This window comes from Pistacia vera, unplaced genomic scaffold (assembly GCF_008641045.1).
Source record: "Pistacia vera cultivar Batoury unplaced genomic scaffold, PisVer_v2 Contig152, whole genome shotgun sequence".
NCBI lineage: Eukaryota > Viridiplantae > Streptophyta > Magnoliopsida > Sapindales > Anacardiaceae > Pistacia > Pistacia vera.
This window is the reverse complement of record NW_022195597.1, coordinates 1,389,698-1,533,876: the sequence shown is the minus strand read 5'-3', so window position 1 is coordinate 1,533,876 and position 144,179 is coordinate 1,389,698. Positions and strand designations below refer to the sequence as shown.

At 36.7% G+C, this 144,179-nt stretch overlaps 5 protein-coding genes and 5 pseudogenes across 7 annotated transcripts; 7 read left to right on the top strand and 3 right to left on the bottom strand.

Moving 5' to 3' along the window:
• The first annotated feature begins 8,047 nt into the window (after positions 1 to 8,047).
• Positions 8,048 to 16,682, top strand: LOC116124413 (annotated as a pseudogene).
• A 2,865-nt stretch (positions 16,683 to 19,547) lies between these two features.
• Positions 19,548 to 23,262, top strand: LOC116124444. The gene is given in 9 exon segments (XM_031410171.1): positions 19,548 to 19,726; positions 19,729 to 19,791; positions 19,794 to 19,826; positions 19,985 to 20,041; positions 20,288 to 20,536; positions 21,644 to 21,720; positions 21,961 to 22,037; positions 22,430 to 22,562; positions 22,651 to 23,262. Coding segments are annotated over 9 exon segments (876 nt in total). The 5' UTR covers positions 19,548 to 19,695; the 3' UTR covers positions 22,807 to 23,262.
• A 147-nt stretch (positions 23,263 to 23,409) lies between these two features.
• Positions 23,410 to 24,030, bottom strand: LOC116124412 (NAC domain-containing protein 79-like). The gene has a single exon (XM_031410134.1). It carries the CDS (start codon positions 24,028 to 24,030, stop codon positions 23,410 to 23,412), a length of 621 nt encoding a protein of 206 aa, XP_031265994.1.
• A 1,950-nt stretch (positions 24,031 to 25,980) lies between these two features.
• On the top strand, positions 25,981 to 31,322 carry LOC116124442 (cyclic nucleotide-gated ion channel 1-like). 3 transcript variants are annotated; one of them, XM_031410170.1, is made up of 7 exons: positions 25,981 to 26,065; positions 26,348 to 26,478; positions 26,600 to 27,050; positions 27,605 to 27,799; positions 29,650 to 29,930; positions 30,776 to 30,887; positions 31,076 to 31,322. In XM_031410170.1, coding segments are annotated over exons 2-7 (1,059 nt in total). In that variant the 5' UTR covers positions 25,981 to 26,065; positions 26,348 to 26,476; the 3' UTR covers positions 31,094 to 31,322. The 3 variants fall into 3 exon arrangements, with proteins under 3 accessions (XP_031266030.1, XP_031266028.1, XP_031266029.1); XM_031410168.1 differs by lacking the exons at positions 29,650 to 29,930; positions 30,776 to 30,887 and adding exons at positions 28,067 to 28,347; positions 29,193 to 29,304; XM_031410169.1 differs by lacking the exons at positions 25,981 to 26,065; positions 29,650 to 29,930; positions 30,776 to 30,887 and adding exons at positions 28,067 to 28,347; positions 29,193 to 29,304 and having other exon boundaries at positions 26,224 to 26,478.
• A 2,731-nt stretch (positions 31,323 to 34,053) lies between these two features.
• LOC116124443 lies at positions 34,054 to 37,232 on the top strand (annotated as a pseudogene).
• Positions 37,233 to 42,463: 5,231 nt separating this feature from the next.
• LOC116124411 (putative leucine-rich repeat-containing protein DDB_G0290503) lies at positions 42,464 to 44,037 on the top strand. Its single transcript, XM_031410133.1, has 4 exons — positions 42,464 to 42,542; positions 42,732 to 42,967; positions 43,280 to 43,807; positions 43,894 to 44,037. The coding sequence occupies exons 1-4, from the start codon at positions 42,464 to 42,466 to the stop codon at positions 44,035 to 44,037; spliced, it is 987 nt and encodes a 328-aa protein (XP_031265993.1).
• An 18,069-nt stretch (positions 44,038 to 62,106) lies between these two features.
• On the top strand, positions 62,107 to 96,691 carry LOC116124441 (annotated as a pseudogene).
• A 12-nt stretch (positions 96,692 to 96,703) lies between these two features.
• Positions 96,704 to 99,845, bottom strand: LOC116124440 (annotated as a pseudogene).
• Positions 99,846 to 100,705: 860 nt separating this feature from the next.
• LOC116124410 lies at positions 100,706 to 103,186 on the top strand (annotated as a pseudogene).
• Positions 103,187 to 105,274: 2,088 nt separating this feature from the next.
• LOC116124471 (26S proteasome regulatory subunit 6B homolog) lies at positions 105,275 to 107,057 on the bottom strand. The gene is made up of 4 exons (XM_031410209.1): positions 106,564 to 107,057; positions 105,978 to 106,208; positions 105,583 to 105,741; positions 105,275 to 105,424 (listed from the first exon to the last, which is right to left on the bottom strand). The coding sequence occupies exons 1-4, from the start codon at positions 107,047 to 107,049 to the stop codon at positions 105,317 to 105,319; spliced, it is 984 nt and encodes a 327-aa protein (XP_031266069.1). The 5' UTR covers positions 107,050 to 107,057; the 3' UTR covers positions 105,275 to 105,316.
• Positions 107,058 to 144,179: the final 37,122 nt, after the last annotated feature.

Sequence of the window (144,179 nt, the reverse complement as noted above, 5' to 3'; positions counted from 1 at the left end):
TTATTTATGATTGATATAGCCGATAGTGGTTCGAGGCCGATTTTATGGGTTTCTTATGTAGAAAATCCGTGGAAGTTGGTTCCAAGGAAGGGGATAACGAGGATGTAGGCGGAGATTTGCCTGGTTGTAATTTGAACTACGAGGCCATTGATTTGTTAGCTGAAAAATCAAGAGTAGACGGTGAATTGGGTGGTGAGGAGGACACTATAGAAGAGGTTGGTGATGGGGGCAGAATGAAAATGTTGAGGAGGAGGACCCCGTAGATGTTCCCACAGATGTAGAGATTCCTTTAAATACAAAATGCAGAAGGCGTAGATTGTGAGGAAGAGAACACTATGGTCGTTTATGCAGGTTCAAAGGGGGGAATTGGAGGTAGTAGTGGATCAGCTCATGTCTTTACGGATGGATCGGACTTGCGCCTAGGGTATTATTTGAAACAAAGAGGAAGTGGTGAGGAAGCTAAAACTTGTTGCTGTGAAAGGTAATTTGAGTTCATCACCAAAAAGTCAAATTCATTGGCTGTGACAGTTGCATGTTGTGATCGAAAGTGCAAGTGGCGGGTTTATGTAGAAGGTTGGCGGAGTCGGAAAAGTTTATCTTAGACATATACCCGTGAGCACACATGTGGGTTTGGGACATATTCAGGTGAGCATCGACAAGCGTTCACTGATGTTATTGGACAATTTGTCAAAAGTCGGTTCGTCGAAGGAAGGTCCATTCTAAAGACGTTCAGAGACTTGTGCGACAGAGTGTGGATATGCTGTTAGTTACTGGAAATGTGGAAAGGTAGACAACATGCACAAGATTTTTTGAGGGGCACGCCAGAGCACGGGTACGCAGTATTAGAAGGTACCGTTATATGTGAGTTGACAAACCAAGGTAGCAAGACGGCTTTGAAGTGGGACGGAATATGATGTTTAATATTTTTTTGTTGTTATGGTGCTGCTATAAGGGGTTTTGTAAACATGAGAAGGTGTTGGCTGTTTGATGGTTGTTCTGATGGGAAAGTATGGAGGTACATTGTTGGTGGCCACTGCAGAGGACAGCGAGAATCACACATATCCTGTTGCATGGTGTGTGGTTGGCTCTGAGAATGACGAGTCGTGGACTTGGTTTTTTCAGCAGTTACGTACGATAGTGCCGACAGTGACGAGTTGTGCATAATATCCGTAGGCACAACTCTATAAAGAAGGGGCTTGCCACTATTTACCGTCAAGCACATCACGGATTTTGTATGAGGCACCTTGGTGAGAACATAAAACAAAAGTTTAAGTGTGCTGGCCTCCTTCAGACATACTACATGGCAGCAAAAGCTTATCGGGTTGATGAGTTCGAGGAGCACTTCCAGCAAATCCGAATCAAGGATGTTAGAGTTGCTAAGTATCTTGAGCATGATGTTGGTTTCGAGAGATGAGTAGAGCTTACTTTCCTGGAAGAAGGTTTGAGTCATGAATAGACATAGCTGAGTCCATAAATTCGAGTGTTTATAGAAAGAGAGTTTCCAATAGTTGCACTTTTTGATCCAATCCAAAGGACACTGTCGCGGTGGTTCCATGAGCGTCGTATGGAGTCAGATAATTTTACTACAACCCTTGTTCCGTCAGCTGAACAAATATGCGAGAACATATGGAACTGTAAATGACTGTTTGCCTATCCTCTTAATGCTCAAGAGTTTACTTGTGTCGGCTATGGTTCGGATGCCCTAGTTAACCTTGTTACAAAAACTTGCAGCGTTAAAGTGCTTGACATCAACATTTACCTTGTCTCATGCACTAGCAGCACTGAAACACCAACGGAAGCGGATTTTGGTTCAAGAATTACATGGAACTTTGCTCCCCTTTCTACATGACAGATCACTACATGCTAGCATATTCAGAAACGATATATCCGGTGCCTCCGAAGAGCAGTGGGTAGTGCGCCAGAGGGGGTGACATTATCCTCCAGCCGCATTAAAGAAGACGCCAAAGGGGAGAAAAAGGGTTAGCGTATTCATCAGCCTTTGAGGTTCCCGGAAGATGAATAAGTGCTCAATTTGCAGCAACCTGGTCACAAGAGAACAGAGTTGCCAGAAGTAATTAGGTTCAATTCGAAGAAGGATGAAATTATTGATGTTTTAAATTTTATTGTTACCTTTAATAAATTATCCTTTATATTGTGTATTCTTATTACATGGTCTAAATTTGTTAGTGATTTTAGTTTGGAATTAGGCTGTCAAATTGAGGAAAAGTATGGAATAATACGTTTTGGTAATTTTAGTTTGTCAAAATTCAGGAGAAAAGATGCAAATGTATAATTGCCCACGATGCTTAAGCGACAAAGTGTTTTCGTAGAAGGATCGCTTAAGCGATACAGAGATCGCTTAAGCGATCGTGCACCTAGACTGATTGATTCTGCCCAGGTGCAAGATCGCTTAACGATCCAAGATCGCTTAATCGACCATGGGAAAAAGGCAATATTCGCTTAACGATATCACGGATCGCTTAAGCGATCATGGACCAGGGAGATTTGCTTTTGCCAATCACATGATCGCTTAAGCGATCCATTGTATCGTTAGCCGATTCTTCTGCAAATGGTTTTAAAATTTAAGATACACCCCCACCACCACGGTGACAGATTCTTACCACCGGGACCAGAAATCGACCAGGAAAGGGCGTTTCGATGCACAGTGGTCGGATCTGGCCGATAGGGCCTATATGTGCCTTTTCCGGCCAGATCGACCGCGGATGTGGCCGAAAAAGGCACCACGATCCGCCAAAACTGGCCGTAGACGAACGAAAAAATTCCAGAGCTTGCCGTCTGCAACAGCAAAATAAGGCCGTCGTTGTCGATCAACGATGGCCTACATTTGGCCGTGTTGACCGTCAAAGTCGGACATTTCATTGAAAGTCCATGACGGGAAGATGTGGCCTTTTCCGGCCACATCGACGGTGGATTGGCCGGAAAAGGTTACAACTGGCCATTACCGGCCATTTTCGATCGTTCGTTGCTGTCGGCGGTAGCCAGAATCTGGGAAGTTGGGTGGGTGGGGGTGTTTTTGTTATTTTTAAACTTTCTTGGTATTAATGAAATTAATTCACTAATGGGCGAAAATTAATTAAAAAATACATATTTCCTAAATAATTAAGCAAACAAATATAAAAATATACTAACGAATCGTAAACCCTATATGTTTTATATAAATGTAATAACGGAACAGTTGTCTGAACGAATCGTAAACCTATAGGTTTCATACTGACATGTAAAGGAACTATATGTTTTATATAAATGTAATAACGGAACAGGTGCTCTGAACGAATCGTAAACCTATAGGTCATACGACGTGTAAAGGAACTATATGTTTTATATAAATGTAATAACGGAACAGGTGCTCTGAACGATCGTAAACCCTATAGGTTTCATACTGACGTGTAAAGGAACATATGTTTTATATAAATGTAATAACGGAACAGTTGCTGATCTGACGAATCGTAAACCCATAGGTTTCATACTGACGTGTAAAGGAACTATATGTTTTATATAAATGTAATAACGGAACAGGTGCTCTGAACGAATCGTAAACCCTATAGGTTTCATACTGACGTGTAAAAGAACTATATGTATATAAATGTAATAACGGAACAGGTGCTCTGAACGAATGTAACCCTAAGTTTTCATGCTGACGTGTAAAGGAACTATATGTATATGAATGTAATAACGGAACAGGTGCTCTGAACGAATCGTAAACCCTATAGGTTTCATACTGACGTGTAAAGGAACTTATGTTTTATATAAATGTAATAATGGAACAGGTGCTCTGAACGAATCGTAAACCCTATAGGTTTTAACTGACGTGTAAAGGAACTATATGTTTTATACAAATGTAATAACGGAACATGCTCTGAACGAATCGTAAATCCTTAGGTTTCATACTGACGTGTAAAGGAACTATATTTTATATAAATGTAATACGGACAGGTGCTCTGACGAATCGCTTAAGCGATCTTTTCCGAGAGAATGAAAATGCCTAGACTATGATCGTTAAGCTACCCATTTATATCGCTTAAGCGATTCTCCTAAAAGACACATGGTCGCTTAAGCGATCTTTTCCGAGGCAGAAAGCCATCTGCCCAGACTATGATGCTTAAGCGACATTTATATCGCTTAAGCGATTATTCCTAAAAGACACATGATCGCTTAAGCGATTTATGATCGCTTAAGCGATCTTTTCCGAGGCAGAATGACATCTGCCAGACTATGATCGCTTAAGCGACCTTTCGTATGCGTAAGCGATTCTTTCTAAAATGACCTCTGCCCAGACCTGGTCGCTTAAGCGATTTAAGATCGCTTAAGCGATCGTTCTGGAAAAGTCTTGGTCGTTTTTGAGAGATATGTGGACAAACAAAATATCTATATGGACACACCATACATAGTAAATTGAAACTGCTGATGAATTATCTTATATGGACAACAAAAATATATCCCAAATATCAGATCCAATTCTTTACAATGATCACACCATACATAGTAAATTATTTACAATTCTATACACTGACTTTAATTTAGTTTTGATGCCAAAGAGTTTAGAATCCACAGTGAATGGTATCAGGGCAGTCCATGCTTGAAAGGATCCCACGACATCATTCTTCGATGCTTTTGGCTCTGCACTAGCATCCAACAAATTCAAGATGATATCTACAAGGGCGGCTAATATGGTGCCTCGGTTGACTTTCTATGGAGATTGACCATTCCATCTTAGTGACCTGCAGTGTAAAACACATAATATGAGAAAGGCTAGAATTAGAAAATAGCCAAGCCAATGAGAACAAATTAAATAAGCAGTTCGACACAAAGTACACATCAAAAAACCATTGAAAATGAACAGTATATACACCTATGATAATTTAACAGGTATCACATAACTCAACTCAAAAAAACCAAGTATGAACATCCATCACATAAACTACAAAATTCAGCGTCCAACTTTCATACCTTTGATTGGGTTCTGGTCACTCAAACGGATCCATCTGCCCATGGAAGCAGTCGACAGCCATCGCTCCTGACAATCTCTCATTGTTTCGTCATTCAATGTCCATCGGGTGTTGGTCATGGCGAACTGAATAAATTTTAGGGCATATGCCCCACATTCAGCGCTACAATAGGAAGAAAACATAGCTATAATAAACTAAGAACAAATTGTATTATGTAAGTTAGTTTTTAAACAAATTACCTTGAATCATTTATTGGGCAGGTAGAGCGCTGAATTGACCACTTTCCGGTTAGTACCTGATCACCCAACTGCCCAAACATCCCGCTGTCACGAACAGCTGCGGGAACAACCTGGACAGTGGCTCCAACTGACCTCCAACGCTTGTCTCGACAAATGGTGGGGTGCAGTCAAGGCTTCAGACACCCCTACTCTAGATGTGCAACGATGTATCTAGTGCTGTTTGACGAGGATGATGCAGTACACTCTTTTAACAAAGGCCAACCATGGCCATATTTGGGCCGATCCCCCTTACGTACTGCATAATCCTATCATCAAATCGGAAATCATCAGGGATGCCATCCGACTGTTGTGCGGCCAATCGTTTCGTTCGGTCCTTTTGCTACACCACTAGCAACGGCATTTTTAATTAAGACCGATATGCCGAAACAAGCGTTTGCCTAAACGCCACATCGGTGTGAAGCACAGTCGGGATACAACAGATCACATCACTAGTCTGTCGTAGCCCTATCAGTGCCAATATCTCATCGATGTGCTGCATCAAATAAAAACAACAGATAAGTATGGAAAACAAGCAAAAATAAGGAAAATTAAGTGAAAATAACTCACCGAGTCCTCAAGCCACGTCCCCATCGTCAACAACTTGAAACCATTCCCGGGGAAATCCCTGTCTTACACTTTATATGGCCATCACTTCTCGATCCATTGTAATAGGCATAAAAGAGTTTTTCTTCCTCTATTGGCTATACAAATCGACATTTGAGTCCAATTTCCTTCCCCACTTCTCCCCTTTCCTCCATTTTTACATCCCCGCTTCCTTCGCCTCCCAACTCCCCTCCTCCATTATCACCGCCCCATTCTAACACCAACTCCTCAACCTCCTCCATTTCTGGTTGTTCCTCCATTTGTTTCTTCATTTTCTTCTTCTTACCTGTGTCACTACCATGTAAGGCGATTCACAAACTTGCTCTTTCGGCTCCTCTTTTCAAGCCAGTTTGCACTTCAACCGCCTTTAATTCTCCACCAACTTCTTCCTCCATTGTACCAACTTCGCCCTCCATTGTACCTACTTTTCCTCCCTATCCATTTTCTTCTCCACCCTTTTCATTGTTTTCCATCTCTCAAGCTTTGCATAAACGGGGTTGTAAAACTCTCAAACAGGCCGTTTATGAGGTAACAACCTCATTCTCCCTACGCCGATGTCTCGGCAAAGCGGTACTTGTTGTACCGGTTTGCTGAGGCATACGAACCTCTCCTCCCTCTTTTTTTCCTCACTCCTCGGCCCCCGAGCTTCATTATCCTCAACATCAACGACATTGTCAAGCAATGGCCCTGCAACTGCCATCACATGCGTGACCTTTTAGGTCCCGCACAGGGTCTATCTGTTCACTTTCATCTCCATTGCTCTGAAAGATGTGACATAGTCCTCTTCCGCTTCATCCCCAATGCGGTCAAAAAGGGACGGACGACTCCTGCAATAAGAAAAAAAACAATCAGATGAAGCAAAATAAAAAAGCAACTGCATATTCAAAAGCTTAATGCTTCAATCTTACCCCCGCTGCTTGAATCTCAATCTCTAATTGGCCATAATCCCAATGGTTACAACTCTTGACATGCCACCGACAACAGGAAATGCTGTTGCCATTCACATTGTTGCTCCTCCCCCCGCCTTAGCGAAGACAGGGTGGCCTCGTACAATCCAAGCTACATTGTAAAAAAACAGTCATGTCATTATTCAAACACACATATATAAAAAAATATAACATGAGCTATTAATATTTACCTGCATGCCCATGGGAAGCCAAACAAATTATACGTGCTTGGTTTAGCCTTCCCGCCCCATTCGGCATGCTTAACACCATGTCTGGTTTTTCAGGCTCTGATGGTTCGCTCAAAGATATCCGTCTCCACGGATAAGAATAAAGAACTCCAAGTCGCTTACAAACAGCAACCAATCTTCTCAACAGCTTTGTTGAGTCACCAGCCAATAAGATAGAATGTAAAAACAATATCAAGCACACTTTTATCTTCTCTGCATCACTAAACCGAACTGTAATACCTCTTTCTAAAACTTTTCCTGTAATAGACTTTGCCCCTTTCAAAACCTTTTTATAAAAGTTTATGGCTCCGCACTAGTCCTTACTGCGTCTGCCTCCGCCTTAGTTGGCACTTTCCTGCATCCTAAGCCCGTCACCAACGCATACTCCATCATACCAAACCGTAGGGCTTTCCCTCCACCACGAACCACATTTCATTTTTTTGTTGCATTTACTGAGTGCATCAACATGTAATGCATCCCTGCCCCCAAAATGACTTTTTCCACTTTGTTCCGATTCTTAAAAACTGACCGAAACAAGTGCCACCAAATATCTTTCACCATGCCTTATTAGCTAAAAGGCCCTTATTGTCAAAACCTCCCAGCTCGACCTCACGTCACCCTTGCAAGGAAGTAGGGTACCTTCTCACTTATAGGTCCAACTCATACTCTCTACAGTTTACGGTCCGCACAATTGCACAATCGATATAAATAAAATGTCATCAACAAAATAAACCAAAATCACTGTAGTCGTTAAGCGATCCGAATCGCTTAAGAGATCTTTACTGTCTTATGCAAGATCGCTTAAATCGCTTAAGCGACCAAAAGTTAACGAGAATCTCTTATCTGTGATTCTGCCTAGACTAAGATCGCTTAAGCGACCAAGAGTAAACATTCATGATCTCTTAAGCGATCTTGGTCTGGGCAGAATCATCTGCCCAGATCTCAGATCGTTAAGCGATCATTTTTATCGCTAAGCAATCATTGCTGCGATCAGAGTAAAACAGAATAATCGCTTAGCGATACAAATGATAGCTAAGCGAAATTACAAGCAACATTCCCAAACTACGTACCCTATCTTCGCCGGCCTTTCTCGTTGCCTGGATCCTCGGGACTCCTCCTGGCCTGAATTCTCGCCGGAATCACCTCCTGGCTTGAATTCTCTCGGAATCCTCTTTTGGCCTGAATTCTCGCCTGACTCCTCGTCTTCAGACCCTTTGTGGTTCTTTTCCTGTTCTTGTGCCGCCGGGTTCCTCACGTGTGGACCACTTCAATGGTCAGATGATCCACCGGAGCAGCCTTGAACTGCTTGCGCCACCGGAATCTAGGATTCGAAGTGGCGTTGGGCTTCCTTCCTCATTGTTAGTGCACCATGGTTTTAGATTGAATTGGTGTCAAAGTTTGCAGTTTCGATCCGAAATCTGGACTGTATCGCCGGAAAGGCACAGTTTTCGTTAGGTAAGGAAAAGATTTTAGGTTCAACAAATCGATCGAAAATCGCGACTATATCGCCGAAAATCACGACTGTATTCGGTTAGGGTTCAAGAAAGAATGATTAGGTGCAAATCAATTGGTGTTTGATCGGAAAAAAATCGCGTCTCCCTTTCGTTCAAGAAATCGCGTTTTGAACTGATGAATTCGATTAGTGATCGTGAATAGTGTGGGGCTTGTTGCGAAATTTCAAATTTGAAAACTTTCATTATTTCTGATTCGGCCCATATATGTTTTAATCTTTTTATTTAACCCATTTTACTATTTAATTAATCCTAACTATGCCAAGTCATCTTCTTAAATTATAAAAAATTTGATGAATAGTTTCAAGGCCATTTTCTTAAATACATATGGGATGACCGGGCAGCTAAATTTTCTCATTCAGATAAACGTCTCAAAACCCCCTAGCCAAAAACCGCAGCTGCTTATGCAGCAAAGACAGCATTTCTCAAATATCTAATTTCTCATAAAAAATGGACATTTCAATCCCTTTCAAACCAAACCTACTTCTTTCTCTTCAAATTCACTCACAAAAACAGTTCTTTTTCCGAAAACGCCCGACCCAGGCCTAGAGTTTCCCGCCAAAATCCGTTTTTAGAGTTTATTCCTCTGCAAATCCTTATGCGTCAGATGCGTTCTTGGCCGAGATGCTCGGTCTATTAGGGTCGGGTCGCAGAGGTTTTGGTCCAACTTTGACCAGTAGTCAAGAGGGAAACTGTGTTGACTTTGAGGAGGCTAATGTGAAGGTGGGTGAGTTGATGGGTCGAGTTAAGAATGGAGTGAAGGGGGTCAGGCTGAGTTCACTCGGTTCAGGACTGTTTTGGCGCCTGAATTTGTGGAATGGGACTCGCTGGGAGCGTTGGAAGGTCATTTTTTTTTGTATTTTAATTGCTACACTTTTGCTTAAATTTGCGTTTGGTTGCTGAGAAAGTTCGGGGGAAAGTGCGGAATCGAAGAAAAAAATGACATTTTTTTAATTGTTCTATTAGCTCTTGTATTGATTAGACGAACATTGGTAAATTTGTTGATTTTGATTGAGACCCTTTTGCTTAATTTTGTGTTTGGTTTGCTGAGAAAGTGCAGGGAAAATGTAGAATTAGAAAAAAGTTTGATATTTGTAATTGTTCTGTTTGTTTTATCTGTACTTGGAGTTATAAGACATTATTATAATTATTTACTGCATGCAGGATATCAAGAATTGGGAGCCTAAAAGGATTGGTACATTAATTCTCTATGTTTTTGTTGTGATTGTTTCCTGTCAAAGAATATATGTAGCTATTTGCGCACCTTAGCTTGATCGTCAAAAAAAAGAGGTAACAGAGGCTTATATGGAGGCATTGATTCCTGAGCCTCCCCCTAGTAATATCAGAAAGTAAGTGATCATTAATTGCAGTTGCATCCAATTGAGGTCATGAATGAGTAATGTTTTGGGAGTCGATTGAAGTCGTTAAGAATTAAATTCTGCTCTTTTCTTGTAGATTTAAGAAGGGTATGTGGAGGAAGACAGCACCTAAAGGTCTGAAATTGAAGAAGTATATTGAAGGGCCTGATGGGATATTAATTCATGATAGATCTTATGTTGGAGAAGATGCTTGGATTGATGATCCAGAGCCTTCACAGGAAAATGGGGAAAAGGTTATTGACAGCAATGAAAGAATGAGTGCAGAAGAAACGGAAAAGTTAATTGAAGACTTGAGCATTTCAGGTTAGTTTATTTTTGACAGCCTGAACGTATGTAAAAATAATGCTTCCTATGTCTTGACATTAAGTTGTATAATCATTTTTCTAGTCTCATTATATGTTTTATTTCATGCATTTATTGTGGTTCTGGTTGCTAATTTAGCACTGAAATACTAGGTTCAAACAAATTGCTTTCTGATTTTGATTTTCTGGCAGTTTTGAATGTAATCTGAAATATGATAACTATACAGAAAAAGGCTTTGTAGATAAAAAATTTATGTTGGATCAGACAGTACATAGGATTTGAATTATTTGTTGTTAATTGTAATTCTGCCCTCGGAAAAGGCAGATATTACTTTAATTAATGTATGATTATTAAGCTCATATTAAAATTGTCAGTCAATTGTCAATCTTCCCTCCAAAAGATGGACATTATTCTTGATTCCTAATATTAATTTGTGTGTGCGTGTGTGCATGTGTGTTATATACTTATGAAGAAGGTGAGGTATCATACTAAACTTCCTTACACTTATTTTCTTGATAAGCTAGATAGCTCTGAGGCAAAGTTTTGTCGTCCTTTGTTTTCTTTTCTCTCCCCATGTAGCTAACTTGATAAGTGCCTGCAGTTCTGTATTGCATGGATTTTGGGGTTTCAATTATTTAGTTTTGATATTTTTAAACAAAATTCAATTCATCAAATCAAATTTTAAGAGTGCGTTTGGTTCAGAGAATGTTGGATTACTGGAAAGTTAGATTACCTTGAAGATTACTGGGAATCTTTAGGGTTTGCTTGGGAGTTTTTTTTCCACTGGTTTTGAGGGGTTTTTAATTATACTGGTTTTGAGGGGTTTTTAATTAGACTGGTTTTGAGGTGTTCTAAAACCGTTGCTTGTCAGATTTTTTATGCACTGGTTTTGACTGGTTTAAAAACTTTCAGAACCAGTGTAATATATTTTTGAGGGGTCTATAAAACACCCCAAATTGAGGTGTTTTGATTGGTTTTAAAACTTTATTCCACAAATACCCTATTTACTACAAAACTATTTCAATTATATCCAAAAAAAAAAATTTAACTACATTATGCCCGTCTCCAACCATATTAAATATAAAATATTTTTAAGCAATCATAAAAAAAAAATAATTAAAATCTCATTTCTCAATGCTTTCTTGGAGAAGTGGAGCTATAATTTTTCAATCATTCCAAAGCTGCAAAGAATGATGAAGAAGGATAAGGAGACTTAATCACATTTGAAGTTATAAAATACTAATAAGTAGAAAACAAATAAAGAACTCTTATCTTGTAATTGAAAAAAACAAAACTCCTAAGTACTGGTTGAAGTTGGGGTATTTTTATGGACATATATGTAAATTTATCATTTTAAAAAACTGTTAGAGAACCGTTGGAAAATAAACTCTCAAGCACAGGTTGGGTGTTTTATAAAAACCGCTACTGAAAACCCCTCAAAATCGCTACGGTGGTTTACCCTCAAAACCGGTACAGTGGTTTACTCTCATAACCGCTACCATGAAACTCCCAAGCAGACCTTTAGGAAAATGTGTTTGGTTAGTTGAAATAAATTGGTGGGTATGTTATATTAATATGTTTGGTTAGGAGAAATAAATTGGTGGATATGTTATTTAAATTATTAAATTGCCCTCTTTTTAAATATTAATATAATATTATTTTTATTATTAATTTTTGAATAATTTATTTTACCCCCCAGCATTTCAAATTTAGCTAAAACACCCCTACTTATATGAAACTTTAATTTATAATAAAATCAACCCCACCACCCCAAGCCATTGTTCGCCACTGCCATCTGCTGTCGGAAGTCGCCGTGAGTAGCCGAGAGACACCAAGAGGCTCCGATATGGCCATTTCTAGCCATATTGATGGCCGGAAATGGTTAGATCCATGGCCGTTAACGGCTATATCTCATCCAGATATGGCCAATAAAGGCCATGGATCTAGCTGAAAATGGCCAGAATAGATCTGGCCATTCCAACCAGATCTATTCTGATATGGTTGTTTTTGGCCAGAAACAATCGTTTCGGAGCTTCTCGGTGATGGTGGAGTACTCATAGTGATTCCAGCTTCTTTCGGCGGTGGTTTGGTTGGCGGCAGGTGGATGGGGGTGGTGGTTTGGGTGGGTTGCAATTTGTTTTGAATTTAAGGGTAATTTTGTCCAAAAAGTTAATTAATTTGGGTGAAATAGTAAAAGCCATATTCATGTAAATTAATTTTAAAATAAAGGTATTATTGTCTTAAAATTTTGTTAATAAGGGATATAATTGTAACAAAAATAAGATTACCTTGGTAATCTTATAATACCTAAGAAAATGGAGGTTATCAAATTACCTCTAATATTAGCAATAGTAACTATTATTGGTATTGGAAGATTAAACATGGTAATCAAGTAATATAAGATAATATAACCCCAGTAATCTCTTATAACTCCCAACCAAACGCTCCCTAAAGGTTAAATTACCTTATACAGTTTCATGAATTCTTTCAACAGGTTGCTGCTGTTGTCTTTACAGAGGACCTGAAAAGATTGTATGTAAAAATGAAGAAGGTTTTCCATTAGAATATGTTGTACGTGCACGATCTCATTTTTGTTACAGTAATTTATACTTTCTGTACATCTTCTTGACGTTTTATTCTTTTTGTGGGTTGACATTCCCCTGGATCCTTTCTTGTTCAAGATTATCTCAAGTTCTGGAGTTGAAGTAGATCTCCTTCAGAAGCGGCAGATCCATTATTTTCTAAAAGTTTTGATTGCTTTGTTGCCTGGACTGCTGATTCTCTGGCTGATAAGGGAGTCTGTGATGCTTCTCCATGTCACCTCTAGTCATTTTCTTTACAAAAAGTATAATCAACTTTTTGATATGGCTTATGCAGAAATTTTCATCCTGGTAAGCTATAATTCTCCAACTTCCTTACTGTTCCTGTAATAATCGTCCTCACATTCTCATAACATCATGTACTCATCCAGCCAGTTGGAGATGTTGGTGAAACAAAATCTATGTATAAAGAAGTGGTATTAGGCGGGTGATGTTTGGGATCTGCTAGATGAGTTGATGATTTATATGGGGAACCCCATGAGTATTATGAAAGAGGTGTCCAGTTTGTTCTGGTAATCTTTTCTTCTTCTGTTAAAGATAAAAGCAACACTTTTGGTGTTCCATTATAGAGATCTAATATGATGATACTTAATAAATTTCATATGTCAGGGTGTTCCTCTGTCTGGACCACCCGGAACAGGAAAAACACTTTTTGCACGGACACTTGCGAAGGAAAGTGGGCTGCCCTTTGTTTTTGCTTCTGGTGCAGAGTTCACAGATAGTGAAAAGAGTGGTGCAGGTAGGATCAATGAGATGTTTTCTATTGCAAGGAGAAATGTAACAATTTTCAATTTTTAGTTTTCTGAAGAATAATCACTGGAGAGTAGATAAGATAGTCACTATATGTTGGTGCTTGTTGTAAACCAGTTATCATAATCTTATAGAGCTGTTGTGCTCACATCAGTCATCGGAAATTATTACATTGCTTATGCTGTGCAACATGTAAGATGTAGTGTAAAGTCTCTCTATGATTAAATGAGAAAGTGTAATTGGTTTTTTGTAAGCTATTGCGATATACATCAGTCATTAGTTGAAGAACCCAAATTCTTTTATCTATAATTTCATATCATGACTCACTTGGATTAGGAATATTTTGATGAGAAAAATTTTAGGGAATTATAATCTCTTTTTTGGGATTGCCATGTTCTGATCATCATGTTTTTACTTGTTGGTAAATGGAGCCACAATGATGTCGAATCCTAATACATGTGAGCAGGTTGCTGTTATTTGATTTGTCAGCTCCACCAGAAAGCTCACTCTAGATTATCTGATTAGTTTTCCGTATATCAGGAGTGTACTATTGCAGTTTTAGGATACTTTGCAAATAAGTGATCATGATTTTGTATGAATCATCTGGGCAGGCACCTGCTTTTATATTTGTAGATGAAATTGATGCTATCGCTGGGAGGCATGCAAGAAAGGATCCTCGAAGAAGGGCCACATTTGAGGCTCTAATTGCACAGCTTGATGGAGAGTAAGTATATCAGTTTATACAGGTGTGAAACAAGTAATCTTACATTAATAGATCTAATTTAAATATTGATGCATGTTCTTGTGGACAACCCTGTAAATATGAATGTGATGCTTTTCACCTTTAAGTTGGACACTTCTGCTTGCTATTTTCATGGTAGTGAGTGTAGAGGTGTTCTTAAAACCTAGTTGTTGACCTTCATGGAGGTTCAGAACAGGTTTATCTGGTGGCTTTGACCTAAAGGATTATTGAGGTGAACGCCATTATATTATATATGCCAGCAGTGATTCCTGGATCATGTTGAGTTCTTGGTTAGCCTTTTTTTGTTCCTACATCCATATTGGATGATATTGGTTCTGATAACGAGAAAATCAAATCTCTTGTTATCTGGGAAACTACCACTTTGTTACCTTTCCAGTTTTTATAACAGAGACTAACCATGCTTTTAGTTTCTATTTAAATGTATGTATGTCCACCCTTATTTGGTGTTGCTTACTTTGGTAGTACCCAGTGAAATTTTTTTGGTTTTCTCTGTCGGGTAAACCGATTTTCATATTCAATACTATCACATGTAGCAAGGAGAAAACTGGTGTTGATCGGTTTTCACTTAGACAAGCTTTGATATTCATATGTGCTACCAATAGGCCAGATGAATTGGACCTTGAGTTTGTCTGCCCTGGTCGTATTGACCGTCTATACATTGGTTTGCCTGATGCTAAACAACGGGTGCAAATGTCTGGTGTGCACAGTGCAGGAAAACTTGCAGAAGATGTTTAACTTTGAACAGGTAAGTGGTTGCTTATACATATATACATAAATAATTAAATACATCTTTTGTTGCATAGCTGCACATAGCACAATCATGCAATGCATATGGTTGAGTTTTAAGTGTTGTGAATATACATATATATATATATATATAGTTTTGAGTTTTTTCTTATTAAGGCCTTGTTAAACAAAGTATGATATCATCACCTTCACCATTGGCATCGTCATTGTTACATTGATGCAATGATATACATTTATCTCCTACAGCTGTTTTTACTCTGAATTATATAGTTTTTCTTAGTTTTGGGCTTATTGATGTCTTCTTTTTCTTCACTCTACAGCTTGTCTTCCGTACTGTTGGTTTTTCTGGGGCAGATATAATCTTGTGAATGAAGCAGCAATTATGTCAGTAAGTTCACATTCTTGTCCAATATAATTGATCGCTTGTGCTTTCTGTCCCAAATCACCTATTACTCTGGTCAAATCTCTTGGTTACTTTCATGTCCTTTATTTTTCAATGCATTGGGATAACCAAACTTTTTTATTTCAGAAATTGCCTCCCTTTCAACTGATCCCCTTATTTATTCACAGCTATGAGATGGTGCTTCTCAATAATCTGTGCATGGGTAGACACATCTTTTTATGCATGTGTCACTTGTGTATGCTTAAGCTCTCATTTGTGTTATATGGCCTCAAATTTTATAGCTTTAATTTGGTAACATTTAATTATCTCAATGTAGTCCGGCTGGTGTCTTGCCTGCCCTAAGAGATAGGATTTGTCATCTTTCGTGCTGTAGTTTGTTAGTGTGTTGCTCACGGTTCCAAGTGATACAAATCCGAAGTACTATGTAGTGATCTCTTGTGCATTTAGCAGTGATCATTTGAAGAGTTGTCCAGGTTGGTGGTTGCAGGTGAGGAAGGACATCTAAGATCTACAAGCAAGACATTGTTGATGTGTTAGATAAACAATTGCTTGAGGGTATGGGTGTGTGCTTCTTACCGAGGAAGAACAACAGAAAATCAAACAAAGTGTATGTTCCTGCGTATATTGTTTCTCATTGGTGCTTATTAAATTAAAATTAATTAGTACATTGATCATTGGGTTATTATGTTTATGTAATAGGTGTCTTTAGAAAAGAAGAGACTGCTCGCTGTACATGAAGCGGGTCATATAGTATTAGCGCACTTGTTTCCTCGATTTGATTGGCACCCTTTTTCTCAGCTCCTGCCTGGTGGCAAGGTACACTTAATAGTGACAGAAATTCCTTTTGTTAATTGCCTTAAACTGATGTTGCTTTTTTACCTCAACATGAGCAGGAAACTGCAATATCAGTGTTCTATCCCTTGTGAAGACATGATAGACCAAGGTTATACAACCTTTGGCTACATGAAAATGCAAATGGTGGTAGCTCATGGTGGGCGCTGTGCGGAAAGTGTTGTGTTCGGCGAAGACATAACAGATGAAGGAAAGGATGATACAGAAAAGATAACAAAGGTAACTGCAATATCAGTGTTTTTTCTTGCGAATCCTAAAATCTTTGAAAAGTTTAAGTGTCAAAAGTACCTTAGTATTCTGCACTGAATTACATGATAACTATCAAAATATTTGTCAATGACTTATAAGAGTCATGTTTGAGGCATGGTATAGGAACAAGAATATGTGCAAAATCTCTATTGCTCCTTGGTTTCGAGTTCTTAACCTAAATATAATAATTGATGATCACTCAATAAATAGAGTTCCTCTACACATGAGAAACTTGATAGGAAACAAAATCTTGAGCAAAGTTGAATTGAGACAATACAAACCCTGAGTAAGGGTCTGCTTGGGAGTTTTATGGTACGGTTATGAGGGTAAACCATCGTAGCGGTTTTGAGGGTAAACTAAGAGGTTTTATTCGCGGGTCTGCTTGGGTTTTTACGGTAGCGGTTATGAGGGTAAATCATCGTAGCGGTTTTGAGGGTAAACCACCGTAACGGTTTTGAGGGTTTTTAGTAGTGGTTTTTAAAACACTCAACCTGTGCTTGGAGTTTATTTTCCAACGATTCTGACAGTTTTTTTTAAATGATAAATTACACATATATGTCCATAAGTTAAAAGACTCTCTCTTTTGCTGATTAATTTTGATAAATACAAATAATGCCTACATTATATTATTTTTTTTTTCTTTCTCTCCAATCAAACAAGAGGCTCTTTTCTATAACCTTGTAATAAAACCTGGAACTGTTGAATATGCTGAGCCTGTGGTTGACATGTGGGATTTTGGGTTGGCATGGATCTTTTGACACAGTTGAGTGTATTGGCGTGAAGGGCCTCCCAAGTTAAGCCACATTTGAGCTACATATGCAGTTTCAATCTTGATAAGGGTTACTAGCTGGCTGTTGCAGGTGCTTAGTTTCTTCTTCATTCTTCTCAATCTTTTTCATAGAAAGGCAGCGAAACGGAGATGCAAGCTTTTTTGATGTGATTTTGGAGTGGAGTTGAAGGAATTTGGGCCCTACAGCAAATAAAACCTCTTATTGTAAATAGACCAGATAGAGGCAGGAAAAAATAAGTCATAATTGGTTACAATAAAATAAAGAGCAGAACAAGAAAAGGTCCACCAGCGTTTACAAAGCTGAAGAAAATTGGCGGAGTTCAGGAAACCCGGGTACATAATGTCTTAGCTAGGTTTTCCCTTGACGAAAAATAAGAAAGAGCAAAATATAGCCTCAATAATTCTATAGACTACTTTCTATTCGTCATGTTGTGTTCTTATCTTAGGAAATAACAAGCATCAAAGGCAATGAGTAGTAATGTAGTGATTATTAGTGGGTTTTTTTGGATAAAATATTTGAACCAGCCAAACACCCCAATTTGGGGTGTTTTATAAACCCTTCAAAAATATACTACACTGGTTTTGGGGGGTTTTTAAACCAGTCAAAACCAGCCCATTAAAAATCTGGCAATATAGTTTTTAAACACCTCAAAATCAGTCTAATTAAAACTCCCCAAAACCAGTGAAAAAAAACTCCCAGACCCTTAGTATCTTCTTTGCATTCTGACTTGTTTATCCTAATCACCTACGTGAACTATATTGCACATGTGCGTGTACATACCTATTTGTATACTGTGGGCCAGCCCAATACAATGGTAGGCCCTAAAATGGGCCAGGTCTTCTGAAACGGGCAGGTCTTAGGTTCATTGCAGCCGGTTTTACATCTCCTTGTAAACAAGAATTTCGTCTTCCTCCCTTGACTCATGGCTCTGTGTTCCCAGTTAGTAAATACGGGTACGGCAAAAAAACGTACGGGAATTTTACGGTATAATACGGCAAACAGTAAAAATACGTTTATAAAAATTCGGTCATAAAATTCGGATACGGAAAAAATACGATACGGGTTATTACGGGTTTAATACGGTATATTATCAATAATACGTTTTGAAATACGGCAATATTGATCCTAGTTTTGATACTTTTATGGACTAATTATAATGTATCTCACATTGACTTCAATAAATCTTTTGCTTTTGCTTTTGCCTATGGTAACGTTAATCTTTTCTTTGCCTTAACAAATTCCCAGCCTGTTTTGTTCTATCCACCCCATGTCTTGTTCTATCCACCAATAGAAAAATATATATATTATTTTTGTTTATGCAATAGATTATTAAACATAATCTACATTTCAGTGTTGAGTGTTGAAATCCACCACAAACACAAATAAACACCCTGACCCATCTTCAAAACCCCCCTCCTCTCTCTTCTTCAATCAAATCATCTCTCAGGGTCTCACGGTCTCACCCACAAAGCCAACTGCTTCTTCCAGAGTTCCAACAATGGCATCTGCTTTACAGGTTATTTTTTCTGCCATACTTTCCTTTCTTTAAACTTATTCTTCTTCCCCAAAGAAAAACACAAACCTGTTAAAACCCTCAACCAGTTCGCCTTCCACAAATTTATTCTTCTCCCCCAAACACCAACACAAACCCTTTAAAATCTCAACCAGTTCGCCGTCCGACGAGGAGGAGAAGTATTAGCAGAAAAGCTGAAAACGTCGAAGATCTGAGGAAAAAAAGCTGAAAATTTCATCCATCGCAGAACTGAGGAAGGAGAAGAACTGAAGAAGAGAAGATACCGTGTAATTTTGAATTAAACCCCCTAAAACGACGTCGTTTTGGGGTGAGCAATAGGCTTTTTTTTTTTTTTTTTTTTTTCAATAATACGCGAATAATTCGCGAATTATACGCGATAATTCGCGAATTATACGGTATTCATATTATACGCGTATAATTCGGTAATTTTTATAACATACGTTAAAACACGTTTTATACGCGATTATACGGCTGGGCGTATAATTCGCGTATAAAACCGTATTTACTAACAGGCAGTGTGTTCATCTGGTTGCAAAAACTCCCCTTGCTGTCCCCTAAATTCCTTCCTTTACCTCTAACACCCCTTACAGAAACACACACTTTCACACAAAACCCAACCAAAAGCTCTTAGAGAATGCAAAATACGAGGGGCCGTGAAGCGCAAGGACCTAGCCAGAGCTCTCAGGTTCTAAAATCCGTTGAACAAAACAACCAACAACCCAGTTGAGCTCTCGACGGTCCTTCATTGACCGAATCGAACCAGCCTCGGGTCCCTGAGTTTGGATTGTTTGATGGGTCAGAGAGACTGGGAGGTCCTGGACACGTTCTCAATGCTGATGATTTGAGGCTTGTGGCTAGTGCTTAACTGTTATACTTTCTGAAGAAGAAGTTCTTGCCTAATTTGGAAAGTACAGCAGCATTGGTATTTTTTTTATTGATAATGAGTACCCTTTTAATTTTATGTGGGAATTATTGCAAAGATCATTCATTTATTTTACCAAATGCTATAATGCTCACTTGAAGACTTTTTTTTTCATAAATAATGGCTTTTATAGCTTTTCCGTGATTTCTTTTTTACAGTTATGGAGGACTAGAGAGTTACACCAACTGTACTGAAGTCTGCAACTGGCTTAGAAGGTGCTTGTACAGTGAATTTATCTTATTGTTGGCTTTTGATAATTGGTTGTCTTATTTTCTCGAAAAGTTTGATTTGAAATTTATTTGTATCTAAGACTTCTTGTTGAATATATTATTGTTATTTTGTAAATATTATTGTTTGCTCATTATCTATCAGCATAGTTTGGGCAACTGATTGCTTAACAAATATGAAATTCCACTTGTAGGCATTCTTTGGTTTTCTTATCTTTTTCTTTTATAATTCAGTTACTAAGCTTTCTCCAAAGAAGTGGGGTGTTTCTGGAAGCTCAAGTGTTGTATTGGTTGCTTTTCTGGGTGGAACATCGTATCTTCTTTCTCGAGGGATTGATATCCGACCCAACCTTGCAGTCATACTGGCACTTGCCTTTATAGACTCTGCCTTCCTTGGTGGTATCTGTTTGGCTCAAATCTCGAGTTATTGGCCCCCATATAAGCGTCGGATTCTGGTTCATGAAGCAGGGCATCTTTTAGTAGGTATGTGCTAAGTTTGTTATTTGGTTTAAATTTTAAAGAGTTACTCATAGGAAAAGAAAGAAAAATATTAAGAGTAGGAGGATACAGCATTGTAGTATGAGCTGTTGCCTTTTGATTGTTGCTATATCTTCTAGAAGTTGGCAAGGAACCTTTGTCAAACCATGTTTGCACAGTTTAGTTTTTGTTCAAAACCCGCCTAATAAAAAGGATCAGTGCAGACAGAAAATAAAAAACTAATGTAATGGGTATCCTTTGGGTCATTAATTTAAAGAAGATAACTATTTGATTTTTTTATAATGTCATATGATGTATGTGTGTTTCTCTCAACAGTAAATTTAGTATATAATTCTTAATCGTCCGTAGCCATAGTTGGTATGGTTCAGTTTTGTCAATTTATTACTCATACAAACCTGAGCTGGAATATAACAGTTTGTTCATCATAATCAGAAATTCAGAATAAATTATACTGATCATTTTCCATTTGCTTCTCAATTTTGTTGAATAGCTTGCACATGCCTACTTAGTGAGCTATGTATGCATATTTATTAAACCAGCCTGTCAGTTAATATTTAAAAACAGTGAACAAAAAATATAAGAAGGCTGAATTATTTTTCTATATTGATGTATAGCTATTTAAAGAGCTTAACTAGGAACAAAAAAAGGCAGCTAATCTCCCTAATTAAGAAGAAATATACTAGTCAACTTACTACCCTAATATAGAAGAAAATAAATATTGATTCCTAAGATTACTAATACAGCTCATAAACTTCTAAACTAACTAAATATAGAGTATAACAAATATGGTACATAATCACAATTATTTACGAGATCTTTCAACAATATTCTTGCAGACTACACGTGTTTCTTCAAAGGGCTGTTATTTGCTATTAACACAGACAGGTGCTTTGACATGCTAACATGGCTTCATTTTCTTGAGATTTTGTGTTGGGCTTCTTTTCTCCACTTTGACTCATAATTCATGTCGATGTACAGAAATAGAAGAAATTACCTATGTCTATATTATAGTCTTGCTATGGTGTAAATTTTCTTTTACCAAAAATTTTGTTCTTACAAGCCTAAATAACTAATTATTAATTTATTTTGCAGCATATCTTATGGGTTGCCCAATTCGTGGGGTGATTTTAGACCCAATTGTTGCAATGCAAATGGGTATTCAAGGGCAGGTACTTTGTTCTCACCTATGGTCTTCATGGTTCTTGTCCTGCTTCCATTTTTTATTTTCTCTAATGTATATTTATTGTGCGTTTATATGCTTTCTCGTCAACAATGGGTATAATTTTGATAAGAGGTGGCAGACTAAGAGAAGTTTAGTGTCATGAATGGGTCTTTAAAACTTTTTTAGTGTTTCTCCAAACAACTTTATCATTATTAAGATGGAAATTAGAACTCATATTCACTAACAGGCTGGAACTCAATTTTGGGATGAAAAAATGAATGACGAGCTTGCAGAAGGACAACTCAGTGGCACTGCCTTTGACAGGTAGTTATGACATGAACTCTTCTTGGAGTTTGCTTGATATGAGTAGTTTTGTTTTTGCCTATTGCCAAAAGAATATGTCTTCTTATGACATGTTAATCAAAACATAATTCTTGAATCTTTCCTAAACCGTTAATTTTTCTGTGATATGTTCATTTCTGTCAATCTTTTCATCAATGTGGTACCATGATGTGCGTATTGAACTTTCTTATTGTTCTGGAAGTTACCATTACACCAATGAATTCGAAACATTCCAGTGGCCTTCAATTTGTATTTGGAAGCCTGCTTGATGGTAGGTGGTGGGCAGGTCCTTTAGCATCATCGTGTATCTGGAATGATTTTGTACTTTCATATTATTGATGCCTTGAATGGTTATTATTCATGACACCTGGCAGGTACTGCATGGTACTTTTTGCTGGTATTGCAGCTGAAGCTCTTGTTTATGGTGAGGCTGAGGGTGGAGAGAATGATGAAAATCTGTTTAGAAGCATCTGTGTTCTTTTGAGACCTCCATTATCTGTAGCCCAGGTATCTCTTCAACTGTTATGTTGTTCAATGTTATACTAGCGTTCGTAACAACTGAAACTTTTTCTCTTTATTCTATCATCTTGACCAGATGTCTAATCAGGCGAGATGGTCAGTTCTACAGTCATACAATCTGCTTAAATGGCATAGACATGCTCATCTAGCTGCTGTTAAAGCTCTGGAAAGTGGCAGCAGTCTTAGTGCTGTTATTAAAAGCATTGAGGAAGCCATGTCCTCCAAAGTATGAACTGCACAAGTTACAAGAATCCTGGTTTCTTGGTTTTGATTTCTTAAGGGTTAAAGCTCTTCGTTTGGTTGGTGCTGATCCTGAAACTAAATCTGAACGTGTATTACTACCGTGTACTCGTGTGATTTTGATAATGACATGATACACCAGGAGCATACATGGCCTGAAGTACAGCATCACCTTCAAGCTATACAATAACCACCGTAAGTTCATGACTTGAACTGTCGGGGATGGTCAATCACAGTTTGGACGGTAAAAGGATGTAATGGAGGTATGGTCGAGTATTGCTTGTTATGGTGCTCAAAGTTCGCTGCAGACAGATGGTTGACAATGTTTGAAACCTCAAATTGTATTTTCAACTTCTTAATTTTGGTCCAAGGTTGTTTGTTGTATTTAGATAAATACATAATTGATTGTAGATAAAAAAAACAAGGATCCTCTTGATTATCAAAATTAATGTATATAATTCACTGTGAATTTATTGAAGATTAATTCTAATTTTGGTCCACGGTTGTTTGTTCCTTGGAGACTTCTTTCTTGTTTCGGCAGGGCACCGAGTCCCTCTTCCAATTCATCATTAATAGACGTTCATGAAGCCAATATTCATGCATCATCCACTTGCAGTTTTCTTCTTAGATTCTTATTGGTACAATTGTATCCAATGGATTGTCTTCTGTCAACTGCTGTACACATTTTTTCTTGTTCAGCTAGCTCTCCATGTTCTTCATCGTTTGATTGTAAATATATATAATGGGGAAGTATTTCTTCATGGTTTGGATCAAAAGGAAAAACACGATATATATATATATCGTGTTTTTCCTTTTGATCCAAACCATGAGGCCGATATTCCTTCATCACCCATTTTCCCTTTTCTTCAGTCTTCTTGGGGATAAACGTAAGACTCCGTTTGTATCCAATGTGTTGTCTTCTGTCACCACCGTTGTACAAATCTTCATCACCCTGAGTTCTCCATTTTCCGCCTCCTGTAGCACGTTCAACTCTGGAACTTTTCTCCGATTTCTTTCTAAGCTTTGTGAAAAAGTAAAGAGTAGTCTCTGTTGTGGCTTCAAAGAACTTCTCCCACGCATCAGTTTCATCGTAGAGATCGCACTCAATCACAGCAGATGATGAAACGAGCGGGAAGCCATGAGTTTTGTTATAAAGATAATGGAGAATGATTTCTTCATCAGTTGGATCAAAACGATAACACAGTGGAATCTCCATTATTATTAAACTAAAAGATAGAAGGTAGTAAATTAGTGAAGAGAAAGAGAAAGGGGGAGAGATTTGAATATTATATATATATATATAATATATATATAAAATATTATATACATCACTCTTTCATTATATTATAATATATGTGATAACTACACAAATTTATTATAATATTAAAAATTATAAATAATTAAAAATTTGGTGATTGTGTCATATGTCACATTATGATATACTCGGTAAATATATATATATATATATATATATAGGGAGAGAGAGTAGCATGAACAGTAGGTAATCCTACATTCCTACTGTTTCTTTGTTTCCTTAATTGGTTTAGGTTTTATCGCCTCAGTTTCCTTATTTCTATCAAATTAAACTAGTAAAACAATTTTAATTACCTAGGGCTATTATTACATAAATACTTGTATATGTTATTAGTTTTAATAGGATGTTTATTTTATTTATGTAACTTGATATATTGGAGTAAATTAAATTAATTAATTAGTTTAGCTGCAACACATCTTCCAGCAATTGCAGATATATTTGGAGCAATATATCCCATTCTCTTTTCTAGGAAGTCAAGGACCTTCTTCTTGGCTGAATCAAGACGATCACATGCATCAATTGTAGTTTCGAGGACCTCTTCCGGGAGTGGATTACCACCTTACTTTTTGCGTGAAATTAAATTAATTAAATTTTCAAGTCATGCTAGAGTGATCTCTTTTTAATTAAAATCATATACATAATTCAATTAATTTAATATATGGTCAAATGAATTGGAATCTACAAACGAATATACGAACAAAATTTACACACACATATATATTTCATCTATATATACTTACGCATACATATTGTTGATATAGAATTTTGCATCAACCAGCGAGCTCTGATCGACCTTGTCAGAATCGAAACTAACGTGTGCATGATTAATGATAATCAGCGATGAGTGCTTATAAAATGCAATAAAAGAAAGACAACGAGATTCTTAAAATAGTTCGGCGAGGTTAACAGCCTATGTCCATTGATTTTTCTTATCCGCTATGTGAACTAATAGTGCTATTTCTATTAAAATTTTGTAACCCCTCCCTCACCGTTTGAGGGGGCTTATATACAATATTTGTGCAAAAGAAAGAGCGAAATGAAGGGGATTACAATTGATTTGAATCATAATCCCAATGTCCTCGTGATTATGCGCTGTGATTGTGCAGTGATAACTGTTGATTTTGTCATTCCCGTAATATCTGGGATCTGAAGTAATTCGGAGATTGATTGAATGATTACTCAAATTGTTCGTGACTAGCTTATGCTGAGTCGAGCTACGGCTCGACGAGCTTATGTTAGGTCGCTCAGTCATCGTTGCCGAGCTGGTTCTAGGTTGATCTATATCTTCGCAATAGCCCGAGCTTAGCGGAAAAAATCACACACAACATCTGCCCTCTAGTGTTCGATGCTCGTCTCGGGCTTCGAAGACTATTGCTCGATTTGGTGTCAAGCTCGGCCTTACCAGCAAGTGTCCGAGTGGATGCTCGATTGAGCCTTCTGGGTCGACCTTACATCCAGTCGACGTGCTTCACACTTGGATATTTGTTTTTCATGTTTCCTGTCAAAAGACTCAAAACTCAGAATATGAAAAGTTAGGGCATACATATAATTTCCACGGGGTCGTGTCGCATTAAATGTGACAGCCTTTGTCAGTCATGTTTCACCGCGCATGGGCGACGACAGTTGTTCATGCATAAAGTCGAGGCAACGAGCGGCGACGGTTATTGTGATAGCAATTTGATGGTTCGTCGCTCCTCACGGATGGTTGACACGTGGCTATATGAGATTGCTCGATGAATGAAGGGTTATGATCAATTATTGGCCGACAGTCATGATTGAATCCCCTCCTTTTGTCTTCCATGCAAATCATTATAAAAGGTGGTAAAAAACCTCAGAATAGTTACTCCGAGATTTTTCTAACTTCCTTGCTCTTCTTAGCCGTTATTCCTTCATCGTTACATCGGTTTTCCAGTGAGTCTTCTGCACTTCTGTCCCAGTAAGTCCCTTCTCCCCTTTATCATTCGTTCTTTATGAGTTTTGTGTCAAAGGTGGTCATGGCAGTGGCCATATTGTGTGTTTTAGGGTTTCAATAGGGTTTTTGGGTGTTTCTCCAGCGACCTCGGGTTTTATAGGGGTTTAACTGTGGTTGCCGATGCCCCGGGTAGGTCACGCTCCTCTGACGTGCTGCGTGAGCTACCTTGGGTGCCTGAAATATAAACGAGTGTGGAATGGTTGCCGACTTTTTTGAGCTTTGGCACATGTTCGCTTATTTTTCCAGGTACCAGAAGGAGCTTTACCATCAGCAATGGTAAACTATCCCAAATCGATGTCAACGCACGTCAGAACACAATCCTCTCTTAATTTCCATCGAAGTTCTGATTCGTAAAAGGATCCAGAAGGTTTTCTGATGTAAGTGTGCTTTTAGTGTACTGCTAATTTAATTTTCTTTAAAGTTCTCCTAATTTTAGATTTGGTCGAGCTGTTTCAAATGTTTTTACTTATGAAGTATTATGTCTCGTGTTTTTTTCAGGTCTCGTGCCATGAATTTAAAGGATTCTACGCTTAAACGTAGAAGAAGAAGTTCAGTATCAGGGGAATCCCATCGAGATGCATATTCTGGTGCTACAGTGAATGTATCTGTGAGCATTGAAAAATTACCTGGAAATATTGATGGCAATATTCTAGTCAAAAGCTTCCGTTACCTGTACCACATCCTTTACTCAAAGGGGACTTTCTCGAATTATATTCTTCCCATTATGTGTGTTATTGGGATTTCAATCGATCCTTTCTTCTTGTTTATTCCTTTTGTCGATGATACTAAAAAGTGCGTTGGATTGGACAAAAGATTGGGGTTTACAGCTGGTATTCTCCGTTCTTTGTTTGATCTCTTTTATTTACTCTATATTGCTCGTCGAACGCGTAGGAGATTTTTGCTGCACCTCTTTTCCATTGATCTTCTTGCGATTCTTCCCCTTCCCCAGGTGAGGGAGAATGCTTTCACTATTTACAATGAAATGAAAAGAATTGGGAAAGAAAGGTTTATTTTTTTCGCAAATCATATGTGGAGAAACTGATAAAATAAGAAATTTAATGGTATTTATCTCGTTTATTTTTTTAGCAAATCATATGCGGAGAAACTGATAAAATAAGAAATTTAATGGTATTTATCTCTAGTTGAGTTATTAGCAGCTTGTAGAACGCCTAAAATTTACTACTGTAGTCATATGTTTAACTTGCAGAGTGGATTGCAACATAGTTTATCTCCTCTTATAATCATATTTCTATTTTCTTTCCTATTACTCTTATAAATTGTGCTATATATTTCAAGTAGTTATAATCATAGAGATGAATAACTTTGTTTATATCAACATTGCCTTACATATATAATTAATATAACTTATGACTCTGACATTCATTGTGCTATATATTTCAAGTAGTTATGATCATAGAGATGAGTAACTTTGTTTATATCAACATTGCCTTACATATATAATTAATATGACTTTGACTCTGACATTCATTGTGCTTTATCCAGGTGGTGATTTCGATAGTCATTCAAGCAAAGGAAGGCTCCGAACTTTTGTATACAATTCGGTTGTTGAAGCTTTGTGTCATTTTCCAACTTGTGCCAAGGTTTATTGCAATCTATGAATTAGTTGCAGACAAATTCGACAGGGCTACATGGGCCAGAGCGACATTCAATCTTTTCCTTTTCATTCTTGCAGGCCATGTAAGTTAAATTACTGTATATATATTGATTTACATGGTTCAATTTTATTTTTTTTATTTTTTACCTTATGTCATACATTAGGCTTCACTGAGAGCAAAACTCAATGCACTACTTAAACATTTGATCATTTTTTTCTTTGATAGTGATATATGCTGCAATATGTACATACTTACAGTAGTATCCTTGTATATTTTATGTCATTGGACATAAAATTATTTCTCAATTTGCATATCTGTTTGATCAACTAGTGTCTTGCTGGTCTTCTAGGTATTTGGATCTTTCTGGTACTTTTTTGCTATAGAAAGAGAAATCGAATGCTGGAAGGAAGCTTGCCTAAGTCAAACTGGATGTGGTCAGGGTTCTTTTTACTGTAGTGACATTTTAGGAGACTACAGATTTCTTAATGGATTTTGCCCCACAAAGACGCGGGATACAACGATCTATGATTTTGGAATATTTTATGATGCTCTTCAATCTGGCGTAGTGGAGGCAACAGATTTTCCACAGAAGTTCTTACATTGTTTTCTGTGGGGTCTGAAAACTCTCAGGTTGGTGCATATAATATACTTCTCTTGCGGGTGGGAAGGCAGTTGGGGGATGTGGTTAGTCTATGAGAAACGCTACATTTGCATATTCAACTGTTTTGCATAACTTTTTATCTCATTCTAAGTTGCCATTAATGCACTCTTATCAAACCATGCAAATGATACCAATAAAAGTGGTTGTAGTTTAGGCATTTGATTTTACTATCCATTGCATATATATTAATGCAATTCTCCGTGCACTTCCTATATGCCTCGTGGATGTTTCTTAGTGCTGCTAGATAGACACGACTATCACCCATTGTTCATTTTTAGTTAAGTCATTAGTACTCATTGGTATAGACTTCTTTTGACCATGCTTGTCAAATCCTAGGTCCAACCAAGTAGATATCGTCTGCTTTGGGCTAAGCCCGTACAGATTTACTTTTGGGATTTATGCAAGCATTAGTCACCCAAAATGCGTCTACTTACTTAAGAGGACCAAAGTCTTATACATTGAATCCCAGGCTCATTTGCAAGCAAATGTTGGATGTGACAATGCCACCATTGTAGATTATGCAACTAAGTTTAAGTTTTAGCTTATATGACACTCTGTAGAGGTGTTATGGTAAGTAGTGTGCAAAGCTTAATGTTTTTATAAAGCTTAAATTTCTTGTCTTCTTATCTTGGCATGGTAAAGTTTTCGTTCTGCTTCATTTGTTTTCAGTTATTTCATGAAATCGAGTAATATTTTCCATACATATCGAATTGCATTGTCTATCCCTAATTGCTTTATTACTTCTGAAAACATGGAAGTTACAAGTTTCAAGATCAACGTTTGATATACAACAATTGAATTTAATTTGTTGCAGTTCTTTTGGTCGTAACCTGCAATTAAGTGGCAATGGCTTGGAAAGCTTCTTTGCGACTTTGTTGATCCTTGATGCTTTGGTGTTGTTTTTCCTTTTCATTGGAAATATTAAGGTTTGTATTTATAGGGTCAATTTTTCTGTCTTCTAAGATTTCTATCATTTCTTGCTTCCTTATCTAAATCTATCAATCTTGATCTATATCAACAGTATCCTCACCTATATCTCTTGATTTATTTTTATATGATTAAGATGAAGCACAATATAATTTTTAATTTCTGTGAGCTGCTTCTTGTGAAACAGGTGTATCTGCAATCTTAANTTTTTCTTTGATAGTGATATATGCTGCAATATGTACATACTTACAGTAGTATCCTTGTATATTTTATGTCATTGGACATAAAATTATTTCTCAATTTGCATATCTGTTTGATCAACTAGTGTCTTGCTGGTCTTTTAGGTATTTGGATCTTTCTGGTATTTTTTTGCTATAGAAAGAGAAATCGAATGCTGGAAGGAAGCTTGCCTAAGTCAAACTGGATGTGGTCAGGGTTCTTTTTACTGTTGTGACATTTTAGGAGACTACAGATTTCTTAATGGATTTTGCCCCACAAAGACACGGGATACAACGATCTATGATTTTGGAATATTTTATGATGCTCTTCAATCTGGCGTAGTGGAGGCAACAGATTTTCCACAGAAGTTCTTACATTGTTTTCTGTGGGGTCTGAAAACTCTCAGGTTGGTGCATATAATATACTTCTCTTGCGGGTGGGAAGGCAGTTGGGGGATGTGGTTAGTCTATGAGAAACGCTACATTTGCATATTCAACTGTTTTGCATAACTTTTTATCTCATTCTAAGTTGCCATTAATGCACTCTTATCAAACCATGCAAATGATACCAATAAAAGTGGTTGTAGTTTAGGCATTTGATTTTACTATCCATTGCATATATATTAATGCAATTCTCCGTGCACTTCCTATATGCCTCGTGGATGTTTCTTAGTGCTGCTAGATAGACACGACTATCACCCATTGTTCATTTTTAGTTAAGTCATTAGTACTCATTGGTATAGACTTCTTTTGACCATGCTTGTCAAATCCTAGGTCCAACCAAGTAGATATCGTCTGCTTTGGGCTAAGCCCGTACAGATTTACTTTTGGGATTTATGCAAGCATTAGTCACCCAAAATGCGTCTACTTACTTAAGAGGACCAAAGTCTTATACATTGAATCCCAGGCTCATTTGCAAGCAAATGTTGGATGTGACAATGCCACCATTGTAGATTATGCAACTAAGTTTAAGTTTTAGCTTATATGACACTCTGTAGAGGTGTTATGGTAAGTAGTGTGCAAAGCTTAATGTTTTTATAAAGCTTAAATTTCTTGTCTTCTTATCTTGGCATGGTAAAGTTTTCGTTCTGCTTCATTTGTTTTCAGTTATTTCATGAAATCGAGTAATATTTTCCATACATATCGAATTGCATTGTCTATCCCTAATTGCTTTATTACTTCTGAAAACATGGAAGTTACAAGTTTCAAGATCAACGTTTGATATACAACAATTGAATTTAATTTGTTGCAGTTCTTTTGGTCGTAACCTGCAATTAAGTGGCAATGGCTTGGAAAGCTTCTTTGCGACTTTGTTGATCCTTGATGCTTTGGTGTTGTTTTTCCTTTTCATTGGAAATATTAAGGTTTGTATTTATAGGGTCAATTTTTCTGTCTTCTAAGATTTCTATCATTTCTTGCTTCCTTATCTAAATCTATCAATCTTGATCTATATCAACAGTATCCTCACCTATATCTCTTGATTTATTTTTATATGATTAAGATGAAGCACAATATAATTTTTAATTTCTGTGAGCTGCTTCTTGTGAAACAGGTGTATCTGCAATCTTAAGTTGTAAGATCTGAAACTTTAAGATCACTGAAAGTGCAAGAATTAGAGAAGCAAATGTCCTTCGAAAAGCACTCTAAAGATATCCAAAAACAGTCTAAAACTGAAAGCTCAGAGGGGGTGACATTGGAGGAGGAAAGACAGAAGCAAAAAGAGGAGCAAGTAGAGCCAAAAAGGCATCTGCAATCTGAAGTTGTAAGATCTGAAACTTTAAGATCACCGAAGGTGCAAGAATCACAGAGGCGAAGGTCCCCTTCGAAAAGCGGTCTAAAACTGAAAGGTCAGATTGGGTGACATTTGTTGAGCAAAGACAGAAGCAAGTAGAGCCAATAATACCTAAAAGAGGGCTAGTAAAGGCGAAAATAATGGGTGGCCTGGGACATTTGATAAAGTCCCTTGGGAAAGATAAAATGTAAGAGACATTGGTTGTAAAGATATCAATTGGAGAAAAAGAATGAGGATAATCACTCCTAATTATCGTATATAATTAATTCATTGTGTTTTATATTCTTACTTCTCAGGACTTATTGTGGCATTCTGATCAATTCCAAGCTATTATAAACACTGTTTTAAAAATGGGACTGGCCGGCCCAACCGGTTGGATCAGGAACCGGTCACGTGTCCGGTCCAAGTCAACACTAAGCCCGCCATTATATAATAACTCACTTTAACCCATTTGAAAACCGGATAAAATCAGTGAACTGCTGTTTCGGATAAATTGGTCGAAATTTTCCCTACGCAATCGCAGCCCATTCCATTCTGATTTCCTTTCTCTGTTTCTCAGCTTCTTCTCTACGAAAATTTCTCTCTGAAATCTCACTCAAATCGCAATCAACTCCACTCCTTGAAGTCTAAAATCGCAACCATTCACCAAATCGCAACTGAACTCTTTGAAATCGACGAAGATGTCTTCCTCCCTCGCCAGAAATCGACGACAACAACTCTGTTCCTCGCTGAAAATCGACGGCGATAGTTCCATTCCTCGATCCAGGTAATAAACACACTATTCCTCGATCCAGTTTCAATAATGATTTTGTTGCAAACTTTATCAGGAGCAATGTTTTTTGTGGATTCATTGTTTTTATTTTGCATAATCTGTGATATTTTTGATACTTTAAAGCTTTCTTAAAAAAGTACACATTGTCTGTTTAAACGTATTTGTTTCCTTTGGGACATCTTCAATAATTTTTGCCTCAATTCTTTAGGGTATCTTTTTAAGCTGAAGCTATTCTATCGTTTTGAGTGCAATAATACGGAAATAAAGGCTCTCTTTAATCCTCAGGAGTAATGTGTTGTAAGCTGCTATGTCTTAACTATATTTTTATGAAATGAGGAAGACAGAATGGTTCCCGAATGAAAAATGAGATATATCTCACGCTGATTTTGAATTAAGGCATATTGCATATGATTGTGCTCCTGAGTTCTGACTTATTTTTAATCGTCTGGTGTGTTGATTAGTATTATCTACATCCTTGTCAAATATATATATATATATGCTAATTATAGGACTTAATGGAATGTTTCAAAAATTAAAATTAATATATATTTATGATTTACAGGATACTGTTTAGGGTTGAGTTGGGCAATTGTTTAAACAATCAAATATTACATTCAACTTAGTGAATGGTGTATAAAAACATTTTTTTTCTTCTCTTCTTGCAATTGTGTGTGCGTGTGTGAGTGATAAAATAAAGAAAAGAAAAGAGAAAGGAAAAAAAAGAATGGTCCATTAAGAGATGATTTAATCGATGGTTGAAAAGATTGGTTTCAAATATTTAAGCAACTTAAGATCTATTTTAAATTAAATTACAAGTTTTAACTTATGATTTCTATTTTTTACTAAAATTTATGTAGATGATGGTGATGGTTATGATGATGATGATGGTGATGAATTTTGATCCTAGTGTGTGAAGCTCAATCAACATGGAGACGGATCAAAGAAAAAACACTTGCACCAAATGTTTTGTTATTAATTATTATGTATTTTGTCGTTTAATATGTAATAGATGAACACAATATCATGTTTTAGATTTGGACTTTAGATTGTTGTTAAATACTTAAATTATGTTGGGATTGTTATTGAATTTGAACTTTGAATCATGTTGGATAGTAATTAAGTTGTTATTGTCTTATTAAAACAATGAAAATCCTTTTAAAAAAAAAAAAAGATTTTTTATGTGCTGACGTCATCATGTTGATGTCATGACATCACTGGTCCAACCGGCGGTCCAACCGGTTGGACTGGTTTACTCGTGAACTGGAGAGCATAACGGGTTGCCCTTCGGTCTGGGTTTTAAAACAATGATTATAAACTGTGTTTTATATTCATATATCCATGTTATTTAAAATCAAGAGCTATTGATCTCAAATTGTAGGATTTTCAAAACTTATCCTAGTTTAAATACATGTAATTTTATGTGGTTTTAAATATTTACTATAAGCATATAAAAATTAAATAATATTACATTTATAAACTTTTTTATACAAATTCTCTCATATAAACTGATGTGACAACCTTACATGTTTATTATGTAATTTCTTGTAATTATTTAATTTAAAATCATATAATTATCTATTGTTGCAGTAGTTTGTTTAAAAAGTTTATAAATGTAGTATTACTCATCAAAATTTATATGTAAACCTTCTTTAAAATTTGTTGGAAATTAGGAAATTTTCATTTAATTGGTCTTCTAATTATTATAATTGAAAGTAGTTTTATATAATCTAATAGTTTCAATTAACTAATATGTTATGGTATAAAGTATTTTTATATCACATATCAATGACGAATAAAAGAATTAATCATTTATTATTTGGAGTGTTTAACATCTTTAATGGAGAACTTTATGCAACTTATATAAAAAGAGAAAAAAAGAAATTGTTCAAACTTGACCCACCTGCATGAAAAACCCGACCCATTTAAGTTTCGGATAAACCTCTCAAAACCCCCCAGAAAAACCACACCTGCTTTAACAGCTAACGCAGCGAAACATTTCTCCAAATTCTCAAATGTTCTAACCAAACATGGACCTCTCAATCCCATTCAAACCTAACCCACTTCTTTCCTCCTCAAAGCCACTCACATAAACCCTCTTTTTTTCAAAACCCTCAACTCACAGGCCCAGAATTTGCCGCCAAAATCCCTTTTTTAGAGTTTATTCCTCTGCAAATCCAAATGGGTCAGATGCGTGTTCTTGGCCGAGTATTGCTCGGTCTATTAGGGTCGTGTCGCAGAGGCTTTGGTGCAACTTTGACCAGTCAGTCAAGAAGGAAACTGGGTCGACTTTGAGGAGGCTAATGTGACGGTGGGTGAGTTGATGGGGCGAGTTAAGAATGGAGTGAAGAAGGGTGAGGCTGAGTTCACTCGGTTCAGGACTGTTTTGGCGCCTGAATGTGGATTGGAATCGCTGGGAGAGTTGGAAGGTAATTTTTTTTGTATTGTAATTGCTACACATTTGCTTAAATTTGCGTTTGGTTGCTGAGAAAGTTTTGGGGGACGTGTAGAATTGAAGAGAAAAAATAACATTTTTTTAACTGTTCTATTAGCTCTTGTATTGATTAGTAGAACATTGGTAAATTTGTTGATTTTGATTGAGACCGTTTTGCTTAATTTTGTGTTTGGTTGCTGAGAAAGTGCGGGGAAAATGTAGATTTAGAAAAAAGTTTGATATCTGTAATTGTTCTGTTTGTTTTATTTGCTACTTGGATTTATAAGACATTATTATAATTATTTACTGTATGCAGGATGTCAAGAATTGGGAGCCTAAAGGATTTGTACATTAATTCTTTATGTTTCTGTTGTGATTGTTTCCTGTCAAAGAATATATAGCTATTCGCGCACATTACCTTGATCGTCAAAGAAAAGAGGTAACAGAGGCTTAAATCGTGGCGTTGATTCCTGAGCCTTCCACTAGTAATATCAGAAAGTAAGTGATCATTGATTGCAGTTGCATCCAATTGAGGTTATGAATGAGTCATGTTTTGGCAGTCGATTCAAGTCTTTGAGAATTAAATTCTGCTCTGTTCTTGTAGATTTAAGAAGGGTATGTGGAGGAAGACAACACCTGAAGGTCTGAAATTGAAGAAGTATATTGAAGGGCCTGATGGGACATTAATTCATGATAGATCTTATGTTGGAGAAGATGCTTGGATTGATGACCCACAGCCTTCACAGGAAAATGGGGAAAAGGTTATTGACAGCAATGAAAGAATGAGTGCAGAAGAAACGGAAAAGTTAATTGAAGACTTGAGCATTTCAGGTTAGTTTATTTTTGACAGCCTGAACGTATGTAAAAATGATGCTTCCTATGTCTTGACATTAAGTTATATAATCATTTTTCTGGTCTCATTATATGTTTTATTTCATGCATTTATTGTGGTTCTGGTTGCTAATTTAGCACTGGAAATACTATGGTTCAAACAAACTTCTTACTGATTTTGATTTTCTGGCAGTTTCGAATGTAATCTGAAATATGATAACTACACAGGAAAATGCTTTGTAGATAAAAAATTTATGGTGGATCAGACAGTACATAGAATTTGCATTATTTGTAGTTAATGGTAAATCTGCCCTCAGAAAAGGCAGACATTACTTTAATTAATGTATGATTATTATATTCATATTAAAATTGTGAGTCAATTTTAAATCTTCCTCCCAAAAGATAGACATTACTCTTGATTCCTAATATTAATTTTTTTTTTTTTATGTGTGTGTGTTATATACTTGTGTAGAAGGTGAGATCAAGTGAATAAAGGTACTTGGCATGAAAGACTTCGTGCTTGGAAGGAGATCATGGAAAAGGAAAAGTTATCTGAAGAGGTAGATTCCTTAAATGCCAGATATGTAGTCGAATTCGATAGGAAAGAGGTTGAAAAAGGTTTTCACAAGGATATGGTGGAGAAGGTGATAGAAACACAGGGAACCAAGGCTCTATGGATAGCTAAGAGATGGCAGCGCTATTGTCCTAAACTTCCTTACACTTATTTTCTTGACAAGCTAGATAGCTCTGAGGTAAATTTTTGTTGTCCTTTGTTTTCTTTTCTCACCCCATGCAGCTAACTTGATAAGTGCCTGCAGTTCTGTATTGCATGGATTTTGGGGTTTCAATTATTTAGTTGTGATATTTTTAAACAAAATTGGATTCATCAAATCATTTTATAAAGGTTAAATTACCTTATGCAGTTTCATGAATTCTTTCAACATGTTGCTGCTATTGTCTTTACAGATCACCTGAAAAGATTGTATGTAACAATGAAAGGAGGTTTTTCATTAGAATATGTTGTACGTTCACCGTCTCATTTTTGTTACAGTAGTTTCACAAGTATACTTTCCTTACATCTCCTTGATGTTTTATTCTTTTTGTAGGTTGACATTCCCCTTGATCCTTTCTTGTTTGAGATTATCTCAAGTTCTGGAGTTGAAGTAGATCTCCTTAAGAAGTGGCAGATCCATTATTATCTAAAAGTTTTGATTCTTTGTGGCTGGACTGCTGATACTCTGGCTGATAAGGGAGTCTGTTATGCTTCTCCATGTCACCTCTAATCCTTTTCTTTACAAAAGGTATAATCAACTTTTTGATATGGCTTATGCAGAAAATTTCATCCTGGTAAGCTCTAATTCTCCAGCTTCCTTACTCTTCCTGTAATAATCATCCTCACATTCTCATAACATCATGTACTCATCCAGCCAGTTGTAGATGTTGGTGAAACAAAATCTATGTACGAAGAAGTGGTATTACGGGTGATGTTTGGGATCTGCTTGATGAGCTGATGAATTATATGGGGAACCCCATGGAGTATTATGAAAGAGGTGTCCAGTTTGTTCAGGTAATCTTTTCTACTTCTGTTAAAGGTAAAAGTTGGTGTTCCATTATAGAGATATAATATGACAATACTTAGTAAATTTCTTATGTTAGGGTGTTCTTCTGTCTGGACCACCCCGGAACAGGAAAAACGCTTTTTGCACGGACACTTGCGAAGGAAAGTGGGCTGCCATTTGTTTTTGCTTGGTGCAGAGTTCACAGATGGTGAAAAGAGTGGTGCAGCTAGGATCGATGAGATGTTTTCTCTTGCAAGGAGAAACGTAAGCATTTTAAATTTTCAGTTTTCTTAAAAAAAAAAAAAAAAAAAAATCACTGGAGAGGAGATAAGATGGTCACTATATGTTGGTGCTTGTTATAAACCAGTTATCGTAATCTTATAGAGTTATTGTGCTCACATCAGTCATCAGAAATTATTACATTGCTTATGTTGTGCAACATGCAAGATGTAGTGTAAAGTCTCTCTATATGATTAAATGAGAAAGAAAGAGTAATTGGTTTTTTGTAAGCTATTGCGTTATACATCAGTCATTAGTTGAAGAACCCAAATTCTTTTATTTAATTTCATATCATAACTCACTTGGATTAGGAAAATTTTTATGAGAAAAATTTTAGGAATTATAAACACTTTTTTGGGATTGTCATGTTCTGATCATCATATTTTTACTTGTTGGTAAATGGAGCCACAAGTGATGTCGAACCTAGTACATGTGAGCAGGTTGCTGGTATTTGATTTGCCAGCTCCACCAGAAAGCTCACTCTAGATTCTCTGATTACTTTCACCTAAATCAGGAATATACTATTGCAGTTTTAGGATACTCTGCAAATAAGTGATCATGATTTTATGTGAATCATCTGGGCAGACGCCTGCTTTTATATTTGTAGATGAAATGATGCTATTGCTGGAAGGCATGCAAGAAAGGATCCTTGAAGAAGGGCCACATTTGAGGGTGTAATCGCACAGCTTGATGGGGAGTAAGTACATCTGTTTATACCGGTGTGAAACAAGTAATCTTACATTAACAGGTCTAATTTAAATATTGATGCATATATATATATATATATATATATATATTAACCCTTAATTTATTTGAACGGAGACTACAGAATATGGGTCCTCTTAAGTTTTGAAACTTGAGAGAGTTAACTGATTGACTAAAACTTGAAGGTGTCACAAACTTTTCACAATTTTTAATAATTTTCTTTTGACTTCAAAATTTAACTTTCCACAAGAGAGCCTTCTTCCGTTCTTCGAAGTTTCATAAATAACTTTTAATATATATACTTTTTTGTTGTCAAATAAATTCTATTGACTTGACTTTCCCTTTGGGTGATATTAAATTATGAATATTTTTACTATATATTTTTCCATCATTTGATCTTCATTAAATTTATTTAGGTATAAGGTGTGTGAAAGGTAGACCTGGCAAACGGGCAGGTCGGGTAGCTGCGGGTAAAATGGGTACAGGTCCACGGGTAGGAAAATGCATGACCTGTACCTGCCCATACGGGTATGGTTCTGCCCATGGGTCACCCACAAAAATGCAGTTTTTTTTCAAGACTCTACTCTCCTTCCTCTTCGCCACCACCAGCATCAATGCAACAATCCCATCCCCAACTCACCGAGTAAACTCGACAAAGTCATGCTCAACCAGCCCACCACCCAACTCTCTTCGAAATGATGTCCCATGAACATATACACAAGACCAACATACCCAGCAAATCCCAATCAAGAATCTTTAAGACTTTTATCAGCCTTTAAAAATCCTAAAGGCCCTGGTAATGGTTTGAGTTATGTTGAGCTGGGACCAGGTGATGTGAGGCTCACAGTGGTTGGTAAAGATGGGTTTAGAGTGTGTGTGGATGTTCACAAGAAAATTTTGGCTGAAAAGAGCAGGTTTTTTGCCGAAAAATTGGCGAGAAAAGATAAAGAAAACATAGAGATTTTGCATACGGTGGAGATAAGCGAGTGTGATGACATGGAGGTGTATGTGGAAACAGTGGTGTTGATGTATTGTGAGGACTTGAAGAAGGGATTGCTTGGTGAGGACCTTGACAGGGTCTTGGCTTTGCTCAAGGTAATTGCACAGGTTTTTATTGTTACTGCATGCTTGCATTGTCTTTTTCCTTTTTACTGAATTTTGTATTTTTTGTGTTTACTGGATGAAATAATGCAAATCAGTATTGGCCAAATGAGCGTGAGAGAGATGGCTGCGTGAGAGTCTTGAGAGAGATGGCTACGTGAAATTAGGAGAGATTGAGAGAAGAGATGGAGAGAAATGGCGTCGGTCTGTGACTGTGAGAGAGATGGCGAAAATGGAATTGGGTTTGGGTGTTTAGTTAATTGAATTTAGGGTTTTAATTTTTGTATGATTTTTTTTTTTTTTAAATAAAATGCGGGTACCTGTGAGCATTATCCAACCCACCCACACTTTTTACAGGTAGGTTGTGTACGGGTAACTTTTATACGGGTAAATTTTAGAGGTACCTGTACATGTCCTTTTGATGCGGGTACCCATTGAACCACGGGTACATGTACCTTTTTGCCAAGTCTAGTGAAAGGTGTAAAACAACAAAATTGTACGTGTGAAAAATAACAAAAACCCATAGGTAGGTTTTTCACATACGCACAAAATTGAAAAGTATTAAATCAAAATAAACTAGTATTAATTAATTAGTTAAGCATGAGATGGTCTGATCGTATAAATAATAACTCCATATTCAAGTGTGCCTTACACGCCGTCGAATTGTAGTCTCAATCTCAATTTTTATTTATGCTTTTAAAATTATAGATTACAATGAAAATAAAGTAATGAACAGAGAATACAAAAATTGAAAAAATGGAAAAAAGTGGTGAGACAATTATTGATTGGCTCCACCCAACTATGAGCGTCTCCACCATCATCAGCGGTTTCTCTAAACGAGAATTTTTTGAGATTCATAAATTTTGAAGTTAAACCACTTAATTTCCTCGATATTTCCTTCACAACATCTTCGATTAATTCTGGTTTATACCTCCAAAATAATCAATTAACATTCATTATATTTACAGTAATCAATAACAAATTGCATATATGTTATACGGAATTTCACTGAGAGAGAAAGAAAGTACACATTTAATCTAATATATTGAGGCAAATCAAATTAATAAACCACAAGGAATTAAAATCAGTTACAACCTTACTTTTATTTTCTCTCAATCACCCCCCTCATCTTATCCCAAAATACAATTTAATTCTCATCTCCTGCTAAATTTGGTAACTATGTGATTAAACTACATTTACACCTCCTATATATCATGCATGTTATCTCCACTATTTATTATATTATATTGAGTATTGACTACTAATTATACATTATATTCATATTCATCATATTCATACTACTAATTAACTAACCATCTCAAATTCCTTTTCATATGATTCATGTATCGCATCTCCCCAAGACATCCACTAGCCTAAATTCTGAACTAGCTACTTCCATTGAAAATATTGCAAGAATTAACAAAATATTCATACTACTAACTAACTAATTCAAATCCCAAGCTTCAAGGCTAAATTTTTTTCTTTCAATTTCCATGATAAATTCTACCTTCCTACCTTCTGTAAACTACTATTGCACTTATAAACAATTCACTCCTACATTAATTCATAATTCTTTCAATTTTATAAAGCTCTAACAAGAAATAAATGTTTCGTACCTTTTTTTTCAATTCCCATCCAGGGAGATTAATCACCTCCATCAAAGCCTTCCTCCATGTTTCCACCTTTTCTATGACACGATCCGTCCCGACCCTCCTTATCCCATAGGCTCCGGATGCACCCATGAGACTCAGGTGACCGAAACGTACCATGTGAGAAAACTATGAAACTTGTTTATGAATTAAAACATCATAAATCTCTTCTAGCTAAAAAAATTTATAAGCACTTCTTTTTGTTTCTCACAAATAAATATAACATCATTTGTAAATAAACAAATGCAATTGAATTTTTACAAAATGAAACGTATAGTATCAAATTTTTCCATATCTTTTACAATCCAAAACATGAAATAATACATGATGAAGAAACATAAACTTTGCAGCAGAAAATAAAACACAACTATGACACATATGATGAAATGACACATATGACGACATTCTTTTGGACGCATTAAATGCAGTTGAGATAATTACGCTGGCGATTGCAATTCTCGATAAAGGCTATCATCGATTGGTTTCTGGTAAGACGTGGGAGTTAATCTTCCTGTGGATTGATGATACGTGGCCGTGATCTACGGTTAAGAATTAACTCCCGCCCAAACCTTGCTTATAAAAGATAACTGTATCGTCACCTTATTCACCTTAAACCCTAATTCTACCCTAATTTTCTAAGAACTTCAAATTTTTCCAGAGAGAAAACTTCATTTTCTTGCTCTCAAAAACTCTACCTTCTCACCCAGTTGATGTGAATTCAACCTACCTTAGAATACCTATCTCTGGCAACTTTTAAGGTACAGAAATTTCTTTTCTTTTACTCATTTTATCATTTTTTTTAATTATTTTTACAGTCATGGCAGTTTGTGGGTATCAGGTAGGGTGGGTTGCATTTCTGAGTTGTGCTCGAGAGAGTCACATGAAGGCTTAGAAGCTTAGGGTAAACAGTCATGGTGGGCCTTTTTTAGGAGTTTTTACGATTAGTAGCAAGTCGGCCATGGCAAAAACCATTGAGCTTTCTTCTTCTTCTTCTGAGTCGTCCTTCGAGATAGATTTTTAGGGGTTTGAATCCCCTTTGGTTGTCGTCTCTTTATAGACAGTTGAATCAGTGGAGTTTTCAAGTGGTTACCGGAGTGAGTAGACACTAAGAGTCGAAATGGGGAAGTCTAGTGGAGAAAGCACATACCAACTTGGTACCTCCTCCAAGGGACTTGGAAACCCAAAGTTTGCTAGGTCCACGATCTCAGCAAAAACAATGCAGAGGATCGCAAACCAATATGCGATCTTAGAGGACTTATATAGAAAAAGAGAGTTTACGGCTCAGAATCCTCCTTAGGGGATGGCTATGATCTTTGAAGCGATCTTCAAGTGTGGGATTTTAATTCCATTCCACCCCTTCATCAGGTAGACACTCGATCAGTTCATGATCATACCCTTCCAGTTGATGTGGAATGGATATATCATGGTAGTAGCAATGTATATCTCGTTCTACGAAAATGACCTTGGAGATCCAATAGTGCTGGAGCTCGCATGCACTTACACACTAAAGAAGAGCAAAGATAAAGACTCGTACTACCTCTCCAAACGATCAACGATCGAGGGAGGATTATTTGGTTATCTTAGTAACACGGGAGCTTATGAAACCAAATATTTTTTCTTTAAGTACGATAGGTTCTGTAAATTTCAGGAACCGGTTTTCCTTTTTGTTTTCAGGTCCCTTGTCTTTTTCCTTGTTCTTTTATTTGAATGTAGACTAATGAGCTCTTTTCTTGTGCAAAAAACAAAGTGACTAAATTAAGGCTGTTAGAGGATCAAAATCATATTTAAGCTTTTGGTCACCTTCGAGAGAATAGTCGCGACATGAAGTTGCTTGTTACGATTGAGAATCTCAAGAAGCACGGTTTCTTTCCTGTTGACGCATACTTGGACGCTTCAACTTGTAAGCTTGATTTCTGCCAAAGACATAGTCTTTTGTTTGTTCTTTTTTTTAATGTTGTTCGCTGATTGTACTTGCTTTTTGATGATGCATCCATGCAGCTAAAGAAATTTAAAAGAATAGCGAGGATCACTTTCCCCAGAATGTTCAAGGAGTCTTGAGTTGAAGTGACTTCGATTGATGTCCTTGTAGCAAAGACTCAGACTGGTGTTGAAAAGCACCCAGAAGAGAAGCAAACTGCTGAAGCTCCTCAACCTAGGGTAGAACACCCAATGAAGAAGAAGACTACGACCTCGAAGAAGACTACAACCTCGAAGAAGAGGAAGAAGATAATAGCAGAGAGGTCCGAATCTTCTTCAAAAGGCCTTGAGGTAGTGCCTACCACAACTACCCCTACTTCGAAGGCCCCTCCGAAGGACGTGCTAGAGGCAACTTAAGAAAAAGATAGAGAGGCCGCTTAAGGCAAGGCCGATGATACTTCCGAGCTGAAGGGTCACAACGAGTCCATCTTAGACCTCTTCAGGAAGTTCCCCAATCACCTGCAACTTCTACTTTTCATTATGTTAGAGTGTCGGCTGGAAACGACCTTCGAGAGGTACATGAAGTCCAAGCCTTCTTATCTTTTGGTCACAACACTTTAGATACAAAATCAGGTAAAGCATTTCTCTCTTTGTGATCTCCAATATGCTTGATCAAAATTTTCCTTTTTATGACTAACTCTTATTCATTCTCTTTGGTAGGCCATTCTTGCCTTAAACATTGCCCATAACAAGATGAAAATCTCCTCCGGAGAGAAAACTTACGAAATGAAAGAAATGAAAGAAATGAAAGAAATGAAAGAGGAGATCATCAAGTTGAGGCAGGCCTTTACAGAAATAAATGTATTTGCAAGGGAGACTCAACATTTGGTAGATACACGTTTGGAACAAAGAGAAGCTGCTCTAAAAACAGTGGAATTTCATAAGCAAGAGCTTCAAAAAAAGGAAGACTTGATCAAAGAGCTTCAGTTGACTATGGCGAGGCTCACTAGGGATTTGAGCTCAAGAGAAACAAATCTTCAAGAGAGAGAAAAGGAACTGCAAGAGAGCATAAGCCATGAGAAGGATATTGAAGCATCTCGGGCCAAAATGTGGGCGACCATAGAGAAAAAAATTAGAGAGAAAGACCAAGAGCTGAAGGTCGTTTGCAATCAAGTCTCCTCATTGATTGAGCAGTTGCAGCAAGTCAACATTGAGGTAGAGAAGAAGGCTAGGGAATGGTCGCTACAGGTTATAAACAAACTGCGGGAGGACAACTTAGATAGAACCTCTCTTCTCTTCTTGAAGAGTATCAAGAAGCTTTTTTGTTGATGCAGTTTGCTCAAGCTAAAGAAGAAAGAGAAGACCAAGAACTTCGCAAGGTGGGGGATCATCGAGAACAAGAGAACCTTGAAGGTCGAGCTACCGATCCTGAGGTTAGAGCGATAGAAGCCAGAGTTCCCGAAGATCAAGAGAAGTGATCGTCCTCCCTTTTGCTCGCTCTAGAGAAACTTTTTTCTCTTTACTTTTTGTAGGTCTCTAAACTTCCTTCATGCACATATTTTTTAATATATATGCAAACTTTTTTATCATTTGTGATAGCACTTTTATAGTTTAAGCACTTCACTAAATGAGTACAATTCCTCTGATCACATAACTTATACAATATTGTAAATAACAAGATTATAAAGACTTGATATAATGACACAAGTAATTATTAAAGAAGAATAAGAATAATCTTATTGATAAAATTTACAAGTACAAGACATCGTAAAAATTATAAAAGAACTTGGAATTTACTGATAATAAGATTGTAGATGCTCAGCATTCCAAGCTCGTTCCTCCTTCTAGCATCAAACTGTTGACGCGTGATTTTAACACCAACGACTTCACATGTACAAAATGCTAAGAAGTCACACGTGAGACGATTGTAGTAAATAGGTAAGGTACTATTTTCATAGTAGTATGCAAAGACGTAAATAGTAAATGAGACAGCAAGTTTTTTATAGTGGTTCAGATACTTAAAGCGAATCCTACATCCACTGTATTCTTTTATATGAGTATGTTCCTGTTCGTTAGCCAAGATTACAAGAGGTCACGAACTGCGATCTGGTATTACAAGTGCTTGGGGTTCTAAGTGTTCGTAGAGAATGTCAAGCCAATCTCTTTCTAATAGTGTGTCTTTGCTACTTTCTTTGTTGAATTTAGAAGTGTTTGATCCCCATTTTGTGAGGGAGAGCTGCCTATATATACCCGTTGTGCTCAAGGTAATGATTACACTTTTGCAAGTGGCCTGTTGCCATGCAAATCTCTCCCGTCTTCCTATTCACTAAAAACTCAAAGAATATCCTTACATTAAATGGGGCTTGGATAGGTGTGCGAACCAAATTCATTCATAGACAAATATTTGAGTCGGCTGGGTTGTTGACAATTTTATTCCTTCTACCTTTGGAGATGTGGCAGGTTCTGGACAGTGAGAAGCTTCTATGAATACTAATTGGGGCTTGATGACGTCAGCATAGGTCAGCCTTTATTTTAGGCATAACACCTTCATTTTGAAAATAAAACACATTATATTAAGTATGCATATTTTTACTAACACAATTTTCTCATATTAGAAAGATTCATATATTTTATGAATACTTGATATTTTTTTTAGCTTGCTCAAAATTGATTCATGATTTCGCTTCTCCTGTATTGTCTATGCTATTGTTATAATAATAAAAAAGATTGCCAATCCTATTGTTATAATAGTAAAAAAGATTAATGATTGTATGGGCCAAAAATCGTCTTGGGCCCCATCAGGCCTAAACATGAAACACCTATTATGTGGCCCAAGGCTATGGCCCAATTCCTGTTGGGCCTATGCCAAGATCCATATTAGGGTTCAGCTCATTGCACCAACTAGACAATTAACTAGTTGGATTCTCCAAACACTAAGGCCTTGCCTCCAATTGGGCCTTATCACTAGTCCACTTGCACATAGGCCCATCGACCCAAGATCACTCCAAGAACCCAAAGTTCCACTTAAACCCTATTTTTGTTCACATCCTAATTCATCTAAGATCTTGAATCTTGCATGAAGTAGGACTCTTACTCCTACGAAGGCAAGAAAAACAAGTATTTTTTATTTACTGGAATTCTACCATTATGGACTCAAAGTTCTACTAGGATTTGAAGATCTTATGTCTACTATATAAGCAGAGGTCTTGCCTCTCATTAAGCATCCATTATTCAATACCATCTATTAGTTCATAAAGTTCTTGCTCCTAAAACTAGCACTTTCGCCATAGCTTTAATCTCCAATTAGATTCCGGTAACCCTTCTTCTCTATTAGACTAGGTGCCCTAGAGCCAATCAATTATTGTAGAATTTTGTAATAACTGCTTACTACTACTATACTCATAAAAATATGTATAATAAAATACGAGTACATTACTAAAAATAGTTGGGCCCAAATTTTCTTTTATTTAATATACATATTCTTTTACAAAAGTCAGTATCCTTTCCAAAAGTTCTCAAAAGTGTGGTGGACAATGTAACTACTCCTCCTTGCCCACCGACATCCATCCGATTGCGTCCTCATCTAGAACCTACAAAAACATAGAAAACAACGGGATGAGCAAAATAATGCTCAGTAAGTAAATCCTCTACTCGTCTATCCCCGTAACTCTTTCTCTTCTCATTTCTGTTCTGTTTCTATTTCTGTTTCTCATACTCTTTTCTAGCTATTCTCTGGTGTATGTCACGGCCTCATCTTACTGGAGGCACGGCTGGGGACTCAACCCACTCTTCGTGACTCTACTTATTTTCTCTTTCTGTTCTTTCTATTTCTTTGCTTTCTCATTCTACTCATTGGACCGTCACGACCTCATCTTACCGGAGGCACGGCCGGGAACTCTCCCGTATGTGACTTTTACTCATTTATGTACCGATCAGATTTGGTTATGCATGGATTCGGAACCCTTGGCCATGTGAGTGTACATTCTTTCTCTCTATCTCTCGAATGTCACGACCTTTTCTTATCGGAAGCACGCCAGAACCTCCTGTTCCACTCTTCGTGATGGTCAGACCTCATCTGACCGGAGGCACGGCTGGGAATCACAAAGCACCCACTCTCTTGACTTTACTCATCACTCACGGGTTCCCCATCGCACAACCTACTCTATTATCTTCTTTACCTCTTAGAGTAGTTTAAGCACAAAGGTCTATACTCTTTCTCAAGCTAATACTCATCGGCCACTTGCTTTTCTTTAACTTCTTCAAGTAAAGTAGACTGGATCTCTAACCTGGCAATCCGTCTCGGAATTACTTCAATATGCTCTCTACACAACTCTGCTATTAACTCTTTCTGCTTAGTGAGCTGAGACAAATAAACTTTTCTACTCAAGGCATCGACTACTACAATGGCTTTCCTCGGTTGATACTTGATCTCACACTCATAATCTTTAACCAGCTCCAACCACCTTCTCTGTCTCATATTCAGCTCCTTCTGAGTGAAGAAGTACTTTAAACTCTTATGATCGGTGTAGATATTACTCTTGGCACCATAAAGGTAATGCCTCCAAATCTTTAATGCGAAGACCACGGCTGCCAACTCTAAGTCATGCGTAGGGTATCTCGTCTCATACTATTTTAATTGCCGAGAGACATATGCTATCACCCTACCTACATGCATTAACGCAGCACCAAGTCCTTGCAAAGAGGCATCTGTATAAATATCATAGTCTACACCCTCCTGTGGTAACACTAACACGGGAGCTGTCGTTAACCTCTTCTTCAACTCTTGAAAACTCTCCTCACATGCTTCTGACCATGTAAAAGGAGTTCTCTATTTGGTAAGAGCTGTCAACGGTTTAGCCAATTGGGCGAACCCTGCTACAAACCACCGTTAGTAACCTGCTACGCCCAAGAAACTTTTAACCTCTTTCACTATCTTCGGCCTTTGCCACTCAAGAATTGCCTTGACTTTACTCGGATCTACTGAAATCCCTTCCTTAGACACAGTATGACCCAAAAATAATACTTGATCCAGCCAAAACTCACACTTGGAAAACTTAGCATACAACTTCTTTTCTTTCAATCGTTGCAACACTAATCTCAAGTGTTCTCATGCTCTTCTGTAGACTTGGAATAAACCAGGATATCATCTATGAAAACCGCTATAAACTGATCCAAACAATCATGGAATACCTAGTTCATCAAGTCCATAAATACTGCTGGGACATTTGTCAAGCCAAAAGGCATCACTACAAATTCATAATGCCCATACCTTGTACGGAAAGCAGTCCTTGCTACATCTTGATCAGCCACTCTTAATTGATAATACCCTGACCTCAAATCAATTTTGGAGAACATTGCTGCTCCTTTCAACTGATCAAACTGATCATCAATATGAGGTAACGAGTACTTATTCTTCACTGTTACTTTATTCAGCTCTCTATAGTCTATACACATCCGTAGTGACCCATCTTTCTTCTTCACAAACAAAATTGGAGCTCCCCAGGGAGAATGACTTGGTAGGATAAAGCCTTTATCTAAAAGCTCTTGGAATTGCTTCTTTAATTCTTGAAGCTCTGCTGGTGCCATTCGATAAGGGGCTTTAGATATTGGTGCTGTTCCTAATGCTAGTTCAATACTAAACTCAACCTCTCTCTTTGGAGGCAAACCCGGCAACTCTTTTGGAAACACATCTAGAAACTCTCGAACTACTGGCACCCTCTGAATCTCTGACTGAGGAACATCACCACTCTGCACTACATGTGCAATATACCCTGAACACCCTTTTCTTAACATCTTTCTAGCTTTCATGCTACTAATCAAGATACTCAACTGATGGCCATCTCCAAAGCTAAACTTGTCTCCATTATCAAGATTAAATCTCGCTTTCTTTTTCCGACAATCAATCTCTACTCCATTCCTCCCTAGGAAATCCATGCCCAATATTACATCAAAGTTGGGCATATCGAACACTATTAGATCTACTGCTAATTCGCGTCATGGATCACTACTGACTCTCCTGATAACATCTCATGGGTCACAACACTAACCCCATCGGGTAACTCTATCTTAATGGGTTGATTCACTCTAATAGGTTTCAAACCTAGTCTCTCTATCATCCCATAAGATATAAAAGAATGAGTGGCTCCAAAATCAATTAAAGCATATAAAGGAATATAATGGAATAATAACTGACCAGTTATAGCTGATGGACTGGCCTCTGCTTCACCTTGTGCCACTGTAAACACTCTGGCACTAGTACCTCTAGAACTCTGAATTGGTGATGGGAGAGGAACTTTACAATCCCTTCTCAAGTGCTCTGGCTGTCGGCACTGATAACACACGTTCTGGTCTCTCAAACACTCTCCTGAGTGGTTCCTCCCACATTTAGGACAAGGGGGAAACCCTTCTGTCTGAGGTCGTTTACTCCTCCAATCCCTTCTATTCTGTCTAAGCTGAAACTTCTTTTTATTACTCTTTATTTCTTTGCTCTTTCCACCCTCAACTTTTTCTCTTTGTGGGGCGGAGGGTGGTTCACTCGATCCTTCTATTGAGGGACCTACTGGGGTGATCTTGTTCTCAAATATGTCCGCCCTCATTGCTCGCCTCAAGGCCTCACTATAGGTTTGTGGGGGATCGGCACCCGCCATTATGTCCCGGGCTATCTCCGGTTTCAACCCATGAACAAATTTATCTCTCCTCAATATCGGAGTACTAACAATTCCTGGTGCAAATCTGGCAAGGGCATTGAATCTCACTGAATACTCTTTAACTGTACTGGACCCCTACTACAAACCGATAAACTCTTGGACCTTCTCATGAACTCGGTCCTCTATTCTATACTCGGCCTCAAACTCTCGCCTGAATTCTTCCCAAGTCATAACTGCAACATCATGAGTATCTTCTATTAATTCCCACCAAATTCGGGCATCACCCCGAAATAAGAAACTCGCATACCGGATCTTCTCCCAGTCCGTCATAGGGAATAAACCTGTTGTACGCTCTACGGACCTAAACCATTCTTCTGCTATTATTGGGTCCGTAGTACCCTTAAACTTTAAGGGTTGATGTTAACTGGGAATACCATAAATTGGTTCAACTCTATTCTGTACTGGGGGAGGTATCGGTTGTTCCCTTCCGACATTAGCAGTTGGTGGTACCTGCACGGGGGTCTCAACTCTCCCTTGGCTTTCTGCCATAACTTGCTGTACAATTCCCCGAATTCTAGCTTCATCCAAGGGAAGAGGCATAGATTCTGGTGGGTTAGAAGGTCCTCCCTCATTCATCACACCTTTACCACGATTCTAGGTTCTACGCCTCATCTACAAAACAACCACATTTGATCAATTTGAGAAACATTCACAGTAAGGAAAGAATTAACTCACACAGTCGGCTATCGGACGTCGTAGCAATGAGAAGAGTACACTGTCAAATCCTAAAATCTCGCTCTGATACCAAAAATGTAATAACTGCTTGATACTACTATACTCATAAAAATACATATAATAAAATACGAGTACATTACTAAAAATAGTTGGGCCCAAAATTTTCTTTTATTTAATATACATATTCTTTTACAAAAGTCAGTATCCTTTCCAAAGGTTCTCAAAAGTGTGGTGGACAATGTAACTACTCCTCCTCGCCCACCGACATCCATTCGACTGCGTCCTCATCTAGAACCTGCAAAAACATAGAAAAACAACGGGGTGAGCAAAATAATGCTCAGTAAGTAAATCCTCTACTCGTCTATCTCCGTAACTCTTTCTCTTCTCATTTCTGTTCTGTTTCTGTTTCTGTTTCTCATACTCTTTTCTAGCTATTCTCTGGTGTATGTCACGGCCTTATCTTACCGGAGGCACGGCTAGGGACTCAACCCACTCTTCGTGACTCTACTTATTTTCTCTTTCTATTCTTTCTATTTCTTTGATTTCTCATTCTACTCATTGGACCGTCACGACCTCATCTTATTGGAGGCACGGCCGGGAACTCTCCCGCACGTGACTTTTACTCATTTCTGTACCGATCAGATTCGGTTATGCATGGATTCGGAACCCTTGGCCATGTGAGTGTACATTCTTTCTCTCTATCTCTCGAATGTCACGGCCCCTTCTTATTGGAAGCACGCCAGAACTTCCTGTTCCACTCTTCGTGACGATCAGGCCTCATCTGACCGGAGGCACGGTTGGGAATCACAAAGCACCCATTCTCTTGACTTTACTCATCACTCACGGGTTCCCCATCGCACAACCTACTCTATTATCTTCTTTACCTCTTAGAGTAGTTTAAGCACAAAGGTCTATACTCTTTCTCAAGCTAATACTCATAGTGTCGAAATTCTCTACTCTTTCTCAAGCTACGTCTCAATGCACAATTAATGCATATGGATGATTCATACTCATTAATGCACTTAGGAAATGCCAATATGAAATGTTGCAAGAATTAAGGTTCATAACTCATTCTCAAACTTCTCTTAGGTATTTCATCAAACAACTCATATGCATACAACAACCCTTCTCTAACTACAATTCTATTTCTCTTTGTACCCATCCAATATGGGAAGAAATTCCCTTCTATGGACATAACTTCTATCATAGAAGAACACTCCCAAATATATACTCAATCTCCTCCAACTTCATCTCAACTCATCACACATTAACACTTCCCATAAAGAGAGCATATCCAACACCACAACATGAATACTCATCTCAATTCAATTTCTCAACAAACAAACATATATCTCTACTTAATTTCTCAACAAGCAGCATTTATACATGCATAAAGAAATCTCTACTCAAGGATTTCTTAACTTTAGCTTGAGTTGGATTTACTTATCTTGTGATGGTGTGATTCCACTAGCACCTTTCTTTTCCTTTGGTAGATGTCTTTTCTCTACACTTTTAAACAATAACACAATAAGACCTTAACACCTTTATGCTAAATTTCACATCTAGAATAAAGGTCCTTACCTTAGGATGCCTTAAATCACCTCTCTACCCAAAAACTACTCAAAAGCCCTTTAAAATCCTTGAAGGATTAGATGGAAAGTAGAGAGAAAATGGTGAATGAGTATGGCGGTGGAAGAAGAAGAATGAAAGGGTTTCTAAGACTTAACCCTTATTTACTCATATTTTACACCTTCTTTCCCAATTTACCCTTACTCTTTCTTAGGAATTCCACCTTTGCCCTTTTAATTCTTTGCAAATGCACCCCTATCTAAACTATTCTCCATGCCATTTTCTTGCATTTCACTCCCCACTTTTCCTGCTAATTAGGGGTAGAATGGTCATTGTGCCCCAAAGGAAGAATTCTCTAGAAACTCAATACACATTTTGTCAGGCCTTTCGCCGCGGCGAAGAATCTTTCTTCACCCCAACGAAAAATTACAGAACTTACACCGTAGGTTGCAGAACTTCATCGCCGCGGCGAAGCTTCTTCTTCGCCCCGGCGAAGTCTATAACTCAAAAATTTCACCAAGTCTTTAAAAATTCAAGGCAACCACTCAACCAACTCACAATATCAATTCAACCAAGGACCAACCAAACTATAACGACAACAAACCCTCAAATGAGGACAAAACAAAAAGCATTCAAGTAATATAACACAATTAAACTACTTACCTCAAGTTGGGCGTTACAAATTTACTGTTTGTAACAATGTTCATTAATCAGTAAAAGACATTTTATTTTATATTGTGTAAATCATATTGGTATGTATTGATATATGTCCTTAGGATAATAGAATTGTGACAAGAGTATCAAGTGTTTCAAATCTTGATAGTGAGAACCCTATGATCACATATGGTGGCCATTCTAGAAATGTCCGTAGCCCTAATATTATTCTGACAAAGGATACAGATAATACGGTAAGGCTATCATAGTGTTGAACGACCCTGTCGAAAGGCAGCGACTGATCTCACTTGTTAAAGTTGTTTGCCGACAACCTGGTGCAACACATGGGTGCTTGCTGTAGGCAAGTTCACTATATTGACTCATCAGAGGATTCTGTATAGATGGTAACCCCAATGTCTCTGAAATAAATCCTCCAACGAATGGTGGTGCATGTGATCCTTAGACTTGAGATCATTGGAACGCCTTATGCACCGATTGACATAGTTTGACACTAGCCTAACTTAGTTTTATTTAGAGCTATCAATATGGTAGTGATTGACTACATCAAGGAGTGTAACAAGACTATGGTAGATCGATAGAGGATTCATCACTTCCAAGTACAAGAGAAGTTATCTCGCGACGCGATTGAGTATATGACAATGACACTAAAGTTGTGGCCACAGTGGGATTGAGTTGTTGCCTAATCCAATTTATTATTCTAGTCATTGGTCCAGTAACTGAATACAAAGGTATCAAGAGTAACTAAGGTTGACAATATTTCTGTACCTCAATCTCGATGAAATAACAAATGATGAAAAGATTTGATTACACAGTAACCATATTGTTGATAGGTAACTGTTTCACTAAATTCAAATCTATTGGATGAACATGATGCCTTGCTAAGGGCCAATTTTGGTCTAGGTGTGTGACCCGTAGGCTCCTCATCATATCGCAATACTACTCACTACCGATATGATGAGGAGCCTACGAGTACACATGTAGAAGACAGTTTAAGGATGGTAAATTTTAGAAAGGCATATTTGTCTTTTAGACAAATAGGCATATTAGTAATTTTGCTGTGTAATTAAATTTACTGAGGTTGTAGACTATGTCCAATTTTATTATTGGAGTAATTTAGCAAAATTACAAATTTAATTATTGAAGCTAATATTTATATTTAACTAAATAATTAAATAAGGACTAAAATGTGATTCCATGTAAGTTTCAGTTGTTGCTAAACTTTGGGGGTGGAATGGAAATTTGCCTCATTATATAAATAAAGCAAATTTAGGTTTTATACACAATTTCATTGTGTGGCCCGTGGGAGGTCTTTGAAGAGAAATTTCTCTCTTCCTTTTCTCTACACTTTCTTACAAGTTTCTTGATTCCTTAAAGCTAAGAATTAATTCTAGCAAAATTAATTCTTGGTCATTGTTGTACTGTCTTCGTATGGACGACCTGAGTTTGATTCCGTTCTCGAATCGGTAGCAAATCACATTCGGAGATAGTGATGGAGCCTCCAAACACTGGTATAGTCTAATCCTTGTATGGATCTTTACTATTTCAATTTAAGTGTGTGTGTGTGTGTGTGTGTGTGTGTGTGTGTGTGTGTATCAAACCCTGATCTTGGCGATATCAGAGAAATCAATGGACAAATTTTTTATTTTTCGGCTGCCTCTGCTTATCGATTTACTAACACTCTCTTCCTCCCCTTATCCCTCACTAAATAGCCTCTTTCAGCCTCGCTGACTTGAGTGTCAGAGTGTCTACAATAGACACCACACTGGTGTTCTACATAAGCTTCATGCTTGTTTCTTTGTGTGTGCAGGTTCAACAGATCGTTAGTGGCCTCAACCTCACAAGATCAGTCTGTTCCATAATCGTAGATTTTTACCGTCTACAATGATCATTGGAATAATGTATTTTTTTCTACTTTATTTACCAATTTTAATTGTTTAAAATAACACTATTCAAAAGAATTTTTTATTTATTTATTTATTAATACTAACATTTTGCCTTAAACATGATTTCTTCTTGAATGTGGCTTCTAATCTCAAATGAGATTAATGTTATCTTACTTTATAAGGTTAAGTTATTGTTATACAAATTGTTTATATACTTAAATTTATGATTTAATAAATTTAAATTTGTGTGTCTATTAAATCAATTAAATCTATTGATGCATTGATTATAATCAGTAGTCAGTAGTCAGTAGCTTAAGTTCAGTTGTTAAGTTAGTTAAATAAGTCTAAGCAAGTGTTTGTACAACTCATTCAGCTGGAATAGTTACCAAGTAATTTGGGTTTAGTTGAGGTTAACTGTGGTAAGGATAAAGTAATACCATGGTTTAGTTAAAGTTTAGTTTAGATATTAAAAGGAGTCAACGATTGTAAGTGAAAGAGTGACCAAAATCATGCTTGAATAGAACGAATTTTCCGAAAAAACTATTTTCTCTCTGTTCTGCTACATTCCTTTTTCATTTTGTTACATGGTATCAGAGCACTAGGTTCGAATGTCTTCAACAATCAAGCAAATCAGAAGAGAAGTTAATCACTGGAGGTCATTTGAGAACACGTTAGTTCTACCTCAATCTACGATTTTTTCTTTCGATCTGAATTTGTCAAGATTTTGCAATAACTAGTAAGAATGGAGAATGTCCATGGAGAATCAACAATCACTACAATAGATTCAAATTCACCACTCTATATTCATCCTTCAGATACACTTGGTTTAGTTTTGGTCTTAGAACAGTTAATTGGTACTGAGAACTATGGAATTTGGAGTCGAGCTATGACAGTTTCATTGCGAGCAAAGAATAAGTTAGGGTTCGTGGATGGTACTTGTAAAAAGTCCAGTTTTAACTCTCTTCTACATGCAAAATGGGAATGATGTAATTCGCTAGTCTTGGCTTGGATTTTTAACACAGTTTCAAAGGAGATTTTCAATGGGATTGTGTATTCAACAAATGCTTCTCAAGTGTGGCAAGATCTACAAGAGATGTATAACAAAGTAAGTGGAATAAGAGTTTATGCTATTCATAGAGAAATTGCAAATCTGGTTCAAGGAACAAATACAATTGTTGTCTATTATAATAAACTCAAGTCGTTGTGGGATGAATTGAGTTTATTAGTTTGCTTGCCTCATCCAGATAGCAATTCTGCAAAAGCTTATCTTTGTCACCTTAACCAGCAAAAATTGTTACAATTCTTGATGGGGTTAAATGACTCTTATTCTATGGTACGGAGTCAATTACTGCTTATGTCTCCTCTTCCCTATGTGAAACAAGCTTATTTCGTGGTGAATCAGGATGAAAGCCAAAAAAAAATTGTTTAGAATGAACACTAACTTAGAGGTTTCAACTACCTTAGATGTTAAAAATAATCAGAAGGGACTAGGTCAGAATTCGAAGTATAAAGGGCAGAAACCGTATATAGAGTGTGAACATTGCCATTTGCCAGGACATAAGAAAGACACTTGCTACAAGCTTCACGAATATCCAACCGATTTTCAGTTTACCAAAGGGAAATCTAGAACAAAAACTAAAGCAAACCATGCACAATCCATGAATTCAGCCACAGAAAATGCACAATCTGGCATGAATATTGAGAATGTTTTGTCATCAGAATAGTATAATCAACTCCTGCAATTGCTTGGAAAAGAAAATGTGGCATCACTAGTAGCTAATCTAGCAGGTAGTTTTACTTCTCTATATTCCTATTATGATACAAATAGTTGGATCTTAGATTTGGGTGCCACTGATCATATGACACATGATTTCTTTAGTCTTGAATCTCCTATTGAAATAGCATCATATTTAAGTACTTTAGTTAGCCTTCCCAATGGTACAAAGACTAATATCAAACACACTAGTTTTGTTAGGTTGGATAATGACATCTGTCTTGAAAATGTATTGCATTTACCAGAGTTTAAGTATAATCTTTTGTTAGTGTCAAAGTTGACTGCTTCCAAAAAATATTCAATCACGTTTTATCCTGATACTTGTTTAATTCAGGATCTTTTGGAGTGGCAAGTTGAAGGGGATTGGTAAACATAGCGAAGGATTATACTATTTCGTGCCCATTTCAAAAATAAACTCAAATGTATTAGGTTCAAATATTGAGAAAAAAGTTGTTGATAGTGCATCTCGTTTGAGACATGCTGTAACTCTTGTTTCAAAAATGAATAAAAATCAGTCTTATTTGTCCTCTTCAACATCTTGTTTGAATGTTAGTTTTGACATTTGGCATCAAAGGTTTGGTCATGCCCCTTATCATGTTTTAAAATTGATACATAATGATCTGTCCACATTAAATCCATCACACTGTACAGTTTGTCCTTTAGCAAAATAGACTCAAATATTATTTCCTTTAAGTACTTCCACAACTTCCAATATTTTTGATCTTCTTCATATGGATGTTTGGGGTCTTTATAAAGTGCTAACACAAGGTAATGCTAGGTATTTTTTTACTATTGTAGATGATTTTTCTCGAATTACCTGGTTGTTTCTTATTCAATTCAAATCAGATGTATTTCAAACACTATGAAATTTTTTGCTTATGGTTCAAAATCAATTTCATCAAACACCTAGATGTATAAGGACAGACAATGGGTTAGAGTTTTTTAATAAACAATGTAAAGAATTACTACAAGATAAGGGCATCATGCATCAAAGTTCATGTGCTTATTCACCACAACAAAACGACATAGTTGAACGAAAACATAGGCACATTCTAGAGATAGCTAGAGCTTTAAAATTTCAATCTAATCTACCACATAGTTTTTTGGGATATTGTGTTAAGACAGCTGTTTATCTTATTAATTGATTGCCAACCAAAGTACTTAATGGACTGTCACCATATGAAAAAAAATTTGGGCAGAAACCTAAGATTGATCATTTGAAAGTTTTTGGATCCTTGGCTTATGCTACAGTTTTATCCCCTAAAGACAAGCTTCCTCCAAGGTCTAAACCTTGTGTGTTCATAGGGTATTCCTCATCACAAAAGGGTTATGTCTTATATGATTTAACATCTCATTCTATGTGTATTACTAGAGATGTAGTTTTCTATGAATCTATTTTTCCGTACACTCTGTCACAAGCATCTAAACCATTGTTTTTATCTGAACCCTTCATGGCACTTGACACTGCATCTTTACCTACATGTTCAAATCCAGTTGCATCTATTAGAGACGTGTCATCTATTTCTAACACAGGACCAGAACCAGCACCTATTTCATCTCCTAACCAATCCCATTTTATTCCTTCTCAACCAAGAAAATCTACAAGACTTTCTAAACCTCCAATATGGACATCAGATTATGTTTGTCCTACAATATCTCCGCCTAATCAAGCCAACCATGTTAAATACCTTATTCAAGATTCATTATCTTATGGCTATCTATCATTATCCTATCAAACCTGCTTATCTAAATTCTCTTCTTTAACCGAACCAACCACTTTTAAACAAGCTTCTAAAGACCCTAATTGGGTTCGAAAAAAGAAATTCAGGCTTTAGAGCTCAATGCCATATGGTCCTTGGTTCCTTTACCTTCTGGTAAGATCCCTATAGGTTGCAAATGGGTTTATCAACTCAAATATAGAGCTGATGGTTCATTGGAGAGATACAAGGTCAGGTTAGTAGCCAAAGGATACACACAGTAAGCAGAGATAGGCTATGATGAGACTTTTTCTCCTGTAGTGAAAATGGTAATAGTTCGGATTATTTTAAATCTGGCTTCCATGTTTCATTGGCCTTTATATCAAGTGGATGTCTATAATGCTTTCTTACAAAGTGATTTACAGGAAGAGAAATACATGACTTTGCCACCGGGCTTTCCCAAACCAGGAGATCAACCTCTAGTATGTAAGTTACACAAATCACTTTATGGGTTGAAACAAGCTTCTCGAGCTTGGAATCACAAGTTGACTACTGCACTTCTCTCTAGTGGCTTTGTATAGTCTACTTCAGATTATTCTTTATTCATCAAGAAGATTCATTCCAAGGTTGTTATTTTATTGGTGTATGTGGATGACATCGTCATCACAAGGAATGATGAGTCTTTAATCTCCAATACTAAATCTCTTTTACACTTACATTTTAAGCTTACAGATTTAGGATCTTTGAGATATTTTTTGGGATTGGAGGTTGCTAGATCCGCAAAAGGAATAATTCTTTCTCAGAGCAAGTATGCCCTAGAGTTAATAGTTGCTTATGGATTGTTTGCCACCAAACCAGCCTTAATTCCTATGGATCAGATTTACATCAGCAACATATGATCAACTTTTTCATGTTACTGGTGATCCAATTCTTTCTAAACCAACTGTTTACCAGAGGCTAATCAATAAGTTGTTATATCTCTGCATGACTAGGCCTGACATTTTTTACTTACTGAACTTGTTGAGCCAATTTATGTAGTCTCCCAAACAATCTCACATGACTGCAGCTTTAAAAATTGTCAAATATGTGAAGGCTTCACTTGGTCAAGGCTTATTCTTCCCTTCATCCAATTCCATGCAATTATTTGCTTATAGTGACTCTGATTAGACCTCTTGTCTTATGACTCGACGGCCTATCACAGGTTATGTAGTACCTTCTTTCTAGCTAGTATACTTGGAAAATATACTATGATAAAAAGACATAAGCATAGAAATGAAAAGTGATGGGCCCAAAAATTTCTTTACTTTATATATATAATTCTTTACATAACAAAAGTATCATATACAAAAGCTTAAAACAGTGGACAATAGTGCCATTTCTCTCCGCTTTTCGACGTCTATTCGACCGCTTCTCACCTATTTCCTACAAAAACATTGAGAAACAACGGGGTGAGCACTAGTTGCTCAGTAAGTAAATCTGCTACACTATTCTTCTATCTCTGTTGCTCATTTTTTTGAATTCTTTCCTTACTTTACTCTTTTTCTTCTTCTCGATTCTTTCTTTGTTCTTTCTCTATTCTTTCATTATTTCTAGTTCTCACTGTTCTTTTGTTCTAACTTTCTTTGTTCTTTCATTCTAGTTCTCTCCGTTCTTTCTTTATTCTAATTTCTCACTACCCATGGTAGAAATCATGGTATCATGCATAGGTATGATGCAAATGCACAAATGCATAGAGATGCATATTCTTTCTTCTTTTCTATGTTTCTTTCTTTCTTTTTCTTTTCTTTCTTTCTGTTCTATTCTTTATTCTTCTCTTCTTTTCTTTCTTCTTCTCTTCTTTTCTTTTCTTTCTTGGCTTATTCTTTCTTATTCTTTGCCGATCAGACTTGGTTGATGCATGGATTCGAAACCCTAGCCATGTGAGTGAGTACAGTCCTCATCTACATGCACTCTTACGGACTGTACAAATTCTTTTTCTTCTTAGACTACTCATTAGAGGTGGCGTGCATGTAAGTATATTCTTCTGGGTACAGCCCTCATCCACACACACTCTTACGGGCTGTACAAATTCTTCTTCTTATTCTTAGGCCGCTCACTGAAGGCGGCGTGCATGTGGGAATATTCTTCTTCTTGTCACCCACAGGCTCCCCATCGCAACAACTTTTCTTTTCTCTTCTTTAGCACTTTTCTTTCTTTTCTTACTTTCTCTTTATTCTTTAAGTTCTCATACATATGCATATGTTTGCATGTGAATGATTGATGCTTATTATTCTTTCTAAATGCAAATATATAATGCAAGAATGCCATGTAGCTTACTAAGGGCAACCAAGCAACACTAAGATCATATAAGCTTACTAAAGGCGAACAACCATAAATAAGTTACGTATCTCAATGTGGGCGTTACAGGTTATTATGTTTTCCTTGATCAGTCGCTTATCTCCTAGAAATCTAAAGGGCAAGTTACTATTTCTCGATCTTCTTCAAAGGCTAAATATCGAGCCATGTCTTCTGTTATGTGTGAAGTTGTTTGGCTTACTAAGCTCCTATCTGAGCTTGGTTTCAAGGATTTAGCGCCTGTTTCTTTATTTTGTGATAATCAGTCAGCTCTACACATTGCTTCCAACCCTTAATTTCATGAGCGCGCCAAAAATATTGATATTGATTGTCACATTGTTAGGACTAAGCTCAAAGACGGATTCCTTAAGCTTGCTCATATTTCTACTGTTGAGCAGTCGGCCGATCTTTTTACTAAATCTCTGGGTAGTCATGTTCATCATCAACTCTTGCACAAGTTGGGTGTGTTAGATATCTATCACCCACCAACTTGAGGGGGGTATTGATGTATTGATTGTAATCATTAGTCAGTAGCTTAAGTTCAGTTGCTAAGTTAGTTAAATAAGTCTAAGCAGGTGTTTGTACAGCTCATTTAGCTGGAATAGTTACCAAGTAATTTAGGTTTAATTGATGTTAACTGCGGTAAGGTTAAAGTAATACCATGGTTTAGTTAAAGTTTAGTTTAGATATTAAAAGGAGTCAACGATTGTAAGTGAAAGAGTGACTAAAATCATGCTTGAATAGAATGAATTTTCCAGCAAACTCTTTTCTCTCTGTTCTACTACATTCCTTTTTCATTTTGTTGCAAAATCTAATAATTTAAAAGATGTTAAATTAATAATTTTTATGTTTACTCAAATTCATTGGATTATGTTATATTTAACCCGACTGACAATAGGAGGACTCTTTCAATTTCTGAAGAACTTTGTTGTTGGGACTCGGGACCTTTATTAGTTTATTAATAATTACCTTATGTTTTCACTCAAATTCATTTTCTTGACCACTTCACTTAGGCTACAAAATAATAAATAAGCAACTTTTAATTATATAAAGTTAAATAATACATAGGGTGCTTTTTGGATCGGATAATGTTTTATTATAAGGGATGTTATATTAATAGAAAGATAAATCACTTTGAAGACTATGGGGAACCTTTAGGAAATGTGTTTAGTTGGTTCGAATAAATTGGTGAGTAATATGTTTGGTTAGGAGGATAAATGGGTGGGTATGTTATATAGATTACTAAATTTTCCTCTTTTTTAAATATTAATATTTTTTTTTAAATCACTTTTAACCCCTTACATTTGAAATTTTGCTAAAACACCCCAGCCATATAAAACTTTAATTTGTAGCAAAATCATCCCTACCCACCCCAAGCCACTACCGTCAGCCAATCACCACCGTCGACCAACGCCAACAGTTGTTGAAATGGCGCATCAAAGCCATTTCCAGCCATCGATCACAAATCTATGGCCGTTTCACGGCCAAATCTATGGCAAGGCCAAAGATGTGGCCGTGAAACAGCCAAAGATGTGGCCGATCTGGCTATGAAAAGGTTAGCTCTTTGGTTGTGAAACGACGATCGTGAAACTATCAGATCTGGCCTTTTCCTGCCATGGATCTTACTAGTGCACGATCGGCTAGATCTCGCCAGTTATGAGCCATTACGACGACTAACGGTAGCAGCCAGCGGTAGTCTTGGGTGGCTAAGGGTCATTTGTTAACTTTTAAACTTTTTCGTGGCTAGGGTGTTTTAGCTAAATTCTCAAATATAGGAGAGTTGGGTAATGGTTATTTGGTGGACATTTAAAGGCAACTGTGTCTGAAATGATATTTAATTTAGGGCAAAATGGGTATAAAAATCAGATTTCTAGTAATCTTATAATAATAGCCTTGGGAGAGGGTATCAGATTACCTTCTATATTACCAATAGTAAATACTATTTACAATAAATGATACCCGTAATTGCAAACTAAACAACGAAATCTTGAAAAATAAACAAAGATTACCCATTTTATCTTATGTGACCCCGATCCAAACGCATCTATAATGGTATAAAAAATGACATACATATAATGGTATGAAAAATGACATACAAAAGAACTTATTATTTATCATCCCGATTATTAATTCCTCATGTAATTTGTTTGAAAGAAAAAAAAAAAAAAAAAAAATTCAAACTTTGACCCATGTGCATAAAGTACCCGACCCATTTAAAAATTCAGATAAACCTCTCAAAACCGCACAGCCAAAAACTGCAGCTGCTTATGCAGCAAAGACAGACATTTCTGAAAATTATCTAATGTTCTCATAAAAAAATGGACATTTCAATCCCTTTCAAACCAAACCCACTTCTTTCCTCTTCAAATTCACTCACAAAAACAGTTCTTTTTCCGAAAACGCCCGACCCACAGGCCTAGAGTTTCCCGCCAAAATCCCGTTTTTAGAGTTTATTCCTCTGCAAATCCTTATGCGTCAGATGCGTTTTCTTGGCCGAGTATTGCTCGGTCTATTAGGGTCGGGTCGCAGAGGTTTTGGTCCAACTTTGACCAGTCAGTCAAGAGGGAAACTGTGTTTGACTTTGAGGAGGCTAATGTGAAGGTGGGTGAGTTGATGGGTCGAGTTAAGAATGGAGTAAAGAAGGGTCAGGCTGAATTCACTCGGTTCAGGACTGTTTTGGCGCCTGAATTTGTGGATTGGAATCGCTGGGAGCGTTGGAAGGTCATTTTTTTTTGTATTTTAATTGCTACACTTTTGCTTAAATTTGCGTTTGGTTGCTGAGAAAGTTCGGGGGAAAGTGCGGAATCGAAGAAAAAAATGACATTTTTTTAATTGTTCTATTAGCTCTTGTATTGATTAGACGAACATTGGTAAATTTGTTGATTTTGATTGAGACCCTTTTGCTTAATTTTGTGTTTGGTTTGCTGAGAAAGTGCAGGGAAAATGTAGAATTAGAAAAAAGTTTGATATTTGTAATTGTTCTGTTTGTTTTATCTGTACTTGGAGTTATAAGACATTATTATAATTATTTACTGTATGCAGGATATCAAGAATTGGGAGCCTAAAAGGATTGGTACATTAATTCTCTATGTTTTTGTTGTGATTGTTTCCTGTCAAAGAATATATGTAGCTATTTGCGCTCCTTAGCTTGATCGTCAAAAAAAAAAGAGGTAACAGAGCATATGGAGGCATTGATTCCTGAGCCCCCCCCTAGTAATATGAGAAAGTAAGTGATCATTAATTGCAGTTGCATCCAATTGAGGTCATGAATGAGTAATGTTTTGGGAGTCGATTGAAGTCTTTGAGAATTAAATTCTGCTCTTTTCTTGTAGATTTAAGAAGGGTATGTGGAGGAAGACAGCACCTAAAGGTCTGAAATTGAAGAAGTATATTGAAGGGCCTGATGGGACATTAATTCATGATAGATCTTATGTTGGAGAAGATGCTTGGATTGATGACCCACAGCCTTCACAGGAAAATGGGGAAAAGGTTATTGACAGCAATGAAAGAATGAGTGCAGAAGAAACGGAAAAGTTAATTGAAGACTTGAGCATTTCAGGTTAGTTTATTTTTGACAGCCTGAACGGTTAAAAAACTGATGCTGCCTATGGTCTTGACATTAAGTTGTATAATCATTTTTCTGGTCTCATTATATGTTTTATTTCATTTGATTTTGTGGTTCTGGTTGCTAATTTAGCACTGAAATACTGGTTCAAACAAATTGCTTTCTGATTTTGATTTTCTGGCAGTTTTGAATGTAATCTGAAATATGATAACTATGCAGAAAAAGGCTTGTAGATAAAAAATTTATGTTGGATCAGACAGTACATAGAATTTGAATTATTTGTGTTAATTGTAAACCTGCCCTCGGAAAAGGCAGATATTACTTTAATTAATGTGATTATTAGTCATATTAAATTGTCAGTCAATTGTCAATCTTCCCTCCAAAAGATCGACATTACTCTTGATTCCTAATATTAATTTGTGTGTGTGTGTGTGTTATATACTTATGAAGAGGTGAGGTATCATACTAAACTTCCTTACACTTATTTTCTTGATAAGCTAGATAGCTCTGAGGTAAAGTTTTGTTGTCCTTTGTTTTCTTTCTCTCCCCATGCAGCTAACTTGATAAGTGCCTGCAGTGTCTGTATTGCATGGATTTTGGGGTTTCAATTATTTAGTTTTGTATTTTTAAACAAAATTGATTCATCAAATCAAATTTTAGGGTGCGTTTGGTTCAGAGAATGTTGGATTACTGGAAAGTTAGATTACCTTGAAGATACTGGGAATCATAAGGGTTGCTTGGGAGTTTTTTTCTACTAGTTTTGAGGGGTTTTTAATTAGACTGGTTTTGAGGTGTTCTAAAACCATTGCTTGTCAGATTTTTATGCCTGGTTTAAAAACCTTAGAACCAGTATAGTATATTTTGAGGGGTTTATAAAACACCCCAAATTGGGGTGTTTTGGTTGGTTTTAAAACTTTATTCCACAAATACCCTATTACACAAAACTATTTCAATTATATCCAAAAAAAAAAAAAAAAAAAAAATTAACTAATTATGCCCGTCTCCAATCATATTAAATATAAAATATTTTTAAGCAATCATAAAAAAAAAAAAAATAATTAAAATCTCATTTCTCAATGCTTTCTTGGAGAAGTGGAGCTATAATTTTTCAATCATTCCAGAGCTGCAAAGAATGACGAAGAAGGATAAGGAGACTTAATCACATTTGAAGTTATAAAATACTAATAAGTAGAAAACAAATAGAGAACTCTTACCTTGTAATTGAAAAAAAAAAAAACTCCTAAGTACTGGTTGAAGTTGGGGTATTTTTATGGACATATATATAAATTTATCATTTTAAAAAACTGTCAGAGAACCGTTGGAAAATAAACTCTTAAACACAGATTGGGTGTTTTATAAAAACTGTTACTGAAAACCCCTCAAAATCACTACGGTGGTTTACTTTCAAAACCGCTACAGTGGTTTACTCTCATAACCGCTACCATGAAATTCCTAAGCAGACCCTTAGGAAAATGTGTTTGGTTAGTTGGAATAAATTGGTGGGTATGTTATATTAATATGTTTGGTTAGGAGGAATAAATTGGTGGATATGTTATTTAAATTATTAAATTGCCCTCTTTTTAAATATTAATATAATATTATTTTTATTATTAATTTTTGAATAATTTTTTTACCCCCTAGCATTTCAAATTTAGCTAAAACACCCCTACTTATATGAAACTTTAATTTATAATAAAATCAACCCCACCACCCCAAGCCATTGTTCGCCACTGCCATCTACCGTCGAAAGTCGCCGTGAGTAGCCGAGAGACACCAAGAGGCTCCGATATGGCCGTTTCTAGCCATATTAATGGCCGGAAATGGTCAGATCCATGGCCGTTAACGACTATATCTCATCCAGATATGGCCAACAAAAGCCATGGATCTAGCCGAAAATGGCCAGAATAGATCTGGCCATTCCAACCAGATCTATTCTGATATGGTTGTTTTTGGCCAAAAACAGCCGTATTGGAGCTTCTCAGTGATGGTGGAGTACTCACAGTGATTCCAACTTCTTTCGACGGCGGTTTGGTCGGCGGCAGGTGGGTGGGGGTGGTGGTTTGGGTAGGTTGCAATTTGTTTTGAATTTAAGGGTAATTTTGTCCAAAAAGTTAATTAATTTGGGTGAAATAGTAAAAGCCATATTCATGTAAATTAATTTTAAAATAAAGGTATTATTGTCTTAAAATTTTATTAATAAGGGATATAATTGTAACAAAAATAAGATTACCTTAGTAATCTTATAATACCTAAGAAAATGGGGTTATCAAATTACCTCTAATATTAGCAATAGTAACTATTATTGGTATTGGAAGATTACCAAAATTTTATATTACTTGACAACCAAACATGGTAATCAAGTAATATAAGATAATATAACCCTAGTAATCTCATATAACTCCCAACCAAACGCTCCCTAAAGGTTAAATTACCTTATACAGTTTCATGAATTCTTTCAACAGGTTGCTGCTGTTGTCTTTACAGAGGACCTGAAAAGATTGTATGTAAAAATGAAGAAGGTTTTCCATTAGAATATGTTGTACGTGCACGATCTCATTTTTGTTACAGTAGTTTATACTTTCCGTACATCTTCTTGACGTTATATTCTTTTTGTAGGTTGACATTCCCCTCGANTGTATCTGGAATGATTTTTGTACTTTCATATTATTGATGCCTTGAATGGTTATTATTCATGACACCTGGCAGGTACTGCATGGTACTTTTTGCTGGTATTGCAGCTGAAGCTCTTGTTTATGGTGAGGCTGAGTGTGGAGAGAATGATGAAAATCCGTTTAGAAGCATCTGTGTTCTTTTGAGACATCCATTATCTGTAGCCCAGGTATCTCTTCAACTGTTATGTTGCTCAATGTTATTCTAGCTGCTGTTAAAGCTCTGGAAAGTGGCAGCAGTCTTAGTGTTGTTATTAAAAGCATTGAGGAAGCCATGTCCTCCAAAGTATGAACTGCACAAGTTACAAGAATCCTGGTTTCTTGGTTTTGATTTCTTAAGGGTTAATGCTCTTCGTTTGGTTGGTGCTGATGCTGAAACTAAATCTGAATGTGTATTACTACCGTGTACTCGTGTGATTTTGATAATGACATGATACACCAGGAGCATACATGGCCTGAAGTACAGCATCACCTCCAAGCTATACAATAACCACCGTAAGTCCATGACTTGAACTGTTGGGGATGGTCAATCACAGTTTGGACAGTAAAAGGATGAAATGAAGGTATGGTCGAGTATTACTTCTTGTGGTGCTCAAAGTTCGCTGGAGACAGATGGTTGACAATGTTTGAAACCTCAAATTGTATTTTCAATTTCTTAATTTTGGTCCAAGGTTGTTTGTTGTATTTAGATGAATACATAATTGATTGTAGATAAAAAAACAAGGGTCCTCTTGATTATCAAAATTAATGTATATAATTCACCGTTGAAGATTGATTATAATTGCTTGTTCCTTGGAGACTTTCTTCTTGATTCGGCTTGGCACCAAATCTCTCTTCTAATTCATCGTCAATAGACGTTCATGAAGCCAATATTCATGCATCACCCACTTGCAGTTTTCTTCAAACGTTCTTATTGGTACAATTGTATCCATGGATCGTCTTCTGTCAACTGCTGTACACATTTTTTCTCCATGTTCTTCATCCTCTGATTGTAAATATAATGGGGAAGTATTTCTTCATGTTTTGGATCAAAAGGAAAACACTATATAGATAATTATATAGTGTTTTCCTTTTGATCCAACATGTAATCTATAAATAAGATTAATTAACTACATGAATAGTTATAAGTTTATAAACAAATATAATGCATGGCACGATAATATATTATGTTCATCCATCTTGTTCATACAATAAACTCATTAATATTCATACTAATTTGCACATTATAATTTTGTGAGCTCCATTTCGGTACTAAGTCTTGCCTTGCTAATTGATTACTTCAAGTCATTGATATATAGATTGAATTTAAAATATAAATATGACAAACAAAGAAATTTATTTTTCATTAGAAATTCTACAATAAAATACTTAATAATTCTCTCTTGTTCAGGTACAGAAAGTATCAATGAAACAATCTCATTAACTACGAACTGAGTACACTGTTAGGTTGAAGCGTCAGCGGTGCATAAAAATGGTGATTGATTCCATTGCATTACCAACAGCACCATGCTGATGAGTCAATGATGTGCTGGAGTCTTCCATAATGTTTTGCTCACAGCTCCCATTCACGCAGTCGTACTCCATCGTAAACCCCACATTATTAACAATATAATCATCTGCTTCTGCTACTGCTCTCATCATCTCTTCTGAAACAATGTTCTCACCATCCAAACAATTCTTACTATTAACACAATTACCACCATTCGCCTCATATATGTGGCACTCTTGCACGTGTTCATTCTGATTATTACTTTCGGCCATACCTACTTCTTCCAATGTAACCCCTTGATTGGAATCAATCATATAACCGCTTTCTTCTATTTGTAATCCTCCCATACCGCGGTGCTGATCATGAGATGTGTAGAACTCCTGGGTACTGATTTGATTTTTCCAACTCCAATATGCTGCATCTGAGTCTTCCGATATTCTGCCTGCCTTATCCGTCCCCTCCAAATCATTCATTAGACTACTGTTATCAATATAATCACTTTCTTTTCCTTCTAATGCTTCCATCATCCCAACTTCTTGAAGCCCATCTGGAACCTTTAGTTCACCACTCACAGGATTCTCACTATAAACATTATAATTACCACCAAAATCACATGGGTGGCAGTAGCACTCTTGGTTTTTATTACTCCCAATATAATCATTTTTTTCTACTTCTAGTACTCCCATATTCATCCCTTGGTGGAACCCAGAAACTATCAGCTCACCCCCCGCGAAATTGCCACTATTATTATTTCTCATTGTTTCTTCTTCGATGACTTTCTTCTTGATTCGGCAGACAACCAAATCACTCTTCTTGTTCCTCAATAGGCTGTCATGAAGCCGATATTCCTTCATCACCCATTTTCCCTTTTCTTCAGTCTTCTTGGGGATAAACGTAAGACTCCGTTTGTATCCAATGTGTTGTCTTCTGTCACCACCGTTGTACAAATGTTCATCACCCTGAGTTCTCCATGTTCCGCTTCCTGTAGCACGTTCAACTCTGGAACCTTTCTCCGATTTCTTTCTAAGCTTTGTGAAAAAGTAAAGAGTAGTCTCTCTCGTCGCTTTAAAGAAATTCTTCCACGCATCAGTTTCATCGTAGAGATCGCAGTCAATCATAGCAGATGATGAAGAGAGTGGGAAGCCATGAGTTTTGTTGTAAAGATAATGAAGAATGATTTCTTCATCAGTTGGATCAAAACGATAACACAGTGGAATCTCCATTATTGTTAGACTAAAAGATAGAGAAAGGGAGAGAGATTTATATATAGAGACAGTAGCGTGAATAGTAAGTAATCCTACTATATCTTTGTTTCCGTTTTATCGCCTGAGTTTCCTTATTTCTATCAAATTAATGTAGTAAAACAATTTTAATTACCTAGGGTTCTTATTAGATAATTAACTAATACGGACTTGTCTGTAACTAAGTTGAATTTTAGTTAACCTTTATGCCTTATCACTAACATTATTATTAACCAGGAGGGGTGGTTTATATAGAGGGAGAGAAGGGGGGATGTGAGTGTGAAAATTGAAGAGTTGGTTACGTACATAGCAATAGCATTACGATGTCTCTGAATTTATGTCACTTACGTACATAGCATTAATTAATTTCAGCCCTGCTTATTTTTATTTCATATTAATTTCAATTACAATACAAATTTAGAATTCTTATGATGGTTGTACTGCTGTACAGTATTATAAGAAAAAATAAACATAAAAAGAGGGTTGAAAAGGAGTAGGTAAATTACAACAAAACCCTTATGCCGAGGTATACAATCAAAACAAAACATACACAATTGCTTTTACAATAATAAAAGTTCCTAATTGTATATATATTGCATTCAATATCATTTTTAGTGCAACTATAACTCATGTAAGTTGAGCAATCAACATTTATTCATATTTTGATTTACATAGTTTAAAATTTTAATTTCACATTTGGTTATGTAAATTAAAAAATCATTAGATTTTGGTATACAACTACATTATTTCTCTGCAAATCAAAATGGGTCAGATGCATTTTCTTGGCCGAGTATTGCTCAGTCTATTAGGTTCGGGTCGTAGAGGTTTTAATTAAAGTGTATTTGTTTCCGAATTCAAATAGTTTAATATTTAAACTATAGTATAACAATTTTTCTTATAATATATAGTTGAAAATAATATGTGTCATTCCTAATTGTTTCCCAATGAAAATAGAGTAATATTAATCTAGTATAAAGAAGGTGTAATTAAAATCCATATAGATAAATATAATATGTGTCATTGCTAATTAAAATGAGGTAACATTTTTATAGTAAAAAGATAGTAATTGAATTGAAATATGAAGTTAAAATGAGGATGTTATAATTTAATAGAGACGTAGTTACAAAAAATTTCTCTTTTCTATTTGCAATTTAAAATTAATTTAACATCCGGTGGTTATTAGACAAAGTAAAAATAATTGGCAATTAATGTAATATATTTATAAATATAAAACCTTTCTATAATCATAATAGTAGGATCAACTAATTTTATTATTATGAGGATGTTATAATTTAATAGAGACGTAGTTACAAAAAATATTGTTTTGATTTCTTATTTTATAAGTCATGGTTTAGTAATACAATACTAGGATTTCAATTCATATTTTAGTAATATTAGGATTTCAATTCAGTGCTTCAATTGCCTACTTTTGAAACGGATAAAAGATTATGTCTTGGAACCAGTAAAGATAAGTGTCATTGATGAAACTGTAAATATAGTTGATGCATAATCAATTGATGTGAAACTATATATAGACAATTGTTAATGGTTTTAAGCACTGCAAAATTATGACCCTCGATGTCAATGAATTGGCAAGTTATAAATGAAGTGGATAGAGAGAATAAAAGAGTCATTGCAGAATTGAGTGATCAATTCGATAACTTCACTACACTAATCGAACGGATATTAATTTTTTCCTCGATCATCCAAATGAGCAACAAATCTTGTATGCTTTAACTGAAGAATAAATTATTACTACAATTAGACAAGAAGAGAAAAGAAATAATCATAAGGTCATTAGTATGGAAATATAAAAGTTTTGTGCCATGAAGCTCTAAACATACTTGAGAAGCTAAAAATATTTTGGTTTCAATAAGAAAGTATCATGCTAGCGAGTTATTATATATTCGCAAGTTAAAATATGTGATAACAATTTTAAAGCATAAATCATTATCCCAAACAACTTTAAATAAAAATTTTATATCATCTTATACTATTAATGTAATATAAAATATATTTTTTATAATATTTAGATAATTATCACTATTTAGAGGCAACTTTCCTTAAGGTAAGAATTAGACAAATTATAACTTATTACACTATAAAGTTTATTTTTATTTATAACTATTCCAAATTAAGATTATAATTTTTTATGACTATATAGAGTTTATTCCTATATAGAATATCACTATAGAGATGTTTTACTATATATACATATATATTTATATTATATTATAAATATTATTATATATATATATATATAACAATTAATGTAATTTATAAACATGTTACTTTATATAATTCATATAATCATGTTATTATAAGAGTGATGCTATTGGTCCCATATTTTATCTCTTTAGATCTAAGTTATTATGAAAATTTTAATTACAATTTTATCCTTTATTAAAATTATTAAATAAGACATAAAAAAAAAATTACATGGATCTAAAAATTTTATTTCCTCTTACAATCATAAACCCAAATTATATTTTGAAACAATGGAGATGAAATTTAAGAAATTGATAGAGTTTGATCAAGATCACATAAGTACTAAATTCTTCCCAAATTTAATAAACCCTAATTATATTTTCAACAATGGAGACAAAATTTATGTAATTGAAAGAGTTTGATGAAGATAAGTAGTAATTTTTTTTGCTTTGTTATTTTTTACTGTCCAAAAAACTTATAAAATAGTTTGATGGATTCAAAATTAATAATAAATGTCTTCATTTTGATTTTCTCCAATACTATTCATAATTTAATAGAACCAAATGTTATCATGATAGTTTGATCATGATGCATTACCGTCGTGGTCATGGTTATCATATCAAATGCTAGGGGACACTGAGAGCCGCATCGGCGCATCCTATCTAAAGAATCTGTCCCATTTGTTGGATGAACTCTTGATTGAACTTTTAACTCAACTGTTGATTTTATACCCGCGGATGACAAAGTAAGTGTTCTGGAATCAGAGAAGCGGGCTTGGGAAGCTTCACCAGAAGCTCAGGCAAATCAGAGATGCACTCAATTTCTGGAGAAAACATGATGCTGAAAGAAAAAGTTCATAATAGACTAAGACTGCTTTTTATGAGGTTTGTTTCATGAAAAAAAATCACATGTTGGAATCCCTAATTTGAATTAAACTGACAAGATTTCCATTTCCTAGTTAAATACTTACAATGTAAATTTAGAAAGGAGTTCTTGTCCAAATACTGGTGTGTGCTCTGACAAAAGATGTCTCATGAGTAAGTCTGAATCTTGAAGGATCTGCATATTAACATACACCTGGTTTAGCTTCGAAGATGATATGCAAATCTAGGTATTCGGATGTAACTTGGGGCATTCGGGTTCAGGAATCCAAAAAGATAATTAATCAATTAAACGATTTTCGATTTCTCAAGGAAAATATACCATTTGAGAACTCATAGTCAGGGGTTTGAGATTACAACTCCCACTTCTTCCATTTACGAACCTGTCCAACATAACTATATGTTAATGCAAAACACGTATAAAGTAGCAATTTTTGAAACTAAGCAGAGTCTTCTACTTTCAATACCTTTAGCCTCCCAAGCATCATGGTAATAGCATTGTATACCACATGAAAGACAGCCAAGAAGAAGATGAAGATTTAGTTAAGTGTGACCAAAGCTTATAAATTGAATCCAGGCTCATTCGCGAGAAAATGTAGGATGTGACAGTGCCACCATTATAGATGATGCAACCAAGTTTAAGTTTAAGCATCATGGGTTATAAGTGTACGTAGTATTACCCTTTACGCAATATTATTATTTGGTAAACACCATGTTCGTCTGAAATCCTAACCTGCTAATTACTTCAAGCCATTGATATATGGATTGAATTTGAAATATAAACATCACAAACACAGAAGTTTAATTTTCATTAGAAATTCCAAATTAAAATACTTAATAATTATCTCTTGTTCACGTACAGAAAGTATCAATAAAACAATCTCATTAACTACGACTGAGTACACTGTTGGGTTGCAGCTTCAGCGGTGCATATGAATGGTGATTCTAGTCTTCTTCATTATTGATTCCATTGCATTGCTACATTACCACTCACAGGATTCTCACTATTAACATTATAATTACCACCAAAATCATATGGGTAGCAGTAGCGCTCTTGGTTTTGATTGCTCCCAATATAATCATTTTTTTCTACTTCTAGTACTCCCATATTCGTCCCTTCGTGGAACCCAGAAACTATCAGCTCACCCCCCACGAAATTACCACTATTATTATTTCTCATTGTTTCTTCTTCGATGACTTTCTTCTTTATTCGGCAGACAACCAAATCACTCTTCTTGTTCCTCAATAGGCTGTCATGAAGCCGATATTCCTTCATCACCCATTTTCCCTTTTCTTCAGTCTTCTTGGGGATAAACGTAAGACTCCGTTTGTATCCAATGTGTTGTCTTCTGTCACCACCGTTGTACAAATCTTCATCACCCTGTGTTCTCCATGTTCCGCTTCCTGTAGCACGTTCAACTCTGGAACCTTTCTCCGATTTCTTTCTAAGCTTTGTGAAAAAGTAAAGAGTAGTCTCTCTCGTCGCTTTAAAGAAATTCTTCCACGCATCAGTTTCATCGTAGAGATCGCACTCAATCACAGCAGATGATGAAGAGAGTGGGAAGCCATGAGTTTTGTTATAAAGATAATGAAGAATGATTTCTTCATCAGTTGGATCAAAACGATAACACAGTGGAATCTCCATTATTATTAAACTAAAAGATAGAAGGCAGTAAATTAAGTAAGAGAAAGGGAGAGAGATTTGAATATTTATATATAGAGGCAGTAGCGTGAATAGTAAGTAATACTACTATATCTTTGTTTCCTTAATATTGCTTTAGGTTTGATCGCCTGAGTTTCCTTATTTCTATCAAATTAAACTAGGAAAACAATTTTAATTACCTAGGGCTCTTATTAGATAATTACCTTTCTGCCTTATGTTCTTCGGGTTCGGGGAGGCAGAATACAAGCACATCAATGTTATTCATTCGATACCTATAAGTAGACATCCAATGTAGTGTTAATTATTATACTAGGAAATTCGTTATTTTTCTGTTTCCTTATGTTTTGGTTTTATTTTGTTAACTAATTGATTACTTCAAGTCATTGATATATAGATTTAATTTGACAAACAAACAAGTTTAATTTTCATTAGAAATTATGAAATAAAATACTTCATTATTCTCTCTTGTTTATGAATAGACAGTATCCATAAAACGATCTCATTAATCATAAACTGAGCACTGTTGGGTTACTGCTTCAATGGTGCATAAAAATGGTGATTCCATGCATTGCTACATTACTAACGGCATCATGCTGATAAGACAATGATGTTTTGGAGTCTTCCATAATGTTTTGGTCACACCTCCCGTTCACTCAGTCGTCCATTGTAAACACTAAGAATCGAATTATAAGAAACCCTACTCTTTCCATGCAATCATCAGTGCATTGATTCATTGTAAATAGCTAGTCATCTGCCATGAGTACCGCCTCCAGTTCTTAATCAAAAGTGGAGTTTGATTGATCAGATGGCACCACTGAAGTATTATTATTAGCCAAAAAGTTTCTGCCATTGATATTCTTCATCAGCTCTTCACCTTCTCCTTGATTTGGCAGTGCACGTAGAGATCGAAAGGATTAGTATTAGCAGGAACTAAACTTTCATGGAGACGATACTCGTGCATCACCCATTTACCCTTTTCTTCGTTCTTCTTCTCTTTCAGCACAAACGTGAAGCTCTTCTTGTAGCCTACGTGCTGTTTCTGCTCACCGCCATCAACACTCATATACACATCCTTATCATGTTGCGATCTCCATGTTCCGGATTCCGTAACTCTCCCAATCTTCTTAAGCTTCGTAAAAGCATAAAGCCTGTCCTCTCTTCTCTCTTCCAAACGTGAGTTTCATGGTAAACATGACTGTCAATCACAGCGTTGGAAGGAAGCTGAAGACCATGGACTTTGTTATAGAGATAAAATATTATCTCCTCGTCGGTGGGATCGAACCTAAAACACAATGGCAAGCAATCCATTGGTTTCCGTATTACTGAATAATAAGAGAAGAGTAACAATTTCTAGAGTTGGTTTCCTTATTAAAATTAAAATCTATTACGTTTCCTAATTAGAAAGGTGTTAGATACATAAATTTGCATCAACTAGAGAATTCCGATTGATCATTTCAAAACCGGAATGGATGTGAGCATGATTAAAGATAATAAGTGATGAAGGTATCAAGATGTAATAAAGTAAAATATAATGAGAATTTTTAAAGTGGTTCGGCGAGGTAAACTCTAAAGCCTACGACCACTGTTTTGTATTTATGGTGAGAGCTTACAATGTAAATAAAAGAAATAAGATATGAAAAAGAGTTCTGGCCTCAATAACAAACCAGTCCATGTATTAATTTATTTATACAGCTCAGGTTGTTATACTTACAATGACAAGAATACATTTGAAATAAGCAATAGATATCAAGTACAAGATATACGAAAGCAAAGTTTAAAATGGAATCAAGTTGTTGGAGTTGATAAGGTTGTTGCAGATGTTGAAGCCGGTGGCGATAAGTCTGCTGTGTTGAGAGTGGACTAAGTCTCTTGCTTAACATCCCCTTACAAGCTGAAAGGGGGTAGGCACACTTGCAGCTTGTTCCGAAGTTCACAAAAGCGACTGGTGCTTAATCCTTTTGTAAAAACATCAACAATCTGATCTTGGGAACAAATAAACTGGAGTGTATATCTTTATTTAGAACTTTCTCATGGATAAAATGGTAGTCAACTTTGATATGCTTGGTTCTCGCATGAAAGACAGGATTAGAGGCTAAAGCTAATGCACCAATGTTGTCACACCAAATTGTGGGAGGGATAGGGAGGGATATACAGAGTTCTTTGAGAAGCATTCTAACCCAATAGAGTTCGGCTGTGGTGATTGCTAAATCCTGATACTCCGCTTCAGTGCTAGAACTGGCTACAACAGTTTGTTTCTTAGCAGTCCAAGACACTAAACATGAACCAAGAAATACACCATAACCTGTAGTTGAACAGCAATCATCCGGATTACCAGCCCAATCGGAGTCGCAATAGGCTTGAAGAGTAAGAGATCCTTTTTGATACCATAAGCCGTTGTCAATTGTTCCTTTAAGGTAGCGGAGAACCCGCTTAGCAGCAGACCAATGAGTGGATCTTGGACAGTGCATATGTTGGCACAGCTGGTTAACTGAGAAAGCAATATCCGGACGAGTCAAAGTGCAATATTGTAAAGCACCAACAGTTTGGCGATACTCAGTAATTTGGGCTGCCGAGAGAGGTTCACCATCATGAGCTGAAAGCTTTAGTCCGGAAAAGCATGGTGAGGGATAAGGTTTGGCACCAATCATCTTAGTGCGATGGAGAAGATCACCAACGTATTTTGATTGCCGGAGGTGTAAGCCCATAGAATCTCGATGAGTTTGAATGCCAAAAAAATAATTTAATGAACCAAGATCCTTCATTTTGAATTCCAGTTGCAACTTGGCAATAAGAGAAGGATGCATGCCTGTCACAAGAATATCATCCACATAGATGAGAAAGAACAAGTGAATGTTTCCTTAATGATAAATAAATAATGAAGAGTCCACCGGCGAGGAAGTAAATCCAAACTGAAGTAGAGACCGAGATAGGCGCATGAACCAAGCTCGTGGGGCTTGTTTGAGTCCATATAAGGGCTTCTCAAGCTTGAAAACATAGGTAGGAAAATCCGGATGAACAAAGCCTTGAGGTTGCTTCATATAGACTTCCTCTTGTAAAACACCATGCAAGAAAGCATTAGAAACATCCAATTGGCGTATTTTCCAATCAAAGTGAACAGCAAGAGCAAGAATGACTCGAATTGTGGACGATTTAATAACTGGACTGAATGTCTCAGTGAAATCTATGCCACATTCTTGTTCAAAACCTTTAGCCACTAATCGGGCTTTAAGTCTATCAACCTGACCAGTGGATATTTGTTTAACCTTGTAGACCCATTTGTTATCAATAACATTATGATTCAAAGGTCGAGGGTAGAGTATCCATGTACGGTTTGCAATCAGAGCATCATATTCTTCTTGCATAGCCGTGCACCAGTCAGGAATCAATGAGGCTTGTTTGTAAGAACGAGGTTCAATTGGCATTGTTATACTGGTGAGAGCCTTAAGAGGATGTTTTGTGGAGTAGAATGTCTTATACTCAGGGAAGGTGCGAGGCTTGAGATGGCCTATTTGAGACAGAGTGGTCATAGGATGGGATCTTTGAGATGCAAGAGGAATTACAAGTGCGGGTAAAGAGTGAGGCGGAGATGGAGAAATATTTGGACTTGAACTGGATGTTGGAGCAACGAAATCATATGAAGATGATAAAGGGGTTCGGTTAGGAGAATTATGAGAGGTAGATGAATTGGCATGAGTGCTAAGAGATAGATCAGATCCATTAGTAGAGAGAGATAAATCAGAATTAAAACTTGAAGGAAAGGAGATAGGGAAGGAATTACCATGAGATGTAGCCACTGTGGAAGGTTGTGAGGGCTTCAAACCATCCTTTGCAAGAAACATAAGTTCATCAAAAACCACATGACGAGAGATAAAAAATTTATGAGAAACTAGATCTAGACACCTATAGCCGCATTGATTGGCACTATAACCCAGAAATATACACTTCTTAGTATGAAACATGAGTTTGTGAGATGCATATGACCTCAAAAGCGGATAACAAGCACATCCAAAGGCACAAAGGAATGTATAATCAGGAATGATGCCAAACAATTTGAAGAAAGGTGTGTCATTGTTAAGGACCAATTTAGGCAAACGATTAATAAGGTATATGGCAGTTAAGAATGCATCAACCTAATATGTGAGAGGTAAATGAGATTGAGCAAGTAAGGATAATCCCATTTCAGTAATATGTCTATGTTTTCTCTCAGCAATTCCATTTTGTTGAGGAATGTGGGGACATGTAATGCGATGATGAATGCCATTGGCTACAAGAAATGATTGAAATGGTTTAGACATGTATTCACCACCTCCATCAGTTTGGAAGTTCTTAATTTTGCAAGATAACTGATTTTCAATAAGAACCTTAAATTTGAGAAAACATGCATAGACATCAGATTTATTTTGAATAGGCTAAAACCATGTAAACCGAGAGAAATCATCTATGAAAAGAACATAATAACGGCAACCACTAAGAGATTGAGTTAAGCAAGACCAAACATCGGAGTGAATAAGTTCCAAAGGTAAACTTGTTATTCGATGAGAACTTAAAAAGGGAAGTTGCTTGCCTTTACCAAGTTGACAAGGCTCACGGACTTTAGTATTATGCAATGAACCAACATAAGGCAGAGAATGTTTATTTAATAACTGAATAACAATTGAATGGGAAGCATGGCCTAATCTAAAATGTCAAACTGGAACCAATGCTTTGACTCATACTACCGTTGCCATTGCAAGTGGTTTATTGAGAACTAACGACTGCAAATTGATGGGATAAAGTCCACCACTATTCTGTCCTTCCAATAGTGTACTCCTCGTTCGGTTGTCCTTGACAAAATAATGAGAAGCAGTTAGAATGAAGAACCAGTTATTGTCAAGACAAAATTGATTAATAGAGAGTAAATTAGCAGAAGCTTGAGGGCAATGGAGAACATGACTAAGTTTAAGTGAAGAAGCAGGGGTATGGAGAACAATGGAACCAGTATTTTTGATATTCAAACCTTGTCTATTACCAACAGCAACATGGTCTTGTCCAGTATATAGCTGTGCAAGAGTCAGCTGCTCAAGATTGGTTGTAATATGCTGATTAGCCCCACTGTCAGCGAACCAAGGATCTTCGGCAACATGAGTAGCATCAGTGTGAGCAACCATAGCCACTAATTGAGTAGGAGGATGGCGACCTTGAAAAGCATAGTCCATGCGATGAAAACAGTCAAGTGCCTGGTGGTTTGGTTTTCCACAGATTTGGCAAGGGGTGCGTGGGGTATTAAAGGTTTGCTGAGGGTGGTTTGGTCGAGGAGAAGGATAAAATTGGGTATTAGGTATAGGCTTTTTGGAGTAGTATAGAGGTTGGAAGGTTTGCGGGTGGGATTTTGTGGGGTATTTTGGCTTTCTGTTGTAAGGTTGTTGGGAATGTTTGGGAACAAACAGGGCTAAATTATTGGTTTCAGGTGGGCTAAATTATTGGTTTCAGGTGGGGTATTTTGGCTTTCTGTTGTAAGATAGTAACTCGGCTTGGAAGTCTTCAAAAGAGAGAGCTTTTGTCTCGAGTGGCAAAGGACAGAGAAGTGACAAAGGGGTGATATGAATGATTCAAACCACTCACAATATAAGCAATTAAATCATCATCATCAATGGTCTTACCAACAGCTCCTAGTTGTGCTGCTAGTTGCTTTGCTGAATCAAGGTAAACTGCACACTTCATGGAACCGTGATTCAACGTTTGGAGGAGTCGCTTCAAGTGGTTAATGCGAGATCGAGATAGAGAAGCAAATTTGTTGGCCAAGGCAAGCCAAGCAGTTCGGGCTGAATTGAGACCATACACATATGTTGCCACTTTATCAGAAAGAGTAGCATTAATCCAGCCTAAAACAAATTGATCCTTCCGATTCCATAGGATATACTCAGGATTGAGAGTAGTTGTTGGTTTCCCTTGATCATCAATGAGAAAATGAGAGGGGCACGGTAGAGAACCATCCACGAAGCCCATTAGATCATGACTTTTGAGAACCAGAACAATTTGAGACAACCACATCAGATAGTTGGTCTCATCCAACTTAGCCGAAACAAGTTGACTAAGATTGGGGCAATAAAGTTGATAGATGATAAGGCAGCCATTTAGACGAGGTGAAAAAAAAAAAATTTGAAGGATCAGTGTAGACGTGCGTGAGCAGAATGCTCTGATACCATAAAAGAAATAAGATATGAAAAAGCGTTCTAGCCTTAATAACAAACTAGTCCGTGTATTAGTTTATTTATATAGCTTAGGTTGTTATACTTACAATGATAAGAATACATTTGAAATAAGCAATAGATATGAAGTACAAGATATACGGAAGCAGAGTTTAAAATGGAATCAAGTTGTTGGAGCTGATAAGGTTGTTGCAGATGCTGAAGTCGTTAGTGATAAGTCTGCTGTGTTGAGAGTGGACTAAATCTCTTGCTTAACAGTAAATTCTATGAAAATTTTGTAACCCATTTTTCATAATTTGAGGGGGGTTTATATACAAGATTTGTAGGAAGGAAAAAGTGAAAACAAAGGGATTACAATTGATCTAAAATGTAATTCCGATATTCTCGCGATTGGGTGCTGGGATTGTGTAGAAATTGTTGTTGATCTAATTTTTTCCTCAATATCTGGGATCTGAGATAATCCGGGAATTGATTGAATGATTGCTCGGATTATTTGCGACTAGCTTATGCTAGGTCGAGTTACAACTCAACGAACTTATGCTGGGTCGATCAAACATCGTTGCCGAGCTGGTTCTCAGTCGAGCTATATCCTCACGATAACTCGAGCTTGGCGGAAAAATCACACACAACAAAAGAATAATCTTTATTTAAGATATTTATTTTCTAATTAAAATTTAAAATAAGGTAATATTTTTATTTTAAAAAATCGCAATTAAAATATGTGCTTAATGAAAATAATTAAAAATAGTTCTTCAAGTAGGCAGAATAAAATCACATCAATGTTATTCGCCTTCAATTTCACATCAATGTGTTCATCAACTCATGATTTTGGAATTAAACAAACTAAATATATAGACCTGCAGTGTATAGGATTTAATTAATTCCTAGTGTTAGAAATCCCACGTAAAAAATTATTAGGGAGCTTGAGTTTATAAAGGGGAAATCCCTCCGTCTAATAGCATTTTAGTTGTAAAACTCCTAACTTGTAATAAATGGTATCATGGTAAATCTGATTTGAAATGTCAAACGCATATGAATCCCACATCGGAAGTGAATCTCCAAGCATGTTATTATAAATTCTTTTATTCACTTTCTCATTCTATGCTAATTTTCTTAATTAAAAATTTATCATAAACTTTCTTCAAATCCCTTCCAAGTTATTATAAACTCTTTCAATAATTAAAAAAAAAAAAAAAGACAAGAGTGTTAGGGCCAAAAAATGTCCTCGGCCCAAATAGGATAACGTGTCCGACAAAAAGGAAAAGCCTAGGCCCAATCCCGATGTAGCCCAAGCCAGAACTCCCAGGATAAGGCCCATTCGGTACGAAGTACAATCAGTTCAAACCAACCTAGGCCTCCTAATCCTAGTACACTTCTTGGGCCTATAGTCGAATTCAGAGCCCACGATCACTTACGGATCACATTCCTACTCGAACCTTGATAAGGTAGTCCACTACCATCCCAATTCCTCCAAGGTCCTTGTCAGAGTCATACTCGGACTCCCTTTCACGCCAGGATAATGGGGCCAAAGGATATATCCCTGGAGAAAACGGATTACTATGAGAACTCCCAATCCCACCAGGATTGGGAGACCAGACAGTCACTATTTAAACAAAGGTCAACCCTCTTGCAGGACAGATTACATTACACCTTCAGACCCCGGAATTCCCACTTGAGAACTTCACACTACAGCCGTAGTTACAGTCCCCGACTAGACTTCTGGTAACCTCTCTACTCCCTAGCCCTCACTAAATCAGTCTCTTTCAGCTTTGCTGACTTGAGCGTCGAAGTGCCTACGGCAAACACCACCCTGGTGTTTTTCGTCGCTTCACGTTTGTTTCTCTACGTGTGCAGGTACAATAGATCGCTAGTGGTCTCAACCTCACGGAATCAATCCATCCTTCCGTACAGGTAGATTTTTATGTCTACAAAAAGCATTTAATTAAACTTATGACAATTTACATCTATGTAAATTTACGGGGTTTTAAATATTTATCAAAATTCATCTAAACTTCTTTAAAATTTGTTACTTTTATTTGGAAAGATTTTCTATTTAATTTATCTTTTTTTCTTCAGTTTATTGTTAATAAGAGTAATGTAGCATATTATATTAAAATTTTCATCTTAAATAATATATTATGGTAAAAAAACTCATCACTTATTATCCCAAATTATTAATTTACTAGTTAAAAAGCCCGCGTTGTGCTGGTTGCTTATAAAATTGGTTTTGACACCATATTTGTTTAAATAATTGGATGTTTCAATTGGTTGATATTTACTATAGAGGTACATACGTTGTATAGGTCGGAAATGATCTATTGAATCTCCTAATTATGTTAGTTATAAATTACAGAACATACTAACATAATTTTAAAATTATACAATATAAATACTATCCTAAGATTGAGTAAAATAATAAATTAGAAATAATTTGTGATAGTATTTAATTTAATGTTCAATTAATAATTAAAGTAATAAATAATAAAGAAATTAATAATAGTATTTTCATATAAATATTACATGTGAATGTATACCTATTTAATCAATTTAAGTATTATTAAATTGTACTGTTTTGTAAATCGGACAATTAATGTTGAACCAACAGTCCTACCGTTTTGCTTGAAAATTGGGTTACTATTTATTTAGGGTTAACATTGAACTGTAATGTTTTGTGAACCAGACAATTAATGTTGAACCAAAGGTTCGGCCGCTTTGCTTGAAAATTGGGTTACTATGTATTTAGGGTTTTCTTCATTTCCCTTTTAGCTGGCATATATTTGCGCAGATTTGTTTATAGAATTGTATTTCAAGTATTGTTATTTGTCGATAATATAATGTTGTTTATACTAATTTACTCGCTCTAGGACAATTCAATTTTATTTATGCAGGCACAACATACAAACTGAAGAAACAAACTCAAATATTCAATACATCAGACATTCGCACATTATCTATTGGAACTGGATGTATTTTTGCCCAAAGTGTGATATTTTCTTCTCTTTTCTTTTTCTTTTCAACTTTTTATTATAACCCTGAACATTCTTGAGGGTTTGGTTGGATCTGGAATCGAAGGGTAAACCTACAAAAACATTCAAATGCTCTCTTACTGATGTTTGACGTCAAAGCTTCATTTAGATAGGGCCATGGTTGAGAGTTGTCTGCCTGTACAATCTTTCCATGAATCACCAAAAATTTTCTGATACTCATCTACCACTTTCCAGAAGAAGCATAAAACCTTCTAAACAACTATTCAGTTGATGATTCCTTCGCCACTATACACACCCTGATCCCAAAGCAACTGTGAGATCTATCTTCAAATGAGATCCATTAATCACCAGTCACATCAATTAAATATGCACAATAATCTAATAAACAAATTGAATAGAGTGAGAGAATACGGATAAATATGTTATATTTAATAAATTCCATGCTTCAGTTCTCTTTATTGTACAAATTACATCAAGCTACAGTTAATCACAAAATCATGTCATAATCAAAATACCAGTTAAACCAAAAAAATGAAAATGATTTGATAACTGGGTGGTCCACAGGAATATGGGCAACCCATTTTCTAAGGTTTTATGTTTATGCTGAGGACTCTTGATTATAAATATAAAAATGGTTTACTTGCCCATTGTATATGGTGACATTCACCCCTTTTGCAAGTAGTTCATCCACTTGTAAGATAAAAGATGATTAATGTAAAATTTAGAATCATCTTATGAAAATAAAACAAAAACCCATATCACAAATGCACCCAAAATGATAAGGATGTGTTTGGCAACCATGCATTTTATTTATGAGAAGATAGTATGGAATGTTTGACTTCAATATTAAACCAAATGAAAGGAGTTATAGTTGAGCTTTCAAACACATTTGAGTGGTGACAAAGGAATCATACATTTCCAGACAGAATGATTCCTTCAAAGTATAAATTAAGTTATTTATGTCAATTAAATCATGAAAAATATGCCAATACTAAGTTTTTTTGAAATTTCTAATGTACCTCATTAATCTTGGGTCTCATAAAATCACCTTGAAGCTGTGTGAATACGTAATCCGATTGCCCTCCTCATCTGTCAAAAGTATAAACAAAATCTTGAGTAAAATATCAAACCATTCACTTCGATTTTTTATTTGAAAAGGGGTTGAAGAAGACTTGCGTCACATTTTCAGGAATAATCTTGAGCTTCTTTTTAATTTCACCATTCATCAACCTATCAAGATCACCATCTCCATCAGGAGTAGTAGCAGATTTCAAGTAACTCAAGTATCTTGAGTACCTTCTTATTGCAGTATCTTGATTACCTTCTTATTGCAATTTTTTCTGAAGAAGTACCTTCTTATTGCAAGAATCTCCATATCAAAAGCATCAAGTTCAAGCCTGTTTGGTACAGTAATAGCATAATACGGTAAACTCAGTTTTCCCTTCTGTGACTTACTTTTTTCACCGACCACAAAGTCATTAATCTTAATCAATACATCATTGCATGCATCAAACAGATATTCAACTTTTTTGGAGTATTTCCTGACTAAACCCAGAAGAAAGTATGCCAGAACTCGATATGTCACAGCATCAAAGTCATAGCAAAATCTCCTTTGCAAACCACCAAATAAATAAATAAATAAATAAAGGGGAAGAAGGTAAAGTGGAACCAGAAATTTAAGTTACCAGAAAAAATTGACAATAATCTAAACTTGCAAAAGTAAACAAAAAAATTGCACTGAAAATGTGAGCTAAATTCTCACTAATGTTAGAGAACACAATCCAGTGGTTTTGGCAGTCGCCATGTTCCAAAATACTTAATTCATTATGCCTTCAAAAGTGTTCTGCTGTACTTCGAGGGGCATTTTACATTTCCTGCGTTTCTTAAAATTTATTACAGATTGACTTAATCAAGTGTCAATCAATTTATCTCACCCAAACCGCATTCTGAAGGTTATGACTCTAACACATAGCTTTCAAAGTGCCTAAAGTGTTTAAGAACTCGAATATGTAGATTTTTACTGTCTTGAAAAAATGCTAAACCTTTGGTTTTACATATGTCCATTATCCATTCTGAATCAACCAAATAAGCAATTACTAAATGCAAAAGTTAGCAGTAAATCAAACTTCAGTGTGAAAATTTGTTAGTGATATCGGGTCCATACCCGAATCCAGTAAAAATTGTAAAAAGCCTGAAGCAAAACAATTCACTGTATAAAAACACAATTTAGTTGTCATTTATTTCATTAACAAAACTGTTTTTTTTTTTTTTTAATACAGTATCACGGAGCTGCTGCTAGCACTAATCACTTCTTCAAGTTCATTCCATGAATTTGTGGCATCGACAAATTGACCATCTTCAAGTTGCTGCTTAATTTTTGGACCCAGACTGTTTGCCAAAGGGTATCATATTTAACTTTTATCATAGCAGAAAATTTACAGCCGCTTAATTATCTGCTTTTATTTTGTTTACACGGAATGTTAAATATGCGATGCAGACCTGTTTGATTTCTCCAAGCCATTGTTATCAAGCCGCGAGACATCCTTAAGCTGAGGACCCTTATTAATAAAATTTTAGATTATTGAGAATGTTAGATTACTGAGAATATTGGATTACTGAAAAGTTAGATTACCTTGAAGATTACTGAGAATATTTAGAAAAATATGTTTGGTTAATTAGTGAGTATGTTATATTAATATGTTTGATTGAGAGGAATAAATTGGCGGATATGTTATTTAAATTACTGAATTGTCCTTTAATTAAATATTATTATTATATTATTTTTTAATATTTATTATTATTTGGATTATATAACCCCCCTGTATTTAAAAACTTAGCAAAAACAACCCATAATAAAAGTTTGAAAAATCAACAAAGAACTCCCACCAACCCAGCGGCTGTCGGCAGCCACCGTAGGCCGCTGGCAACCTAACGACGCACGGAAGGCAGGAAATGGTCTTCGTGCGCCGTATGGCCAAACGTAATGGATTTGGCAGTCAACGGCCATCGACGGCCAGATCAACAGATTTGGCCTTTGACGACCAAATATGGCCATTTTTTGCCAGATATTCAACGACCATCGATCTGGCCGTTGACGGCCAGATCGACGGATCTGGCCTTTGACGGCCAGATATGACCATTTTTGGCCAGATATCTGCTCGGAAATGGCCATATTGACGCACGACGGCCATTTTCAGCCTTCCGTGGGCCGTTTCGATGACGCGGCAGTGGTTGTTGGTGGTAGGTGAGTGGGGGTGGTGGCTTGGGTGGGCTGCAATTTATTTTGAATTTAAGGGTAATTTTGTCAAAAAAATTAATTAATTGGGGTGAAATAGTAAAAGCTATATTTATGTAAATAAATTTAAAAATAAGGGCATTATTGTCCTAAAATTTTATTAATAAGGGATATAATTGTAACAAAAAAAGATAACCCTAGGGGACGTTTGGTTGGGGGTTATCTAGGATTACTGGGGTTAAGTCATCTTATATTACTTGATTATGTTTGGTTGTCAAGTAATATAAGATACCGGTAATCTTCAAATACCAGTAGTGGTTACTATTAGTAATATTAGAGGTAATCTGATTACCTCCATTTTCTTAGATATTCTAAGATTACCAGGATTATCTTTTTTTGTTACAATTATATCCCTTATTAATAAAATTTTAGGATAATAATGCCCTTATTTTTGAATTTATTTATATGAATATGACTTTTACTATTTCACCAATTAATTAACATTTTGGACAAAATTACCCTTAAATACAAAACAAATTACAGCTCACCCATACCACCACCCCTACCCACCTGTCACCGGCAACCACCGCCGCAGCCAGCCGCCGTCGCTGTAGGAATGGTGCATGAAAGGCCGAAAATGGCCACCGTGGGCCGATATGGCTATTTCTGGTCAGAAATGGCCAGATCGTGCCAGATTTGGTAGTCAACAGCCAGATCGATGGCTGTTGACTACCAGATCAACGGATCTGGCCGTTGACAGCCAAGTCTATCACGTTTGGCCATTTTCGACCAGATCTCTGGCTAGAAATGGCCATACGACGCACAGAGACCATTTCCTGCCTTTCGTGCGCCGTTAGGTTGCCGATTGACGCCCGGTAGTGGTTGGGTTGGTGGGGGTGCTTTGTTGATTTTTCAAACTTTTATTATGAGGTTGTTTTTGCTAGGTTTTTAAATGTAGGGGAGTTATAATAATCCAAATAATAATCAATATTAAAAAATAATATAATAATAATATTTAATTAGGGGACAATTCAGTAATTTAACTAACATTCTCATCAATTTATTTCTCCCAACTAAACATATTAATATAACATACCCACCAATTAACCAAACACATTTTCTTAAAAATTCCCAATAATCTTCAAAGTAATCTATCTTTCCAATAATCCAATATTCCCTAAATCAAACGCCTCCTAGTAATCTTAGAATACCTAAGAAAATAGAAGTAATCAGATTACCTCCAATATTACCAATAGTAACCACTATTGGTATTTAAAGATTACCGATATTTTATATTACTTGACAATCAAACATAATAATTAAGTAATATAAGATGAATTAACCTTATTAACCCTACGTAACCTCAACCGCCCCTCGTAGCAATTATAGAATCCACCTAGGATTCAAATATCCTAAAAAATCTTTGCCAACTGTAAAAAATCAATATCATCATTAATAAAATACAGTCACGTATCAGATAATCGATGTATGTGTCAAAATAAAGGAATTTTACCTCTTTAAAATGATAATCATATAACTTATAACTCAGATTATTTATATATATATATATAATTTGAATTTGAATTTGTTTGTAAAAAAGAAAAAAAAAAGTTACAAACGTTGACCCATGTGCATAAAATACCCGACCCATTTTAAGATTCAGATAAACCTCTCAAAACCCCCAGTCCCCGCAAAAAAACTGCAGCTGCTTGTGCAGCTAAGACAGTGAGACATTTTCTCAAAATTCTCTGACGTTCTCATAAAAAAATGGACATTTCAATCCCTTTCAAACCGAACCCACTTCTTTCATCTTCAAATTCACTCACAAAAGCGGTTCCTTTCCCAAAACGCCAGACGCACAGGCCTAGAATTTCCCGCCAAAATCCCATCTTTAGAGTTTATTCCTCTGCAAATCCGAATGGGTCAGATGGGTTTTCTTGGCCGAGTATTGCTCGTTCTATTGAGGTCGGGTCGGAGCGGTTCTGGTCCAACTTTGGCCAGTCGGTCAAGAGGGAAACCGGGTTTGACTTTGAGGAGGCTAATGTGAAGGTGGGTGAGTTGGTGGGGCGAGTTAAGAACGGAGTGAAGAAGGGTGAGGATGAGTTCACTCGGTTCAGGACTGTTTTGGTGCCTGAGTTCGTGGATTGGAATAGGTGGGAGCGTTGGAAGGTAATCTTGTTGATTTTGATTGCTACCCTTTTGCCTAAATTTGTGTTTGGCTGCTAAGAAGGAGCGGGGAAAGTGTAGAATTAAAGAAAAAATGAACTTTTTTCTCAATTTTTCTAGTTGCTACTTGTTTGATTAGATTACATTGGTAATTTTGTTGATTAAGATTGAGACACTTTTGCTTGATTTTGCGTTTGGTTGCTAAGATAGTGGGCGGAAAATGTAGAATTAGAAAAAAAGAATGAGTATTTTGAATGATCTTCTTCTTCTTTTTTTAACTTCTATTTATAACATTGTTATAGTTGTTTACTATGCAGGATGTTCAAGAATTGGGAGCCTAAAAGGATTGGTGCATTAATTCTCTATTTTTTGTTGTGATCATTTCTGTCAAAGAAATATGTCGCTGTTCGCGCGCCTTACCTTGATCGTCAAAGAAAAGAGGTAACAGAGGCTTACATGGGGCATTGATTCCTGAGCCATCCCCTATTAATATCAGAAAGTAAGTGATCATTAATTGCAGTTGCATCCAATTGATGTTATGATGAGACATGTTTTGGGACTCGATTGAAGTCTTTGAGAATTAAATTCTGTTCTGTGGTTGTAGATTTAAGAAGAGTATGTGGAGGAAGACACCTAAAGGTCTAAAATTGAAGAAGTATATTGAAGGGCCTGATGGGACATTAATTCTGATAGATCTTATGTTGAGAAGATGCTTGGATTGATCCCAGAGCCTTCACAGGAAAAAGTGAAAAAGGTTATTGACAGCATGAAAGATTGAGTGCAGAAGAAAGAAAAAGTTAATTGAAGACTTGGGCATTTCAGGTTATTTATTTTTGACAGCCTGAATGTACGTAAAAAAATTATGCTTCCTATGTCTTGATATTAAGTTTATAATCATTTTTCTGGTCTCATTATATTTTTATTTCATGCATGTATTATGGTTCTGGTTGCTAATTTAGCACTGGAAATACTATGGTTCAAACAAACTTCTTTCTGATTTTTTTTCTGGCAGTTTTGAAAGTAATCTGAAATATGATAACTATGCAGAAAGGCTTTGTAGATAAAAATTTTATGTTGGATGAGACAGTACATAGAATTTGAATGATTTGTAGTTAATTGTAAATGTGCCCTCGGCAAAGGCAGACATCACTTAATTACTGTATGATTTATAAGCTCATATTAAAATTGTCAGTCAATTTGTAAATCTTCCTTCCAAAAGAAGACATTACTCTTGATTCCTAATATTAATTTGTGTGTGCTTGTTATATACTTGTCAAGAAGGTGAGGTTCGCAAATAAAAGTACTTGGCGTGAAAAACTTCGTGCATGGAAGGAGATCATGGAAAAGGAAAAGTTATCTGAAGAAGTAGATTCCTCAAATGCCAATATGTGTTGAATTGATATGAAAGTTTGAAAAAAGTCTTCGCAAGGTGTGGTGGAGAAGGTGACAGAGACCAGGAACCAGGGCTCTATGGATAGCGAAGAGATGTGGCCTATCGTCCTAAACTTCCTTACACTTTTTCTTGACAAGCTGATACTCCGAGGTAAAGTTTTTTGTTGCCCTTTGTTTTCTTTTCTCTCCCCATCAGCTAAGTTGGTAAATGCCTACAGCTCTGTATTGCATGGATTTTGGGTTTTCAATTATTTAGTTTTGATATTTTTGAACAAAATTGGATTCATCAAATCATTTTATAAAGGTTTTACCTTATGCAGTTTCATGATCTTTCTACAGGTTGCTGCTGTTGTTTTTACAGAGGACCTGAAAAGATTGTATGTACAATGAAAGAAGGTTTTCCATTAGAATATGTTGTACGTTCAACGTCTCATTTTTGTTACAGTAGTTTCACAAGTATACTCCTTATATCGTCTTGATGTTATATTTTTTTGTAGGTTGACATTCCCCTTGATCCTTCTTGTTTGAGATTATCTCAAGTTCTGGAGTTGAAGTAGATCTCCTTCAGAAGCGGCAGATCCATTATTTTCTAAAAGTTTTGATTGCTTGTTTGCTTGACTGCTGATTCTCTGGCTGATAAGGGATGCTGTATGCTTCTCCATGTCACCTCTAATCGTTTTCTTTACAAAAAGTATAATCAACTTTTTGATATGGCTTATGCAGAAAATTTCATCCTGGTAAGCTCTATTCTCCAACTTCCTTACTCTTCCTGTAATAATTGTCTTCACATTCTCCTACATCAGTACTCAATCCGCCAGTTGGAGGTTGGTGAAACAAATCTATGTAAAAGAAGTGGTATTAGGGGTGATGTTTGGGATCTGCTTGATGAGTTGATGTATATGGGGAACCCCATGGAGTATTATGAAGAGGTGTCCAGTTTGTTCGGGTAATCTTTTCTATTTCTGTTAAAGATAAAAGCAACTCTTTTGGTGTTCCCTTATAAGAGATCTAATATGATCATACTTAATATTTTTTTATGTCAGGGTGTTCTTCTGTCTGGACCACCGGGAACAGGAAAAACACTTTTTGCACGGACACTTGCAAAGGAAAGTGGGCTGCCATTTGTTTTTGCTTCTGGTGCAGAGTTCACAGATAGTGAAAAGAGTGGTGCAGCTAGGATCAATGAGATGTTTTCTATAGCGAGGAGAAATGTAAGCATTTTCAAATTTTCAGTTTTCTAAAGAAAAATCACTGGAGAGTAGATAAGATACTCACTAAATGTTCGTGTTGGTTGTAAACCAGTTATCATAATCTTGTAGAGTTATTGTGCTCACATCAATCATCGGAAATCATTGGATTGCTTATTCTGTGCGACATGCAAGTTGTAGTGTAAAGTCTCTCTATGATTAAATGAGAAAGAGTAATTGGTTTTTTGTAAGCTATTGCATTTACATCAGTCATTAGTTGAAGAACCCAAAAGAGTAATTGGTTTTTTGTAAGCTATTGCATTTACATCAGTCATTAGTTGAAGAACCCAAATTCTTTTATCTATAATTTCTTATCATAACTCACTTGGATTAGGAAAATTTTGATGAGAAAAAGTTTAAGGAATTATAAACTCTTTTTTCGGATTGTCATGTTCTGATCATCATATTTCTACTTGTTAGTAAATGGAGTCAAAAGTGATGTTGAATCTGCAATTCTTGTTTGTAGGTTGCTGATATTTGATTTGTCAGCTCCACCAGAAAGCTCACCCTAGATTCTTTGATTACTGTTCCCTATATCAAATATACTTTGCAGTTTTAGGATAACTCTGCAAATAAGTGATCATAGTTTTGTATGAATATTGTGTGCAGGCACCTGCGTTTATATTTGTAGATGAAATTGATGCTATTGCTGGAAGGCATGCAAGAAAGGATCCTCGAAGAAGGGCCACATTTGAGGCTCTAATTGCACAGCTCGATGGGGAGTAAGTGTATCAGTTATACTGGTTTGAATGCCAGTAATCTTACCATCTTGACAATAGATATAATTTAAATATTGATGCATGTTCCTTTGGACAACCCTGTAAATGTGAATTTGATGCTTCTCACCTTTAAGTTGGAAAGTTGTGCTTGCTTTCATGGTAGTGACTGTAGAGGCGATATTAAAGCCTAGTTCTAGACCTTCATGGATGCCCAGAAGAGGTCTATGAGGTGGCTTTGACCTAAAGGATCATTGAGGTCAACGACAATACATTAAATGTGCTAGATTTGATGGTCCTAGATTATGTGGTGTTCTTGCTTCGCCTGATTTTGTTCCTGCATCCATAAGGATGGTTTTGGTTCCGATAATGAGAAAATCAAATTTCTTGTTATCTGATAAGTTAACACTTTGTTAGCTTCCAGTTTCTATCTATTATAACAGAGTCTGAACAGATTTTTAGTTTTCTTTTAATGTATACGTCAACCCTAATTGATGACGATTTCTTTGGTAGTACCAGGTGATTGGTTTTGGGGCTTTCTCACTTGTGTAAACTGATTTTCATATTCAACACTATCACATGCAGGAAAGAGAAAACTGGTGTTGATCGGTTTTCACTTAGACAAGCTGTGATATTCATTTGTGCCACCAATAGACCAGATGAATTGGACCTCGAGTTTGTCCGCCCTGGTCGTATTGACCGTCGTTTATACATTGGTTTGCCTGATGCAAAACAACGGGTGCAAATATTTGGTGTGCACAGTGCAGGAAAACAATTTGCAGAAGATGTTAACTTTGAACAGGTGAGTGGTTACTTATACATACATACATACATCTTCTGTTGCATAGCTGCACGTGGCACAATCATGTATGCCACATGGTTGAGCTTTAAGTGCTGTGACAATTGCACAGAACAAGAGTAGAGTATTTATCCATATTGGAAGCGTTTGGTTTTGACTTTTTCTCATTAAGGCCTTGTTAAAAAAAATATGACTATCATCACCTTCACTGTTGGCATGACCATTGTCACCATTGAGGCAATAATATAAATTTACCTCCTACAGTTGTTTTCACTCGGAATTATACATCTGACAGTTTTGGGCTTATTGCTGTCTCCTCTTTCTTCACTCTACAGCTTGTCTTCCGAACTGTTGGTTTTTCTGGGGCAGATATTAGAAATCTTGTGAATGAAGCAGCAATAATGTCGGTAAGTTCATATCTTGTCCAAAATAATTTATCGCTGGTGCTTTATGTCCCAAAGCAACTATTCCTCTAGTCAATCTTTTGGTTACTTTCATGTCCTTTATTTTTATACTCTTTGGGATAACCAAAATTTTATATATTTCAGAAGTTGTCTCCCTTTCAGTTAATCCCCTTATTTATTCACATCTCTGTGCATGTGTAGACACATCTTTTTATGGCATATGTCTCACTTGTGTTTGCTTAAACTCCCATTTGTGTTTTATGGCCTCAACTTTATTGCTTTTAACTGTGAAACATGTACTTATCTGAAAAGAATTTGTAGCCCAGCTGGAGTTTTGACTACACTAAAAGATAAATTTTGTCATCTTTTTGCAGCATAGTTTGTGAGTGTGTTGCTCACGGTTTCAAGTAAAATTTGTGCATTTGGCAGCAATCATTGAAAGAGTTGTCTGGGTTGATGGTTGCAGGTGAGGAAAGGACATTCTAAGATCTACCAGCAAGATATTGTTGATGTGTTAGATAAACAATTGCTTGAGGGTATGGGTGTGCTTCTCACAGAGGAAGAGCAACAGAAAATTGAACAAAGTGTATGTTCCTGCTTATATTGTTTCTCAGTGGTACTTATGGAAGTAAAATTGGTTAGTGTATTGATCATTGGGTTATTATGTTTATGTAATAGGTGTCTTTTGAAAAGAAGAGACTGCTGGCGGTTCATGAAGCTGGTCATATAATATTAGCTCACTTGTTTCCTCGATTTGATTGGCATGCTTTTTCTCAGCTCCTGCCTGGTGGCAAGGTACACTTCATGGTTACAGAAATTCCTTTTGTTAAATGCCTTACTGATTTGCTTTTTTCTCTCAACATAAGCAGGAAACTGCAATATCAGTGTTCTACCCCCGTGAAGACATGATAGACCAAGGTTATACAACCTTTGGCTACATGAAAATGCAAATGGTGGTAGCTCATGGTGGGTGCTGTGCGGAACGTGTTGTGTTCGGTGAAGACATAACTGATGGAGGAAAGGATGATATAGAAAAGATAACAAAGGTTACTGAAGTACTGTACAACAGATATATCTTCATTTATATTATATTTTTCCCTGTCTATTTTCTTATTTAAGTTTTCTCTTAGATTGCTAGAGAGATGGTGATCAGTCCACAAAATGCTAGGTTGGGGCTTGCTGCTTTAACAAAAAGAGTTGGACTGTTGGATCGACCTGATAGTTCAGATGGAGAATTAATAAAATATAGGGTATTATTCCTTGATATTTCAAGTTGCAAGTAATTGAGAAATGTGCTTATTGTCTCATTTATAATAATCTTTTTCTTCAACGTAATGTGTCTAATCAACTGATTCTTCTTTTTGTTATCCTTATCTTTTTAGTGGGATGATCCCCACGTCATACCTGCCAACATGACACCTGAATTGTCTGAGCTATTCACTCGGGAGTTGACAAGGGTAAGCATATGCTACTTTTGATCTCGCAATTGTAGGCCATGTAATTGAGACATTAATAGATGGTGGCACCTGCATAAAGTCAATCTATTATATTATTTTCTAGAGAAATGTAGCATGATACATAGAATTGCTGTGTTGTTATGTATTTCTCATGAAATGGAAGCATATAGGATGCGTTTGTTTCCCTACTTTTCCCTTATCCTATTCTTATCATTTTCAAAATACATATTTGTTTCCCTATTTTGAAAATACTATTATATTTTATTTAATTATTTTTAAACCCCCTAAGTTTGTTAATTTAACTAAACACCCCCTAAAAAAAAGTTTAGAAATTGATAAAAACACCCCCATCCACCCACATTTGCTAGTTTCGGCCACCACCATCGGAAGGTAACTGAAATCTGGTATAATGACGCACTACTGGCTGGATCTGGCCAGTAGTGCGTTGATCTAGTCTTTTTTGGCCAGATCCACCGTGGATCTGGCCAGAAAAGGCCAGATCTATGGCCAAAGATCTGACTATTAACGACCAGATCTTTAACTGTAGCTAGTTGTCAACGACGGCCATATCTTTGGCTGTCTTTGGCGACCAAATGCGGCCAGATCTGGTCATTGATCATCTGGCCTTTTCCGGCCACATCCATAGTGGATCTAGCCGGAAAAGGCCATCTCGGCGCACAACCAGCCAAATCCAGTCGACTCTGTGTCAATACGGCGACTCCAGCTACCCTTCGGCGGTGGTGGCCGGCTACCGGTATTTAATGGGTGGGTGGGGGTGTTTTTGTAATTTTTAATGTTTTTATTACAAGAGTGTTTAGAAATTAACAAACCTAGAGGAGTGTTTTCATTAATTTTCAAATCCTATCTCATTATTACCACTCAACGCTTACTTTTTCAAAAATACTATCCAAAATACTAAAACAAACGCACTCATAGTCATTGGTGGAATTGATCAAACAATTTCCCGGTACATTATAATTTGGAGCCCAAATTGAAAGCCAGGGCTGCTTGAAATGTTACATTGCAACAAATTTTGCACATAAAAGCATCCACAAACATTTATCTTGAAGTAGTATGCTTTTCGGAAAATATGATCAACTTGTAGTGACTGATAATTCTTAGAAGACATTATTTTCTTACTTGTATCTACGTATTCCTTTTGAGACCCTTCTCCGTTGACGATTGATTTATTCCCTCATATGTATCGCGCCAAACCTGTTACCTTATTTAAAGAATTTACCTATGAAGAATTATCTCTGCTAGGTACACCCTTGGCCATAATTACTGTGTGATTTGTGTTGGTGTCTTGAGCAATTTTCTATTCCTTGTATGGTCACAGATGTAAGTAAATAAAATCATCGAAATACATGCCTCCTTAATTTTATTTTTATCTTTTAAGTTATTTTAGACTTTTTCCCCCCAAATTATTACAGTAAACCTAATTTTGAGAAAAAATAAACAGATATTTCATCTAGTTTTATCATGGAATCTGGTTTGCCTTGTAATTACTATTTAAATCTTACTTCAACTTGCGGTATATGATGTTGGTTGTAGTACATTGAAGAGACAGAAGAACTTGCAATAAATGCTTTAAGAGACAACAGGCACATACTGGACATGATTGCAAAGGAACTATTAGAAAAGTCGAGGATAACTGGATTGGTACGCTAAGACATCCCAACTCTTTTATTTTATCCTTAATGCAATTGATTTCAGAGAAATTGTTGTTTCTTTCTGTGGTTTTAAGAGGAGGAATCTCCAATAATATTTCATGTCAAATTGAGATATTTCTGTAGAGAGAAAGGAGCAAAGTGAGGAAGAAGACTCGTCCTACCTTTTGTCTGCTTTGTTAATAGGATGGAAGGAAGAGGAAAGGAGAGAGTTGCCACTTGCCACTTGTCCGAATAGTCTGGAAAAAAGGAGCAGAGAAATCATTATGGATTAATTTGACCATAAAACCCCTCCCATCAAAATTTTTGTAGAATTCTGGAGGCTTAAGAATTGGTTATGGCCTAACATCGAATGTGTAACAAATAATTAGAGATTTTTTCCTCTTTAGCTCAATCGTTATCCATCTCCGATATGCACTTCTCTAAGCAGCTTGTGCTGTTAAATTTTCCAGGAAGTTGAAGAGATGATGAAGGAGCTGTCTCCTGTAATGTTTGAAGATTTTGTGAAGCCATTCCAGATAAACTTGGAAGAGGTACCGTTTCTTTTTCTTTTGCTTTCCCTGTTTTGAGTGACTGCTCTCTTTTTCTTTCAACTTTGGCTGAAACTCTTTAGAATAATTTGATTTGACATCTAAGCTGTGTAAAACAACCCCAAATCATTTTGAATTGAATTGAAATTTTCGTATTAAACTTGTGTTCTCTTAAATTCTGTAGGAGGGACCGTTGCCTCACAACGACCAGTTGCGCTATCAACCGTTGGAGATATATCCTGCACCACTTCACAGATGTTAAAACGCTCTCCCTCAACTGAGCTCCTGGCATGCAATAAAGGGTAGTTCCTATGATACTGCACATTAAGATTTCGGAATACATGTATGCCTTGTTGTGAAAGTCACTGCTATCAAATTGGAGTTACCTCGAGGAAGCTACGGAACTATCATTAGTGGGCAATTTTTGGATATTACCAGCCAAATTCTGCTTGAAGTTTTTTAACCACTGAGAAACAGAGAATTTTGACATTCACGTTTGAGTAAATTCGTTGAAGCTCCTGATAACTAACTGTAAGCAGGGAGGCCTATCGACACCGGCTTTAAATTTCAACCTGAGGAACATCAGCATTTTTCAGTTTCACCCCCGTTTTGTTTCTGATAAACTATGTTCCCATTAAATTGTTTTAAGTGTAACAATTTGATTATTTTGAAAGGTTGTCAATCTGTCTACAGAAATACAAATGCAATCCATGGTGTATACCAGTTCCATATGCAATAATATAATGCTATTCAATGATTATCAATGCTGTGATCAACAAAATATTGAGGACTCCATTGAAGTATAAGTTACATATTTGTAGCTAAGGATGGATATGAAACCCATTTATGATCATAACTTTATTGTTGAGGTTCAAAGCTTGCTGGTTGGAACCACAACAGGTTTGTCTCGAGACCTCTTTTCCATCACTCGCGAAAGCTGATTGATGGCCTCTTTCGGCAGATGGCGAGGCCGGCTCAGCCAAAGTCCGCCATCAACTATGAGGGTGGTTCCATTGACATATTTACCTAAAAATGTGTAAATGTGGGTTAGTTTCAACGGGAAAAAAAAAATAGAAAAAGAAAATTTAGCTACTTAATGATTTAACATATTTAACTTTCTGAACACAATATATATGAATTTATTAAGATTGAGCACATGATCAGACACTTGCAACATACGCCGATTATTCTAAAATTTTACCTATCATAGTATAATTCATTGGTGCATCAAGAATAATATATAAAATTTATAATTTGCTTACAGTGTTTATATCTCGGATACTTGAAAAAGCAAACAAGATTACCAGCATCAGAAACAAGGTACAGAGCAGCCATAGCAATATCCCATTTCTCTCCTGTTTATACAAGGCATGTATTCCGAGCTTTGTTATTGATCTCATCAGGTGCAAGTTTACTCATGCCCGGGGTGTCGCCAATGGGGCCTGGGGCAATTCCGTTGACTCGAATATCATAGTCGGTCCCCATTCCAGTGCCAAGTTTCTAGTAATGCCATCAACAGCTGCTGTTGGAAGAAAATTATAAAGAAGATAACATTAAAGTTACCTAATCGTCACAACCAGCAAGAAACAAATTATGTGGCAAACCTTAGCAGCAGAAACATGAATTGATACCAAGCAGATGTGTAATGTAAAGTAGCACTTATGTTCAAAATTGATCCTCCACCAGATGAGCTTCTTCCAGGTCCTCCTTTTTTGAGATATTTCAGTGCTTCATGGCACATGGTGAATGTGCCAACAGAATCAATATCCATAACTGCAAGGGTGATAAAAAGAAATTGCATTTAGCTGAAGACCAAAAAGAGCCTATAGTTGATAATGTGGTTAATCATTTGTGCCAAGTGTTCATTTTGGGCCTCCCATGAACCTACTGACTCCACACATTATTTCTGGACAGAAAAGGGAGAAGATGAGGGTGGGTGCTCGGATATAATCCTACTTGACTCATCCATCCCATCTCTTTCTCAAGTTAGCAAGGTAAAGGCATTGGGAGATACCTTCTCCCCAGTTTAAAACATAAGTCATTTCAAGACTTCACCTTTAACATCTCACTATTAGATATATTGTCCCATTGCTTCTAGTTTTTGCCTCAAACAATAAGGGACAATAAACCCTATTGTAGTAAGAATTTAATCACGACCTGTTCGAAACCCATTAGGAGACAAATCCTCAGCTGATACAAAAATTGCCAGCTGCAGCGTTACAAGAAGAATGCAGCTCCCAAATGCTGAAAGTTGATTCCACAACTCTTTTGCTTCTTCTGCTTGCGAACATCCCCCTCAAAGCCTACAGCCTTGAGAACAAGAGCAAAAGTAACATAATCATGAATCCTATAATCAACTAAATGGAAAAATAAAAAGTGTTAAACTGCATCACATAAATAACAAATCTAACAAATCAGACAAACATCAGCTGATTGCAAACATCAACCATGTGTGAGTAACTCGCTAACATGGCTATATTAGAAGCTAAAGCGATGCAACCAGGTGAACCAAACTAGCGAACTGAACCAAGTAATTGAAGGACTTATCAAGATTCCCAGACTTTTCTCCTTTTCTGTTAGGTAAGACTGGGAATCCCCAGCAATTAATTGTAGAATACATAAAACTGACAAAAACTATAACAGTGTATAATTCTCATGGTAAACCACAGAGGCATAGTCGAGAAAATTCCCAAAACAAAATGAAATCAACTGAAATTCTCAGCCAAATCAACCCAAACTCTATAAGGACAACTTGAAAAAAGAACCAGATAAGCAATCACTTCACGAACAATAAATAATATGCAAATGAAACATTGAATGAAAATGAACCATATATGAAGCCAACTCCCTCAGCAAATCAAAAGCAACAAACCCAAGAAAGAGACAGAAGATGAAAAATCACTTCTTTGATGACAAACAAGAAAGGCAAATGATAAATGCGCATTTAAACAAAAATAATAAATAAATAAACCAAAACATAGATGAGCCGGATAAGAAAAATGAGAAATTTATATGAGAACCAGGAAACAATTACTTTTTTAACAACAAAATGAAAATGAAACATAGAATTAAATGAACCATATGGCATAGCAGCTTCCTCTGCAATTAAAAACCAACAAATTGATAAGACAAGTGACACCAAAATAAAAGCCCAGATGGAAAAACCCTCTTTGATGACAAAAACACAAATATAATGATAAAAACATGTAAACACAAAAGGCTAAAAATAATTGAACCAGATAAGAAAATGAGAAAATTTTCAAGACAAGATATTAAATTTACCTTAATCCCAAGAGATTGAAGAGTAGAAACAGCAGAACAAGGACTGGCTTGCGACGTCCCATGATTGCAATGGAGGCTCCATGTTTACCGAATTGTTTAGAATATCAAACCCGATTCCGAACCACCTCCTTTATCAAAGCAACTTTGCTTCACTATATCCGCCTTGAATGGTGACTCCATCTTCACAACGACTACCAAATCCCTTCTCTCGTGCTCCTTTTGTGCTCTTTCTCTTCTACTTATTAGTTTTTACGGTCTTTTCCATTAAGTGGTAGTTAGCAGTCACATCACAAAATGGGATTGCCTCATTTACCTGTTTTTCCACTGGCGGGTCAGTTAGTCAGGGTCAAAGGGGTGTGTTTATAAAAAAACAAGCTTAGGGAGTATATGATATTGGTGAAACATATGGTATCATAAGAAAAATCATAAACTTCTAAATTTTTTTCATAATAATATAAGTATAGTACGGATATTATATATAATTTAATAAAGGTGAGTAAGGTAAAGCTTAGGGAGTAATATGATATTGGTGAAACATATGGTTCATAAGAAAAATCATAAACTTCTAAATTTTTTTTCATAATAATATAAGTATAGTACGGATATTATATATAATTTTATAAAGGTGAGTAAGGTAGTTAGTAAGTGTGAGTAAATATAGCATTATCGAATAAAATCTATGAACACGTTGGTCTTAAAATAATAATATTATATGTATAAATTTTCCAATAAATAAATATTGATAACTTAAGGGATGTTTCTGTCCTTTTCTAAAACTAATATTTAAGGGGTTAATAAGTAATTTATGAGATAGAGGCTAACCTACGTTACCGGTTAACCGACGAACCGCCTTCGCTTCTTCTTCATTTTTCACTGAGCCGAAGTTTAGAATTTATTCTCTGATTTACCATCCATCCAAACAGCCCCTAACATGGAACAAGATTCCCTTGTTGATGAAAACTTCCTCTTCTCCAAACAAAACCAAACCTAAACCCAAACCCATACCAAACTACTCAAGAGCAGGACCCTAACTTCACCAATGAACCCCACAACTTGAAAAGTTTACAGTTTCAACTCCTAATTCTACTACCGCCGCCGCTACCGCAACCACACTTTCGCGGACCTGGGTCTAGCGATTGGGCCGTTGAGACATGCAAGGAACTGGGTATGCGGCGGCTACACCGGTCCAAACCCACTGCATTCCGAAAATTTTGGAGGGCCGCGACGTTCTGGGTCTGGCGCAGACTGGGAGTGGGAAAACGGCGGCATTTGCGCTGCCGATACTGCAGCGGTTGGCGGAGGAGCCGTACGGGGTGTTGGCATTGGTGATGACGCCGACGAGGGAGCTGGCGTTTCAGCTGGCTGAGCAGTTTAAGGCTTTGGGTTCTTGCTTGCATTTGAGGTGTGAGGTGGTGGTTGGAGGCATGGATATGTTGAACCAAGCCAAGGGTTTAATGAATAGACCCCATGTGGTTATTGCTACTCCTGGCAGGATTAAGGTCTTGCTTGAGGAGGATCCTGATATTCCTCAGGTGTTTTCTAGAACCAAGGTACGTGTGCTATCAAGTTTCATGTGAATTTGGATTCTGGTGTTCATGTAGTGGCTGCCATTGTAGAAATTGTTGGACAGTAGTTGTTCATTAGTAGTAACTTTATTGGTGTCATGTTATTTAAGATGATCTGTTGAATTTCAATTTCGTCATCCTGATAGGGAGACTGAAGGCTTAGTAGAGAATTTTGAAGTGGTGGTCATGAAGTATTACAGCTGCTGTCCATTGTTTTCACCTAGGGGTTTGGGAGTCGGGTTTAAGTCAAGAGGGTCAGAGGAATGGTGCATTAAAATCTTCACTTTGATCTTCTTGTTTGAAGGAAAGAAGGCCGGAGATTTCAACACAAGTCTTTGTTGTGTGTTCTTACTCTACCTAGGTTCTGTATGTGTTCGAGAATGGGTGTAGCATTTCTTCCTTTTGCGATTGTTCCGAAATTTACTCATTGTATTCTTTATACTGTGTCCATTTCTGGTGTTGGATGAAGCAGATAGAGTTTGGATGCTGGCTTTGAAGAGGAGTTAAGAGTAGTTTTCCAGTGCTTGCCAAAGAATAGGCAGAAACTCTTATTTTCTGCAACAATGACTAGTGACTTACAGACACTGCTAGAGCTTTCTGCAAACAAAGCATACTCTAGAGGCATATGAAGGCTTCAAGACAGTTGAGACTCTTAAACAACAATATATTTTTATCCCAAAAAATGTGAAGGTGTTTATCTTGTGCACATTTGTCTAAGATGGAAGATATGGGTGTCGCTCTGCTATCATATTTGTCTCCACCTGCAGGTATCAATTCATTTTAGATTACAGCTTAATCTTTGAGTAAAATCTTCCTAGTTTTGGAGTTATTCGGTTTTCTGTCATCTGCTATGTTGAATACGATCAATAAACTTCTGCAAGATTGGTTATATCTTTTTGGTAGCTTTAATGTGACAGAGATGTTTACTTCTGTTAGGAATAAAAATGCTCTTCTTTGGCAATTTTTTACTTCATTTTCCAAAATTGTTTCTACTGAGTCAGGCTCTTTCTTACATTTATGTTTTAACCGTTGTACAGAAGTTGTCACCTCTAAGTTTATTACTGGAAGAACTGGAACAGGAACCTGCAGCACTGCATATTCAAATCCCAGTCCAAGGCTTTCTGCACTTATCGATTTAAATCAGGACAAGCTACGTATTGCTTGCCACTGATGTTGCCAGTCGTGGTTTGGACATTCCTACAGTCGATCTTGTGTAAATTATAATATTCCAAGGTTATATTCTAATTTTACATTTTCTGTCTATAAATCTTTCATGATGTAGAATCTGACAATCAGACCATTTTAGATACCCGAGAGATTATGTTCATCGTGTGGGGCGTACTGCAAGAGCAGGCAGAGGTGGGCTTGCTGTGAGCTTCGTTACCAAGTGAGTACAGTCATATCCTAGAGAGGATATTCTGAGTTTCTTAATTATATATCACATCCTATTGAGTTGACCATCACCTAAATCTTCATGTAATTTCCAAATTAAATCTTTATTACTTAGATGAATCCTTCAATGCATGAAGTGCTGGTGAGGTCTATGAATTGAATTTTTTACTTTTGAGTTTTCTGCATAGCTCTAAGGAACATGGGATCTGTAATTCTAAATATGCTTATTTCATTAACCTCGGAGACCTGGGAATTGCAGAATGATGTAGATCTCGTTCATGAAATAGAAGCTGTTTAGGAAAACAACTAGAAGAATTTGAATGCAAAGAGAAAGATGTTCTTTCTGATATTACTAGGGTAAGAAAATATCTCTTCAAAGACTACATTGGTAACTGTATCTTGACAGCATTCCAAAATTGCTTAAGCATTGAAACTTTTGCAGGTCTACAAGGCCAGACGAGTCGCGACAATGAAGTCGATGGACGATGGATTCGAAGAGAAAGCCAAGAACGGAAAAAACAGAAATTGAAAACACTAGCAGAAAAGGATATTGAAGAAAAAGAATAAAAGAGAAAAAGATCGGTTAATTAGTTTGCTGATTGTAAATTATTCCTTGTTTACACATTTAAGTGCATTTTGTCAGCAGCTTCCTAGAAATTCTGAGTTTTTAACTCGGGATTAAATATATTGATGATAGTGTGTAAACATGCTGCCATCGTTCATACTGACTAGGCCAGGATCGAACTCTCTTTTGCTTTTTTCGTCTTGTCAAAGAGTTGAAAATAGATAGAAGGGCAGAGGCCTTTGGTGTACCCTCTTATGTAATTTTTTTTTATATTTCTGTGAAACATTTTTCTTTTTGAAACATATTAGCCCACATAAATTTCTCAGTTCCAAATTTGATGTCATAACCCCCCTCAGGGTTTCAGAAAAACTAAACAAATCATAATTAATCCACATATTATTAATTTAGAAAATAAAACACACATACGACTCCACCTTTTTAATCTTTAATTACAATAATACTACTTTAAAACCACTTCTTGCAATCTTCCTCACAATCCATATAACAGTTGACATGACAGTTAATAGGTCAACTGCCGCATCACCCAAATCCACATCATTAGGCTATCAAATGTTTGGCTTGTCTGCCATTCAGAGCCGAAAGAGCGAAGAGCGAATGTTAACAATGCTCACAATGCCATACGGCTCAAACATTAGACAAACACAACCGCTAAATCATTAATTCAGCCAAAAACACTCATCAAATAGGAAAAAAAAAAAAAAAAAAAAAAAATGCCATTTTGTGACTGATCTTTTTTCTCTTTTTCGAATAAATAAAATCAATGGGCCTCATCATAGCATTCGCCTCGATACCTTCTGTAAGGTCATCAGAGAAAATGAGATAGACAAGTTTTGGCCATACAACACTTTGCATATTAGAATATTTGTTCACAAAGTCTACTGAGAGGACCTATCACGGAGTCCTTGTATGTACCGGTTCTTGATAAACAAGAAGGTTATATTTGACCAAAACAATTTAACAAACATAAGCAGTGTACTATCTTGTGCACTGCTGGGCCTCTCATTTGTAAAATTCAAAGTCAGTGTCAGGTTTCTTCACATTGGTTCGTAACCCTTCTCAAAGTCTTCGGGAGTATGACGTACCGGTTCTTGCGTACTGCATGCTTCCAGCTTCTTGACAAATAGCTGCAATCTGTAGTAGTCAAAACCACAAAGAAAATTGGTTAATTAAGAAGTATCTGATATCGTGATCATATGCTAAAACAAAATGAACTAATGAGCTAGAGCCAAACCTGTCCCCACCCAATACTCTTCATCAACTGTCTGGTTTTTTTAAAGATTTACCAACCAGCCAAGTTAAAGCATAGGTCAAATCTGGTCTCGATTCTAACAAAGAAGTAACAAAATAAAAAGGAAAAAGATCAATGGTTCCGCAGCAAGATACTGGCTTTAAATAATTTGACCACAGCACATCTGCTGTAAACACTTTCTGTATCAAAATCACAGCTTTTGCTACAGTTGCAATGCCAAACACTTGACATGGTAAAGAAGTTACATTCCCTATTCTAGGTAATTGCTTCTTACAGGAAAACCAAGTAATTCTTGTCAAAGGTAGGAATGAAAAACGTAACGCAAGAGCAATTCCGGCTTGCTTAAAGTAGTAGTGGTTAGAAATATCCTGTGACTAGCTAACACCAAGCTTTTGAAGATAAAGAGAAGGTTCAAGTGACTCTTAGTAGAGTAGATTAAAATGGTTCTGTTGTGACATTGAAGAAAAGAAAACATGCAAAAAGCTAAAAAGATTTCCTGCTAGACATGAGTCAACTGCAATCGTAACACAAGTACTTCCATAGCATAATGAGCTTCTATAAAGAAAATGAAACCAACCTCTGCGCACTGATTTTGTCAGGTCGAGAAACATAATCCTCCAAGTCCACCTCATCACTTAGGTTCATTTTAGCAGTGCAAACCTGTAGAACACCAGCCATCATAAAGTAGATTAGACATATAATGCATAGCAGACAACAGGGGCAAGGAAAATTAATCCTCACACTGAATAAAGAGCGACAAAAATAACGACTAATTATAAAACTTTACAAATGGGAACGTGCACACCAACTATGCAACTACCTGAAAAACGAGCCTTTTTGTCGTCTATCAGGCAAAGGGAACTCAATTTTCTATCAAGCCTCCCAGGACGTATAGTGCAGGGTCCAAAGTGTCAGCACGATTGGTGGCCATAATAACCTTAACGTTAACTGTCTGGTCGAACCCATCCATCTAGAATAGCAGTAATTACAAAAAAAAGTCAATAAAAAAAAAAAATTATAGATATTTCCTAATAATTTTTCTCAGTTTTTGGATAATATTTTCATGATTAATTTCCAACAACCTCCATTAAGGAAATCATTGAATTCCACTGTGTAATTCAGTCATACCTGATTCAGTAACTCCATGAGGATACGCTGAACCTCTCTATCAGCACCAGTTTGGGCATCAAACCTAGCAGTGGCAATAGCATCTACCTCATCTATAAAGATAATTGCAGGGGCATTCTCTTTGGCAAGACGGAAAACATCACGAACCATTCGTGGACCCTGAAGGATAACAAACAAAAATGATATTATAACTAGAAAAATAGGCAATTATTACCAAACCAGACAAGGTAAAATCTATTCAAAACTCTGCAAAAGAGATTAAAACTATCCATCAACAACACCAGTGTTGCAGTTATCGAGCCAACAAAGCAAAGTAGATAGTGATATCAAGGCATATAGAGAAATATCATTGTAAATGATAGAAGAAAAACAGTTGTGCATCCTTGAATTCATACCTCACCCAAATACTTCTGAACAAATTCAGAGCCAACAACTCTAATGAAAGCTGCAGTTGTATGATTAGCAACTGCCTTGGCAAGCATGGTTTTTCCAGTTCCTGGAGGACCATAAAGCAAAACTCCACGAGGAGGGTCTATCCCAATTTGCTTGTACAATTCATGGTGAGTGAGTGGTAACTCCACAGCCTCACGAATTTCCTGTTTTTGAATGTCACATCCTCCAATATCCTAACAACAGAAAAATTATATGTCAATATAAATACTTCCATAAACCTTTATATCTCAATATACTATTTTCTGAGTTTAAATATACATAAACCGCTAGGTTTTAGGATTTTATCTTCAGTTTTTATAAACATTTCACCCATTTTGACCAATATCATTTTCATAAAGTATTTTTCATCCCTAACTATATGAAAAATCTATATCAAACAAGCCCTAATTCATAAACCCTAACAGCACATAATTACAATTACAGAAAAAAAAGGTTAACTTCATCAACCTCTCCTGTCTTTAGTTTGATTTTAATATCGGAATTATCAGTAACACCCTTAGCCCTAAAGAATTGAAAGCAGAAACTCACATTATACGTGACATCGGGCTTCTCCGACTGGCTAAGAAGCGAAATACTGGAATCAGCTTCGGGCGGGAGAACATCAACCAGAGCATTAGAATGTCGGTGCAAGGCCACAGAAGCCGAGGGTTTCAAGAGTTCCCGATTAATCGTGCTAAGGATTCTAACATAGTAATTGGACCCGGTGGTGGAGCCGACGATGCCGTTGTTCTGATCAACCATCTCCATGAACTGTCCAATAACCAACGGCACAGATTGGATCCGCTTGACCTCCTCTTGGGCGCGGAGGAGTTCACGTTTCAGATTCTTCTGTTCGTCTTTGACGTACTCTTCTTGGATGTCGATGAACTCGAGCTGGCGTTGGAGGGATTTGAGGCGACTGTAGAGGTCATCTTCGTCAGAGAATTGCTGGTCGTTGGAGCTGCCGTGGAGGTCGGATCTTGTAGAGGGGAGTGACGGCGGAGGGTCGGAGGTTGGTTTGGGGTCGAGAACCATCGCAGCTGCCATTGTTGGAGATTGAGAAGGAGGATTTGGAGTGAGGAGCAAGAAAATGGTAGAAGGCGTTCTTATATTATAGTTGAAGCTTCAAGTAAGGGAGTTTCATGCCGTCGTTTTTGGACCTGCAAGCTGGACCTATAAAAATCACAGGCCCAAGAGGGAGCAGCCCTCAATCAAGCAAGCTGGACCTAATAAAAAAAAAAAAAAAAAAAAAAGAAATACAAAGCATGGGCCTAATTACATCTCCCATTAATACTTGAAATATTATATTAATGGAAAGATAGACTACCTTAATTATTATTGGAAATATTTATAAAAATACTTTTGGTTAGGTTAGAATAAATTAGTGGGTATGATATATTGATATATTTAATTAGGAGGATAAACTGGTAGGTATGTTATATAAATTACTAAATTACCCTCATTTTTAAATATTAATATAATATTATTTTTATTATTATTTTTTGAATTTTTTTTTAACCCCTACATTTGAAATTTTGTTAAAATACCAAAGTCATATAAAACTTTAATTTATAACAAAATCACCTACACCCATCCTAAGTCACTACCGACAGCCAGCTACCAATGTTGGCTGTTGTCAACAGTCGTCGTAATAGTGCATGACTAGCCGACTCTTGTCACGGTTAGAAACAACGAGATCTGTGGCTGTTTCATAGCCACATCTTTAGCTTTTTTTCATTTTGTCGAAAAGTTGAACAATAAAGATTGATGGAAGGGCATAATTTTTCTTTTTCTGAAATTATATTAGCCCACATAAAATTCACCTTTTAAAATCTTTTTAACCCCCTCAACATTTCAGAAATAACAAACAAACCCCTAATATTAGCAATACCTACTTTAATAGGTAAATCCACCTTATTATTATTGATTTAGAAAATAAAACACACATACAATTCCAATTTTTTAGTCTTTAATTAACTATTAACACTCCATAATTAGAAAATATCTCATCTAGATCCCTAGCCCTTAAACTAAATTACAAAGTCCTATTTATATTTTTACTTTGCTAAGGGTGTTTTTGGAAGAGTGCAAGTTCAAGTCGGAGTTAAAAAAAATAAGGATTTTATTTTTCTCGCGATCCATGTCGCAACATGAATTTCTGGCGCCACAATGCAGAATTTTTCCACAAACATACGGCCTTGTCATGCTGCGACACTACTTTCTTCATGCCGTGGCATGAACTTTCTACCCAACTTCAACTTCTCGCGCTGCGGCATGAAAAGTCCATGCCATGGCGCCATCTAGCAAATTCACTTCCTTTCTTCAGCTTAACAATCTGTTTTTTTTCCTTTAGCACGTATACAGTCTCTAACCATCGTGTGAGCATAAATTCCTCACTTTTTTTGCTTGAAAACCTAAACTCATACACATACCCATGATTCTTGCAAATAAAAATATGCAAAGAACTTGAATAAAAATAATCCATTAAAGTCAAGAATTCCCTACAATCTACCTATAAAATCACGGAATATATATATCATTTCACCACTCATTAGAAAGCAGAAATTAATGACTAGATACATTGTGCTTGCATCAATGACACAATTACTGCGACAACAGTGCTAGAAAATGGACTTAGCTTATATTCTTCATTTTCGTCAGAGAAATGAAAAGCATACGGTGTCTCAGTCGTTGTTTAGATGCAAGATGGATGAGAGTACCAAAATTGGCGATTATATACTCAAGTTGACCGAGTATATGAACATACTTGAGATTTTGGGATGCAGACTTAATGAGGGTTTAGTGATAGACCTAACCTCTCATGTTGAGCATTTCCTTCGAAAAGCTCCTTGAGGTGCAGAATAATGGAAGTAGCGTCCATATTCTCATGCTACTTTTGTTGCTCAGGTGTCATCGATGCTAGCATTAGGCATTGAACGCCATTAGCATCATCAAGGAACTTTTGATAAGTATCCTCCACTTCCTAAGTAGCATCAGGAGCAAGCTCAGCCTTGTATGGCTTATGAAGGATATAAAATCTTTTTTCAGACTTCAGTATAATCCAAAGATTATGATACCAGTCTAAGAAATCGGATCCATCCAGCCTATACTCTTTCTCGATTATCGATCGCAGGTTCATGATGCTCATTTTGGTGAATCTACATTTGTAGAAAAGTAAAAGTCATTATAATGTTCATTAATGTTTAATATGGTCTTTCATTAAAACAATGCTCCCACTATTTTCTTGAAGTCAATAGCCCTCACCATTAACTCGAGAAAGCCCGTTGGCTTTCCTAGTAGACTGAGATCCCATCTGGCCCATTTCAAACCTTCGCTTTGGCAAACAAGCCAAAATGGGTTGATTAGGTAGGCCAACAAACTTAATCCACACCAGTTGGTAGCTCCTACTACCAACCTCAAATATGAAGCAAGCCAACAAGCCAATCACACAATCCAAATGGCCTAACCATCGTCCTCAAGTGTTGTAATGACTTCTTTCTAATAGTATATTTAATAACATATACTATGAAAACATACATAATTAGCATATGAAAATAGTTGGGCCCAAATTTTTCTTTACATACAAAATATAATTCTTTACATATATCAAAATAACAGGTACAAAAACTTAGCAACGGTGGACAATAATGCCAATCCTCTCCGCTTGTCGATGTCCTTCTGACTGCTAGTCACCTATGTCCTGCAAAAACATGTAAAAACAACAGGGTGAGCATAAAAATGCTCAGTAAGTAAATCCCTTAACTCTTCTCCTTCTTTGGTTCTTTCCTTACTTAATTCCTTCTCTTTTCTTTCACTGTTTCTTCCTCTGTTTCGTACTGTCACTGTTCTTTTCTTATTTTCTATTTCTCTCTGTTCTTTCTTTCTTATTCTTTCTATTCTTCCTAACCATGATGAAATTCATGGCAATATGCATGTATAAAATGCATATGCAATAATGCATAAAATGCTTTTCTTTCTTATTTCCATTTCTTGTTCTATTTCTTTTCTTTTCTATTCTTTCTTGTTTTTCTTTTCTTTTCTTCTCTTGTTTCTCTTTTCTTTTCTTTTCTTCTCTTGGCTTGTTCAAGCCTTCTCATTCTTTCTCATTCTTTCTTATTCTTTCTTATTCTTTCTTTTTCTCTCTTATTCTTTCTTTTCTTATTCTTTGCCGATCGGTCTCGGTTGATGTATGGATTTGGAACCTTGGTCGTGTGAGTGAGTATAGTCCTCATCTACATGCACTCTTGCGGACCGTACAAATTCTTCTTTCTTCTTAGGCCACTCAATTAAGGTGGCGTGCATTTAGGAAATTCTTCTTGGTACAACCCTTATCCACATACACTCTTACGGGTTGTACAATTCTTCTTCTTCTTATGCCACTCAATTAAGGTGGCGTGTATGTGGGAATTTCTTCTTAGCACTCACAGTTCTCCATCACAACAACCTATTCTTTTCTCTTCTTTACCACTCCTTAATTCTTTAATGCTTATTCTTCCTTTCTCTTTATTCTTAGAGTGTTTTATTCTTTCTTGCTTTATTCTTTATTCTTTATGTCTTTATTCTCTATTCTTTATTAAATTTCTACATATACACAATTATACGCATATGGATGGCTCATGCTTGAAATTCTTACTTGGATGCAATCATGAAATGCAAATATGCAATGTTGCATAAAATTAAGGTTTCTACTCAAACTTATACTTCTCTTAGGCATTTCATCAAACATTACTTGTGCATAAACAAACCCTAATTTAATTATCATTCAATTTGTTTCTCAACCATCCAAAAATGAGAGAAAATCTCTCTTGTAGCATCACCATACCTACACGGCAAACACACTTCCAAAAATTCCTCTAATTCTTCCAATTTCAACCCATCATCAAAACATCACATACACTTCTCATATTCAAATATATCCAACAACAAGCATAATTCATCATCAATCTCATCTCAATTTCTCAATAACCATAACTGTAAGTAAACGATCCCATATACGCAGCGGAAACAAAACAAATAATTCAGGGATCATTTACATGAGCCAAAATCAAGGGTATAATTTTACAATTTATATTAAATAAAATCTGCAGAAAAATAAATATGAGTTTAAAGAAAACAAACGCACGTTGGAGGCTCCTCCAAATTTGTCAACGAATGTTTTGCTACCGATCCAAGGGTAGGATCGAACCCACGTAGTCCACACGAAGACAATCTCAAAATAACCAAAGAGGGATTTGCTAGATCCTCTTTGGCTTCAAGATTAAGAAGAAAGCAAATCAATTGAATTGATTTTAGGCTTAAAGTGTTTCTGCCGTCGGAGTGAAAGAGAGGGGCTGTGTGTGTTTTAATTTCAAAGGAAATCAATTCATTAAAAACAATTAACACACACTTTTCCTTTTATATTTAATCAAGTTACCCTAATCCCATATGGAATAGGCTTGGGCTCCAACCCAAACGCCCCATGTTGCCAAACACTCCCAATTTGATATTTTACTTTATTTTCCACCATTATCTCAATTAAAATCAATTAATATATATTAACATTTAACAATAATGATAATATATTTAAATATGTGCGAACACACATTTAAACATAATTTCACTTATTTAATTTTTCTAACAAATTAAATCAAGGCTACGACCTCAGCAAATTTAATTGCACTATAAAATTACCAAAATACCTTTTCGCCTTAAAAGACGAAAACGTCATTCTTTCTTCTTGGATCTTAAATTATCTTCTATGTGTGTGACCCATAGGCTCCTCATCATATCGGCAATGTATAGTATCGTAATTAACACCAATTAATTGTCTCACTAATACACAGACCAAGATTGGCCCCTAGCAAGGCATCATTGCCACCCGATAGATTCAGATTCAGCAAAGTAGCTACCTATCAACGATATGGTTACCGTGCAATTCGATCCTTTCATCATACGTTATCTCGACGAGACGAAGGCATAGAAATAGTGTCAACCTTCGGTTACTCTCGATATTAAATATTCAATTTCTAAACCAATGACCTGTATTATAATTCGGATAGAGCAACAACTCAATCCCACTATGGCCACAGTTTTAGTGTCATTGCCATATACTGAATTGTGCCATGAGATAACTTTCTCCCATACCCGGGAGTGATGAATCCTCTGTCAATCCACCATAGTCTTGATACACTCCTTGATGCAGCCAATCACCATCGTGTTGACAACTCTGAAAAGAACTGCATTAGGCTAGTGTCAAACTACACCAATCGGTGCACAAGGCACTCCGGTGATCTCAAGTCTAAGGATCACATGCACCACCATTCGTTAGAGGATTTGTTCCATAGACACTGGGGTTACCATCCATATGGAATCCTCTGGTGGGTCAGTCCAGTGAACTTGCTGTGGTGTAATCGCCTACAACAAGCACCCATGTGTTGCACCAGGTTGTCACCAAACAACCTTGACAAGTGAGATCAGTCACTGCCTTTCGACAGGGTCGTTCAACACTATGATAGCCTTACCGTATTATCTGTGCCCTTACTTCAGAATAATACTGGGGCTACGGACGTTTCTAGAATGGCCACCATATGTGCTCATAGGGTTCTCACTATCAAGATTTGAAACACTTGATACCCTCGTCACGGCTCTACCATTCTAAGGACATATATCAATACATATTGCAATAATAATGATTTACGCGATATAGAATAAAATGCCTTTTATTGATTAATGAACATTATTACAAAGAGTCAATTCTACAATAATTGATTGGCTCCAGGGCATCTACTCTAACAATAGCATATGCATACTTAAAAGAAATCTCTACTCACTTGAATTCTTAAACTTTAACTTGAGTTGGATTTTGAGTGGAATTTACTTACCTTATGCTTGAGTAGTCTCTCCTAAGCTCTCTGCCTTGTTGGATTCAAATCTTCTCTTAACCCTAAGCATAAACTTCATAAGAACTCAACTTTTACACAAATAAATCATAGATAAAGAACATGAATTCTTACCTTTTGAAGCCTAAAATCAAAACCCTATAAAATACCACTCAAAAGCCCTCAAAATCCTTGGAAGATTGAATGAAAATTTGAGAGAAAATGAGGGAGGAGTGTGGCGGTGCAATGAAGAAAATAAGGGTTTCAAACCCTTAACACTTTAGTTTATAAACACACTTTCCCATTTTGCCCTTACTCTTTCTTGAAAATTCCATCTATGTCCCTTAGCCAATTACCATAATGCCCTCGTTTTTAATGCATTCTCTATGAAATTCTATCTCTTTTCACTCCCCACTTTTTCAACTAATTTTGAGTGAAAATACCATTTTACCCTTAATTCAAGTTTAAGGCATTTTCTTCATATTCTCTTAAAATCACTTTAACAAAAATTAACTAAGGGCTATAAAAACATAAATTAAATCATGTACCTCCATGCTGGACGTTACAAGTGTGATTCCCAGTATTAGTAGAGTGGACACTACATGTTGCCACGTACACATGTGTACTTCTTTACAATGCCTATGACGTGTTTATCAACCTTCGCTTTAGGGAACAAGCAAAACTATCATTTTAAGTCGACCCATCACCATTAAGGAAAACTCCAATGAAGTTTAACCTCCCACTGGTAGAAGTATACCCTTCGCTTTGGCGAACAAGGTTTCGACAAACAATGATTTGATTAAACCCATGGTGATGGAAGGCTTACGTGACTTAATATACTTTGTTTGAGGGTTTTTATTTTATGTCTCACCAAATTATTATCTTTGCTAGAATGATATTGTTTGGCATATTATTGAACATTCAACCTTAGCATGCATTCTAAACGAAATATAAACGTGTCGGTACATAGCCCAACTAAAACTGATTTCCTCGAGCCTAGACGAATCGGTGGGTCACCTAGGGGTCCTGTAATAAATATTTTGAGTCTTCAAGTATGATTGCTTCGTCCTTGCTTCGTCTTCAAGTACATTACAAAACATCATACTAAATTTACAATGAAATTAATCTCAAACTAATTTTACATCAATAAATTTAGAAACCTTGATTTACATTCGAGGGGAATGAGATGAGAAGAGAATGTACATCGAGAAGGGGAAGAAAGGCAAGACACGCATGCCCTATTTTAAAAGTTACAACCATACATACCCAAAAATAATTTAGAACATTCACCATAGGTCATAAGGCTCATGTACCGAGCACCATGCAATATTCAAACAAGTACATTGCATACATTCAAAAACATCAATTTTTGAATTGGGTGGGTGAAATTATTAAATTGCCCTCTTAAATGTGTAGAATGGTTATTGGCTTTATAGGTTCTAAAAATTGTAGTTTGGTCCCTTCGCGAAAAACACAAAAATGGGAGAGGGACTTTGTTGCCACGATGAAGTTTTATTTTGCTGCGGCGAAATTGAATTTCCTGAAAACTCTGAAAAATTCCAGAGAGATTCTTGCCGCAGTGTAGTTTTATTTCGCCACAGCGAGATTTGCTTTTCCAGCCTAATGTTGCGTCGAAGTTTTATTTCGCCGCGGCGAGATTCATTATTTCGCTTCTTGTCGTGGTGAAGTGTTATTTCACCGCGGCGAACTCTACAGATAAATGAATCGCACAATTCATTTTTTTTGTTGTTTTTCGCATAACGACGCATATCCAAATTGAATCAAATGTGCAAGCATTCGACCAGGACACTAACCAACCAATATAACATCCATCAACACATTATTAAACCAATTGATCAATTGAATTATTCATTTAAAAACAGATTTTGCAGATTTAACAAAATAACATGCTATCAATCTAATAAATGTTGTACATCATACATTAACCTATAAAATCTGGTACCCTAGGCTCTGTTACCAATGTAAGGAAACGATCTAACCCCTGACAGCGAAAAACAAAACAAAAACAAGCATAGATCAATTCCTTTCTAAACCAAGATCAAGGTATAGATAATACATATAATATGTTAAATCAAAATCTGCAGTAATATGAACGATCAGAGTAAAGTTTAGAGTTCATACGTATGTTTTGAGGCTCCTTCAAACTTGTCTCTGACTGGGTTTGCTACCGATTCAAAATAGAACTGAACCAGTGGTAATCCATATGAAGATAACCCGAAAAGCTAAAGAGGGATTTGTTAGATCCTCTTTAGCTTCAAGAATCAAATCAAGAATCAAAGAAACTTTGATTCAATAAAGTAAGGGTGGCGTGAGACTTGGGAGAGGGCTGTGTGTGTTTTTTCTTTTCTTTTAAAGAAAATGATTGAATGAATTCCTTACTTTATTCACATAACATTGCACTTATATAGTGCACATAAAATCCTATTCCAATAAGGAATAGGGTTGGGCTTCAACCGAAACAACCCCTATGTCCAAACACTCCCAATCATGATATTTTAATTTTAATTATTATTATTTTCAATTAAACTCAATTAATATATTTATAAAAATACATTAACATTTAATTAATAATAGTAATCCATTTAAATGTATGTGTACATATATTTAAATATAATCTCACTTATTTGATTTTAATATCAAATTAAATATAGGCAACCACCTCAGCAAATTTAATTGCACAGTGAGATTACCAAAATACCCTTTCGCCCTAAAAGACAAAAACGCCCCTTGCACAAACTGATTCTTAAATTATCTTCTATGTGTGTGACCTGTAGGCTCCTCATTATACCAACAGTGTGTAGCATCGCAATTAACACCAATTAATCATTTCATACACACAGACCAAGATTGGCCTAGCAAAGCATCATGGCCACCCGATAGATTCGGATTCAGCGAAGCAGCTACCTGTCAACGATATAGTTACCATGCAATCTAATCCTTTCATCATCTATTATCTCATCGAGATTGAGGTATAGAAATATTGTCAACCTCAATTACTCTCGATATATATGTATTCAGTTACAAGACCAATGACCGCAATAATAAGTTAGATTGAGCAACAACTCAATCCCATTGTGGCCACAATTTTAGTGTCATTGTCATTCACTGAATTGCGCCATGAGATAACTTCTCCTATACTCAAGAGTGATGAATCCTCAATCGATCCACCATAGTCTTGATACGCTCCTCGATGCAGCCAATCACTACCGTATTGATAGCTCGGAATAGAACTGCGTTGGGCTAGTGTCAAACTAAACCAATCAGTGCACAAGACGTTTTAGTGATCTCAAGTCCAAGGATCGCATGCACCACCATTCGTTAAATGATTTATTCTATAGAAATTGGGGTTACCATCTATATGGAATCCTCCGGTGGGTCAGTCCAGTGAACTTGCCTACAGCAAACACCCATGTGTTGCACCAGGTTGTCACCTAACAACCTTGACAAGTGAGATCTGCCACTGCCTTTCGATAAGGTCGTTCAACACTATGATAACCTTACCGTATTATCTATGCCCTTGGTTAGAATAATACTAAGGCTACGGACATTTCTAGAATGACCACCATATATGCTCATAAGGTTCTCACCATCAAGATTTGAAACACTTGATACCCTCTTCATGGGTCTACCATTCTAAGGACATATATCAATACATATAGATATGATTTACACGATATAGACTAAAAATGCCTTTTATTTATTAATGAACATTATTACAAAGAGTTAAGTCTATAATAATTGATTGGCTCTAGGGCATCTACTCTAACAACAACATTGTTGAGCGTCCCAAAAATGGTGTATAAAAGGAGTAGAAAAATCACATAAGCCAGTACCTTTTTTAACTCAGTATTTTTCTGCCTATATTGTTTATCGATTATGGGTGAATCGAGAAGTCTTTTTGAATTTTTTCTTCACCCTCTATTCAATACTGAGTTTAGGTAAACAACATGCTGAGCGTCATGACAACTGTGTTTAAAAAGAGCAGATAAGCCGCATATTCCTAGTACCTTTTTTTACTCAGTTTTTTCCCAACTTGTAGTAAATCTCGATTATGGGTGACTCAAGGAGTCTTCTTGAATCGTTCTCTACATCGTCTATTCTATACTAAGTTTAGGTAAACAAAATGCTCGAGTGTCATGAAAACTGTGCTTAAAAGGAGCAGAAAAGCTGCATAGTCCTCGTACCTTTTTTTACTTAGTTTTTTCCCAACTTGTAGTGGATCTCATTTATGGGTGAATCGAGGAGTCTTTTTGAATATTTTTCTACACCGTCTATTCTATACTGAGTTTAGGTAAATAACATGCTCAAGCATCACAAAAACTATGTTTAAAAGGAGCAGAAAAGCCACATAGGCCTTTACTTTATTTAACTCAGTTTTTTTCAGTACTGTTTATCGATTATGGGTGAATAAATGAATCTTTTTAAATCTTTTTCTTCAACGTCTAATCAATGCTGAGGTTAGGTAAACAACATGCTTGAGCGACCCAAAAACTGTTTGTAAAGTGAGCAGAAAAGTTGCATAGTCCTAATACCTTTTTTTGCTCAGTTTTTTCCCAACTTGTAGTTGATCTCTTTAATGGATGAATTGAGGTGTCTTTTTGAATCTTTTTCTCCACCGTCAATTCTATACAGAGTTTTGGTAAACAACATGCTTGAGCGTCCAGAAAACTGTGTTTAAAATGAGTAGAAAAGCTGCATAATCCCAATACCTTTTTTATTTAGTTTTTTACCAGCTTGTAGTGGATCTCAATTATGGGTAAATCAATAAGTCTTTTTGAATCTTTTTCTATGTCGTCTATTCTATACTAAGTTTAGGTAAACAACATACTTGAGCGTCACAAAAACTGTGTTTAAAATGAGCAGAAAAGCCGCATAGTCCCAGTACTTTTTTTTACTCAGTTTTTTCCCATCTTGTAGTGGATCTCAACTATGGTGAATTAAGTAGTCTTTTTTAATAGTTTTCTTCAGCATCTATTCGATACCAAGTTTAGGTAAACAGTATGCTTGAGCGACCCAAAAACTGTGTTTAAAATGAATAGAAAAAGCGCGCAGTCCTAGTACCTTTTTTACTTAGTTTTTTTCCAACTTGTAGTGGATCTCGATTATGGGTGAATCGAGGAGTCTTTTTGAATCTTTTTCTTCACTTTCTAATGGATACTTAGATTAGGCTACTAGCATGCTTGGGCGTCCTGAAAACTCTGTTTAAAATGAGCAAAAAAGCCGTATAGTCCCAGTATGTTTTTTTACTTAGTTTTTTCTCAGCTTATAGTGGATCTCGATTATGGGTAAATCGAGGAGTCCTTTTGAATCGTTTTCTTCACTATCCATTCTTCACTGAGTTTAGGTAAACAACATGCTTGAGCATCACAAAAATTGTGTTTAAAAGGAGTAGAAAAGCCGCATAGTCCAAGTACCTTTTTTAACTTAGTTTTTTTCCAGCGTGTAGTGGATCTCAATTATGGGTGAATCGAGGAGTCTTTTTGAATCTCTTTCTTTGCTGTCTAATTGATACTAAGATTAGGCTAACAACATGCTTGAGTGTCCTGAAAACTGTGTTTAAAATGAGTAGAAAAGTTGCATAGTCCTAATACCTTTTTTTACTCAGCTTTTTCCCAGCTTGTAGTGGATCTCGATTATGGGTGAATCGACGAGTCTTTTTGAATCTTTTTCTTCGCCGTCTACTTGATGCTGAGGTTATGTTAACAGCATGCTTGAGTATCCCAAAAACTATTTTTAAAAGGAGCGAAAAAACTACATAGGGTTAGTACCCTTTTTAACTTTGTTTTTTTCAACCTATACTATTTATCGATTATGGGTGAATAGAGGAATCTTTTTGAATCTTTTTCTTCGCTGTCGAATCAATACTAAGGTTAGGTGAACAACATACTTGAGCATCCTAAAAACTATGCTTAAAACGAGCAGAAAAGCCACATAGTCCCAATACCTTTAAAACTGTGTTTCCTAGCTTGGAGTTGATCTCTTTCATAGATGAACCGAGGAGTCTTTTTGAATCTTTTTTTTGTGGTTTGCTTAATACTGAGTTTAGGTAAACAACATGCTTGAGTGTCCCAAGAACTATGTTTAAAAAAAGCAAAAAGGTCGCATAGTCCTTGTACTTGTTTTTAACTCAGTTGTTTCCCATCTTGTAGTGGATCTTGATTATGGGTGAATTGAGGAATCTTTTTTTATTCTTTTACTTCACCGTCTATTTGATATTGAGGTTATGTAAATAACATGCTTGAATGTCACGAAAACTGGGTTTAAAAAGAGTAGAAAAGCCACATAGGCCAGTACCTTTTTTAACTCAGTTTTTTTACCCTATATTGTTTATCAGTTATGGGTGAATAGAGGAATCTTTTTGAATGTTTTTCTTCATCGTCTAATCGATACTAAGGTTAGGTAAACAACTGTTAGAGTAGATGCCCTAGAGCCAATCAATTATTGTAGAATTGACTCTTTGTAATAATGTTCATTGATCAATAAAAGGCATTTTATACTATATCGTGTAAATCATTATTGTATGTATTGATATATGTCCTTAGAATGGTAGAACCGTGATGAGGGTATCAAGTGTTTCAAATCTTGATAGTGAGAAACCTTTGAGCACATATGGTGGCCATTCTAGAAACGTCCATAGCCCCAGTATTATTCTGAAGTAAGGGCACAGATAATACGGTAAGGCTATCATAGTGTTGAACGACCCTGTCAAAAGGCAGTGACTGATCTCACTTATCAAGGTTGTTTGGTGACAACCTGGTGCAACACATGGGTGCTTGCTGTAGGCAAGTTCACTGGACTGACCCACCAGAGGATTCCATATGGATGGTAACCCTAGTGTCTATGGAACAAATCCTCTAACGAATGGTGATGCATGTGATCCTTAGACTTGAGATCATCGGAGCGCCTTGTGCACCGATTGGTGTAGTTTGACACTAGCCTAACGCAGTTCTATTAAGAGCTATCTATACGATGGTGATTGGCTACATCAAGGAGTGTATCAAGACTATGGTGGATAGATAGAGGATTCATCACTCCCGGGTACGAGAGAAGTTATCTCACGGCGCAATTCAGTAAATGGCAATGACACTAAAACTGTGGCCACAATGGGATTGAGTTGTTGCTCTATCTAGTTTATAATACAGGTCATTGGTCTAGTAACTGAATACACAATATCGAGAGTAACCGAAGGTTGACACTATTTCTATGCCTTGGTCTTGTTGAGATAATGGATGATGAAAGGATCAAATTGTACGGTAACCATATCGTTGACAGGTAGCTACCTTGCTGAATCCGAATCTATCGCCTTGATGATGACGATTTTGATTCCAAAATAGAAGTAAGCAATCTCATTGACAAGTCTCTTATAACTAATTCACTATTTGTAGAAATGCAAGATTTGTTACAAAAAAATGGGGGAGAAAATTGTCTAGCAAGAATCTAAAGACCCAAGTAAACGCAGCAGATTATGACATCATCATGATATTTTGTTAAGAAGAAACAAAGTGAGAAACTAACTAATTACGTTTTTTTTTTATATATATTTTTATAAATTGGATAACATCATCCATTTATTATTATTAATTATTAATTGTCATGCATCATGTAAGTTTACATTCTATACTTGTTAATTTATTAAATCCTATAGTGAAGGGTTAAGTTAGATTTGGGGCATGTCTACATTTGAGTTTTACAAAAATGTATTCCGAGAAAAATAAAATAGAATTTAATTTTATACCTATGTGTTGTAATAGTAGGCTTTGACATTTATTTAAGATACTAATTTATTGTGATTTGATTGTTAGGGAACTGAAGCAATTGAATGCATCTACTTGGATATCTCTAAAATAAAAGAGATGAACTACAATGCTTTCTTGAAGATGCAAAACCTCAGATTCTTGGACTTTTTATTGCTCGGACAAGAAAAGTCGATGTAGCGATAGCCACAAGGACAACAATAGATGGTTTAACTATTATTGCCATTGCTTCTCAATAAACGGAGATCAAGATGTTGATTTTTCCATATTGCACACTGGACGAAGAGAATGAGAATAAGGTGCGTGCTTTGCAAGGCCTAGAATTCAGTTCATCTAACACAAAGTGCTTTCGCTAGTTTGGATATCGTTTGGACTCACTACCATCGAATTTTGAGATGGAAAATCTTTTTGCACATATCATTCCTTGTAGTAAAATTAAACAACTCTGGAATGGTTTCCAAGTATAAATATTTATCTTCATATTATCTTTTTTTAAGAAAATCATAAAGCGAATCATATAATTTATGTTACTTCCTCGTCTCCTTCATTTATTGTTTTGCAGCATTTAGAGAAGTTGAAGCATATCAACCTCATCCACTCCAAGCACATAATTAGAATTCCAAATCTCTCATCAGCCCAGATCTTGAGAGTTTGATTATACAAGGTTGTACAAGTTTGATTAAGGTTCATCCATCAATTCAATATTTGAATAAGTTAGATAACTTGAATCTTAAAGGTTGCAAAAGCCTTGGCAATCTTCCTCCAGACATTCAATCAAAATTTCTTACACATCTTGCTCTCTCTGGTTGCTCAAATCTTATGAAGGCTCCAAAGATCACATGTAACATGAGTGTAATATGTTTGAGTGGAACATTTATAACAAAGTTGCCCCTGGATTGAATATCCATCAAAACTAAAACTCTTGAATCTGGAAGACTGTTTAAGGATTGAAAGTCTTCGAAGCGACATTTGTGAGTTGAAGACTCTTTGGTACCTTAATCTACATGTTGCTCAAACCTCCATAGATTCCCCAACAACTTAGGACAATTAGAAGCTTTGTCTGTACTCAAAGCTAATTGCACTGCCATAAGAGAACAACCACATTCCATCTTATCTTTAAACAAACGTCGAACATTATGCTTAAGCGGAAAGAGGTGTCAGGATTTGATGAATTCAGAGTGGCCTTTTTTATTAGTTTTGAGATCTCTAAAGGATTTAGATTTATCTGATTGTCAAATTACGAGGTTACCCGACCGTCTTGGCCAGTTATCTTCCCTACAATGGCTAAATCTAAGTACAAACAATTTTGAATGGATACCATCAAGCATCCAACGACTTTCTAAATTGCAATAGCCGGACATAAGTTATTGTGAGAGACTTAAATTCTTACCAAAGCTTCTATCAAGAGTTATATGGCTTGAAGCACATGTACAATTGTACATGATTGGAGTCATGTTCTGACTCAAAATTATTGTTTGTGCGGCAACTCAACTTTGGTAAGTGTTTTAAACTTGATAATGCTCGAAATATACTCAAAGCCGCGGAGGAAAAGGTATAACTTCCAAAGTGTACTTTTCCTTTATGCAGTGATTTTTATTTTATATTTTAACATTTTCTGTTAAATGATTTTCTAGGTACAGAGAAGAATTTTTTCAAGAGGAGCTATCTTTTTACCTGGAAATGAAATTCCAGAGTAGTTGAGCTTCCAAAATGTGGGATCTTCGATAAGTCTCGACCTACCACTTGTTTATCTTGGGAATGGTCCCTTCCACAAATTTATTGTGTGCCTTGTTGTAACATTTCCAGACCATGAAAAAACTCCCGAATCTGTTTTTGTTCGTTTTAAGTTGATTATCATAGACCAATATGGTAGTAAGACGGAGGTGACGAATGAGTTTACCCATGGATTACATTTAAATGCTACAGTCTTACGTCAGATCATGTAATCCTGGCTTATTTTTCTCCATATCACTTGAGCAGAGTAGAAATCCGGTATGTTACTTTTGCTTTCAATGTAGAAAATTACAATGTGAAGAAGTGTGGCCTTAAGGTATATTTCAACGGTGGTATTGAAGAACAAGTGAAACAATACGAAGGACATTTGAGCTCAAACATGGAGGAGGAACCACAACCCAAATGATTGAAATTTTAATTCCTTTAAAGGCCAATCCTACTCTCAACTAAAGCCTTTGTTGTTTCAGACTCCGTAAAATATTTTTTGTAATAAATTCATCAACCATTAGTATCAATTCATAGAATGATTAATTTATTAATGATCACCAGAGAGGACTTCTCTGCATAAAGAGAGGAACAAGGAATCAACACTCTTAAGATGTGCTTTCCAACAAATTAAAAAAAAAAAAAAAAAAAAAGAAATTGGAATTTGCTTGATACCAACACTCCACCACTCTCAGCCTCTAACGAAATTGCAATCTGCTTTGACTTGATTGCAAAACTTTTTTCCTCTGACAAATGGTTTCATGCTCAGACCCATTTTACGAAAAACCTCTCCTCATTGCTTATGGTTTCCAAGTCAGAGGACAGCTCTGCTGGGTCAAGATTTTCCTGAACTTTTGCCAAAGCCACCTTTGCCATTCTCAATTTGTGTGAGCGGCATCGACTGCAATATATATATATTTTTTTGTTTTATCATTAAAGTGGTAGTGGTGATTTGCTTGTGGGTGGCGGCTGTTTATAGTGGCTTGCGATGGGTGGCGTTTAGTTCTTTGGTGAACAGCGATGTTTTGTGGTGGCTATGGGGTGGGATTCTGCGTGAAGGATGGGAGGCTGCGATGTGCAGGGTGGTGGGTAGGAGGTTTTTGGGAGGGGTGGAACCGTGGAACTAGGCCACCGAAAATTTTAAGAGCCAACGGTCTCCTGGCAAAACGGGCGGCCCGGGTGGGTACAAGTATAGTTAAAATAGGAGTTGTTATAGTTTTGATATGACTACTGGTAGGATTCTTAGTTTGAATAGAATTCGGAAGGAATCCCAGTTTGAGTATAATTAGTGTTTGGCTCCTATATAAAAGAAGTATCCATTAATTAATTCCTTATTAAATCATTTGTTTTTGCTCTTCTATTCATTCTAGATATACAATTCTCTATCCCCAATTCTTCAACAATTTCTCATCAAACCCTTATAATCAATGGCAGCTCATCAACAACAAGCAAACACAGTCATTGCCTCCTCCGTCCATGATGAAATCCATACACCCCCCTTACCAATCTCTAACCCAACCGCCGCCGCGGCCGTCGACTACCTAAAACCCGTCAATATATGTCTTATGATCCTTCTTGGCGCATTTCCTGTTAGCTACTTTATTTTTATGATTTATGGCGAATTTGGAAAACATCCTCCCGCTTTACCAAATTGCTATGTTGATTCAGTGATTCTCTATCCCTTCAACGTCTCCTCTTCACATATAACTGCCTACTGGAATACTTCTTTCTTTTTCTCTGTGAAAAACTCTTTCTTTGAAGATACCGTTTCTATTTACCTTCATGATGTTCAGGCTTCGGTTTTCTACAAGGACACGATTCTTTCCTCCGAAACGATAAGACCTATCTTTGCGAACGTTGATCACCTTGTGGAGGCAAATATCGGTGTCTCTTCAGGCTATTTAAACACCTCCATTGGAGACTCTATGGTTTCGGATTGGTCGCTTGGTGCAATCAACTTTAATATAAAAGTGAATGCTCTAGTTCTGCAAATTATTGAAGATGAAACCAAAACAATAAAAAGGTTGAGAACGAGTTTCTCATGTGAAAATGTTACGATTGGATTTGCGGATGGGAAGAACTGGGCAGGGACGATGATCGGAGGTTCAAGAGACTGTATAAAGTATCCATGAATATCAAAATTTTCCTTTTATTTCCTCAATTTTTTATTTTGTTTTTTTGTTTTTTTGGTTGGGGCTTTAATTGCACCAGGTTAGTTCATAAAAAAACATTAAATAAATTTCAGAAATCCAGATTTTCATGTATATACGTGAGAATTTTCGTCTAATAGAGTTGTGTTTCTTCGTTTATATTTTTATATATAGTTATGGATCAGATTATTTAACATGAACTATTGACTTAAAATGAGAAAAAATTATCCACCCTTCATCTAAATCAAATCTAACGGCTCTTCTGAATTTGAGTATAAAAAGTTTATAAAAAAATTCATAAAAGAAATCAACTATCTTTCTTCTTAACCAACAACCAAATGCAAAAACAAAAGGGATTATTCGTGCCATCTCAGCCTCTAACCTCAAAGCCTTTGACTACGGATTTGTTCACTTGCTTTCATAAACTTGATGTGATAGTTCGTAATTAGTTGGTTTATATTTGGTTAAGTAGGACTTATTGTTGACAGACGAGACCTATTTTAAAAGAAATTAAATTAATGAGAAATATTTGTCAGCGTAGTGTATATATATATATATTGTTCTCTTTTCGGCATTTAATTTATTGATATTTATTGTATTGTATTTCCATTAGTTGTTGGTATATATGGAGCTAGGGATATCAAACCACACTTTATTCCAAATAGAAATTCAAGTTTAAACACTTTGGAATTTAATTAACCAAAGCATAAATGAAAACAAAATTTAGTGATTAATTATGCAACTAAATATCCATCAAAAACACTGCTGCTTCTGTATCCATTTTCTTCATTGATTTCTTCAGTTTGGTTGAGCCTAACTTTCATCAGAAGAAGAATCAGCTTGTCTCAGTACCTGTAAGTAAGAATCAAGCCTAGCCCGAGAATGTTATGCTCATTTCTCAGTTGTTGGAAAGCTGCCTTTGCACTGTTAATAATTTTAATTATGAAATTAATCAGTCCATAACCACCCATATACATACAAATAATTACTTCTTAATTAATGATTATAGTTAATTATAATCATTAATTAAGAACAAATTACTTACGCTTCCAAATTCCCTTGTTTGCAATATTCTCTCGTTCGATTTACTTCATTCTTCACTCTGATGGCACCAACGCTGCATATATAAATAAAAATAAAAATAATAACTTAATCGCAATTAAATTATCTTAATTAGTTTAATTAATAATTTAAACCTTTTTTTTATCTCTTAATTCAACTTTCCTACCACTGCTTCCTTTGCTTCCTTTTAGCTTATAAAAGCACTTATCCAATTTCATGAAATCAACTGGAGAATTCTCCCAACACAAAAACAGAAAATGAAATTAAACTATTAATTATATAATTAATCAAATAATTAAATATTGTTCTAAATTTACAAAGTCCGCTGAATGGTAGCCAGCATGTTGGCAGTCCCTGAAAAATAATCCAGTGGTATCTTCAACAAAATTAGGGTTACCATTTTCATCTAGGTTTTCAAGATAAGTAAAATGCTTATCTAGAATTCCCTAAAAAAATAAAAAAATAAATTATGGGTAATTACACATCATTATATGTAATTAAGAAGAGATTAGGGTTCATCAAAAACCTCATCGAATAGAGCTTGTCTCATGGCGGCAATTTGCTGAAGCATGAGTTCTCTCCATTCCAAGAACAATGTGGGTTGAAAGTCTCCCGAGCAACATTTGTGGGTTGAAGACTCTTAAGTACCTTAATCTCACAGGTTGCTCAAACCTCCATAGATTCTCCAACAACTTAGGACAATTAGAAGAATTGTTTGTACTCAAAGCTAATTATACTACCATAAGAGAACTACCACATTCCATCTTATCTTTGAACAAACTTCAAACGTTATGCTTAAGCAAAAGGAGGTGTCAAGATCTGATGGATTCAGAATGGCCATTTTTATTAGTTTTGAGATATCTAAAACATTTAGATTTAATTGATTGTCAAATCATGAGGTTACCTGATAGTCTTGACCAATTATCTTCTCTAACGTGGTCGGATCTAAATGGAAATTTTTTTGAATGGATACCATCAAGCATCCCATATCTTCATAAATTGAAATATCTGGACATAAGCTATTGTGTGAGGCTTAAATTGTTACCAAAGCTTCCATCAAGTGTTAGACAGCTTGAAGCATACAATTGATACCTGCACTCCACCACTCTCTGCCTCTAACGAAATTGCAATATGCTTGACTTGTACAAAACTTTTTCCTCTGACAAATCGTTTCATGCTCAAACCCTATTGATGCTTGATTTTGACACCAACGACTCATACGTGCAACGTGTTAAGCAGACTTAGAAGTTACACGTGATATGGAAATATGTAGCAAAAGAGTAAATAAAAGACGGTTTTTAAAGTGGTTCGGATGCTCAAAAGTGATTCATATGTCCACTGTAGTTATATTAATATATGGTTATAATCTGATCGCATGTAGCGAGCTGAGTTACAATCTTGAGAGAATATATATATATATTATATTAGAGGAGAGAGGAAGATGAGGAGAGAGAGAGAGTGTGTGTGTGTGTGTGTGTGTGTGTGTGTGTGTGTGTGTGTGTGTGTGTGTGCTATTTAAGACTAAAGATAAGCCAATCCCGTAAATGAGAGAGGAGCCCTCTATTTATAGTGGGAGGATTCAAGGTAATAATCATGAGCCTGCAGTCTGACAAATGGGGTACAATTCCTAACCCGCTTCCCATTGGTTGTCTGCACAAGAGATATCCTTAAATTGCATAGGGCTTGGGCAGCTGGACAATTCCTAGGCACTCGCAAGCCTGGCATTCACCTGTTGCACTGACGTGAACCATATCTCTTCTGTCATTGTGCGACGTGGCAACATCTAGACGGCATAATGCCTCCCTAAATTCTGATTGGCTCTTGTTGACGAGAGTCCACGTCAGCCCTAACTTTTTAGGCATAACAAAAGCCCCCCAATTTTTAAGGTTTAAGGATTGAACCTTGAGAACTTCATAATTATGCCGCGACTTGACTTGTCCCGAATGATATTTGGTCGAGTCCATCAAGCCGCAAGGAGGTTGTAGCATAGGTCCCTAAGAATAGCACAAGCGGCCTGAGGCGACCTTCTCCCACAGGTTCAATGACTTGGGTCAAACCCTACTCAGTGTCATGTCGACATGCTTTGAGTCTCATTCGTAGCTCGTGACCTGAGAATACTTAGCACATTTTTACCAAAAGCAAGGAATCATATCGTGTTGAAACCGATACACAGCAAAGAGTGTTTTACTCGAACGACCTCTTTAGATGTTATCCGTTATGCTTGACAACTAGTATGGTCAATAAGATAATCTTTATTTCGACAGACGTGTCTATTGCGCAATAAGTGCTAGCCATACACATGAAATGCAAGCCATGCTGAAACGACATTCTTTTTCAAAGCATTAAATGCGGATAAGGGCGCATTTAATGTAGTGGAGATACTGACGCTTGGTTGCTCCAATAGAGGGAAGCGTCAATTGGTATTCATGAAGCGTGGAGGTTACTTTTTCTCGCGGATTAAAAACATGTGGTTGCAATCAATGGTAAGAAACGTATCCCGCCCAAGCGTTGCTTGCCTAGGGAAACCAATCGTCGTTTTTCCCCTATAAAACCCTGGGCTCGCTTCATGTTTTGTCACAAAACTCATGTTTTCAGAGAAAAAACAAAACTCTCACGAAATCAATCCACCTTTCTTCTAGTTGATGCGTATTTTCTATTACGACATGAAGTTCATTCCCAGCAGCCAACAAGTAAAGAGGATTTCTTCTTTGTTTTCTTTTATTAATTTGCTAATTGCCTGACTTTTGCGGTAATGGTGGGTATGAACTATCTGGCAATCTTTTATGGTGCGTATTTCCAGGCAGTGGTGAGAGAAGGATTTTTTTCTTCATAAAGAGTGAGAACTTAGGGCACGAATCTTTCGGGATTCATTCCCAAGGGTTTTTAGGGTTTTCCAGGGGTTAAGGAAGGCACATTAGGGTTTTTTTTGCTCTTCCACGTCATTGTATGGAACACTATACAGAGACTGAGTTATCTCTGCATGTCGCTTCTTTTTCAGACTTTAGGAGCAATGGATACCTCTACGACTAGGGCAATTGAGGGAACGAGCTCACAGGCGTCGAGCTCCCCAGCAAGTCCCATACAAGAGACCTTGTTAGTGGCCACCTGGGACGAGATATAGAAAGCAGTGGACCAGTACACACTTAGTGTGGATGTCTACCAGCATAAGACATCTACAGCTCAGAATCCCCAAGGGAAATGGTCGCGATCTTTAAGGCGATCTTTAAATGCAGGGCATTGATACCTTTTAACCCTTTCATTAGATCGATCCTCGACCACTTCGAGGTCGCGTCATTGCAATTGACGCCTAATGCGTATATGATAGTTGTTGTTGTATATATCGCATGTGACGAAAATGGCCTTAGCGAGCTGACAGTACTGGAGCTTGCATGCACTTACTATTTGAAGAAGAGCAAGAATAAAGACTCTTTTTACCTCTCGAAATGATCTACGATTAAAGGAGGAATATTTGGTTACCTCAGTAACGTTGAGGCTTATGAAACTAAATTTTTCTTTTTTGAGTATAATGGCGTCTGCCAGTTTAGGGACCCAAGTAGGTTTTCCTTTCCTTCAATTTGCAAACTGTTCCTTTTTCTTTAGCTCTTGTTTCTAACGAACTTTTTTGTCTCATTACAGGAAATCAGATGACCAGATTGACGACTCTGATAGATTTCAACCGAATTGTGGCATTTGATAATCTACCCGAGCAAAGTCACGACACGAAAATACTCGTGACTACTAAAAACTTAAGAAATTATGGTTTTTTCAATCCTGAAGCATCTCTGGAACCTTTAGTCCATAAGTGTCCTCACTCTTAGAACCTATTTCTTTTGTCTGCGGTGAACTTTTCGCTAATATGCTTTCATGGTGCGCAGCGACCATGCCACCCAGGGTTTCAAGGCTGACAACGAGGACTGGGGGGTTCGTATTTCCCCGGGTCACCCCGACCGAGCCAGCCAAGGTGATCCCTAGCAATATCCCTATAGAAGGGGTACAAATTGGCGTGTGAATGCCCACAGAGCAACACGGGGAAGCTTCTCGGCCCGCAACTGCTCACGCTGCTAAGCATAAAACCATAGGCCAGAAAACTAAGAAAAGAAAGTAGTTCCAGGCTGAGGAATCGAAGTCTGAGCAAGAAGGCCTAGAGGTGCAGCCTAAGGGATCGCAACCGTTCCAAGCTTTTCGCTCGGGGATAAAACAATACCAGGCTTTTCGCCAAGCACCCCTGTGGCCCCCAAGAGCTCACGCAGAGAGCGGGAGAGGTCGTAGTTACCCAAAGGAGAGCGGGCAAACAGCGAGTCGATGAGATGCTAATTCCACTAGGGTTAGACACACCCGTGATGGATTCCATGGGACAACTCGCCGACCATCTACAACCAGTGGTGTATACCTTACTGGACTGCCAACTAGCTACGACCTTTGAGAAGTTCGTGGCTTCCTGACCAGCGGACCTGGTGGCCACTGTGCTCTGGCTGCAAAGCTGGGTAAAACAGCTTGCTCTTACCAAGGATTTTCTAACTTTTATGATTCTCGAAAAAATAGAAGTTAACTCTTGTTTCTTTTCTTATACAGTCCTTGCTCACCTTGCATATGGCCCAACAGAAGATCGATCTGGACTCCGCTGGAGGGTTCCACGAGCTGAGGAAAGAGAATACAAAGCTGAAACAAGACCTCGCGACTTTGGATGCAAAGGCAAAGGCGATCCATATTCAGGCGAACCAGTATCTGGTAGAGAGAAATTATGCCCTTCGCACGGTGGACTTCCAGAAAGCTGAGCTCGAGAAAAGAGATGAGGAGAACAAAGAGTTGTAAAGGAAAGTGGCCATACTCACCAAAGAGTGTGGCGAGAGATAGCAGGAGCTGAAGGTAAACTCTGAGTGAGCCATGAAAGTAGAGGAAGAGAGAGCTCTACTATGGGAAAATTCTGAGAAGCAGAAGAGAGCTTTGGAAATAGACCTTAAGCTATCCCAAGGGTGGGGCGCTTCATTAACTGATCAGATGAAACAGAAAAACCTTGAACTCAAGAGAAAGGCCGCTGACTGGGCAATATAGGCCATCTACAGCTTGCGACCAAGGAATCCGGGGATAGACCTTTCTGACCTCTCGATTGAATATCAGGACATCCTTGCTTCCATGGCCTAGGTTGATAATGCCAAGGAGGAAGAGGGATAAGAGCCCCCTCCAGGGGATGACCAGCTGACGGCATACGTCCCCAAGGACCCAACAACTGGCCGGATGGTCAGCAACCATCTGAGGGATACAGAGGTCGTGCTGGCAGAGCCTAAAGGCGGGGACCAGTGATTGCTCTTTCTACTTTTGCACAGCTTTTCCTTTTACTCCTCTTTCTTTTTATTACTTATCTCTTTTTTTACTGCCCAATGTACTTACTTGAATCACATATATATAAAACAAGTATTTTTAGCCATTTGTGATAACACTTCTATAATTCAAGCACTTCACAAGACTAGTGTTACATATCTGAACAGGAAACTTGTAAAATATCGTAACGAACAAGATCATACAAGACAAATATATGTTCAAGATAAAGGAGAACGATCTTATTCATAAAGGTTACAAGGAAAACTTTACAAGTAAAAGAAATGGAAAATTAAGAGCGAGTTCGGAATTACTGGTAATAAGGGCAAAAATGCTCAGCATTCTAAGCTTGTGGTACTTCGAAACTGTTAAGCCTCTTGAGGTGATACATTCCAGGTCATATTACCTTAGCGATGCAGTATGGACCTTCCCAGTTAGGTCTCAGTACCCCCACACTCGGTTCCTTTGTACCGAAAATGACTTCTTTTAGAACCAGGTCGTTGACCTAATAGTCTCTTCTCCTGACTTTAGAGTCGAAGAACATTTTTGCAAGCTGCTGGTAGGATGTTATCCTTAACTAAGCCTTGTCACAGTGTTCTTCAACTAGGCCTAAACTTGCACGTAGAAGTGCTTCCTTGTCGGTTTCATTGAATAGGTCTCTCCGGAGTGAACTAGTCCCTACTTCCATTAGGATCATAGCCTCGTAGTCATATGCTAGTGAAAAAGGCGTTTCTGAAGTAAAGGTTCTCAAAGTTGTTCTATATGCCCATTGAACTTCTGGGAGGTCATTGACCCAATTGCCCTTGGCAGCACCAAACTTGGCCTTCAGAGTATGCTTGATAGTTTTGTTGACAGTTTCAACCTAACAATTGGCTTGCAGTCTTGTGATTGAGGCGAACTTTTTATAAATCCCCAACTCATCGCAAAACTTCTTGAAATCCTCATTGTCAAACTGCTTCCCATTATCATAGATGAGTGTATGAGGAATCCCATAGCAGCACACTATATTCTTGAAAACAAAGTCTTTGAGCTTTTTGGTAGTGATCGCGACCAAGGGTTCAACCTCGGCCTATTTGGTAAGTAATCTACTATGACCACAGCATACTTGCACCCCTTTTCTGGTTGGCATAGGTCAATAAGATCAATTACCCATATGGAGAACGGCCAAGGGTTGGTCATTGACATCAGCTGATGGGAAGGAGCTTGTGGGATGTTTGTGAACCGCTGAAACTTGTGACACTTTTTCACAAAATTGAAAGTGTCTTCTTGAGATAGAGGCCAATAGTACCCTTGGCAGACAATTTTGTTGGTGAGGGATCATGCAGCAGTGTGATTATCACAGATCCTTTCATGTATCTCCCGCATAATATAGTCTGCTTCTTCGTCGGTTACACATTGGAGGAGATGGGTGCTAAACCCTCGCTTGTATAACTGATCTCCGATGAATGTGTAATAAGCAGCTCTAGTGCACAGGATTTTTGGCTATGTCTTGCCACTGGGCACAATTCTATCTCGGAGATACTAAATGATTGGAGTCATCCAGGAAATTAACTCTGTTGTAGCTACGGTCTGCTCGGGTGAGCTAATACTAGGAATCTCTATGTATCGAACTAGAATACTTTTTGGCACATCTGATTCTAGTGATGAGGCTATTCTTGCCAAGGCATCTGTGACAGAGTTATTATCTCTCAAAATTTTCTTGATCGTGAAGTGCTTGAAAAGCTCGAGTACGACCTTAGCTTTCTTTAGATAGTTGATCATGTTCTTTTCCTTGGCCTCATATTCTCCCAAAATCTGATTAACAACTAGTTAAAATCACTATGAATACTGATCGCGCTTGATCCCATTTCTCTCGCTGATCGCAGACCAGCGAGCAGCACTTTGTATTTAGCCTCATTGTTCGTAGCTTGGAGCTCAAATCCAAGAATTCTATGGATACAAGTCCCCTCGGGACTGAGGAGCAGAAGACCTACCCCAGCTATTTTCCTGTTCGAGGAACCATCGACATAGAGGCTCTAAGTTGATAAGTTCTAAACGATTTTCCAGATGACTTCGCTAGCTTACTACTCAGATTCTCAATTCGACTGGTACGAGAATTTCAAAATGAAATCGACAATAGCCTACCCTTTGATAGTTGCTTTCGGTCTGTAATGCAGATTGAACTGACCCAGTTCCATTGCCTATTTGAGTAACTTACCTGAAGCTTTTGACTTCTGAAGAACTTGCTTGAGCGAGTAGTTGGTCAAAACATGGATTGTGTGGGCATGGAAATAGGGTCGTAGCTTCCTGGAGGTGATCAACAAGGCATAAACTAATCGCTCCATTTCTGGATACTGCATCTCGACGTCCAACAGTCGTTTACTCGCATAATACACTGGCTATTGAACTCTGCCCTCTTCTCGAATGAAAGCTATGCTGATCGCATGTGGAGAGACGGACAGGTACAGGAGTAGCATTTCCTTAGGAAGAGGCTTGGACAGGAGAGGTGGCTTTCCAAGGTGTTCTTTTATGCTCTGAAAAGTCTGCTCGCACTTTAGAGTCCACTCAAACTTCTTGTTGGCCTTGAGTATATTAAAAAATGGCAAGCAACGATCTGTTGCTCTTGATATGAAGCGAATGAGAGCCGTTATTCTCCTATTTAGGCTTTGAACCTGTTTTCGGTTGGTTGGGCTTTTCATATCAATGAGAGTCTGGATCTTCTTGGGGTTGATTTCAATTCCCCTCTAGTCGTTTACTCGCATAATACACTGGCCATTGAACTCTGCCTTCTTCCCAAATGAAAGCTACGCTGACTGCATGTGGAGAGACGAACAGGTACAGGAGTAGCATTTCCTTAGGAAGAGGCTTAGACAGAAGAGATGGCTTTCCAAGGTGTTCTTTTATGCTCTGAAAAGTCTACTCGCACTTTGGAGTCTACTCAAACTTCTTGTTGGACTTGAGTATATTAAAAAATGGCAAGCAATGGTCTGTTGCTCTTGATATGAAGCGAATAAGAGCAGTTATTCTGCTATTTAGGATTTGAACCTATTTTCGATTGGTTGGGCTTTTCATATCAATGAGAGTCTGGATCTTCCCGGGGTTGATTTCAATTCCCCTCTAGTTAACCATATACCCCAAAAACTTTCCTGAGGATACTCCGAATAAGCATTTAAAAGGATTAAGCTTCATTCTGTATCTTTGCAGTACATCGAACATCTCAGCAAGATACGCTATGTGATCTAAAATGACATGCAACTTGACCAGCATGTCATCAACATAAACTTCCATCGACTTTCCAACCTGCTCGGAAAACATACGGTTAACCAGCCGTTAGTAAGTTACCCCAATATTTTTTAGGCCGAAGGGCATGACCTTGTAACAATACAGTCTTTAATCTGTAACAAACGAGGTATACTCTTCGTCTGACATGTACATCAGGATCTGATTATATCCCGAGTAGACGTCTATAAAACTTAGCAGCTCGTGCCCAGAGGTGGCATCGACGAGTTGGTCGATCTTTGGCAAAGGAAAACTATCCTTCAGACAGGCTTTGTTGAGGTTAGTGAAGTCGACACAGGTTTGTCACTTGCCATTGGGCATCTTTACCAAGACCAGATTGGCAACCCAGCTTGGGTAAAATGCTTCTCGAATGGACTCGTTCAAAAAGAGCTTATCTACCTCAATTTTCAAGGCAACATAGCGCTCAAGGTCCATGGCTCTTCTTTTCTGGCGAACCAGCTTGATTGCACTGTCAATGTTGAGCACATGACATATGAAATTTAGGCTGATCTCGATCATGTCAACATGAGTCGATGCAAAAACATTGACATTCTCTCTAAGGAAGCTTGTCAGGTTTTTGGTGAGCTGGGGGTTGAGATTACTCCCGATTCTCAACACTCGGGTTAGCTCATTTTGATCAACTGACACCTCAGATAAGTCCTCAACCGGCCCACTGTGAGGGCACTCTTGAATGAGAGGATCTATGTTGTCCTCTACTAGGTTGGGCTGTGGCTCAATCCTGCTGATCGCCATAGCCTGCTCGGGGATGCCTATTGGCCTTCATTTTCCCTTGCATGCTATCTACACTACTCTTATGTAGCAATCACGAAATTCGCGTTGAGATCCTTTTACTTCCTCAATCCCTGTCGGGGTGGGGAACTTTATTTTTAGATGGAAGATAGAGGTGACTACCTTGAAATTTTGCAGTAGAGGTCATCCTAGAATGCCATTAAAGGCGGACGGACAATCCACCACCAAAAACTTTGTCATTTTGGTCATTTCGTTAGTTTCACCCAACGTTGTTCCCTTAGGAATCAGATGATCCCTAGTAAAACCATAGAGAGAGATAGAGGCATGCTTTAGGTCTGCCTCATCTAATTGTATTTTCTCGAAAGCTTGTTGAAACAGGATATTCACAGTGCTTCCATTGTCCACCAACATTCTGTGGACTTTGCACTGACCTATTTCAGGCGCGATGACGAGTGCATCCTCGTGGGGATGATACAATCGCACTACATCTTTCTTAGAGAAAGTGATCTCCTCTTCCCTATGAACCTTAGAGGGTCGCGGCGTTGTGCTCATTACACTCACGGGGTCATGACGAGCTTCCCGAGCATACCTCTCCTAGGCACCTCGAGATTTCTTCGTGAGGTGCAGTCCTCCAAAAATGATCCCTATGTAGTAGAGACCCTTACGACCACAGCGCTTCTTCTCTTATTCCTTTTGGTCATTTTCCCAAATGGGAGTTGGATCATCAACATACTCTTTGAAGTACCCCTGCTTGATGAGGTCTTCAATTGCTTGCTTAAGAGCCTGACACTCATTAGTGTGATGCCTATTATCCCGATGATAGGGATAATATTTTTTGTTATTCCAGGCTAAAGGGGGATTCTCCATGGGCTTCGACTCCTCGAGCAAGTTAGCCTCTTCTGACTTATCTAGGATAGCCGACATTGAGGCATTCAAATGAGCGTACTGACTTTTGTCGCGATCGCGACGAGGAACTGAGGCATAAGATTTTTTGGGCTCAAATCGCTGCTTCTTTCCTTTTCGCTGATCATCATTAGCCCATCTGCGATCAGCCCTTCTACTATTCTTCCCCTGATCGAGAGCACTAGTCGAGGGACTGGGGTCGTGGTGATTAAAAGTGGCTACATAATTTTCGATTCGGAGATATTTCTTAGTGAGGTTGTGGAAGCAAGTGACGGAAACATCGTCCTTGGATTGCAGTTCCTTCCATAAGTCAATCTGTAGGCGAACCCCTACGATAATGATAGTCTAAACGAACTCCTTGGGAGAATAAGCCACTTTGTGGATTTCCCTATGGAATCTGTCTATGTAAGACTGGAGGGATTCATTCCTCTCCTGTCGTATATTGCTCAGATAGCTCAACGGCATCGAGAACTTCCTGTTCGCTTGGAAGTGTCTTAGGAATGATGAGCTCATTTGATGTCATGAGCTGATTGATCCTGCGAGAAGCGATCTGAACCAGCACTTTGCATGGGCAGTTAGGGTTACTACTAAGTAGCAACATTTGGCGAAGTCAGAGACTTGGTGGAGTTCCATGAGGTCATTGAACTCGTAAAGGTGATCCTGCGGATCTGAATTCCCATCAAATGCCCGCATGTCGAGCATTATGAATCTCAATGGGAAAAGAGCAGCTTAAACTGCTGGAGAAAAGGGAGAAGCCTCAACGAACTTCCTAAGCTCATTCTGCTGAGCCTTAAGCTGATCCAAAGCTCACTGTAGTTCCTCAATCTGAGGTAGCGGAGCTGCCTGGGGATCACTGTCCTTAACGTGGGTTCGACCCTCATGATTGCGGTTGAGAAAAGACCGTAAATCGGGCTCTTCCTCAACTCTGTCGGAGGCTGCAGCAAACCTTAACACACACTGCCTAGGGCTATGTGAAGGCATTGAATGGCTCGGGGAGTTTTCTCGATCTCTATGGTGGTCCAAGCCGACCCGTGGATGATGAGGGTATCTCGCATGATGACAATTGAGGTCATCATTTCAATGATATTGGGGATCTCCATACCTTGCAATTTTGTTGGAGTGCCCATGCGACGTGGCATGGGATGGCTCATGCTGCGACATGTCACCGAGTCATAATGCCATGAGTATTCTACTCGTTGCACGACCGGTGTTTGCTGGTCCCTTGGAGCCCTTTGGTCCACTGCTCGCCACTTGTTTTCCCTTACTTTTGCGCACTGCAGTGTGAACGGTATGGGCTTTTGCCCTTTTTTGAGCTTTCGCTGTCACGACCTGATCCAAACGGTCCAACCTTTGGCTAACCATTTGGAGAGTATTATTGAACCTCTCTGAGTAACTCATCACAACTAGGTCGAGTCGTGAGCTTGAAAGAATATCTGTAATGATACTCTGTTGGACTGGCAGCACTTTAGGAGAAGTGTAATCCTGTACCTGGGGGATTTCCTCATTGTCAAGGTCAGTTCGCTCAGCTTTGAAACTGTGAGCCATTTCCTGATGGGTAGGACCAATTAGCCTGAGGTTTCTGATGAAGAGCAGATACTCAATCAGGCCCTCCTTCTAGCACCAAACTGTTGATGCTTGATTTTGACACCAACGACTCACACGTGCAAAGTGCTAAGCGGGCTTAGAAGTTACATGTGATATGGAAATATGTAGCAAGAGAGTAAATAAAAGACAGTTTTTAAAGTGGTTTGGATGTTCAAAAGCGATTCCTGCGTCCACTGTAGTTATATTAATAGATGGTTACAATTAGGTCGCATGTAAAGAACTGAGTTACAATCTAGATAGAATATATGTATATAGAGATATATTATAATTAATAGATTATATATAGATATATATATATATATATTATAATATTATATATATATATAAAGAGAGAGAGAGAGAGATAAAAGGAGAGAGAGTAGGCTATTAAGACTAAAGATAAGTCCCTAAATTCTAATTGGCTCTTGCTGACTAGAGCCCACGTCAGCTATGACCTTTTAGGCATAACAGACCCATTTACAAAAACCTCTCCTCATTGCTTATGGTTTCCAACTTCCAAGTCAAAGGAGAGCTCTGTTGGGTCAAGATTTTCCTGTACTTTTGCTAAAGCCACCTTTGCCATTCTCAATTTGAGTGAGCGCCATCGATTGAAATTTCTTTTTGTTTTATCATTAAGGGTGGTGGTGTGATTGCTGTGGTGGCGGCTGTTATAGTGGTTTGTGATGGGTGGGGTTTAGCTCTTTGGGACGCGCGTGTGTTGGTGGTGGCTATGGGTGGGGTTTTTCGTGAAGGGTGAGGCTGCGATGTGTAGTGCGGGTGGTTAGGGGATTTTTGGGAGCTAAATTGTTTCATCAGCTTGTCAGCAGTGTAGCAAATTGTTCATTTATAATCCCTAATTAAAATTAAAATCAAACTATTAATTAATGAATTATATTATAAAGAACTAATTGTGATTAAAAGAGTAAAGAAAAATTTGACCTCTACTGACCAGTTTGCCTCATGGTGATAACGTTGGGCAGGATTGTTGGCCATTGAAAATTAATTAAACTTTATTACTGATTAGGAAGAGATAATTCAAAATAAATTAACATATATTTCATTAAAATTAATTAGTTAAAGAGTGATCTACATGATTAGATATCACGTACGAAATAAATCAACAAATATTTTCTTGTATACAATCAAGTTATGAAGGTGTATACATGATCGAGTTACGAATGTGATTTATTTTTATTTAACAATATTCATTTCAATCACAGCGTCCCACAAACACAATTAATAAAAATCAGATACGAAATTAGCATACATAATTTAATAATTAAATCCAAATTATTTTAATTTAAATACAGCAAGTATGATAAAAAAACTTCATAATTATAAGCTAAATCAAAAGTTTTAATTTATTCTTCAATAATAATGGTGGATTAATTCTTTACTTCTTCAGTTTTCCGCAGCTTCTAAAGTCCTCATCTATTGTAAGCTGAAAAAAATGAAAATGAATAATTAATTAACTAACAAATGCCTAAATATAACCTTTAATCAATTATTAACAAGAAATTTAAAAATCTAAAACAAACCTTCAAGAAATTTTCTCCTAGAGATGCTTGAATATCATCGAATTTCTGTTTAAGCTGATAAAATTGAAATTAATTATTGAAAAATGCCTAAATAAATATATAATTAATTAATTAATTAAGTCATAACAAACCTCAAAGAAAGGATTGCTTAACCTTCAGAATATTAACCTCACTCTTCACTGCCCGAGGCTATATTTGCCGAGTTAATATAGATTTCCCATCCACTGATTAAAATTACATATATTAGTTAATTAATAATAATTTTTATATCATAGTTATTTTTTCTCAATGAATATAATTCTTTATATAATAAAATAGGAGACTTACGTTTCCAATCCTCCCGCTTGCAAGTATTAATAACTTTATCATTTTTTCAAGCACTTTTTTGGCACCACACTGCAAATTAAGGTTAATATATTCTTAATTCTCATTAAATTTCTTTAATTATTATTAATTTCTCTTTATTTTACTTAACGTTAAACAGCTGCTTTTAAGCCGATAGAGGCAACTCTCCAACTCATCTAATTAATTGGGGTTTTTCTTCCTGTTCAAATGAAAAAATAATTATTATTATTATCGTTATATAATTATAATTAAAAAGCTTATTAAATTAACTTACAGTTCCTCCTCAAGGGTAGCTAGCGTTGTGGCTGCATTGCTAAAAAATATTGAAATAAATGATCAAGATAGCGAGGATTTCTTCTATCTTCAAGTGCTTGACATTGAAAAATTGTTCAACAAGATTCCCTATATTTCAATTTAATATGTTAATTAAAAACATATATTTAAGGAATTAAATAAAATGAAAGGAAATTAAACCTCATTGACCAAGCTATCCAGCAGGGTATGCTGTTGGTTTATGATGTTAATTTGTTGTTGCAAATAATCGTTGTCTCCATCAAAAAGAAAATTAAAATTCTTCACAAAATCAACAAATAATTATAAATTATATAACTAAATAATGAATAAACAATAATTCATGAAAATTATGTTGATAAGAGGAAACTCTGCATGATTAGATATCACACAAAATCAATAAACAACCTCTTTTTTACATAAACTATATTAATTTTATTAATCATGAGAATATATATTGAAATTATGATCTAAAAGAGATCAAAATCACGTGATTATTTTAAGATAATTGTAATTTCAAATTAAATAAATATAGAAGCTTATATGTCAAATACCAAGAATATCACATCGATTATGAAATTAGTTTGTATCAATAGATGTTGCACCAACCACCCTTGGATAATCTGGTGTAGAATACAAAATGCGTTTTATAAGCTTTAGAGTTCAATCCCCTTAGATACTAATAGGGAGTGGCCAATTCTAAGACTTCAAAAGATTAATTGAAAAAACAAATAGAATGTGTATTTAGCGTTATTTATAATAGTTATCTTTTAGAAACACTCCTTTTTTTTTTTTTAAGGATCTTAACTTTTTATAGTAAAAAAAAAGTAATATTAGGCAAACATGATTAATAATGTAATAATTGGATAGATTCAATAATCATTCTCTCGTACAAAGTTCTAAAATTTTAACTATGGATAAGGGTTAAATTGACTACCAATTATTAGACTTTGGTCGGTGCTTTGAAAAAAATTGGAAAAAATGTCAAAACTTACTATGGATGTTTTGATATACTAAGCTTTATCGTGACTATGCCAAATCATCACAAATACCCCTCACTAACACTGTTACTTTCTATTACCTTGAATTTTACAATTTTTCTGTGAACACCTTTCGCTCGCCTTGCTTTGCTGAAGATTGAAAAGTTTTTTCTTTGAACTAGTGAATTTTAGTTTAACTAAAATATTTTAAGTTTAGTTAACAATAAGGGTAAGAGTAACTAGTGTTTAGTTAATTTTGAAATGACTAAGATGCCTTGAAACTGTGAAAATAATTTATTGTATTAGTAACGAGGAATATTTTTGTGATGATTTCAAGCATAGTTTTCATTGAATTTAGTATACAAAACCTCACCAATGAATTTTTAAAATTACCCAAAAAAATAAAAAGATGTTCGTATTGAAAACTTTCAGAAGTTAAACTGTTGACATATAGACTATACACGCCTATTTAGAAGATTTGAGATTTTGATGTATCCAAAAGGTAGCCTGCTAGAATTATATGATTGCCTTGTATGTTTTATTTGTATTCATTTCCTTTATTTTCTTTCCTTACGCATTACTTTAATTGTATAAGTTGGAACACTTTGTACACAAGAATACAATGAATATAAAATTATTCTTCTCCTTTTGTTTATTGTCTCGGATACCAACAACTAAGATGCTTCTCTTGCCTCTTTTATCCTTCCGACACTCTTCGGTAGCTTAGTCACCTCTTCATACTGCTCAATACCAAATGTTACATGGTATCAGAGCGGGTTCTCTAACTACGTCATCTCCTCGTTGCATCTCTTCAACTCAACTCTTGTCCCTGCAAAACAACTTTAGAATTATTTCCCAAAACCAAATAGATCCGAACCAAAACCACAACAACCCATTGGGCCTAGCACACCAACTATGGGCTCAGACTCAGCAAACAGCCAAACCAACCCACACCAAAAACAAACAAGCCCAAACATGGAACTAATGAGAAAACCAAATCGAGCCCAACCCAAATACATTTCCTTTCGGTTTTAGGGTCAAACCGCCCAAATCCATTTCCCTTCCAATTCCAGATTATGCAGCTCCAATCTCACTGGCTGGAGCTGGCGATCCTCTCTACACCTCACCATCCGACGGACCAAAACTTTGTTCTGGTTAAACAAGTCCTCACCAGCGCAGAAGACTATGCAACATGGGCTCATGACTTCCGACGGGCACTCATCACTAAAACAAGGATGGTTTTATAGATGGATTGTAACACTGCCGACAGACCCATCTCCCAACACTGGACTAGATGCAACACTGTGGTTCATTCATGGATCGACAATTCCTAACCCAGGAAGTTGTCGCCGGTTTGCCCTTAACAGAAATTGTCGAAGAACGTGGCAATTTATTGGAAATGTACAGCAATTGGACTTGGCCAAGATCTCACACTCTGGCAAAGTCTTGCCGAAGTCAGCACAAGTCCAGCCGTGATGACTATTACAACTGCCTCTCGGCCATATGGAATGACTCGATGCAGTCACCGACACCTCCGTGGACCACCAAAACTTTGCTATAGTTTCAACAATCAGGAACAAGATCAGTTGATCCTCAAGTTAAACAAAAATTTTCTGGCCTTCCGTACGCAGATGCTAGCCACCACACCCGTTATCGCTCCACCGTGTGTCAATGGCCGTCCAGGAGGAAGTCTGCTCCTTGCCTCCATGGATCACCACGATTAGGTGAGACCATGGCCTTTGTCACCGACGGAACCAAAGGAGAAGGGCAACGGCTAGTGTTCTCTAATGAGAAAGAAAGAATTTATATCAAGGATAAATGGCCAAGATCGTCCCTACCACATCAAAACCGTCAGCAAGCAATCACCAAGTCAACAGTCAATCTGGTCAACCTTTGTGGGAACTCATCTAATGTCCACATCTAGGCAATTTTGAATGGATCTAATGGCCCAAGATCATCCCAATCAGGCAAAAAAATGTATGGTGACTATTGTAAAAGGATGACACATTAGAAACAGGTTGGAAAAACATGGTTACCTAAGGATAAAATTGGCAACCCTACCGCAAATAGTGTGAATACCACCACAACATTGGGATCTGAAGCCTAACCACCCTTGATCAAGCCTGAGCAAATCACTCAACTCATCCGATGCTGAATCAACTCCCCACACAATGTTTCTACTAGTTATGCAGGTACATCTTTGTCTTAGTAATTCATTTCCATGATTTATGGATATTGACTCGGGGGCTACGATCACATATTTGTGACCTTAAATATTTTCATCACACACAAATACCATCCCACAATTAATCTACTAGGATGCCAATGGTACCATGCCATAGCACACACATACAAACACTTACTGAAAGCACAGTTCTCCGAAATTTCTTCTTTTCCGTCTTTCAATATAACTTATTATTTAAATCCAAATAGTAGCATTGAATAAATCCATTACAATCATTCCTATTATGTGTACCTTCAGGACCACCATGGAACTGATGATAAAATAACAAATAAGGTTTATGAGCTCTAAAGTTCGAATCCCCTTAGATCCTAATAGAGGGGTGGCCAATTCATGGCTCCAAAGGATTAGTTAAAAAACAAAAAGAAGGTGTGACTAGCGATCAAATATCTTTAGGAAACACTCACATTTTTTATTTATATTATTTTTTAAGGAGCTAATTTATAGTAAAAAAAAAAAAAAAAAAAAAAGTATTTGAGACACACTTAATAAATAGTAATAATGGATAGTTTCAATAATCTCTTCTCATACAAGAGTTCTAAAATTTAACTATATGGATAGGGGTTACAACTAGTCAGCAAATTTGATTTTGTAATTTGTTAAATGACTACCAATTATTAGACTTTGGTCAGTGCTTTGAAAAAAATTGGAAAATGTCAAAACTTACTATTGAGGTTTTGATATTACAAGCTTTATCGTGACTATGCCAAAATCACACAAAATACCCCCCACTAACACTGTTACTTTCTATTACCTTGAATTTTACAATGTTTTTGTGAAAGCACCGTTCTGCCCCTGCTTTTTCTTGAGACTGAAAAGTTTTTTTTCTTTGAACTAGAAATTTAGTTTAATTTAATATTATTGTTTTAGTTAACAACAATAGGGTTAAGAGTAACTAGTGTTTAGTTAATTTTGAAATGACAATGATGCCTTGAAACTGTGAATACTTTAATGTATATAATTAAATAAGGGTTAGCATGGCTTAAAATAGTCCCCCGCTGTTAGACTGTAAGTTTCAAGGGTAATTGGTAAAAGGCATCACGTACATCAATTGTTGCAAAATGGACCTTCAGGTGAATAATTTATCGCGAATGCCACAAAAAAGACCGAGGGTGTAAGGATAATTTGTTAAAGGTTTTCGCAACTATTTATAGTGGACGAAGACTTTGGTACCAAAATTGGTGGTAATTCAAACTTTAGAAGCTAAAGTGGAATCCAAAAGGTTCGCGACTATTTTATCAGTGGTCGAATGTATCTTTGGTGACCAAATTGGTGGTTAATTCTAATAATTTTATATGCTAAATGTGGAACCAAAAAGTTTCGTGACTTATTAGTGACGAATGTATCTGGTGACCAAAATTTAGTGATTAATTATAATCATTTAAACGTTGAATT

Excerpts from the sequence above, each read along its gene's own strand:
- LOC116124442 (XM_031410170.1), top strand. Across the intron at positions 27,051-27,604 it reads CGATTCTTCCCCTTCCCCAG|GTGGTGATTTCGATAGTCAT; the intron begins GTGAGGGAGAAT and ends TGCTTTATCCAG. Across the intron at positions 29,931-30,775 it reads TGGGGTCTGAAAACTCTCAG|TTCTTTTGGTCGTAACCTGC; the intron begins GTTGGTGCATAT and ends AATTTGTTGCAG.
- LOC116124471 (XM_031410209.1), bottom strand. The coding sequence starts at position 107,049 with ATGGTTCTCGACCCCAAACCAACCTCCGACCCTCCGCCGTCACTCCCC. Across the intron at positions 105,742-105,977 it reads TTCAGAAGTATTTGGGTGAG|GGTCCACGAATGGTTCGTGA; the intron begins GTATGAATTCAA and ends GTTATCCTTCAG. Across the intron at positions 105,425-105,582 it reads TCATGGAGTTACTGAATCAG|ATGGATGGGTTCGACCAGAC; the intron begins GTATGACTGAAT and ends CTGCTATTCTAG.
- LOC116124411 (XM_031410133.1), top strand. The coding sequence starts at position 42,464 with ATGAAGTTGCTTGTTACGATTGAGAATCTCAAGAAGCACGGTTTCTTT. Across the intron at positions 42,543-42,731 it reads ATACTTGGACGCTTCAACTT|CAAAGACTCAGACTGGTGTT; the intron begins GTAAGCTTGATT and ends ATGTCCTTGTAG. Across the intron at positions 42,968-43,279 it reads CTCCGAAGGACGTGCTAGAG|GCCATTCTTGCCTTAAACAT; the intron begins GCAACTTAAGAA and ends TCTCTTTGGTAG.
- LOC116124412 (XM_031410134.1), bottom strand. The coding sequence starts at position 24,030 with ATGGAGATTCCACTGTGTTATCGTTTTGATCCAACTGATGAAGAAATC.